Source organism: Chiloscyllium plagiosum, unplaced genomic scaffold, assembly GCF_037043375.1.
Source record: "Chiloscyllium plagiosum isolate Xiang-an unplaced genomic scaffold, Cpla_swu_hap1 HiC_scaffold_50, whole genome shotgun sequence".
In the NCBI taxonomy this organism is placed as follows: Eukaryota; Metazoa; Chordata; class Chondrichthyes; order Orectolobiformes; family Hemiscylliidae; genus Chiloscyllium; species Chiloscyllium plagiosum.
The window spans coordinates 23,635,435-23,779,613 of record NW_028270188.1 but is presented as its reverse complement, the minus strand read 5'-3'; the positions used below and the strand labels follow the sequence as shown (position 1 = coordinate 23,779,613).

General features: G+C 44.3%; 1 pseudogene; it reads right to left on the bottom strand.

Annotated features, from left to right (window-relative positions):
* Positions 1-42,142: 42,142 nt before the first annotated feature.
* LOC148135256 (uncharacterized) lies at positions 42,143-132,468 on the bottom strand (annotated as a pseudogene).
* Positions 132,469-144,179: the final 11,711 nt, after the last annotated feature.

The window sequence follows — 144,179 nt, the reverse complement described above, 5'->3', positions numbered from 1 at the left end:
AAGGCAGCTCTGGTTATTTCACGACTTATAACGTTGCAATTGATCAATGACCAGTCAGGTCGACTTAAGAATACAAGTTTTGGATTTAAATCAAGGGACTAAAACCGGGCAATTATAGTGGATTTCAAAGTTGGGAACTGTGAGCATTTTACATTTTAAATATTAAACATTGAATAAATAAATGCATAATATATAAATATATGTTTACAAGTAAAATTACAAAATGTATAGTTAGGAACATGCGTTAAAGTTAGACAAGCATAAATTGAAAAATTGTATGTGAGATTACAAGGGGAAAGAGGCTCGTCGTATTTGAGGTTACAGGGAGCAAGAAATATTGCAATATTTCTTTTATAAAACATCAAAGGCTAAATAAAACATTGGGTGATAGGGAATGGCCATTAGGTGGTCCTAAAGCTGTTCAATTGGTCAAATAGGCTCAGCAATTGATCTAGCAACGTAACATGAGAAGCAGAAACAGAAGGCAAAAATAAATATAGCCATGGTTGATGAGGTAATAAAGGAAAGGATAAAACTAAAAGGAGAAGGAAACCGGAATGGTGGTGGGCAACATGTTGAAAATAAAGGGAGGAGAACAGATCGTGGAGGAGATGTTAAGGAGTCTGGTAGACAGAAACGTGGATCAAAGTGGAAATCCCCACAGGCGGGATATTATTACTTTGGAAGGACAGGTAACTTTAAGAGAGAGTGCCCAGATCTGAAAAAGGAAGGAAAGGCAGTGCCGTTTATTAACCTTGGTTAGAATAGGTGTATCAGAGGTTCCTGCCCCCGGGGGACTCACCAGGAACGCTTGATAAGTTTAAAGGTGGGACCTTACAAAGGGCACGTAATTTTCCTAATCGATACGGGGGCAGCAATGTAATCCTTAAATTTTTAGCCCAAGGGAGCGGGAACGAAAAAGTTAATTGGATTATGGTGACAGTATTGTGATGAGCAGCACGAAGAATGAGTTTTGCGCTTATGGCAAGATACTGCCACCAAATTGGGAATTGGATTAACTGTAAATGGTGCTATGAAATCTGTTGAGTTACTTAAAAATGAGTGTACTCGAGCAAAACGATTACAGAAACAGAATGAGAAGTCACAAGTGACTGGTAAACAAACAGAACTGCGCAATTACAGATTTTAAAATGTTTTGCTCACTTGTTGCGTTTCCACCATGAATTATTTAATATATATACTTGCTAATTAATATGCATAATAAATCAATTGTATTACCCTGAATCAATATTAATTGGCAGGATTCTTTCACACATTCTCAGTGACCTGTCATATTGATTCATGGTTAATTTAAAACATTAACTGCTTTAATTCACTGTTAATTAAAGAATGGAAAGCTACATTCCAGGTCGGAATCTGTGCAGGCCGTGGCAGCAACAGCCTTATTGGTAGTGGTGAGTCAGAAACTTACTTTTGGGGGAGCCTTAGTATTCAGCACCGCACATCAGGTACGGATCATATGAAATCAGAAAGCAGGAAGATGGCTCACAGTCTCTAGGATCTTGAAATATGATGCAATATTAATAGAACAGGATGACCTTGTGCTAGTCACAGCCAGTTGCTTGAATCCAACAGCATTTCTGTTTCGGGGAGAGGGGGTGGCCTTTGACAATCCAGAACACGACTGCCTTGGTATTATTGAATATCAGACTAAAGTGTGAATGGACTTAAGAGACGTACCGTTGCATGCGGGAGCTTGGTTGTTTATCGATGGGTACTCCTGGGTGATTGAGGGGAAAAGGCACAATGGATAGTCTGGAGTAGATGGGATAGAGGGAAGCGTTATTGAGGCTGAATACTACCTGACGGCTGGTCAGCCCAAAATTGTGAACGCTCTGGCCTAGAAAGTGCTCTCAGAACCTTAGGAAACAAAAATAGGAACGATATATAAAGACTCCAATTATGCGTCTGGAGTGGGACATATCTACGGAAAAATTTGGCAAGATAGAGGACTGATAAATAGCAGAGGAAAATAATTAGCACATGAGGAAGTGATAAAACAAATGCTGGAACCTCTGTTACTCCCGACAGAAATAGCGGTAGTTCCTACAAACAGACACCAGAAATGGAATGAACAGGAAGTAAGGGGAAATAGACTGGCCAGTGAGGTAGCTAAAGAAGCGGTCCTGAATTCACAGGGGACAGTGATATACTCTCTCATTCCTGCAATTCCAAATCTTCAGGGTACCCTGATGTTTACTGCAAAGGACGAAAAGGAACTAAAAGATTTAGGAGCTGCAAAGATAGCGGATAGACGCTGGATGTAACCCGACGGGAGGGAAATGTTGAATAAAATGATGATGCAAGAGATTATGGCTGTCCCACAACATAGGAGTCACTGGAGAGTGAAAGCAATGTGTGATTTCGTGTTCAGGAAATATGGATGCAAAGAGATATATCCGATAGCCAAACGGATATGTGAGGGATGTATAACGTAAAAAAACAACAACGAGGTGTTAAGGATACAAGTGCCAGGATGGAGAGAACCTGAGCTCAGACCATTTCAGAGCATTCGAGCAGATTATACCGAAATATCCCGAGTGGGAAGACTGAGGTATATGCTGGTGATGGTTGATCTCCTGTCTGGATGGGTGGAAGAATACCGGTTAGCCATTGCCACCGCAATTTGGGAGTCCAAGATAATACTCGAACAATTAATCCCTAGATACGGTATAATGGAATGTATGGATTCATATCAGGGAACTCATATTACTTCCAGGATACTCCAGGGGAAAATGGAGGGATAAGGAATCTCCTGGAAGTTCCACACTCCTTGGCACTTCATCAGGAAAGGTTGACAGAATGAACCAGACACTCAAGAAACAGTTATAGAAATTACTAATGGAAACCAGACTCCCTTGGACTAAGTGTTTGCTTATAGCAATTTTGCAAGTATGAACGGCCCCAAAGAAAGATATGAGGCTGTTCCCTTATGAAAGATTATGTAGTCTGCCCTATCTGGGAAAAAAAAGGGGAACTGTCGTCTCTAGAGACTAAAGATCTGTTCTTGAAGAAGTATATACTGGGCTTGTCCTTCTCCTTATCTTTCCTCAGAAAACAATGTTCGCCGGCACAGACTCCACCCCCTGAACTTGCCATCCATTTGATCCAAACTGGAGATTGAGTCCTAGTCAAATCATGGACTGAGACCAAATTGCAACCGGAATGGGAGAGGCCGTACCAAGAACTCTTGACCACTGAAACATCGATAAGAACGACAGAGAAAGGCTGGACTCACTACACTCGGATCAAAGGGCCAGTGGAATCTTCAGTGGAGACAGAAGTCTGGACAACTGAATCGACAGAAGAGCCACTTAAACTTAATTTGAAAAGACTTTAAATAATTGATTATACAGTAGCGGTGCGAGCGCGGGATACTTTCAGTACTATTGTATGCTAAGTCTCTCGGTGCTTCAATACCACTGTAAAATGGGAAGAATGTTTACGGACACTAAATTAGTTTTTCTAGTCGTTGGATTCGGTCATGCCATGGTGTGGTCGTATTACTTAGTGATAACGTTTCCACAAAGTACACATGCACGTCATAGAAACAGATTCCTGCAGCCTGGTGGATTGTGGAGATGTAGAAAAAAATCAAAGGGAACACAGTAACTCAGAGGTACATCTCAGGATCTATGGAAAAGGTCCCAAAAGGTGGGGGTTGGTGTGCATGGAATAAAATTAACGGGATGAAAGTGTCCCGGAGAGAGAAGTGTAAGGGATATCTTTGGAATTAAGAATGTAAAGAATGGCGGAGGCAGGAAGATCTCAGAGGTGATCTCTTAAATAATCCATTCATTACAGTATACCGAGGACTCTTCCGACCAGCTCTTGACTGTCCCGATTAAAAGTATAATCCAATATATTTAACAATAAAGAAAACCTCATGGAATGAAACAGTTTTATGGGAGAATCCCATTAGGTCCAATTAGACCAAATATTTGGGATAGAGATAAAAGCAGACGGGAAGAATTCCCTGGGATGTTGTTTTAAAATACAGGTGAAAGACAGAAACCGAGTAGAAGAAAGGAATAGTAAAGTCCCTCACTCTGACCGAAAGGTGAATTAAGATTGTAGAGGTATAGGACTTAAAGCAGACCATTGAAGTAGAAACATGATATGGGGATACAAATGTCTGGATTCAATGGGTAAAGTACACTGTGAAAAGTTGGAATAAAATCAGTTGTTTTGCATGTGCCTCTGGGAGACCAATGGCCCAAGTGGTCCCCTTTCCGCTCGGGTGGAAGCGAGACAGGAGGGACATGACATGCATGATCGCCCTTATCAGGATGAAACTACATGGAGTAATAAAGATTGCATACCCCTTTTATTAATGTTCCTTCCTCTAAAGAAGCAAGTCTTGAAGAGGCCTCACCCCATGCTTTCCGCCATGGTCGGAAATCACACATCGTGTGTAAACCGGCGGGGAACCGACCGATCCAGATATTTGGCGGAGTTAAAATCATGTACGGAGAATGAGTACGTGACGGAAAAGGCAGGGAACCAATCAGCATTAAGGATTCCCTGAGCGGATCTGTGCTGGGACTGCGGAGGGATAATATTGAGACCTAATGAAGGGCTTTTGCCCGAAACGTTGATTTTACTGCTCCTTGGATGCTGCCTGAACTGATGTGCTCTTCCAGTACCACTAATCCAGAAACTGGTTTCCGGCATCCGCAGTCATTGTTTTTACCTAATATTGAGACCCACCCTACTTCCAGATTGGAGGGGCATGTGTGCAATTGCACAATTGCCAATTCCATTCACCCTGTAATTTGAAAAGGAAGAGATAGCAAAGGGAGGGGGACGAAGTAAGAGCTCACTATTGGGTACTTTGTTTGATGATCAGGTATATCCAGACCCTATAGGATTCCAAGAGGGTTACCTGATGAGTTTAAGGCTCATAACCAGATCACAGCAGGCTTTGAATCAGTTTTCTTTTGGTGGGTAACGGTTAACAAAAATGTGGATTGGATAAATTATATTTTCTATAATCAGCAAAGGTTTATCAATCACACTAGAGATGCTATTGAATGAATAGCTGAACAACTTGATGCAACCAGACGAATAGCATGGGAGAATAGAATGGTCCTTGATATCTTCCTAGCAGAAAAAGTGTAATGTTAGGAGGAAGCTGTTGTACTTATATTACAAATAACGCAGCCCCAGATGGATCGATTACTCGAGCCCTGCAACGTCTGACAACACTAGCCGAAGAACTAGCTGAAAATTCAGGAGTGAGCACATCATTCACTGGGTGGCTGGAATCGTTGTTTGGAAAATGGAAGGGTGTGGTGGTTTCAGTCCTTACCTCTTTGCCTCTTTGATCCTAGTGGTGGGAGTACTAATCGCACTAGTGTGCTGTATCGTACCCTGCGCACGGGGGTTAATTCTAAGGTTGTTTGAAACAATTTTAGCCACACGAATGCCTTAAAGAACAATCGGATGGAAGGGCTCTACCTGTTGAACAATGAAGGAATAAGTGACCCCGGGAAGAATTCCAGAATAAATGAAATTTCGGGAAAATTTGTGGGTCAGTTTGGAAACAACGTATTAAAACAACGATGCAGAGATAACAAAAGATAATAAAAAAGCAAGGGGGAAATCGTGGGATATAGGTAAAACAATGTTACCTCTGCCAGTATAGTTGAGTAATAACTTTAGTGTATAATTGTGGGATATAGGTAAATATTTACTAACTTTCGTGTAAAACTGTGGATAATTGGGTACTAACTTTAGTGCATAATTATTCGAGCAAATAATTTCTTTCATCATAATAGTTTAAATAATTTACAGCCTCAGCAAATTAGCTGAGAAAACTGAAACGCATAAACGAGGCAAGAAAAGACACATTGTTAAAATGTATATTTACGAATGCAATGTACCTATGAACAATGGAAGATGTTATAAGCAAACAGACAAAGTGAAAAGAACATCAAGATCCAAGTTAAGCAAACTCTCCCTTATGTAAGCACTTACAGAGGGAAGAGTCGCTAACTTGGAGAAGGGGAAGTAATAAGTGCGGTGCGCAGCTGTGTAGTGGCAAAACACAATAATGGAGATTGATAGCTGTGAAGACCTATGAGGTAAAGGGGGAGTACCAAAAATTAAAACTGAGTAAATTATAAAACAATCCCTGAATGTGTGTGCCCACTGGTCACCCCTTCTTGCAAGAAGGTTTTTAATAAAATTCGCTGCTTCAGATTTTGACTCGGACTGAAGTTTATTATACTATGAGCTCTGCCTCTCACATCATCATTAAGAACTGTTCCACTTCCTTTGTGTATGAGTTGAAGCCGACAACTTTCTGTAATGTTCGATATTTTGCAAGCACATCGTATCAAATTATTCGCCCACACTATGATTCTGAGATATCACGTGTTGCCATTGCAATATAACATACACCCTTCATCCTGCATATGAGCACACGAAAATGAGATTAGTCACAATATGAACCTAGTCCGACTTTCCGGAGGAAAAAAATTGTTCTCCATGTCACTCACACTCCATCTCCGAGGCACCCTACAGATTACAGCAGATAAAAAGTACAAGGTTGTAACTTGCTCGCTGAAAGGGTGGCTTTGTCCACAGACGTTTCGTCACAATGTTAGGTAACATCATCAGTGACCCTCAGGTGAAACGCTCGTGTTAACTTGCACTATTTATTTCTGTGTCTTGGACTGCTAATGTGAGTGATACAAATTCCGCTTCGTTTTCTTTTATTCAGAGGTTGGTAAATGGGATCAAAATCGATGTGTTTATTGATGGAGTTGCTGTTTGAATGCCATGTCCATTAGTCACTCCCGTACATGTCTCTGTTTAGCCTGTCCCCGAATGGGATGTGATGTCAAATCGTAGTGATGTCCTCCTTCATCTCTGTTTCAGGAAAGTAGTGATAGCTGATCTTGCGTTTTGATTGCTACTTAGTGTTCATGTATCCTGGTGGCTAGTTTCCCGCCTGTCCGATAGCGTGCTGGTAGCGACAAATCTACTAATTTAATGAAACTGCTACTGATGAACCTAAAGCACCCTTGAGCAACAACGAGCAAAACGAATACCATTTACAAAAAGCACGGTAGGGACTGCATGAAGCATTACATTGGAGAAACAGTCAGACATCAAAACTCAAGGATACATTAACACCAACTAGACACGAGAAGATATGACTAGCTATCACTAGTATCCTTATACGCAGACGAAGAAAGACACTCCTTCAACTGCGACATCACATCCAGCCTCGGACAGGCTAAACATTGACACGCATGGGAATTCTCTGAGCTCTGGCATTCAAACCGGAACTCCGTCATTTAATGCATCTGAATGGATCCCATTTAACAAGTTCTGAGAAAAAGAACCGGAAAAGATATCGCCCACCTTAACAGACGAAGATAAATAAATAGAAGACAGGATAGAACACCAGCGCTTCAACTGAGCTCAGTGATGATGTTCCCTCAAATGGTGACGAAACTTCTGAGAACAAACATACCAGCTCAGCGAGCAAACTTAACTGAGTGGGTAATGGTGGGAAGTCACGTCTGAGAGAAATGCGATGTAGTGTCCCAATGGAGTGGAACTTAATGACTGAGGTGGTCGGGATGCAGTGAAAAAGGTGAATTGAATGTAATGACTCAAGCGAGAGAACACAGAGTTTTAGATTCCAGTCGTAATGCAGAGGCCATGCGACTAACGGTATACTACCACTTTCGTAAATCTCACTTTCTCCAAATAAACCCATAGTCTTTGATATTATGATACTTCAAGTGTTGCTTCACTACATTTTACTGTTTGAAATGTTTCCCACCTGAACTGTCCTCCCAGCCAATGCAACACAAACACCAATACCGCTTCTGCAAATATGCTTTACTCGAAAAGCCTCATGAGACTCCTATCTTTCCCTTCAAAATTGCGTTTTTTGTTATATTACTTTCGATCAACAGAAACAGGTTTTTTTTAAATCTTTCAGCATGTCCATGCTCTTTCTAATTTCTACTCCACTGCCAGGCCTACAAGCAATATCTTCTTCTCCAGAGAAGACGACTCGAACAATTCCCACCCTCCTTCAAAGCTCCATTTCAGGCAAATTCGTGGTAAATATTCTCCCGCCAGTGTTGTCAAATCTTTCTGTTGTGCATTGACCAGGCTGTTCTGAGAACTCCAGTAATGTCCTAAGCAAAGTTATTTGCAGAAGAAACTTGATCTCCCTGCGTTGTTGAGCGAAAAGGACACATGGGAAATGGAACCATTCGAAGTGCTTCATCAATTGCCTTCTGAACCTGCCTTGACACATTCACGACTCTGTGTCTACACACAGCAAGACATTTCAGTTCCTCTCTGATTTCGAATTTCCAGGCATTCATTCTTCCTTCTTCGAAATTGTATCATTACACACATATCTGTGTAACATTTCGTCTGGTACACAACCGTCCCTCTGAGAAATCATTTGTATCCACTTGTCACCAAATAGCTTGCCCGTCACTGTAGTTATTTGGCCAAACGTTGGACCGCCGCAATCTTATCATAAATCTGATCAATAACTGGGAAGTCCATTTAACAACACTCTCTGCTTGCATCGTACTTATCCAGAATAAAGGAGGAGACAGTGAGGTCTGCCGATGCTGGAGATTACAGTTAAGAGTCCGTTGCTGGAAACGCATAACCGGTCAGGCAGCCCCCAAGTATCAAAAAAATCGACTTTTCGGGCTGATATTCCTGATGAAGGGCTCCGGCCCGTAAGGTCGATGTTCCTGGTGCTCGAATGCTGCCTGACCTGCTGTGCTTCTCCAGCAACACACTCCGAACCCTGATCTCTTGCATCTGCAGACCCCATCGTCTCCGAGTCGATTTCTCCAAAAGCCTATCATGTGGAACCATATAAAAAGACTTTACTGAAGTCCATGTTCAGCACATGAACTACCCTACCCTCATCCATATACTCGGTCACCTTCTGAGAAATCTCAATGAGGTTTGTGAGACACGACCCGCCCGTGACGAAACCATGTTGACTATCTCCAATCAAATTGATGCTTGTTCGATGATTACGAATCCTATCTCTTATAATTCTTCCCAACACTTTTACGACAACAGAAGTAATGCTCACTGGTCTATAATAGCCTGGGCCATCTCTCCATCCTTCTTGTGCAAGGTCACAACATTTGCAGTTCTTCAGTCCTCTAAACCTGCAGAAGATGACGACACAAATATCAAGGTTAAAGGCTCCGTCATCTCCTCCCCAACTTCTCAGAGAATCCTCGGAAAAATCCCTTATAGCCCAGTGAACTTACGCACTTTTACACCTTCTAGCATCGATACAACGTCCTCCTTACTAACCTCAATTATTTGTAGTCCAATAGCACGTATCACAGTCTTGTCTTCTCCCATATGCTCCTTTTCCTGGATGAAATCTGATGAGAAATATATGCTTAGCAGCTCTGTGAGCTCCACAGTGACCACACACAACTCCCCACTTCTGTCTTTGGCTGGCCATATTCCTACATGAGTCATTCTTTAATTCCTCGCATACCAATAGATATATTTAGGTTTCGGTCAACCTTCTGCCTCACACTTTGAAATTTATTTAGCTTCATGTTGATATTTCGACGAAGAGAAACAGCGTCCTTGACTTCACCCTGTTCATGCCTGTGCTACGCTCATCCACCTCCCCGTAGTCCCCATTTAACCACTGACGCTCAAAGAAAAACATGTCATTATCCATATGTAGTTTCATCAAAGGCAACATATTCCTGAAACATATTCTTTTCACCCCCTCTCGTATAACCACAGCTTCCAAATCTGCACACACACTTCAGCAATGACCTAAGCAAAAGTTTTTGCAGCTCCAAATTGACCAACGTGTTGTTCTAACAGTGGCACGCCTCAAAATGGCAAGAATATCATACTCCATCTCAATTACCCTCTTCAACTCTCCTGTCATATTCTTCGATCTGTGTTCAAGAGCACCAAGATGAATTTTCGCCTCTCTGAAACCAGTTGTCTTGCCATTCAATACTTTACACCTTGTCTGTTCATTCGTCATTGTGTATCAGGTTTGAATTCAAACAGGCAAAATTGATTCATCTAATAATTTTTTAAGTATATTAATTGTCACCTACTTGGCTAATCTTGGTATACTCTGCAAGCTTAATTTGCATGGCATTGTAATCCAACTCCGAAGTTCTCATCTCCACATGTCAGTTATTTATGAATATCACGAAGATTAAGTGACACAAAAATGACCACTGTGGTATCCATTAATGCCAGTTTCATAAACTGTCCTTTACCATAACCATCGCGTCTGATTCAGAATTTTTTAAAATCGATATTCCCAAAGACCTCTGGATCCTCTGCGACTTTTGCTTCTTGCCTTTCTTACATTTTGGATTGTATCAGATTTATTGCTGAAATGCTGATTAATCGATTACCTGCCAAACACTTGGTTTCCTACTTAAAATAATTAACCAGGTTTCTTAGCCATGACTTCCAGCTCGCAAGGTTATGTGGACTTGCATATTCAAAAATTGTGTCTCATTTAACACCCTTCCGGTATGTGCCGCATTGTCGCAAATGTTGCCAATTTGTTCCATATTCGGGACTGATCTTTCCCTGGTTATTCGCTTCATCTTGATATACTTGTGGAATATCTTTGAATTAACCTGTAAGTGGATCACCAGTGTTTTTTCATGCCGATGATTTGCTCCTTTAATTGGTTTCTTGAACATTCACCAATGTACCAGGGTGGAGTGACTGAGGTTGCATTCTTACAATCATTGATTCTCTAGTATCATCTGTATCCTTGCAATGACTGCTGGAACATCAATGCAATGCATCCAGTTCCTTTACGAACGTATAGAATCAAAGATATTGACTGGGGCACATACTGCAGTGTGGAACGGTTATGGTAGAACGTTAAAAGCGGTGCAAGAAGCTTTGCCTTTAATGTCAAAAGCCACGTTCTGTGCTTTCTTTGGAAATCCTCCGTATTTTGTCTTCCCATCTTTATATTTGTCTCTCCAACTGTGTCTCCATTGCCCCATGTGTCTTTTATTGATCACTCCAAACACGAGACGAGGGGAAAAAACTGAAGTCACGAATTGTACAGATGGAAATAAAATGCTTGTGAAATTTAAGCAATGAAAAGTAGCCTATTAGAAGCATAGAGTGAAGAATAGTAATTGAGAGATTAGAGAGGAGGAGATAGGAATATTGAACGGAAGCCAAAGTAACAATATACAGATATACAGAGAGAAGAAACAATTCCCGAGCAGGATAAAAGTGAATCCAATCAGATGAGGAACTTTCGTTTAAATCAGCGCTATTCCCTGACCTGAGCTGTGTGTGTGTGTGTGTGTGTGTGTGTGTGTGTGTGTGTGTGTGTGTGTGTGTGTGTGTGTGTGTGTGTGTGTGTGTGTGTGTGTGTGTGTGTGTGTGTGTGTGTGTGTGTGTGATTTGTTTGACGTTGTAAATCTTGCATTTAGGCACTCCACATCAGTGGTTTAATGTGGTGATCACCTCGGAGGCAGAGATTGACATTAAAGTGCTGAAGAAATTCGCGATGATGAATGCAAGAGATTCCACAAACAAAGAGGGCAGCACAGATTCAACACATCCAGTGCCACCCCACAAGGTGGAACTCCCACACTCCCACCAACCACAGTACACAATCACTGTTTGGTGGAAGGGGCTCAGCAATTATAAACATCTCATACGTTTGCGTCCCACGGACCCAAACACTGATTGAGCAAACGAGGTACTGTCCTTCGAGGGTTCGAAGGTCCTCCTTAAGACTGAAGACGTTGATATGGCTGCATGCACCATCACTTTTCGTATGCAGCAGATTCGAGAGGAGAGATGAATGTCATTCATTTTTTCTTTGTTTTGATATTTTAAATCCCCCGTCAACTTTTGTGTTCTATTTCTCTTGTATTTATGGTCACGCTCACCACTTCTATATGTTTCTCAAGCAGGTTTCTTGGCTAATCACTGATTTTACGAAATCCTGCCGTTGCCTCTCTTTCTTCTACATTCCTTGTCTCAGTCTCTTATACCAGATTACACTTTCAGCTTCACAACCTACGTTATTCCCCTCCCGACCCCGTCTCCTTTTGACCGTATCTCTGACTCTGCTTCATCGACTACCCTGGATATAAACACCTTGTTTTTCACTGTGCACTGCAGCTTAAGTAGTTCATCAATGAGCGATCCGCTCGCGATGTGGAATTGGTCCATGATGAAACATATTGCTTGGCTGTGTTCGCTTCAGAACCTGAAGTAAACTGAGCGTATTCATGAGTCCCTGAAATCCGGGAATCACCTTGCCACGATAATCACAGAGTTGTCATCATTGGATTTGCCTTGACACTTCCGACCTAATCAGAGCAAACAATTTGTAATGTGTTCTGCTTTTGAATAGAAAAGTTCTTAATTATTCTACTGTTGTGTATGTTTTCCACATCATGTGCCGCATTTGAACATGGATGGCCATTTTAACAAACTCGCGAACAAACCAGGATGTCAACTGAGCCTGTTGAACAATTCAATGTTTTCCCCGGATCTGATTTTAACCTCAGGTCAAAATTCCTCTGGTAGTCTTTCATCCATTCAGTATTCAATAAGCATTCAACAAAATATTGAAATTACCTACATCCAACCACCTTTGAGAAAGAAAAAAAAATGAAGACTCACAGGCCTATGATATAACAACCAGAACATGCCTTTTTTTCTATCTTAAATGGTCGCACCATTTATAACAAGTGCTCATGGAACCTTTTCTCCTTAGAATAGGAAACATTTTGTCCAGTTCCACCAATTCAATCAGATCTTATTTGTTTTGAATATCTCACGTATTGGTTAAACAGCCATAATCGTATTGAGTCGCTGAACAGGCTCCTGGGAACAGAGCGTTCTTTACTTGCATCTTAAATATTCAATTAAGACAGATGTCTGAGAGCAAGAAATTAACAACACAAAGAATGACACTTTCAACTTTGGTAAACTGGCCAGACAGAAGGGAAATAAGACAATGAACATCTAATTTTAGGGTGGTTGATCAGGCAGATTTTGCAGGGGAAGGGCGAGATGTGGCGGCGTCTTTGCGCGTTATAAATACAAAACCAAGTTAATTCGGGCTTCTGTTGAAGATTTTGGTCCATCCACGTCAAATTCGTGAGGTTATGGATGTGCTTTCAATTTCAGGCACATGGGGACTAAAGTTTCAGGATAGCTGGTGAGAAATATCGGCCTTCAGATCGGCTTTGTGATCCCGTATGGAAATATTTCAGTTTATCCCCCGTTAATATCAGGAGTGTCGTCATATGCTAAGGTGTTTACGGCTCCTCAATAGCCAGGTTTAATTTTTCAAGTCGCAGTTGCAAAATGCGTTCACCAGGGAGAGTCATAAGCAGATTGAATGGAAATTCCACTTTACTCCCACAGTCCAAAGAGTTTAAAGATAGTTGAATTAGCCATGCAAAGTTGGTAATAGTGTTCGTGGCTGTGTAGATTAGGTAGTACAGCCAGTGGAAATGCAGCTTTACTGTGATGAAGTGTGTGGATGATAATGGGTGTGATGCTGTCCGGATGGTGGGTGTGGATTTTGGGGCTGAATGGCCTATTTGCATGCTCTGGGGATTCTGTAATTTCGTCTATGTTTCTGAATGGGCGGTACAACTGTATTTTGTGCAAAGAATTTGCGACTGCTTGCATTTGTTGTATATGTGCCTTGAGAAACTCCCCACATGCATTTAAATAATCCACTTCCCTTTCAAACACGAGCTGCTAGATGTCAACTCTTTTGTTTCGCACTGTCCAATTCCACTTAGGCTAGATTCCCTCCAGTGTGGAAGCAGACCCTTCTGCACAATCTGTCCACACCAAACGTCCGAACGGTATCCAATCCAGACCCATTTCCCTATGAGTGATGCACGTAGCACTACGGGCAACTTAGCATGGCTAATTCACCTGACCTGCACATCTTTGGTTTGTGGGAGGAAACCAGAGGAAACCCCTGCAGTTACGGGGAGCATGTGCAAACTTCACACAGAGAGTCACCCGAGTCTGGAATCGAACCTGATGCTATGAGGCAGCAGTGCTCACCAGTGAACTGCCATTAGGTTAAAAGCCGTGAGAATATGTCGTAAAGTATCTGATGAGGTGACGTCAACTTGATCAGACAATTTATGTCAGCAAAGCAAAGGGATGAATCTTTGAAACTGAAATCATATACATACATGTTTGAAAAAAAAAGGAAACAGCAATCACATTGCATGGAATGTATTACAAACATCCACAACAGCCCGGGGGAAATGGAAGAACAGATCTGTTGTGAAATTTGAGGCAAATGTTAAAGCTAAATGGTTTGTGAAAGTAAGGGATTTGTACTTTCCAACATTTAATTGTATCGTCATGGTGAGAACGGTATACAGGGACATTTTTAAAAAAAAATAATGTATTTTCCCATCTGTTCATCCCCTTTCGAAAAGAAAAGTCCGTTTTGACAGGCTTTCACTCGATATTTCCATTTTTTCTCATCCCTTCTCACATAAGTGCATAAGTTCATAAGATAGAGTAGAAGAATTAGGCCAGTCGAGCCCAACCAGTCTGCTCCGCCATTGGATCATTGCTGATATCTTCACCACTCTTATTTTTCTGCATTCTCTCCATATTCATTCAATCCATTACCATGTCACAACACGTCTAACTCGTCCTTGAATTGACTCACTGTTCCAGCATCCATCGCACTTTGATGCAGCGAATTCCACAGATCTCTGATACTTTGGGAGAAGGAGTTCCTCTGTGATAAATCTACAATTGCTCAGATGCTATATATTGCTTTAGAAACTTCCAGTCTGATTCACTATCCAACATTCGTCCCGCATGTACTTTGCTAATGCGTGTCCCTCCTCTAGCCTGACTGTTTTAGAGCTATTACATTTTACCAGGAAAGTGTCTCTGAACCATTGCTGTCCACTACCATAGACTGTAAGGCATGGTTAGACAGCACACTACACCCATTTGCTTCATCCAGAGACGGATACTGCCTTTCCAAGTTAGACAAAGGTTCACCTGCATCTCTTCTCGTCTAATTTACTGCATCAGGCGCTCCCGATGGAGTCTTCTCTCTGTTGGTGGACAAAATGTAAACTATCGGAAAGTTTCACCAAAGATCTCAGCCAGGGCTGCACGGGCCGACATGATCTCCAAGTCAGGCCCAGTATAGTTTATCTTCCCACATGACCATCCTTGACCTGGTCCATTGCGACAACGAATCAAACCACAACGTGGGAGAACAACACCTCATCTTCCACCGAGGCATCATGCAGTCAGTTTTACACACAGCTGAGTTTTCCAATTTCAAATATTGTCCTTCGCCATAAACCAATACCCATCGGAGCTTATTCCTCCTCACTTTCATTCGTCTCATCGGTTCTCCCTTCCATGTACCAACCTGATTCTTTATCTAAGCGGCCAAAGATGTCATGCCCTCTACCCGTGTTCACCCATCCCCAATTCATCATCCTGCCCACCCCAAACCCGTTATGTGCAGCGCCCGTTTCACCCACAGCCATTCCAGAAGAAAGTTTACTCTCGGAAAGTTGAAGTATCCACCTGCTGATGCTGTCTCGCTTGTGTTCTTCCATCATCCCCATCATCTCTCATGGCACAGACACTGGCCGATATGGAGACACAGATTCATTCACAAACTTACACACTCCCACACTCAGACAGACCAGATGCATACACAGAGACAGCACGATGAAGATCCATGTAATTGCACACACATTAACACACACTCGAAATCAGCGTCAAAGATTCACAGACAGAAAACGGGCAATGCTCAGCAACAGGAACACACATTCACAAAAATATACATCCACTCACAGGAAAAGAGAGCCATGTTGAAACAGAAATGGAAACAAACATACTTTTGGAGAACTCATTGGCCTTTTTAAGATTACACTTGCAGGAAGTGCACCCATCTCCAGCTCCTCCAAGACCGTGTTAGGGAACTGCAGCTGGAGTTGGATGAACTTCGGATCATTCGGGAGGCAGAGGCGGTCATAGATCAGAGTTATAGGGAAGTAGTAACTCCAAAGATGGCAGATAGATGGGTGACAGTGAGGGGGACTGGGAGGAAGCAGCCAGTGCAGGGACCCCCTGCGGCCATTCCCCTCAAGAACAAGTATACCGTTTTGGATACTTGTGGGGGGGATGACTTACCAGGGGTAAGTAACGGGGCTCAGGTCTCTGGCACGGAGCCTGTCCCCGTTACTCAGAAGGGAAGGGTGAAGAAGAGCAGAGCAGTAGTAATTGGGGACTCGATAGTTAGGGGCACAGATAGGCGGTTTTGTGGGAACGAGAGAGACTCACGTTTGGTATGTTGCCTCCCAGGTGCAAGGGTACGTGATGTCTCTGATCGTGTTTTCCGGGTCCTGGAGGGGGAGGGGGGAGCAGCCCGAAGTCGTGGTCCATATTGGCACCAACGACATAGGTAGGAGGAGTGCCGAGGATGTTAGACAGGCTTTCAGGGAGCTAGGTTGGAAGCTCAGAGTTAGAACGAACAGAGTTGTTGTCTCTGGTTTGTTACCCGTGCCACGTGATAGAGATTCGAGGAATAGGGAAAGAGAACACTTAAATGCGTGGCTACAGGGATGGTGCAGGAGGAAGGGATTCCGGTTTTTGGATAACTGGGGTTCTTTCTGGGGACGGTGGGACCTCTATAAACAGGATGGTCTACACCTGAACCTGAGGGGCACCAGTATCCTTGGGGGGAGGTTTGCTAGTGCTCTTGGGGGGGGGGGGTTTAAACTAACTCTGCAGGGGCATGGGAACCCAGATTGTAGCTTCAGGGTGCAAGGCCTGGAGTGTAGGGAGGTTAGGAACATGGCATCAATTTCCAAGGAGGGTGTCTGTAAACAGGAAGGTGGCTTGAAGTGTGTATACTTCAATGCAAGAAGTATACGAAATAAGGTAGGTGAACTTGCAGCGTGGGTTGGTACCTGGGACTTCGATGTTGTGGCTATTACGGAGACATGGCTAGAACAGGGGCAGGATTGGCTGTTGCAGGTTCCAGGATTTAAATGTTTTAGTAGGGTCAGAGGTGGGGGTAAAAGAGGGGGAGGTGTGGCATTGCTTGTCAAAGATAGTATTACAGTGGTGGAAAGGACGATGGATGAGGACCTGCCATCTGAGGTAGTTTGGGCTGAGGTTAGGAATAGGAAAGGTGAGGTCACCCTGTTAGGAGTCTTTTACAGGCCTCCTAATAGTCCTAGAATCATTGAAGAAAGGATAGGGAAGGTGATTCAGGAGATGAGTGACAGTAATAGGGTGGTTGTTATGGGGGACTTTAACTTTCCTGATATTGATTGGGAAAGCTATAGCTCAAGTTCGTTAGATGGGTCAGTGTTTGTTCAATGTGTGCAGGAGAGTTTCCTGACACAATATGTAGACAGGCCAACAAGAGGTGAGGCCATACTGGATTTGGTTCTGGGTAACGAACCAGGCCAGGTGTTAGAATTAGAGGTAGGTGAGCACTTTGGGGATAGTGACCATAATTCGGTGATTTTTACTCTCGTGATGGAGAGGGATAAGTGTGTACTACAGGGCAAGAGTTATAGCTGGGGTCAGGGAAATTATGATGCGGTGAGGCATGACTTAGGATGTGTGGCTTGGAAAAGTAGACTCCAAGGCAAGAGTGTAAATGATATGTGGAGCTTGTTCAAGGAGCAACTATTGAGTGTCCTTGATAATTATGTACCTGTCAGGCAGGGAGGAAAGGGTCGTGCGAGGGAGCCGTGGTTTAATAAGGAATTGGAATCCCTTGTTAAATGGAAGAGGGCGGCCTATCTCAAGATGAGACGTGAAAGTTCAATTGGGGCGATTGAGAGTTATAGGGTAGCCAGGAAGGACCTGAAGAGAGAGCTAAGAGCAGCAAGGAGGGGACATAAAAGGTCCTTAGTCGGTAGGATTAGGGAAAACCCTAAGGCTTTCTATAGGTATGTTAGGAATAAAAGAATGACTAGGGTAGGAATAGGTCCAGTCAAGGATAGTAGTGGGAAGTTGCGTGTGGAGGCGGAAGAGATTGGGGAGACACTGAATGAATACTTTTCTTCAGTATTTACTCAGGAACAGGGCATTGTCGTCTATGTGAATACTGAGTCACAAATAAGTAGAATGGATGGCTTTGAGGTATGTAGAGAAGAGGTGTTGGAAATCCTGGAAAAGGTGAAAATAGATAAGTCCCCTGGGCCTGATAGCAGTTATCCTAGGATTCTCTGGGAAGCAAGGGAGGAGATTGCAGAGCCATTGGCCTTGATTTTTATGTCCTCTTTGTCTACTGGAGTAGTGCCAGAAGACTGGAGGATAGCAAATGTGGTTCCCTTGTTCAAAAAGGGGAGTAGGGATAACCCTAGTAACTATAGGCCGGTGAGTCTCACTTCTGTTGTGGGCAAAGTCTTAGAGAGAATTGTAAGGGATAGGATTTATGCACATCTGGATAGGAATAATGTGATCAAGGATAGTCAGCATGGTTTTGTGAAGGGCAGGTCGTGCCTCACAAACCTTATTGAATTCTTTGAAAAGGTGACGAAGGAGGTTGATGAGGGCAAAGCGGTAGATGTGGTATATATGGATTTTAGTAAGGCGTTTGATAAGGTTCCCCATGGTAGGCTACTGCAGAAAATACGGAGATATGGCATTGAGGGTGAGTTGGAGGTTTGGATTAGGAATTGGCTGGATGGAAGAAGACAGAGGGTAGTAGTTGATGGCAAAGTTTCTTCATGGAGTGCCGTCACTAGCGGTGTTCCGCAAGGATCTGTTTTGGGACCATTGCTGTTTGTCATTTTTATAAATGACCTGGAAGAGGGGTTAGAAGGTTGGGTGAGCAAGTTTGCGGATGATACGAAAGTCGGTGGAGTTGTTGACAGTGAGGAAGGATGTGGCAGGTTACAGCAGGATATAGAGAAGCTGCAGAGCTGGGCAGAAAGGTGGCAAATGGAATTCAATGTAGCTAAGTGTGAGGTGATTCACTTTGGGAAGAATAACAAAAAGATAGGGTACTGGGCTAATGGTCGGATACTTGGTAGTGTGGATGAGCAGAGGGATCTTGGTGTCCATGTACACAGATCTCTGAAAGTTGCCACCCAGGTAAATAGTGCAGTGAGGAAGGAATATGGCGTACTGGCTTTTATTGGTAGAGGAATTGAGTTCCGGAGTCCTGAGGTCATGATGCAGTTGTATAAGACTCTGGTGCGGCCGCATCTGGAATATTGTGTGCAGTTTTGGTCGCCATACTATAGGAAGGATGTGGAGGCACTGGAACGGGTGCAGAGGAGGTTTACCAGGATGTTGCCTGGTATGGAAGGAAGATCGTATGAGGAAAGACTGAGACACTTGGGGCTGTTTTCATTAGAGAAAAGAAGGTTTAGGGGTGACTTGATTGAGGTGTACAAGATGATTAGGGGGTTAGATAGGGTTGACAGTGTGAACCTTTTCCCGCGTATGGAGTCGGGTATTACAAGGGGGCATAGCTTTAAATTAAGGGGGGGGGGTAGATATAGGACTGAAGTTAGGGGTAGGTTCTTCACTCAGCGAGTCGTAAGTTCATGGAATGCCCTGCCAGTAGCAGTGGTGGACTCTCCCTCTTTATGGGCATTTAAGCGGGCATTGGATAGGTATATGGAGGACAGTGGGTTACTATAGGTTAGGTGGGCTTGGATCGGCGCAACATCGAGGGCCAAAGGGCCTGTACTGCGCTGTATTCTTCTATGTTCTATGTTCTATGTTTTATGAAATGACAGATGATGAAAGATGGAAGAAAACTCGTGCAGAAGATGGTCAGTCTCTCAGTAAGTCGGCAATCTTCTAAACGATTTTTGGACTTGTTCCTCTAATAAGAACAATTCCTTGCTATCGATGCAGCATAAAACCTTGAAAGATTCTTGTTTAACATTCCCCGAACGTCTCTTGGAGTTTCAGAGAAAAGAAAATTACGATATTTGTTTTATGCCCTTTGTATTGTTTGAACTGTAAAGATTTCCTTCAGAAAATCAACGAGGAATCTGTTATTTATGCCTGCGGAATGTTGTACCGTGCAAACCGGCCAAGTACTGAGTTCGAATTTGTGTATACTTTATTTTCATTCATCTATTGACATGATTGTGTATTTTCCTGTCTTGAACGAATATTGCTGATAATAAAGCCTTTTTGGTTCATTGCATTGACCAATTAGGTGACGTTGTTGTTTAATTTTACCCAGATGAATGTGGTGTGGTTGGGAGAAATTGCTAAGTATTTTGCTTAAGTTACAAACAAGAGTCTAGAATTGAGTGCTAACAAAGACTGAGATTTGCGATTTTAAAGTCTAGTTTGGAAACTTATTCATACATTTGAGGACAGCGAAATTTTGTATTTTGATGGTGTTGTGAATGCAAAAAGAGAAAGGCTGACTGATTTCGGCTCTCTCTTCCTTTGTGTATAAACTCATAAACACAAGGAAAAATGCGTTAAAATGCAGACACTTTCGTATGTGTGCAGACGAGCAAATTAACATTCAAATGGCCATGAAAAGACAACACTCACTCTCACTACTACCCTTACATACAGATGAGGATGGACACCACATCGACCGGAATAACACATCCATCGTTGGACAAATCAAATAGAGACACGTTCGAAATGCCAACGGGAGCTTCATCAACGATCAAATTGACATGGATTCCATTTACTACCCCTTGAGAAAAAGAACAGCAAATGATATCACCATATGAAATGATGTCATCACTGCAAATGATATCGCCAACCCTGGGAAACTGAAACATGTAAATAGAAAACGAGGTACACCACCAGTGCTTCATTCGGAGGCTCACTGAATATGTTACCGAGTATGGTGACAGAACGTATGAAAACGAAGCGTCGAGTACAGCAAGCAAACGGACATCCAGACCTTCAACCTGAGCGACAAATCTTCTGAAAACACACGGATCCGCAAGTATATGCACGGATATGTGTGAACAAATATATATGGATGTAAATAGATAGAAACAAAGATACACACAGACATATACAAAAACATTCTTAAACATTCAAAAAAATGACACAGTTATAGACAAACATAAAACACCAGAGACAATATCACGCAGTCTCACATCGAACACTGATATATGCAAATAATTAATCATCAATAAATGTGAAATATGTATGTATATTCACAGGCAAAGCTACATTATCACAGACATGTAAATATTGAACCAGCGATATAAACTCATACATAAATATAAAGTAAAACACATAGTAAGACAAAGATATGCAGGAGCGAAGTGCACTTACAAATGCAGACTCACAATAATTCGTCATGATTACAAACGTGCACACAGAGACAGCAACAACACAAACGGATGCTAACCAGATGCAGAGACAACGAACAAGACGCTGTGGACAGATTTAGCATCAGAACAGTGCGATTTATCAAAGATAAGAAAGAATGATTGTCGATGGATTGAATGGAATATCTGTAACAAATTGGGCAGGCATGGGCTTTGGTGATCCAGTGAAACGCTCAGCCACAATTCGGAATTTTTATTTTGATTTTATTTTTACTTAATACCAGGATTTTTAGTAAAGTTTCAAACCATTCATTTGATCAGGCATTCATTCGGTCAGTTCGAACGCACACATTGAGGATTAAAAAAAAAACAATCGGGAAGATGTGTTCTCAAACTTGGCACTTTCTATTTGTTCGATCACAACTTGATCGAATGGATTCCGAAGTAAGCCCAGTAACAAAACGTGAATTGACTTATGTACCTATTTTCTGAGGCAACTGTCAGTCAACAGGAGGAGATTTATGTTTCGGCGATTTTGCAAACAAATCATTTGAGCGAGCTCGCTAACGGTGGAATATGCCACGAAGTGTTGTTCAGGTTTGATGTTTATTCTGTGTTTCAAAAAGAGATGTGACTGGGCATTTAGGTACACACTGGAGCAATTCCCGAAACTTAACTGTGTCACTGTATAAATAAACATACTTGTACAGCTGTCCAAATTCAGCACCATCCCTTTGACCAGTTGAAATTTAATTTCAGATTGTGAGTAATCCCTGGGGTCTCTTCCACTTATGTACTATTATATGACTTCTGTTGCATACATACACCACAAGAAGGTACCAATGTGAATTTTGCTGAAAAGTAAATTTACAGATTTCTTTCTTCTGTCCATCTCTGTTTCGCGACGATTCACTCCATTGCTCAGACCCTTCCATCCCTTACGGGCACTACTGTGGGCGGCACGGTGGCACAGTGGTTAGCACTGCTGCCTCGCAGCGCCAGAGACCCGGGTTCAATTCCCGCCTCAGGCGACTGACTGTGTGGAGTTTGCACATTCTCCCCGTGTCTGCGTGGGTTTCCTCCGGGTGCTCCGGTTTCCTCCCACACTCCAAAGATGTGCAAGTCAGGTGAATTGGCCATGCTAAATTGCCCGTAGTGTTAGGTAAAGGGGTAAATGTAGGGGTATGGGTGGGTTACGCTTCGGCGGGTCGGTGTGGACTTGTTGGGCCGAAGGGCCTGTTTCCACACTGTAAGTAATCTAATCTAATCTACTGCTTACTCAAACATGTCTGACTGTCAGAGCATTAATCGAAAGCACCAAATTGAATATTGGAGAGTGAGTTAAATTCTTAAAAAGAAGCAACGGAAAAAAAAAAAAAACATCCGTCCACGTTTAGTATATTAGCTTGGCTTGCAGAACAGAACCCGTGTACATTTTTGATTATCACCCGAAGATCAAATATAAAGTAGAAAGCAATGTTTTTCAAACAGTGTAGAACACTCGTTGGTGCGAGAACACCAGTTACTATTGTCGCCTTGGAATATCTTGTTTTTAGTTGCTGGCAACAAATGACAACAAATCATTCTAACGAAAACATAACAGTAAACAACCTGTGGCTGCAGGAAGAAGGTCAGCAATAAAACCTCACACAAGAGTAATATCCAGGAAAGACAATGGGACGCAATCATTACTAACATAACTCACGATGTCCTCGGTGACATTAACAAAGAGATCAGCTGCTGCCATGGCTACAAGGTAGTGAGAGGTTGTCATGGACATAGACTACAAAACGTTTACGTTTAAAGGATTTTAGGGCCATTTTGATCACAGCTAACAGAGACCACCGAACGCAAAAATGCTTTGATTTTAAAAGAAGCACCCGCACAACGAAAGTGGAGGAAACGGTTGTTCTTCTTTATCCAGCTGGGCATTTCTCTGGTTTCATTTAGTGTTTGGTCGTGTCGTTGTTCACTGAAAGCAGGGAGACAGATTAAAAGCTGCTGGTCCATTCTTGTCAACTCTCTGTGCCCTCTCTCCTGTGAGATCTTTTGTTGATTTTATCTTTTATGTCAAGGGATATGTAAGGTATTGCTGCAAGCAATTGAAACAACAAGAGAATGTTGTGATAAACATTTGGATTTTCTGTGTTCTGTTCTCTTTTGTTTTTTGTTTCCTTCAGTAATTATATAAATAAATTATGTTTTGTTTAAAACTAAGTGGGTTAACCAGCTACATTCCTCCTGGGATATCCACCGTAAACCTCCTGAAAACAAGTCGAAAATTTAGGGCTTCGGCCACGTTCTTCAAATGCTTTGAAGGTGTCTGATCTGATCCAAAACAGTGTTTATTTATGAGAAATGGATGTTATTTGCGTGACTAAGTTATAGGAAAATGTTTATTCCTCAAATTTGATTTTGAGATTTTTATCACGACCCGAAAACAGATGTAACACGTCTGGTTCCCTTCTATGAGACAAGCATTCGCTAAGCAACACTAAGACAATTTAAATGAAATACAGCAGAAAACAGAGAGATGAAACGTGGGGAAAGTTGGTGAAACAGCAGATGTGGCAGGATCAGTGCAAAGAGAAATGAGGTAACGTTTCCAATTCGATATTCCTCGTCAGCAGAATGACAAAGAATGGTCAATACTGTTCAGTAATACACTTTTCGTAGAGGAGGAAAGAGAAGCGTTTGGATGCTCTCCAGCTTCAGTCATGTTCTCCATACAGATCTTCCAACTTTCTATACTCCATCCCCAGCTCCGAAATCTTGCTTGAACTTCCCCTCATTGAAAAGGTAGCTATTTTATATTAATTTGCACTTTGTTTTTCGGATGAACTGGGAAAACACATCATTCAATCAAAATAAAAGAAGCCTTCTTCAGGTTACGATTGATGCACATTTTTGAGACACGTTGTCAGCCCTGTGTTTTGCAAATCCTGGTTCATGACAGCGTTACGATGGGGAGGAACTTGAGTCTGCGCACATGTGGAGTTTCTCCTTACAAGTAATAACTGATTGCACTGCGGATTTCGGATATATTGTAAACAAAATTCTTCTGGCTGAGAGTAACTATGTTATGGCTCTGAAAAGCTAAACGGCTTGGGTTGTGAAAAAAGCGTTCAGAGGTAATCAGATCTTCACAAAAGCAAAAGTTGCTTCTACTCTCTCAAATGCAATACCTTGATGAAGAAAGAAAACTAGTCATGTGTTTTCAGCTAGTGCCGTGAATTTAACGTTTAATGGTAAAGTGAATAGTTCAGAGACGTTTGTAGCATCACTCAGCCTGCACGTCCAGCAACCAAGTGAAATATGGCAAACTAATTTGCACAGAAGCATAGTTCTGTGCAACTTCGAAACAATACACAAAATATTTTATTGGAAGATATAGATAAGTTGAGGATGAGGATAATAAATGAGTTTGCAAATGGCAGGACGTTGTGGGTGGCAAATGTGCAGTAGCAGATGTTAGGTTCAAGGAAGTTTTTCACGGGTTGGTCAAATGGGTAGATCTGTAGGCGATTGACATTTGCCATGAAAACTGTGAGATAATATACTTTGCAAGATGTAACACGAGAAGCAGTTGCTCAATAAATGGCAGGACGTTAGAAAGCTTTGAGTAACAAAGGTAACTCGGGGTCCTTGTCCATTGATAATTGAAATTGGCACCAAACGTTGAAACATGTGGTGCTGGAAAAACACAGCAGTCCAGGCAGCATCCGAGGAGCAGGAGAATCGACGTTTCGGACATAAGCTCTTCTTCAGGAATGAGGCTGGTGTGCCAAGTGGGCTGAGATAAAAGATAGGTGGGGAGGGAATTTGGGGGATGGGCGCTGAGAATACGATAGGTGGAAGGAGGTGAGGGTGAAGGTGATAGGCCGGAGAGGGGGTGGGGGCGGAGAGGTCGGGAAGAAGACTGAAGGTCAAGAGGGCGGTGCTGAATCCGAGGGTTGGGACTGAGATAAGGTGGGGGGGGGGGGGGAATGTGGAAGCTGGAGAAATCTATTTTTATCCCTTATATTTGGAGGGTTCCTAGGCGGAAGATGAGGTATTCTTCCTCCAGGCGTCGTGTGGCCAGAGTCTGGCGATGGAGGAGGCCAAGGACCTGCATGTCATTGGAGGAGTGGAAGGGGGAGTTAAAGTTTTCAGCTACGGGCGGTTGAGTTGGTTGGTGCGGGTCCCAGAGGTGTTCCCTGAAGTGTTCCTCAAGTAGGCGGCCTGTCTCCATAATGTAGAGGAGAACACATTGGGTGCAGCGGTTACAGTAATTGATGTGCGTGGAAGTGCAGGTGAATTTGCGATGGATATAGGAGGATCCATTGGGGCCTTGGAGGGAGGTGAGGGGGAGGAGTGGGCGCAGGTTTTGCACGACTTGCGGTTGCAGGGGAAGGAGCCCCGGAGTGGAGGTTGGGTTGGTGGGGGGGTGTGGACCTGACGAGCGACCCACTCCGCCAATGACATTCAGGTCCTTGGCCTCCTCCATCGCCAGAACAATAAGAGTTAATGGGCATGACAATGAATATTTAATACGAAGTGGAAAATTCACAAAAGTAGAACAGCTGGAAGAAATAAAACATTCTGTTTTCAATAAGGTGTGGTTGGGGAAGCAAGTGCAACTGTGTAATTTTGATAATCCATCGATGTTTTTCTTTTCTGTACTTTTCACAGAACCAACTGGAGTTAGTCGCACCTTGATTTCTGCAACATAGAATAGTCAAAATGGTCTGTAAGTGCAAAGAAACAGTAATACTGCACATATCTTGGTCTCAATAGAGTGGCTGTCAAAGGAGTGCAATGAATGTTTGCCAGTTTGTTTCCAGGGAGGCTGGCACTGATGTATGAGGAGAGATTGTTTGGTTAGGATTGTTTCACAAAGGTTCAAACGAATGAGTGGGCGGGGGGGGGGGGGGGGAATCTCTTACCGAGTTGTAAAATTCTACTAGAACTAGACAGGATCTATACAGGGAGGATGCTACCGGCGTTGTGTGTGTGTGTGTCGAAAACACAGAGATCGCAATCTGAGGGTCCAGGGTAAACTGTACCCCATCAGAGTAGAACGGGTGATATTCTGTCTGTGTGAAGTTATTGTTTGTCTGTATCCAAATCTTGAGTCAGACTGGTTCTGCTTCTAAAGTGGAACTTACAGAATCTTTCAAGGATTGACGAGGACATAGAACCTCACAAGTTTGCACGTTTCTCCTTGCATGCATTTTGTGAACACCTTAAGGAAACCATTAAATACTTTCAGTCTGCCTGCCAGTACATAACGTAAACATGGAGTAGTCATTTCCTCATGTGAAAAAAATGGAGGAGGATGGCAGCCTGAAAACTAAGGTGAGGATGAATTGCCGTTCCAAAATGGTTGTCAAATTGCGGAATTCACCGGAGCATATTGAGGTGGCTTGTGCAATATTGAGAAATTAGAAGGAGGAGTTTGACAGAATTGCAATTAGCAGTTGGTTGGGGTGTTGCTAAGGGTAGTAAGGAAGGTGGACTTAGATCTTGGGAGGACGTGAGGACGGCAGATGCTGGAGATCACAATCGAGAAGGTAGTTCAGGCAAAGCATGGCAGCTCGGCCAACATCGGCCAACAGGAGAATGGATGTTTCGGCAATAAGCACTTCATCAGGAAGGAGGCTTTTGGTTCAGGACTGAGAGATAACTGGTAGGGTGTGGTGTTACGGGAAGGTAGATGCAAAAGCGATTGGTTGGTGAAGGTGAGGTCAGATGGGGAGTGATGGACTGGTCGGGAGAGTGGTGCCGATTTCGATACTTGAGACTGGGATAATGTCGGGAGTCGGGAAGTGAGGAAGCTGTTGAAATCCACATTTATTCGTGTGGTTGTAGGGTCCCAAGGCCAAATTTGAGGCGTTCTTCTTCCAGGCCTCGGATGGTAATGGTTTGGCGGTGGAGGAAGCCGTCACCTGCATGTCATTGACGGAGTGGAAGGGGGAGTTCAAGTGCTCCATCTCGGGGCAGTCGGGTTGCTAGTTGCGGGAGTGCCATTGAGGTTCTCTGAATCCGCATGAAGGCATCCTGGCTCCCCGATTTAGAGGATACCACACAAGGTTACGTTTTGGTATCACGCCCTTTTGCAGAACTTGGCTGCCTCAGATACTCAAGAACTGATTTGTGCATTCAGCAGACACAGGAATAGTCGAGCAAAGAGCAACTACATGTCATGCATGGCAGCTCTTGAGGTTTTGAACCCGGTACTGAGACTTACCGTGGACGCCAAAAACAGCGAGAGTGTAATGATGAAAAAAAAGGATGATCAGACGAGCAAACTCAATGCCATCTTCTCGCGCCAACCAACCTCCACAAACATAAGCGGACAAACAGGATACATTCCAGTATATTTCCTTGGAACTCGAATTAAAGTGTCGAACTCTGACCCCTCGTGTAAACGTCTCAGTTTATGGCTCTCAGGTCTCAATACCACCAAATCCCAGGAGCTGATAACTGACACGACACAATGTGAGATATTATTGCAAGAATTGTCCACAAATGTAAGAGTAATACATTACGTGACTTAAGTGGAATGCTACAAGGTTAATTGCAACATGTTTTCTTGAGACCAGTAAATTAGTTTATAACTCGTGCATCCACTAAATTTCACTTCTGTTGTAAAATGCAACATGTGCCACCTACGTGTGAAATCTAATTAGATGATTTTGTCAATGAATACTGCCAATTATGGAAGTAATAGTCAACAATTTCCAATTCTGATTAATAGGTGGAGAACTTGCGAGTGCATACAAAATGCAGAAGGGAGTAACCCTGTACATGGTGGTCGCAAAGTTCAAATTGAAAATGCACCCAAAGTAAGTTAAAAGGGAATATCTAATGAGAAATGCTCATTTAAAATGTATTACAATATACTATTAAAACGAATATTGCACTCATTTTATAAGGGATGTCATAAAAGATCAGGATGAGAAATCAGAAAGTGTAAAGAGGCTGTCATGAAATAGTGTTCCCAATGGAATCGCTGGAAATGAGTTGGATGTTATTATCAAGTAAACCGCAGCAAAACTCTATGTTCTGAAACAAGTGATACAAAGTCCGTCTAATTATGTGAACATAGTTTAACAGGCTTATAAGAGCATCTGTTGTTTTTATGGGGATATAGCTTACCATACTTGCAAAGGTGTCCTGTGATCTTAGTTTGTATCATAATTATAAATCGCATTCAAAAAGTCACATCGACTAGTTGCTGGGTCATTCACACATGTCGGTTTTGATTTTGCTGCAAATGTCAATGATGGCTATGACGTACTTGCAGAATGTGAATTAAATGAACATTCCACAACCCTTACAAATTGTACGCTTATAGTAATATATGTTTACAATCAACGATGGACTATAACATGAGCAGAAAGGACAGAGTACTTCACTTTTCAGATGCAAGGAAATAAAATTAGTCTTTCCAATTTGATTCATGCACTATGAGATATTGGTGCAGAATACATGTGTCACGGTTGAGCCAGCGAGGCGTTAGAAGACCGTGGCACAGTGGTTAGCACTGTTACCTCCGAGCGCCAGAGACCTGGCTTCAATTCTTGCCTCAGGCGACTGACTGTGTGGAGTTTGCACATTCTCCCCGTGTCTGTGTGGGTTTCCTCCCACAGTCCAAAGATGTGCAGGTCAGGTGAATTGGCCATGCTAAATTGCAGTAATGTTAGGCGCAGGGGTAAATGTTTGGAATGGGTCTGGGTGGGTTGCGCTTCGACGTCCGACTGCTATGATAGGGGGATGTATATTTTGTGCATGGCTTTCTTGCTTCTGAATTCTGTATCCTGCTTTGTGTGCGGTCTTACTCATTTTCCAAACTCTTAAAAACACGAGGCTTGTTAAATTTTGTTCCTTTTCTAGTGCTAACTTTAAATCTGGAAAATGTATCGCTTCTCCACAATCTTTGTCCCAAATGTAACCTCCATGAAATTTCCTATGCCATTTCCACGTTTTTTTTTGATCGCACGCAAACAGGTTTCTGTGTCCAAATACAATATTATTATTAAGTTGCTTTGATGAAATTTCACACTTTGATTCATCAGCTGTTCTACTGTCTAATTCAGATGCTAATCTAATTCACAAATGTCATTGTTAATTCTCTGTCGTTTTTCCTTTTTCAGTTGGCATGCATAGTTTTCATTTCTATAATCAATGCAAAAATAAATATCAGACATGGGACACCGGAAACAATGTTTTAAATTACATCTCTGTACTGCCTGGTTCGGTTTATCAGCAGCTATGTTCAATGCTTTATTCTATACTCCCAGCAGCATGACCACCAAAACAGACAACAGAGAACTGATGCAGTCATAGCTGGAGATAACAGATCCTGACGATGGAGGAGCTCAAAAACTGCATGAATTTATGTAAAACTCTGTTATCTCACTTTTTAGATTAGAATTAATCTAAACATCAGGTCATCGACAGAGAACACAGGGGGCTAACACCTTCAACATATTGTCTAGCAATCACCATTGTTAACAGCTAACCCGAGAATGCAACTTTTAAAAAAAGGGTTTTGTGATTTACACATGAAAGAAGTGAAAATATCACTGTATTCTAACAGATGAAAGGCTTAACAGACAATCATGTTTTCAATGTATAATTTCAGTTACATCGCACTGCAAATTTTTGCTATAAATTCTGTGTTACGATCGAGCCCTCCACAATCACCTGATGAAGGAGCGTCGCTCCGAAAGCTAGTGTGCGTCCAATAAACCTGTTGGACTTTTACCTGGTGTTGTGTGAGTTTTAACTTTGTACACCCCAGTCCAACACCGGCATGTCCAAATTATGTCAATCATATTCGTCAGGTACACCTTGTGACTGCTGTCATTAATATATTTCCATGCTGTATATCTCTGTCACTGTATGACTCTAATAGACAATGCAGTACTTTGACAGCCACTATGCGTGTATTGAATTAGAAAATGTACAACAGTTGTGCTCATGAGTGCCATCTTACTTGGTCGCATGTCTAGCTTGCTGTCAGCTATAACTTGCATGTACATTCAGAATAGTACAGTCCCAGATTCATACAACTTGGAAACAGATTTTTCAGACAAGATTTTCCAGGCTATCTCAACTGAAATATTTGTACTTTGATTAGGTTAGATTAGATTACATACAGAGTAGGATCAGGCCCTTCGCCCCAAGAACTCCACACCGAGCCTTGTCTGCATTTGGCCAATATTCTTCTAAGCTTTTCCTATCCAAGTAAGTGTATAGCTGTTTTCCATAGATGGTGTTATTCTACTCGCATTTATCACTTCCTTTGTCAGTTCGTTCCGCATACAGACCACCGTCTTGGTCCCTTAGGTATCTTAATTTTCTCCTCTCTCCCCTTAACTCTGTGACATCTAGGATAAGAATGCCATAATTAATTTAAAAATCTTGGCCATTTAAAAATCTAATCATTTCTCCGAATCTGTAAAACCCTCCCTTAGTCTCTACTCCCCAAGGGAAAGCTACCCCACCTATCCTGCATTTTCTTATAACTCAATTCCTCCAATCTTATACAGTTGATACCTTTTCTGCATACTCAGATGTGACATAGACTTTCAGCAGAGAGATTATATTTGAGTTGCATCTGACTTTGAATAGACAACAACTGGAGTATATCATGCATTTCTGATAACAACATGACGGGAAGGATGTAATTGCACTGGAGTTAGTGTACACCAAATTCAGCCATGTGTTGCACAGGTCATTCATCGTCAGAGATGGCACGAGATAACCTTCTATGGAACAGCGAAGTTGAGAGTGTGAAGACCTGATACAACAATATAATATTATGAGGTGCAACGGCAGAGTGCATGAGACGCAGCTGTTCATCTTATTTGAAGAGAGCTTAGCAAGGGGACATCATTTAATATGGCAGGAGATTTGAAGGGGCTTTGAAGAAAAGTACCTTTCACACAGAGTATCATGGGAGTTTGGAATGCATTGCCAACCGGATCGCAGAGGTGCAAACCTGACATTGATTGAAAATATTAGTGTGATTTCTTTACATGCGATAACATTGGAGCTGATGGGACGAGTGAAGAATTCATGTCACTTCAATAGTACCCATCTGGTGTGCTGCCGAGCCTCTTACATGAATTCTCACTCCATGGTTTACTTTTTCTTGTTACTTATTGCTCTGACATGTGTGTCGCTGCCTATTCCAGAAGTGATTGCCAGAGTCTTTTTGCCAATAGATGTGTTTAGAATTAAATAAAGTGTTAATGATCTTGTATAACCTGCAGGCAAGAGCAGCTAATGCCTTCCTAAAGGACAACAGTCACTGGGATTTAATTGGTTTCTTTTTATCCTGAAAATCGGCAATGGTCTCAAGGTCATCATCTGGATGAAGTATTTCCTTGTGTTGGATGCCTGATAAGTATTCCCCCTCTTGATAGATATGCCTATCTTGGGAAACAGTCCCAAGATCTATCTATTGCATCTATGATTTTCAACGTCTTATACACCTCTATCCAATCATCTCTCATCCCCCCTCGCTCCGATGAGAATAGTCCTCTTTCGCTCAACCTTTCTTCATAAGACATGTCATCCAGTCCAGGCAGCATAACATTATATCTCCTCTGCACCTGCCGAAAGCTTCGACATCTTTCCTGTAATGAGATGACCACAACTGAACACAGTATTCTAAGTGTGGTCAAAATAAACTCTACAGATCTGCATCATAATCCCCCTTGCGAATCAATGCCAGCACCCTATATGTTGTCCTATCAATCCAATTAACATGAGTAACAACTTTTAGGGATGTATGAATATGGACCCAAGATCCCTCTGTTAACTCCACACTGTCAAGAATGTTGCATTCAACCATGTATTCTGAATTCAAATTCGACCTTCCAGTGTGAAAAACTTCAGACTTTTCTACGTTGCACTCCACCTGCCACTGATCAGTCTGTTCATGTTCTCGTACGACCTCCTGCAGCTCTTCACACTACCCACAATTCCACGAATCTTCGTCTTATGGGCAAACGAACTAATCATTCCTTCCAGTTCCTCATCCAAGTCATGAATAAAATCAGAAACAATAGAGGATCCTGAACCGAAGCCTGTGGAACACCACTGGTTAACGAGCTCCAGCCAGTATACTTTACATATATATCTGCCTTTTGTCTTTTATTGGCCATCCAATTCGGCATCCAGGCAGACAGCTTTCCCTGTATCCAATGCCTCGTAATTTCTGAATGAGCCTGCCATGGTAAACATGAGTAAACGCCTTGCTAAGTTTCATGCACATCATCTCTAAGTAATATGGCTTCAAACCAAAGTTAGTTGCTGAACTGAACATGAGACTTCATTAATCTATTCATCAAAATAAACAAACCACGCAAACAACCAAATATCCATAAAACTATATGAAATTTGCATTTTTAGTTCATTATCTTTCGATTAGTGTTCATGTCACTTTGAGAGAAATGTTAAAGATGTTCATCAAAATTACCAATTCCACATTACATTTTCCAAAGTATGGAAGGATTTTGTCAATTTGTTGAATTTTATTTAGTAAAGATAATGTTAAGGATACAGTTAAAAGTATTGACACAGCGTATGAACAATTAGGATTGCCTTTCAGAATGAATTGTCAAATTCCTTTGCCCTTGTGGTATTTCAGCAACTATAAAAATGCATTTTTTTTCTGATTAGCGATGTTTTCATTTCCAGAGTCTAGCTTGTAACAAATGAAATGTTGAATTGAATTTTCGAGCAATTTGCACGTGGCTGCTCTGTGCAACGTTTTTTATGATAACATTTAATATCTGTGTGCCGAATACTTTATGTCATTTTCTGTGGTACAGAAGATATTTTGTTTATTTGCTTATTCAAACTCTTGGTTTTGTATTGTATTACCTCTTCAAAATCTTTTAATTTACAACAACAATTTCCTCAAATATGTTCCAACCTGTGTTGATATCATGTGAGTCCTTGCTCATGCACAATCCCATGTCTCCCAAACTCTTCTATGGAATTTTGGAATAACATAGTGCAGAAGAGTCACTTTGGACCATCGATTCTACTGTACCTTAACTGTGACAGACCTACAGATATCCAACTTACGGACCTGGTCAACAGGCATGGACGTCATGGCACTGTAAGTATTCACGTAAGTATTCCTAAAAGTTTAAATGATACCATTCTGAAATAAACTCCAAGGCAATCATTTCCAGAATACCAGAACTTCTGGGTTTAAATGATTAGCCATCCATTTTCCGGTAAACATTCTGTTTTCCAAGATAACTGTGCCCCCTTTGTGTTGTCCTTCGATCGAAAGGAGTCAGCGACTTCCATATCACCATGACAATGCCTCTCATAGACAGTTATTTCTCCACCAAGTTGCTCCATGGCAAGAAACACGAGCTTATTCAGACTTCATCCTGAGCCCCCTTTTCCAGTTATGCACTAATATGCTATAATCTTCATGATGCAGGCCCTTGTTCCAATTGTATTCCCTCCAACATACTGGCAACATTCTAATACAGATATATCAAATTTATTCCCTCTGCAGTCTACCAACCTCACAGTCTCAGTGAGCTCCGATAGGATAAAATCCTCTCTGAATTCTCTGTTGAGTTTTATGCCTTCAAAACAGTTATAAAAATACATTTTATTCCTGTTTTAGTTGAAAGACGAGGCAAGAGTATCTTCCTCTGGAGAACGACATTAAATATATTCCCTATCATTTCTTCAAAATAACCTGCCACTCGACCCATATTATAATATGTTTCCAAAATAATTTGACAGAGACGAATTCGTCCATTCCTCGGCCTTATCCATTGACATAATGAATCAAGAATTCGGCGTTTTTTTTTTATTTATGAAGGCAGCACCTTGTGATTTCCTTGTTCTCTGTCGAAAATTTGCTTTGATCTTCTTTGAGATCCCGAGTTTTGCCCTATTCACATCTCCCTCCTTCTGCTGCAAAAGTGTGTTATGCAAAGTAGTCAAACGAACAGGACAGACCCTTGTCCCTACGCCATGACACATGCTCCTTCACCAATATAATAACCCATAACTTATACAATATTAAAAGCGATATTTCACCCTCCACATAACATGAAAACCCTTTCGCCAACACAGAAAATAACTTCAACCAAACAATTTCCACGACCCTACACCACCAGTAACGTACCTCAACAACACACTTTTCATTGATCCAATTCTGATAGCCTACCAAACACTCAATATTATTCAGTTTATTGGCCAATACCGTTCTGCTTCCTGTTTTTTTGTGGAGTTTTCGCAACAGTTTCTTGCAAGGGTGATGATCCTTCTGCATCTCCTCTCACTGCGGAGAGAGGTGATTGATCGATGAGGAGTCAGGTATGAAAGTAAGGAATTGCAGTTTCATCACAAATGACAGAAAGAAATCAGGAAACATTACTCAGTCTCTTTCAACATTGATAGCGTTTTCGTCAAAAGAAGGAGTATTCATGTCCAATCAATACTTGGGATACCCCTTTCTTTAGAAGTTAGGATATGGGGAACCAATTCCCAATCCATCATCGAAAGTTCCATCAATGAATGAGGAACTGAACTGTCATCTCCCCGAAATCATCATGCGATTGGTTAACAATGTAGCACTGGATGTGTTAAAATTTACAACTGGAGATGATCCGTTAATGCTGACTAGAATTACAGCAGATTAGACCCCTTACCTTATTTTCAGGAGGGTCTAGGTTGGTCCTGCCAACGTACATCGCGTGAAATTGGGCACCGATTCGTTCACAATCTTCGTTTGACAACTCTACCACGCCTATTATGTTGAGAGGATGAGTACTCAGTTTCAGCCAGTCAAAGCCCCCGCGTATGATTAGTAGCTCAGCTGCAGAGTGGGCAGAAGGGATTAACTGGGATGTTACTGGAAATGAAGGGTTTAACTGTTCGGTATTCACGGGATATGCAGGGATATTTTCAATCAAGTTTGTGCCGTTGAGAGATGACATTAGAGAGGTTTATAAAAACATGAGGTGCATAGATGAGGAGAATTTCAGGTGTGTTTTCCATCATATGGGGAAGTTTAGGACAACGTCGCATATTTTTAAGGTGAGAGGAGTAAAATGTAAAATTACATGCCGGTGTTTCTTTACACAAAGAGTGGTTCGTTTATGGAATGAACTTCGACATGTAGAGTTGGACGTCTAGTGACGACTTTTGAACGACATTTATGTCAGTATGATAATAACAATTGTTTGAAGGTAGATGGGCCAAGCATAGTCAAGTGGTACTAGTTTAGTTTTGATTACGGTTGGCATGAATTGGCTGGATGAACGATTGTGCGTTTATGCGATATGACTGATACTATGCATTATTTATGTGATCATGTTGTCATGGTCTGAGAGCAACCGTTCATTGATATTTTTATCTGCATTTAAAGATAAAGGGAAATAATGCTAAATGCCTTTCCTCCACCTGAAGACCCTGCATTAGCATATTTGATATTCCCATAACAATTTCAGAAGTAAAAGAAGAAAGTACAATATACTTTGAGGCTGGCTAAAAACGTGAGAAATTACATTTGTCTTAGACAGTGATTGGAAATTCACATAATTGACTAAAATGTCAAGTGTTAGGGTTTGCATCAGATACCCTTTCTTTATGTTTGAGAACAAAAAAAGGAGGGTCCATCAGATTCCACAATGCTACTGCGAGCTGGAGCCTTGTGACACAGTCTCAGAAGATGACATAGAATATTCACGACTGGGATTAGGTTACTTGCAGTGTGGAAACAGGCCATTCGGCCCAACAAGTCCACACCGAAGCACTACCCACCCAGACCCATACATTTACCCCTTCACCTGACACTATGGGCAATTTAGCATGTCCAATTATTCTAACCTGCACATTTTTTGGATTGTGGGAGGAAGCTGGAGCAAACCCGCGCAGACACGGGGAAATTTGCAAACTGCACACAGAGTCACCTTAGGCGGGGCATGAACCCGGGTCTCTGGCACTGTGAGGCAGCAGTACTAACCACTCTGCCACCGTGCCACCCTGGATCTAGAGCGAAGTTTCAAACTGAGACTGTGGAGTTCTCTGTCCCAGAGACCGGCTGTAGTCATTTCATTAAATATATTAAAGAAATAGCAATGCGTATTTCTGAGGGCTCCAGGGATGCTTATGCATGCACAGACTAAAGTGGACTTGAGAGGGATGATCTCCCTTAATTTCGATATATCCATGATTCGACGTTAGTGTACTCATCACTGAGTGTTATCGGCACCATTCCTGTGTACAAATTGGACTGATTGACAAAGGTTATCTGCTCCGTCTGTTGCATGAGTTCATACTCCGTTCTGTATCACACAAGAGCCACGACCACATGAACGAACATTTCCTTTATGTCTTTTTATCTGTTTGATGTGGTCGCCGATGGCCTTACAATGTGTGATTTTTTCAGAATATCAATTCTCTTTCTTGCAAAATTTAAACAAAAATAGCCAGTTTCAAATTTGAAGCAACAATATCTTTGATTATTTCGACTGACAGCAGTAAACATGAGTACGATTTTAAAATGACGTATTTGATTACTGTGCCCATTTTATTTTCATGTAATTATGTGTAAAATATTACTGCTCAAGAGATGTTTTAGAACATTGACTCCTGAGTCCACTTTTCAATGGATATGCAATCTGTATATTTCAAACAAAAATCCTACAAAACAGAAATTAGCACACATCAAATGTCTGATTGAAAATCTAAGAAATAACAATGAAAAACATTTTGAACTGCCCGGGGAAGTAAGGGTGTCCCATTGCGGAATACAGAGTGAAATCCATCCTCAGCTACAAAGGGATTCCATTAAAATATGTTTCTCCTGTCGGACGTTTTTATAAATAATCTGAGAGCTGGTTCCAAAGTATTCTTCAGTTCAGCTCTCATTTTTTTCTGGGTTGTGGCATAAATACAGGGATTCAGGAAACAACTCAACAACTTGAGGATATTTCCTGTTTCTGTTGCGATATATTCAGAGTCGTTAAAGTCACCTCTGTAATAATTTGGGTTTGACAGTCTGGTAATGACCAAAGTAGCAGAATATATCAACCAAAGCAACATGAAACTGACAGATACTGAGAATAATAAAACGCTGGACTTCCTCCGGTTCTCCGTCTCTGCATTGCTTTCATTGTACTTTCTGTGACCACGGAGTCTAACGCGAGTTCTATTCGCCATCACAATACGACGGATGGTGAGAGAATTAAACGAGAAAATTAAAAGAAATGGAAGCCAACCAATCCAGACGCTATAAAACCAGATAAACGTGATCCATGCAGTTGTACTTACATTTGATCGGCAGCCCCAATGGATTTTATTAATGATTTGTTGTGGCTCATATGCAAACAAGAGTGGAATATTCTTTGACAAGAACAAGACCGAAATGATTATTAATACAGTAGTTGCACTTTTTTCGTTACAATATCATGTTTTAAACCTCTGGCAGCAGATCATCACAAACCTGTCAAATGTGAAGGACACAGTGAACCAAACAGTTAAATCGAGACTGATGGCAGTCATGTATAGAATGAGAGTGCAAACAGGCGTCTGGGAAAAGAAGGAAAATGGAAAGTGATAACTGAAAACGCGATATAATACGACATTATTGATAACGACCAATAGATCCGATGTCGCCATGGCCACTATATAAGCAGAGATGCATTTGGACAGACCATAGTTTCCTCGTAAAAGAATTAAAACAGTCATCATGTTAGCTGCAATAGAGAAATATATAAGAGACAGTGTCGGCAATATTGTAATGCATGATTGAAATAGAGGTGAAGATATTTAAGAAGTAGAAGTGAAAACATTCTGAGTGATTTACAAAACATGAAATTGACGCAAATGTCTAATATGTTGCTGTAGTCATCATTTTGTTTGGTATTATCAGACTGTCTGAAGAACAACAGGACTCTTTGCAGTAGGCACTTCGGGGACAATTGTTGTTACACTAGTTATGCTTCCATATAAAATGGTGAAGCCGAAGGTGTTCAGACACTAGTTTGATAATCTTCTGTGAACACTGACCGTGGAAAATTAGAGTATTCGACACTTACAAAATCAACCAGAAAGAAACAAGATCAAGGGCTTACCTGGAAAACTAACAGCTGCAAGAAGTGGATAGCAAATCTCTTTCAACAGCAAAACCGGTGGTTTCCTCATTTCTGAAAATTAATGACCGCTGTACGTGTTGAAGTTCGATGACTGTTGTATGACCAACATATGAAAAGGGTAACCTGTATTTATGCACTCATCAGACGTCCAGTGAGTAAATTACGTCAATCATCACTTACATTAGTTCCGCTCATTGAGAATGTTTTTGTTTTGCATAACAAAACGAAACAAAGTAATATCTGGCCCTGACATTCCTGACTTCACTTTCGTTGTATTCTCTATGCATTGGACGCCATATGTCATGTATATCAAATTATTGCAGAATATAGACAGATGTATTTTGTGAAAAATAACACTGCCTCCTGAGTCTTTTGTTATTAGCACTTTTATCAATTGTACTCTGCTCTTCCTAGCTGCCAATCGCTGAATCTTTACGTGCTGAGCTACAGTTACAGAATATGTGTGGGGGTTCAGGGTGAGGGTTCAGCCCGAAACTGTAAATTGTAGCTCATCAAATTCGAACATTTCTCCAGTTTTTGAAATTGCATACTTAGTGACGAATAGAGGAAAAATGAACACGAAGAGATTGACTTACCATATTGGAGATTTGTTTCATGCATCAAATGTGATGAATGCCATGCTCGTCGCCAGTAGCACATTCCATACCAGCTGAAAATTTACTATGGCACATCTGAAGGCCTGGGAGTGGACACAGAGCACTGAAAGAATATCAACATTCCTTTCTGAAAACATACATGGGTTCTACAATCTTCAAGCAACCTATTTATGATAAAGTATATGGGGTTGGAATTAAATATCAATACCATTGCAAGAGAAGTAGAATCAGAAAAAAAACGTATTGTGCTGGTGACAATGCAGTCACTTTATAAATGATATTCTGTCTTTTTTTCTAAAGTGGTCAGAAAGGCAGAGATGCCGCAGTGTCAGGTTTGAGAATGATTTGGAGGGGTTGCTGTTGGACTACAACACCAGGTTATAGTCCAACAGATTTATTTGGATGCATTAGCATTCAGTTTAACACTGGAAAAGGAGTGGCCGGTTCTCTCAGTTCATGCCTTTTTTTTCCAACTTTGTTTCAGCTGCAGCAGACACAGGATGGTGGTTTGCAGGGAAGTTGCAAACTTCATGAAAGGATTTTTCAGATTTTGTATTGAAGATTTTGGGCATGTGTATGGGCTGCTAAAGTATTAGAACAGTTAATTACTCATACCTGTTAGAGCGGATTGGTGAAGTTTTTCAACAGTTAAGTTATTCGAAATTAAGTTTCCCTTTGTTTGGGCTTCAACTGTTATGTTTAAATGACTTTTTTTTTCTTAATATCGAGTGCTTTGAAGACTTGTATCAGATTGAAACATCCACTTCACATCAACCTATAAAAAAACATTGAGTCAGGACCATCTTCTAAAAGATCTTCGAAGGGGTCAAGCATGGTGCATTGCACTTGGGTGGTTTTGTTGCGATGTTTTGTGAATTACAATTTGGTTTTCGAGTAGTTGGCCTCAAAGGCGAGTGGTAGATGACGGTTTGTTTTGATCTGCGTTTTCAATGCGCGGAGTTTAAATAGTGCTTTGCACTGGAATGGCTCTTTCTGTCAGTGAGAATTTTCTGCGGGGAGAATGAAGTGATTTGGTGATTTTACAGAAGGTGAAGATAAAATTAAAGGTATTGAAACTGGCTGACTGCAATGGACAGACAAGGTGGAATGTTTTTACATTCGTCTGTGAGAAAAGGAGAGGTAATTACAGCAATAGCCAAAAATATAAATTTGCTGCAAACTTTGGAATTGACGAGAATTCACTTCCATATGAAGAAGGTTGAACATGTACCTGAACTGAAATAGTTTGTATTAAGTTCAAGGCAGGAGAAAAAGTAAAAGGACCGAATCACTCACACAGAAAAAGAAGAAGAAGAGTGCCCTCACAGAAGAAAGAGAACAGAGAGAGAAAGAATGGGGAGAAAGGGATTGAGTTTGGTCTTCACAATTTGACACTTTGGAGGGAAAGTTCACGTAACTAGGTGAAGTTGAAGTTGAAAACTAGACTTAGTTAAGAAGTTAGTGATGTTGAGCAAATTCATCGTAGCTAAAGTCCTGGTGGAAGTCGGTTCAAATGTATCCAGACAGTATATACATTTGATGAGAGGAGTGCCAGAGCCTTTTTCATTTTATTCCAGAAACAGGTTAAACAAATGAAGTGGCCACTCACGATACGGGTTTTACTAAAGCAAAGACATTTGGTAAGCAGAGCTACGAGTGGGGAGGTGACGAGGTGAAGGAAGCAATGCTTCAGTGCATATGATATTCTACCCGAAGATCACCGAGAATCTCAGAATGGACGCCATACGAACCTGTATTGAATTTAAAAGGATAAAACTTAGCTACCGACATTAATTTCAATTCATGCGAGATTGAAATAATGTTCAAGAGAAATCCTCAGCTGGTAAGGGAAAACTAGATGTTACTGAAGTTAATAAAGATAGTTTACCACAGGGTAAAACGGAATCCCATGAAGGGGGAAGATAACTTAAAAGGCTGACGTCCTTTCACTGCAAGAAAATAGGTCGCATGATTTCACAGTGTTTGTGGTTCAGGAAAAGCACGAGGAAGAAGATATCGGAAAACAGCATAAACCAGGGAATTTTGTTAAAATTGCAAAATTAATCATGATGGATGCGAAGATGTTGCACCAGAATGTACTTCCCAGATGGATTTTAATTGAGAAGCAAGTGGTACTTCTTCATCAACTATTTACTCGCGAAAATTTGATTCCTTCGCATAGACTGGGATAAATACCTAAAGATTTAGTATTCAGAGATACGGGATCAGATCAATCTGAAATGTTGACGGGATAAAGAGACATGCAACGCGGAAAACGTGCTAGCACGTGGAATTCGAGTGATCCGAGAAATGCTCCATATATGTCGTGAGCTTGGAGGATGAAAGGAAAAGTGGAGAAGTATTGATAGGAATACTGGAGAAACTCTAGGCACCTGAAGTACAATTGATGCTTCATAACAATATACCTGGGCCACAGGCAGGTTTGCTGCCTACTGTGGTCAAGCAGTGGAGAAGCAGAATTCTGTAATAATGCGTTATTACAGAAGGTCAACCATATGATTTTTCCGAACAATGTGATAACAAGGTCAAAATATCATTGAAAAAAAAGATGAGAAATCAAACAATGAAGATAAAAATGTCAAAGTAGATTTGTGTGTAATCGTGTTTGGTGGGATGTTTGAGCCATCTCATGAACAGGTGGAGGACAATGATAATGTTTTTCATTCAGAAAAATTAACGAAGTCACAACATAAGATGGAGAACTGAAATAATTGTATCTAAATGCGTACACAGAAGAAGAAACTGTATGTATTTCGGCATGCGACCATCTTAAAAAAATCTTGATGAGAAAATAGAAGCCATCTTAAATAGATGAGAGATGGGCAGAAGTTCAAAAAGGTGCATTGCAAATGGTTCACTGAAAGAAGGTTTTGTGGGTAACATATCAATTACCAGTAGGAGAAAAACTCATGCTAATGTAAAAAGAAAGACTGTTTTGAGTGCATGAAGATGTGTTTAAATTTTGCCAGAAATGTCATACGTGTCAGGCAATTAGAAAAATTGAGGCAACAATAAAACCACTATTTATAATTCACTTTTCTGCATTTAAGAAAGCGTTTGCAAGGATTTTAATTGATTCAGTTGGACTAATACCTGAAAGAGAATTTGAGAATATATAAGCACATGCATAAAATTTCGTGCTGAATTTAGAACACATCTGATCTAAATGCTTGGCACGTTTCAAGAAGCATCCAAGGTAACACATTGATTTATTTTTTAGAAACTGAAATGACATAGCAGGCACGTCCATTAGTGCACTTCAGCACATCGCACTCAAATGGAAGGAGTTTCCAAAAGCTATTGCATATGTTAAAAAGGAGAACATTAGTCTGCTCGAACAGTTTGTCCAGAAAAGGTATTTCTGTGTCCGTTATGCCTGTTACATGGGATTATTCGGTCTCAGTTCAGTCGACCTGCACTGGCTGCATTGTTGAAATAGGCAATGACACGATACAAAATTAACCGTTGGTCGGCTCAGAGAAGCTTTAGTCAGTATGTGTCACATATTTTACAAAATCGAATCAGTAATGTGTAGTTTTATTGCTCATTCAGCGTTTTCTTTAGTTATCCATAATTGTCCTGGTGAAAATAAAAATGAACTGCTGCTGTCCTTGTGTTGTTGGTAAACTCACCCTGTATTCCAGAATTCTTCCCAGCGAAGGAACTTTGACAAATGATCAATCAGGTGCTGAGTGGTGCACAGAGGAGATTTCAGAGGGAGGTGTTCTTCTTTCTGCCCTGTTCCATGTGTGGTAATAGTCGTGAAAACAGAAGGTGGTACTTCTTCAGAAAAGTAGGTGATTTCTCATAAATACTGTGATTTTTCTAAAGTGTATCTCGTAGATCGTGTCAAGTGCTTTAATTAGCCCTCAATGTTGCAGGGAGCAAATGCACTGCCAATCAAGCGAGGTGCTTTATTTCGCATGAGGTCCAGTCCAAGACAGATTTAACGCAATTTTAATAACTATAGAGATATGGCCATCATTAAACATTTGGTGGGAATATAGCGCAGTACCATAGGAGATTACCCGACTCTTTGCATTACTCATTTTGTCATCGACATCACAATTGCGAAGTGAAATTGCAGAGCAATTTGGCTTTAATCTTTATGGCTCATTTTCGACAGGAACAGCGACAGAAGACAGGAGGAGAGAAAATGTTTTTCATATTGTTCAAGATGGAGAGTAGAGGCACCACTGGAACATATAGACCAGTGAACCATGCTTCAGTTGTTGGTAGAGTGTTGGAAAAGGTTATAAGTGATTGATTTATAATCATCGAGAAAGGCAGAAGTTGATTGGAGACGTGGAACACGGTTTTGTGTTGCGTGTATCGTATCTCAAAAACCTTATTGAGTTCTTTCAGAAGGCGAACAACCAGTGTATAAGCGTGAAGTTTTTGATTCCAAGCAGTTGTTCTAAACAATTCTTCAACGGAGGCTATTTAACAAAAATTAAGAGGCATGGGATTGAGGGTGATTTGGGGTGTGCATCAGAAATCGGCTAGCTGAAAGAAGACAGAGGTTTGTGGTTAATGGAAGGTGAACATCCTGGAGTTCAGTTACTAGCAGTGTAATGAATGGATCTGTTTTCGGCCACTCCATTGTGTCATCTTTATACAGGACCTGGATGACAGCGTAGAAGAATTGGATAGGAAAATTGCCAATGACACTAAAGTTGGTGGAGTGGTGGATAGCCAAAAAACGATGTTGCAGGTTACAATGTGACATAGACACGCTGCAGAGGAGGTGAGAAATCGAGTTTACAGTGGAAACGTGTGAGGCGATTCACTTTGGAAAGAGCAACAAGAATACTGAGTGGTGGGCTAGATGAAAGATTCTTGATAGTTCAAATAAAAAGAGAAATGTTGGTGTCCATGGGCATAGATCTCTGAAAATTGCCACTCAGGTTGATAGGGCTGTTAAGAAAGCATATGCAGTACTGGCTTTTCTTGGTAGAGGATTTTATGTTCACAGCCATGACGTTATGTTTCAGCGAAATAAAATTCTTGTGCGGTCATACTTGGCGTATTGTGTGCAGTTCTGGTAACTGCATTACAGTAAGGACGCGGGAACTGTGCAACATTAGTAGACCCGCTAAATTTAAGGGCATTAAAATAATCATTTAGTAAACAGATGGATGAAAATTGAATAGTGTCGGCTGAATAGGCTTCAGCTCAGTTTCACAGGTCGTGGAAACATCGAGGGCTGAAAGGCCTGTCATGTGCTGTAATGTTCTATGTTCTTTGTTCTATGATTGCATTTCTACCCAAATTAAAGGAAGGAAAATCAACAATCTAATGAAACTGAAGTACAAAGAGTTAAGTGTATATGTTTAAGACTTCTTATCATTTATGGGAGGTTTCGTTAGAGTACAGATGGCTAAGATGCTTGAATGAAACATACAATATAGGCATTTCCTGAAGCTAAGTGTTTGAAAAATGGAATGATTTGCCTCAGAGTGCAGGGAGAATTTGATGCACACCTGGAGAGGAGATAAACAAGCACTGCAGAAGGACGATCACAGAAATTCAAATAGTTGTCTGAAACTTGTTTCAAGGCTTTATGGAAGCCATGTCCTTTCATTATAGAACAATCGCTTTACTCTTTGACACCAGACAGCTTATTACGACATCCATATTTATTTAGGTCATTAATTGATCATTGTCGATTTCGCACAAAAAAAGGAAAACACACATCTTCCCATAAAACAACATGGGTAAAGCAGCGCTCTGAAGAAAAGGAGTAGAAGTAATGATTGAATTGACTTCAATTGAGTTAGATCAATTGTCACAGGTACTCACATGCATGTTGTTAAAACGTGACTCTTCCCTCGATGTCGGGTCATCTTAGATACAAAAGTTCATAACTTCGGGATCTTGGAACATCGAACTTGGACCTGGACAGAACAGAAACGTCCATTTCGACTGAAAATGTTGCCCTGAACATGATTCCAAATTGAACTAATTCATTCTGCCTGCCTTTTCTCCATATTCCTACATGACTTACATTCACATGTGCATACCTAAATGTTTCCTAAGCGCCACTTCTGACATCCCGACAGTACGTTCCAGACTCCAGACACTCACTGCATTAAATTAACGTGTCCTTCACATCTCCGTTAAACTTAGCCACGCTCAGCTGAAATGCATGCACTTTAATGTTAGACACTTCACTGTGGGGAAACGACTCAGACCAATAACACGATCCATTAATTCCATACTTTTATAGCCTTTTGTAAAGTCTCACCTCATCCTCCACCTCTCCTGTGAAAACAACCCGAGTTTTTTTTTATTGCATTTCCTTATCGCTCAAATCCTCTAATGCTGGTAGCATCCTGGGAAACTCTGCTGCACCTTCTCCAAAGCCCCTTCATCCTTACCGTCGCATGTCAAACAGAACTGATCTCTAATTCTGGCCGAACTAATGTATTATCAAGCTGCAGCATGATATTCTGACTGTTACTCACAATTCGCCGAACAATAAAGATAAGCATGTCAGACACCTGTTCTACTGCCCTATCGATTTGCGTGGCCACATCCAGGGAGCATTGGGCTGGAAACCAAGATCCCTTTTCAAATAAACGTTATTCAGGTTCCTACATATGTATACATCTTCTTAACACTTGATCTGCACAATGCTGCACTGGATTAAACACCATCTGCAAAGTCTCCATGCATTCCTGGAACTGATTTACATCCTTCTCTATACTTTGACAACTTTTTTTACTATCCCAGACTCCACTGAAACTTATCTTATTTGTGAACTTACAAACTCACCCATCTGAATTTTCATCCATGTCCATAATGCAAACCAGAAAAAGCAGAGTTGGCAGTAGGGATTACTATGGACCACTACTTGCCATGGACTTCCATTCAGAAAAAAAGAAGCCGCCATTCCACCACGTTCCTCTGCCTAGTATCGGCAAAACCAATTCAGAATTCATACGACACAATCACCTTGAAACCCAATGCATTTAAATCTCTGAATGACTCTATCATGAGGGCCCTTGTTGAAAGCCTCAGTAAAATGCATGTCGATATTATCCACATCTCTACCGTTCACGAACAGTATCATCACCTCCTCGAAACATTCAATCATGTTAGTAAGACATAACCTTGCCTGAACAAAGGCATGCTAACTGTGTCGAATGAGACCAGGCGGTTTGAAACGTCAAAAGTATGGTCCATTAGAATTCTCTCCAACAGCTTTCCAAATGCCAATACAAAGCTGACTGTTGTTTAGTTTTCTTAAATATCGTTATTTACTCTCTTGAACAGAAGATCAACAATAAACGAATAAAGGCGTTATGTCCCACGTCAAGGCGGTTATGATCAAGGGAGTCCCTAGAGGTTTACAGTGGAAAAAGGAGTTTATTGATGAAGGAAATCAGGAGAGGGAAAAGAGGTACTAGGTACCTTTGGCTCAGAGAAATAGGATGAGATCTCCGAAATTCCTTCCGTACATAAAAGGAAAAGAATAATTACAGAAAGAATGTGGCCTCGCGAGAGTAAGAGTGTTAGTATATATTTTTGTGGAACTGAAGGAAATGGAAGTAGTTCTCAATGAATATTTCTTCCCTGTGTTTGAAGTATTTGTTATGACACAGGTTAATTCTAAAACTGACACAAAGAGAACCTCACCACTTGCTGCAAAGTGTACAATTTCGAGAGGCAAACAATCATGCAAAAAGTCTACATTTCAAGTAAAAATTTTAGAAAACCTTATTTACGTCTGAAGGAGAATACTAAAACCAAAAACTATTTATTACTTTCGCTTAAATCTATTTTTAAACTATCACTCAGCAATAATGGTCCGATAAATTCACTCAGCAATTTACGGGAAAATCAATTTGAAAATGCATTATCATCTCCAGATGTCGACCTTTCTTTGTAGATTTCTCTAGTTCGAATTTCGTGTTCTTCTGCACAAATTTGTTTTTATACACGTAACGTTCAGAGAGGTATAAAGCTATCAGTTTTTTTGTTGGTGTCGTGGCTATTCTCTACTGATCTCTTCAAAATCTTTGATTCTATTCCCCAACACATGGTCTCATTTCATTGGTTTGATGTTATCCCCAACAGTAAAATTCAAAATCGATTGTTTTTTTGTTAGCAGGAGTATGACTGAAACTGATTGGGCGAGTTTGAATTTATTAGTTATATTGCAACACCGTGCAAAGTATTTGTGGCCACCAAATGTTACATATTAGGTCTTTCTGTTCACTGTGTGCTTCTATTTATGTCCGCGCTAACTTCTTCTCTCCTTTGAAAATACAGTACACACATAAACCTTCATGACACCTTCCCCGAAGAAAAAGAGGACCATCGTAATGAAAAAAGTGGCTCCATTTCTTCTTTGCCTAAACAGCATTACCACGACATGTGTATGACGTTAATCTATGTTCACATTAACTTCTTGCCAGATAAATATATTTAATAATTGAACAAATACCAAACTTATCTCTACTTTATCCAGTAGAATTTCCTCGATGGCCTTCATCTTTGCGTTCCGTGGGGTCAGCTTTCCAGGTGCAGTGCTATGAGCCAAGAAGGTCACCTCTGCTTTCGTGTCTTCTGTATTATTTAATGTTATTGCCAATTTTGCATCTCGTAGTCGTTCAAACAGCTTTACCAACTGCACAAGAAGATCGTACTAGGGCTTAAGAAACATCATTACATTGCCCAAACAGACTGCACTGTTTGTTACCTGATCCACAATCTTGTGTGAGGTTTTGAAATGTGGCCGGTGTGTTATTCATTCCAAAGGGCATCACTTTGATTTGATATTGATCATTTAGGTTTGGAAGCGCAGAAATTTCTTTCACTGTCTCTGATAAAGGTACTTGCCATAACCACACAGTAAGTTCAAGTTAATGATATGGCTTCTAGTCAAAGTTTCTCCATACAGACCTCCAATCTCGGAATTGGATGCGGGACCGATGTTGCAACGGTGTGGACCTTCCGATAATCCACGCAGAATCGTTGAGTCCTGTCTGGTCTTGAGTCCGCTCTGTTTGCCTTAATTCTCGTGAGTGGAACTGACTCTTGAAATCTGGTAGACACAACCATTATGGCTGCTTCCCACATTCATTTCCTGGCAAGGGTCTGTCACAATGATTCAAAAACCGTGTGAAACATTCTTCACATGCGGGAATTGGTAATTGAGAACATCATTGAACGTCATGCGCTTAAGTTCAAGGCCATCCTTGTTGAATTTGGCTTCCACCCCCTTCTTGACCTTGCTGGCTTTGGAAGTGTGAAGCTAATGGGGGTGTTTCTTTATCGGAACAGCGGTCCCTACTTCTACTTCATGTACAATCGCATTCTTCCCATTGTTCTGATTGATACTTCCGTCCATATTATACAGTAAAATACTTTCAACTGTGATATTTGCTCCTGACGAAGATAGTGTATTAACCTGTTCCCACTACTCAAGTCCTTCTTAGTGTTAAACATCTGGATTTGATTCCTCCTCTGCTGTGCAGTAACTAACATCTGGTTCTTGAGTTCTTTCTTTCCAGTATAATACGATTTCAACATGTAAACAAGTTTATGAGGTAGTTCACCGAACTCAACTTTTTCCAAATTTATCTGTTGCTATTAAACGTGGCTTTAAATTATATCCTCATAACCTCAAGGCAACGGCCGAGTCTGTGTTTTCATCTGCATCTGCTTCATTGTATGCTGTGGGCCCTTTTGGTACGTTTTAGCTAAATTACCTAATCGACTTAATTTCTTCCTTTCACCAGATGCATAATCTAACTGTGAGGTCGTGGGCTTTGGTGTCGTCAATTTTTCTTTCAATAAATTCGTGAGGCGTCATCTTCATGTCCGAATATTAACTCGAAGGAAGTAAGCTGATTAGATTCATTTGGCGCATCTGTGATGGGACACAATACGATTGGATACTTTTATCTTCATCATTCGGGTAATACTGACAGTATGCTCTCAAAATGGTCTTCATGGTCTGAGATTCAGGGTGATACGTATTTGATTTAAAATCCGAATCCATAAAAAGACTCGCAGTAAAATTAGTACCTTGATTCAAATAAATCTCTCTGGGTAGCCCATACCACGTGAATAAAGCGACGAACACCTCTACCACTCATTTTGCCTGAATTCGCATGATGGAATTGACTCTTGAAATCTGGTAGACACAACTATTATAGTAAACGAAAACAGTTTCCCACTTTTATTTCGCGGCATGTGTCCAAAACAATCATTTGTAACCTGTGTGAAACGTTCATGTGGGAATTGGTAACAAAGATCCTGGTTTTATTTTCGCCCGTAATTTACCTGCCATTTGGCATGTATGACACATTTGGCGAAGTTTAACAACATCCTCGTGCAGTCCAGGCAAATAAAATGATCTTATACCTAATCCTCAGTCTTTCATACACTATGGTGGACACCTACATTTTATTTCATATTCTACCTCTAATAATTCCGCTCTGTAATACACAGACTACACAATCTACTGCATTTGGGCTCATTTCTGTTTTGCCCTCCCCTAACATGGTCTCCATTTCTGTCTCAAGCTTCTACCTTTCTAATAGTTACCCTCAGGAGTATATTCCTTCTTCTTGGAAACTGTGTTCGACGTTATGCTGTAGGAAAATTCTGAAATTTCTGTTACTCCTCAGGAATACTCCATATGAATTTTCAACTACTCCAGCAGAATAATCTCTCTTTGAACCTCATAAATCTTATCTATCTTTAATGCATCCATTAGTTAAAATGACTGTGTTTAATTCCTTCAAACTCAACATACCTCTGTCCTAATTCCATCTTAATGCTTCTACAAAGCTGTTTATGCGCTTCTGGTATCAATTCACAAGCACTTAAAATATCCTGTTTGACCTATTTAGAATCTCTTGATCTCTTATCTGACAGAGCAGCAAATACGTCACTAGTCCATCCGAACAGTTTAGTCAAAACGAATAAGATCCAGAAATATTTGGACCACGGCATCTGCCTCGCCAATTTTTCAAATGAGTTAAAGAAGGCTTTCGAAACGTCTCTCATCAAAATATGGCTGATGTTTGAAATATTTGTTTACATCACAAACTTCTCTTCTAATCTCCATCATGTTTACTTCACTCTGATGATGAAGTTGCAATTTGGCAAGTCCAATTCTCTGTCTTTTTGCTCAGTGAAAATTTCCTGTCTCTTTCTCTCACGCTTTGCTCTCTCTCTTTCTCTCCCCCGTCTTCTCTCTTTCTCTCATCCTGTTTTCTTTATCGTCTAACAAAATTTCCCTCAATTGTAATTTCAGGTTTTTCTAAGCAGTCTGCCCATGTCTGCTTCACTGATATCTAAGTTTTTGAGTAAATTCCTTGATAATTTCAACTTTACTTTTGTCTTTGGTTAACCAAATTCTAACCTCTGTTTGTAGTTCTAAGACTATTTCCTTTTATTTTTCTTTTCTTTCCAAACGTTCTTGGCAATCTTGGAATCGTGTTCAAACCTCATATAACCTTTACCAATTTAACAAACATTTCTCTCACTTTTTTTTAACCAATCATATGAAAACAAAATGATACAAATTGTCCCAACTAAGCTTTTTTTTTTAAATATCCAGGTCACTAACATGCAAATGCCTTATCTACTGGTGTTTTTATCGAACCCCACATCTATTGAAATCGTTCCAAATCTCAGTTAAAAATCACACAACACCGGGTTATAGTCCAACAGGTTTAATTGGAAGCACACTAGCTTTCGGAGCGACGCTCCTTCATCAGGTGATTGTGGAGGGCTCGATCGTAACACAGAATTAATAGCAAAAATGTGCAGTGCGATGTAACTGACAATATACATTGAAAAATTGATTGTCTGTTAAGCCTTTCATCTGTTAGAATACAGTGATAGTTTTACTTCTTTCATGTGTAAATCACAAAACCCGTTTTTGTAAAGTTGCATTCTCGGGTTAGCTGTTAACAATGGTGATAGCTAGACAATATGTTGAACATGAAAGAAGTGAAACTCTCACTGTATTCTAACAGATGAAAGGCTTAACAGACAATCAATTTTTCAATGTATAATTTCAGTTAAATCAAACTGTAAATTTTTGCTGTAAATTCAGTGTTACGATCCAGCCCTCCACAATCACCTGATGAAGGAGCTTCGCTCCGAAAGCTCGTGTGATTCCAATTACACGTGTTGGACTATAACCTGGTGTTGTGTGATTTTTAACTTTGTACACCCCAGTCCAACACCGGCATCTCCAAATCATTTCCAAATCTCAGACTGGATCTGCATAAACCCTTCGAAATCACAGGTGAGAACGTCTACAAACCCTCTGTTATCTTTTCAAAAAGGCACACAAAGAACCTCACCTTTCACCGGAATCTGTTAAATTTGAAGAGAAAAAGAATCATCCAAGAAGGCACAACTTAAAGTAAAAAGTAACTTTTTTTTATTCTGCACGCCCAACAGAGAATATTAAAACCAACAACTATTTACAACTCCTTTCTCCTTAAACTATCTTTTATTCACACGATTCAATTCTGGACTGAAAAATTTCCATTAAATTTAAGGCAAAATCAATTTGAAACCCAGCTACAGATACACACACTCACGCAGACCTTCTCTCATCCACATACACTCCTACACTCAAACACGCACCCTCTCACAGAGTTATACCCATTTACACTTACAATCAAACACAAACACATAATCCCTCTCACTGATACATAAAAATCACACTCCACCACACATACACATACACAAATAAATTTGTGGGGTTTATTTGGACTGCAGAATTACATTTTACTTTGCTCAAAAACTGTATGATTCCATGTAAGATTCCGTAAATCCCCTTTTTAGTTTAGAATCAGTCTGACCAATGTGGCACAGATGGCCTTACACAAGGAAACTCAAACCTTTAATACATTACATGGGCCATCGTTTTTTTAGATATTAGATTAGATTCCCTCCAGATTGGAAACAGGACTTTCGGTCCACCTACTCCGCACCGACCCTCCGAAGAGTAGCCCAGCCAGACCAATTTCACACTGACTAATGTACCTAACTCTATGGACAATTTAGGAAGACCAATTAAACTGGCCTGCACATCTTTGGACTATGGGAGGAAACCCGAGTACACGGAGGGAACCCACGCAGAGTGGGGAGAGTGTGCAAACTCCATATAGACAGTCGCCCGAGGTCAGAATCGAGCCTGGGTCCCTGGTGCTGTGTGGCAGCAGTGTTCACCATGTCATGACACCAATTGTTACAGTTCACTTGAGCATGTAACTTTTAAAAAACGTATTGCGATTTACATGTGGAAGAACTTAAAGCAACATGGTCATTCTAGCAGAAAAGAGACTTAAAAAATAATCCAGCTTTTTTGTCAATATATTATTCCAGTTTTATCACACTGCAAAATATTGCTAAAATTTTGTGTATTGCAAACGTTTACTCCACAACCACCTGATGAAGGAGCAGCGGTCTGAAATCAAGTGCTTCCACTTAAACCTGTTGGACAATAACCTGGTGTTGTGTGACGGCATCGCCAAATCATTGCTTACAATGGAAAGTGACTATTAACCAAGTTCAGTACTGATGGGGATGGCCTCAACCAGGACCTTGGGTTCATGATACACAATAGGTGACCCCATTTCACTGCACACATACACTCACACACACTCTCTTTGTCCCTCTGTCTCTCTCACACAGACACACACACACTGAGACACACACACTCACGCAGACCCTCACTCATACCCTCACACATATCCTCCCATACTTACACCCACACTGAAATCTCTCACGCACGTATACCCCTTGACACTCACACTCACTCATATACACATACACACACTCTTTCACAGACAGTCATGCTACCCCACAACGTACGTAGCCACATTTTCACACGCACACATTAATTTGTGAGGCGAGTTTGTACTTGCAGAATCATATTTTATTTTGCTCAAAAATAGCATGAATCCATATAAGATCCTGTGAACCCCTTTTGATGATTAGATTCAGTATTAACATTGGGACTCAGCTAGCTTCACATAGGGCACCTCAAACCTTTGATGCATTTTATTCGCTGACATGGCACCTATTATTAAAGTTCATTTGAGAATGTAACTTTAAAACATTTTCTGCGATTTTACATATGAAAGAACTGTAAGACACATCGGCATTCGAAAAGCTAAGAGTTAACAAATAATCCAGATCTTTATCAATATATCATTTCAATTGTATCAGTCTTAAACCTTGTCATAAATTATATGTCTTAAGAACTTATAGTCCCCAACAACCTGATGAAGGATCAGCGCTCCGAAATCTAGTGCTTTCCATTCAATTTGTTGGATAAAAACCTGGTGTCATGTGATTTTTAAATATTTGCACTGATATCGTATGCTCAGCTCAACCTGACAAAGAATTCGGACGGGCGTCCACAGAATTTCACATCTTACATGTTTCAGCAGAGAGTTAAAGCTCCCCTTCTTTTATGAAGTTTTGATCGTTAATCTGCTCATGTCTGAGTGCTGGCTTTGCAGTGGAGGTACATGGAGCTGATCATTTCTGACCAATGATCAGTGAGATTGATTTGTGTATGAAGTTGTTTTAATAATCGGGTAGCTATTTCCGAATAAGTTTACAATGCGTGGTAGTTTGCAGTCTTGCGAACTGTCAACAATACTTGACACATCGATAACGAGAAATCGTCATGGCTTCTGAGTTTCTGAAGGGCGATCGATTGAAAAAATACATTATCTTTTCCTTTCTGATGTTCACACAAAATTCACTCCAGTAAATGCCAACTGACTCTGCAGGTATGATACCTTTTTCGATGACATTAAAATAATCTCTCTTTTTTCACAAAGTGCATTCATAGCACCTGGCTAATATGTTAAGGCAGCAGCCCACGCATAAAACGATGAGCAAAAATAAATATTTTGAACCACAAAGTGGATTTCACTCTGATGTCCGACTTTGTCCGGCAAGTTATAACTTCAAATTAAATAAATCCACTGAGGTGACCAGAAGGACGGAGTATGAGAGTCAATCCATCATTGAGTCATAGCCTTAAAAAAGCATGGAAAAAAAAGCTTAACTGAATGAGGCCATGACAACCAGATATCCTAAACTGATCTCCTATTTGCCAGAACTCGGTTATATCTCTGTAAGCGCTTCCAATTCATGAAAGCCATCCAGATGCCTTTCAGATGTTGGAATTGTACCCGCCTCCAATAATTCTCCTGTACGTGCATCATTACTTGGGAGAAAACATTCCTTCTTTTCCGTTTTATTTCTTTCTACTCTCACATTAATTTTATGCTCTCAGGGTTTGTACTCTCCTGCAGTGAGAAGAAGACCTGAGTTACACCCCCTTCCCATGATCATCATGACTTATAAATTTCGAAAGGTAAACCCGTCATCCTGTTGCGCTTCAGAGACCCTGACGCCTCCAAATTCAGCATTCCAGGCAACCTTTTCTGAAATGTCATGCTATCCTTTCGATAGCAAAGAGATCATTTTCGAACACGTTATTTTTAAATGGCCTCACCAAAGTCTTGCGCACCTGCAACCTCACAATCTTCTCATCAATGCGCTGCCAAACAAAATCAGAGTTACAAATCACCTTCTGTACTATCCTATCTACCTACGACTGCACTTTCAAGGAACTATGAAACTGCACTCCAAGGTCTTTTTACAGAATAACGCATCCCAGGCCCTACCATTAAGTCTACAGAGAAAACTGAGCACTTCAGATGCTGAAGATCAGAGTCAAGAGTGTGGCGATGGAAAAGCATATCAGGTCAGGCAGCATCCGAGGAGCAGGGAAATCGACATTTCGGGCAAAGCCCTTCATCACGAAGTGTATATGTCTGGGTGTTTTGACTTTCCAAATACATTACCTTACATGTAATTAAGATAAGCTATATTTAAACACTCCACCACCCAGTGGCCGATCTGCCTCAAAGTACCGTTGCATTCAGAGGTAATCTTCTTCACTGGAAACAACAGCACGTATTTTGGTGTCATCTGCGAAAATACGAACCATAGCATAGAAGTGTTGATCAGATTGGTAGGCCAATCGCAGATGCTTTGAAGCCTTGTTAAGGAAATAACGATGCCGTAGAATTTAATGCAAGGCAGGACGCTGGGAAGCTTGAAGGGATACAGGGATCTTCGGTTAATTATTCACATTTTCCTGAAGTCAGCAGAGGACGTGGATATGATAGTTAATGAGGGAGAAGCCATACTTGACTTAATAAATTGTGTCATTGCGTAAGGAAAAGGAGGAGTTTTTGGTGTTTTGCATGGCGTTAATCAGTCTGTGGCTGTGTGCAGTTTCGCTCTCTACTCTGCAGGAACGATGTGATAACATTAGAGGACGTCATAGAGCGATAGAGATGTACAGAATGGAAACAGACCCTTCAGTCTAACCCATTCATGACGGCAAGATATCCCAACTCAATCTGGTCCCACCTGCCAGCACCTAGCCAATATCCCTTAAAACCCTTTCTATTCATAGACCCATCCAAATGCCTCTTAAATGTTGCAATTGCACCAACCTCCACCACTTCCTCTGGCAGCTCATTCCATACAGGTACCACCACCTGCGTGAAAATGTTGCCCCGTCAGTGTCTTTTATATATTTCCTTTCTCACCCTAAACCCATGCCCTCTAGTTCTGGACTCCACCATCCCAGGGAAAATACTTCGTTTATTTATCCTATCCATGCAACTCATAATTTTGTAATCCTCTATAAGGTCACCCCTCAGCCTCCGACGCTCCAGGGAGAATAGCCCCAGCCTGTTCAGCATCTCCCTATATCTCAATTCCTCCAACCCTGACATCATCTATGTAAGTCATTTCTGAACTCTTTCAAGTTTCCCAACATCTTTCCGATATGAACGAGATGAGAATTGCATGCAATATTCCAGCAGACGCCTTACCCATTGTCCTGTGCAGCCGCAACATGATCTCCCATTTCCTGTACTCAATATTCTGACCAATACAGGAAATTAAATCAAACGCCTTCTTAACTATCCTCTCTATTTGCGACTCCACTTTCAAGGAGTTTTGAACCTGCATTTCAAGGTCTCTTTGTTCAGCAACACTCCCTGGGCACTTACCATTAAGTGTGGAAGTCCTGCTTTCCCAAAATACAGCACCTCCCATTTATCTGAATTATTCTCCACCTGTCATTCCTTAGCCCGTTGGCCCATCTGATCAAGATCCTGTTGCAATCTGAAGTAACTTTCTTCGCTGTCCACTACACCTCCAATTTTGGTCTCATCTGCAAACTTACTAACTATACCCGTTACGCACGCATTCAAATCATTTATATAAATGAGAAAAAGTAGAGGACCAAGCAACTTTTCTTGTGACACTCCACTGGTCACAGATCTCCAGTCTGAAAAGCAACCCTCACCACCTCCCTCTGCCTTCTACCTCTGACCCAGTTCTGTACCCAAATGGCTGGTTCTCCCTGTATTCCTTGAAATCAAACCATGCTAACCAATCTCCAATGGGGAACCTTGTCTAACGCCTTACTGAAGTCCATATCGATCACATCTATCGCTCTGCCCTCATCAATCTTCTTTGTTACTTCTTCTAAAAACTCAATCAAGTTTGTGAGACATAATTTCCCACACATAAAGCCATGTTGACTTTCCCTCATCAGTCCTTGCCTTTCCATATGTATTAAATCCTGTCCCGCAGGATTCCCTACAACAACTTGCCCAACATCAACGTCAGGCTCCCTGAATGTTACAGTTTGCATGGGGATTTGGATGAACTGCAGAATTGGACTGAGGTGGCAAATGGAGTTCAATGCAGCTACATGTGAGAAGATGCACTTTTGGAAGAATAAGAGGACTGCAGAGAACTTGGTGGTATGGATGTGCAAAGGGATCTTGGAGTCCATGTGAATAGATCCCTGAAAGTTACCACCCAGGTGGATACTGCTTTTAAGAAAACATATGGTATGTTAGGATTCATTGGTAAAGGGATTGACTTCCGGAACCGCAATATTATGCTGCAAATATACAAAACGATGGTACGGCCACACTTGCAATATTGTGTACAGTTCTGGTCTCCCCATTACAAAAAGGATATGGAAACGGTGGAAACATTGCAGAGGAGATTTACCAGGATGTTGCCTGGTCTGGAGGGAAGGTCTTATGAGGAAAGGCTGAGAGACTTGGATCTTTTCTCATTGGAAAGAAGAACGCTAAGGGGGAACTTGATAGACATACAAGATGATCGGAGGGTTAGATAGGGTAGACAGAGAAAAACTTTTCTTTTCCCTGGGAAGATGACGTCAGCTTGTACGAGAGGGCATAACTACATCTTGAGGGGTGATAGATTTAAGACTGCTGTCACAGGCAAGTTCTTTCCACAGAGAGTGGTAAGAACATGGAATGCCCGACCTGCTAAGGTAGTCAACTCAGCCACATTCGGGTGATTTAAGCAATCCTTAGATAAACTCATGGATGATTTTGGGAGAGTGCAGGGGGACGAGCTGCGAAAAGTGCACAGGTCGGCGCAACATCGAGGTCTGAGGGACTGTTCTGCGCTGTAATATTCTATGTTCTATGTTCCATAGTTCCCTGGCTTGTCCTCACCACCCTTCTTAAACAGTGGCAACACGTTACCCAACCTCAAGTCTTCCGGTACCTCACCTGTGACTACTGATGGCACAATTATCTCAGCAAGACTCCCAGCCAACACTTCTCTCGCTTCCCACAGGGTTCTAAGTTATACCAGATCAGGTCCTGGGAACGTATCCACCTTTATGTGTTTCTAGACATGCAGCACTTCCTCCTCTGTGATATGGACATTTTGCAAGGTGTCGCCAACTATTTTCCTTCATTCTATATCTTCCATATTCTTTACCACAGTAAATACTGATGCAAAATACTCCTTAGCATAACCCCCATTTTCAGGAGCTGCACACAAAGTCCGCCTTGCTGATCTTTGAGGGACACTATTCTCTCCCTAATTGCACATTTGCTCGTAATGTATTTGCAAAAATGCTTTGGATTCTCCTCAATTATATTTGCCAAAGCAATCTCATGTCCCCTTTTTGCCAGCCTGATTTTCCTCTTAGGTACACTTCTACTGCATTTATACACTTCGAAGGATTCACTTGACCTGTCCTGTCTATATCTTACATATGCTTCTGCCTTTTTCTTGACTCAATCTTCACTTTCTTTAGTCATGTAGCATTATCTAAAGCTATCAGTCTTTCTTTTCACTCGAACAGGAATATATAGTCGCTGGATTCTCGTTATCTCATTTCTAAAGGCTTCCCATTTTCCAACCGTCCATTTACCTGTGAGCATCCGCCCTCAAGCAACTTTTGAAAATTCTTGCCTTATACCGTCAAAATTGGCCTTTCTCCAATTTAGAACTTCCACTTTTAGGTCTGGTCTATCATTTGCCTTCACTGTTTTAAATTTGATTAAATTATGGTCGATGGCCCCAATGTACCCTCCCACTGACACCTACCCTGCCTTACTTCCCAAACGTAGTTCAATTATTGCGCCTTCTCATGTCGGTACATCCACTTTCTGATACATAAAACTTTCTTCTAAACCTCTCATCTAACCCTTAACACTATTCAGTACCAGTCTATGTTTGGAAAGTTAAAATCCCCCAACATAACCACCCTATTATTCTTACAGTCACATGGGATCTACTTACAAGTTTGTTTCTCATTACCCTCCGACTATTAGAGTGTATGTAATACAGTCTCAATAAGGTGATCATCCCTTTCTTATTTCTCAGTTCCACCCTATTAACTTCACTGGATGTATTTTCCACGAATATCCTGCCTCAATGCAAGTAGAATGCTAAAGACGCCATTTCCTCTCCTCTCTTGCCTCTTACTCGTCTTCCTGCAGCATTTGTATCCAGTAACATTAAGCTGCCAGTCCTTCCTAGCCCTGACCAATGGTTCTGTAACTGCTGTGATATTCCAGTCCTGTGTTGCTAACAATGCCCTCAGTTCATCTGCATTCCCTGTTAGGACACTTGCATTGAAATAAATGCAGTTCAATTCATTAGTCCTATCTTGTCCCTGCCTGCCCTGACAGTTTGACTCGCTTCTGTTCTCAACTGTACCAGTCTCAGGTTGCTCTCTTTCCTCACTATCTCCCTGGCTCCCACCCTCCCACCATACTAATATCAATCCTCCCGAGCAGCTCGAGCAAATCTCCCTGTCAGCATATTATTCCCCAGCCAATTTAGGTCCAATTCGTCCTCCTTGAACAGGTCACTTCCACAATAAAACCGATTCCAATGATCCAAAACCGTGTATCCTTCTCCCATACACCATCTCCTCAGTCAGCAATTCACCTGCCCTATCTTTCTATTCCTGCCCTCATTCGCTCGTAACACTGGGAGTAATCCAGATATTTCTACTCTCAAGGTCCTCCTTCTAAAACTCCTGCCTAACTCTCTGTAATCTCCCTTCAGCACCTCAACCTTTTCCCTTCCTATGTTGTTGATTCCAATGTGAAAAATGACTTTATGCTGGCCCCTCTCCCCATTGAGAACGTTCTGCATCCACTCTGAGATATCCTTGACCCTGGCCCCATGGAAGCTAAACACCATTCTGATCTTTTCTTTTTGCTGCTGGCCACAGGAACGTCTGTCTGTACCTCCAACTAGAGAACCGATAACACAATTGATCTCTTGGAAGCCGATGTGCCCCTCGTTGCATTAGATACAGTCTCAATGCCCAAAACTTGAGTGTTTGTGCTCTGTTCCCTGTGAATCGATCACCCCCTACTCTTCCCAAATCAGCATACTTGTTTGAAATGGGGATAGCCACAGAAAACTGATGCACCAGTTGCCTACCTCGCTTAACTTTCCTCGAGCTAACCCATCTATGAGACTTTATCTTAGACTTTCCCTCCCTTCCTAGAACTGTCATCCATCACATACTGTTGCTGTTGCAAATTCCTCATTGTCTTTCCAACCGGTCCATTAGATCTGATATGATTCGCAACCAACAACATTTATTGCCGGTATATTACGCAGTAATACTTAAAGTCTCTTTCAACTCCCAATTCATCTATTGCTGGATATGAAAGTGCGATTGATAATGAGAGAGAGATTTTGGGGTTAGGGTGTTCACATGAACCATTGAAGAGTTTGGGACATGCTCAACCAGTAGCTCATGATTCTCCAGCAGCATCCCTGAAATCATAACAGAAAATATACAACACAAAACTAAAGACGTTATGTCAAATCTTAAAAAGCACGAGCTGGACTTTTGGTGGATTAGTCAGTCAATTCTCAGCATTATCGTACAGCAAGAATGATCATAGCTTGCAGTGGTTGCGCACAATATTTCCTCCAATGATGGGAGGAACTTGGAGAGAATGGTGACGTTTGGCTTGTTCTCTTCAAAACAGAGAAGGAGAAGCAGAATTTTAAATCAAGATGTTCAACGTCAGGATGGGTTTGGATAGTATGAATAGGGAGGAAGCATTTTCGTTGCTGTAAGGTTAAGACAATTGTCTAAAGTATCAGAGATAAGATGAAGAAACATTTTTCTTCTGCGCAGTGATGTGCAACATGACGTACAAAAATCTGGAATCCAATACGTCAGGTCCCAAGGCAATGGAAATAGTTTCAAATAGAAATTTGAAGACAACCGGATAAACGCACAGTGCGTTGGGGAACGTTTAGTGGCAGTGAAATTAACTAGTTAACTCTCATGTATCGGTTGGTCTTCAGGTGGCATCTCTGTGAAATTCTATCAGAGATCTAAAGCCCTGCGTCTATACAGCAGAGAAAGTTATCCACTCAAACTGATTGCGGAGAACCTGAGTGACCGGTTCTGGTCGTTTAATCGTTGCAAGGAAGATGCTGAGCATTTATTTCCGACCCACCACTCTCAGAAAATTCCTGAAATCACACTGGAAACATTCATAGTAAGTAGCAGCAAGTCCCAGTCAATCAATAACATTATACTGACAGAATTCCCCCTCACCAACTCATAGTTGTTCTCCTCCAAAGAAACCCTTCACCGCCTGCGCTAAACATCCACGCCCCCCTTTAAACTCCACCTCCAAAACACCACGTGCCCGTCTACTTCAAGTGCAACCTCTCCCTCCCCCAGCCCAAATACTTTTAACATGAAGTTAGAAGAATTCGGGGACGTACATGGAGTGAAGTTGTCGATGCCTAGCTTAATAAGGGGAGCAGGGGATGCAGAGGTTACGTTCTTTAACCATGCGAAATGCAATGGTACAGCAATAGGATAAGTATGTGGTACTGAATAAAATACTCTTAGATATGTCGGTGTGGACTGGATGGCTGAATTGTTTGCTTTCACACTGCCGGTATTCCATGATTTTTTGAACAGCAGTCAATTGTGAGGAGACTTGTCAAAGGATGTAATGGGATACCGATCAGTTTGTAAGATGGGGGGAAAATTGTAGTTACAGTTTGAACAAGCGAAATGGTTATCATTTTGGCCTCAGTGCCAGAGACCAGGATTCGATTACCCCCTCGAGCGACTGTCTGTTTGGAGTTTGCATAATAGTCCACAAGTCTGAGTGGGGAGTCTTTGGTTGTTCAGGCTGTCTCTCACAGTCCAAATATGTAAACGCATGGTGGATTAGCCATGAGAAAGATAGGAATACAAGGATACCTTAATGACAGAGGTTTGTTTAAGATGCTTATTGGATTGTCCTTGTGGACTTCGATGGTTGAATGGTCTTCTTCCACACTACATTTCTGTGATTCCATGTAGGCGGTGATGCATTTTGGGAGACCTAGTGCAAAAATAAAATATGTACTGGAAATGGCAGAACCCTGAGGTGCAGTAATATGCAGAGGATATTGAGGTGCATGTCAGTTGCTCTCTAAAAGTGTCAACATGTGTTCAAAAAGGTATATGTCATGACTGCATTCACCAAATAACACACTCAGCATAAAACTTAGGAATTCGACTTACAGCTCTTAGAAATCTTAATTTAGTCCACGATTGAACAGTTGCGTCCAGTTCTGGATGCAGCATGAAAGGTAAATTGTGAGGCTTCAGACACACGCATAAGAGTACACAGGATGTTGCTAGGCGTTGGCCTGTATTTGTTATATATTTGCCTTGCTCGCACGTAGATTCTAGGAACTCCTACAAAAAAAAACAAATGCATTTTCTCAGATTATGAATTGCAGCCACTTCCGATTCCAGATTATATTCATGATTCACAGAAAAATATTCGCCAATGTAGCTCACATTTACCAGAGGCAAACGCGGCCGGGGACTGGTAATCAAGTGACAGCCCTGAATCTTCGTTGCTTTTTTGTCTTGTCTTTCCTGTCGACCTCACAAGCTTCCACAAATTCCCATACTATTCTTTCTGTAAAAGTATTATGTGACAGTATTTCCCATCCCCGAACCCTAACCCTCGAACCGCACCATGCTGAACAATGTACCGCAGTGTCCCAAAGTCAAAACCGCAGTGACAGAGATTGATGACGTCTTCGACTCCAAAATTGAGCCCTGAAGACAATGTCTAATGTTCCGACGGGAAGCGAAAAATCAGATAAATGCAGCAAAGAGCATTTATGGGAAAAAGTTTGAAAACTAATGGAAAGGGATATCTCAAAAACGTCTACCACCATTCAATGGCAAACGGCTGTTAGTAGAGTAGTCACACAGATAAGAAAGCAAATAGTGAATTTAGTCCTGCAGAAAAGGAACGTGTGTGTGGTGTTCAATTAATATTTTGCGCTGTCACTTGGTGACATCGGTTGTTCTCGCAAGACCATGGATCTGTGCCTTGGGACTCTTGCTCCAATCATTGTTGAGCATTGTTGTGACTATGGGAGCCCACGCGGGAATGGCATTCTCACGTGCAGCGTCTGGATTTCAAAGCCCTGTTCTCCGGTGTTGTCATGGTGATGTTCCATTTTGGCTGGTCCAGTTTTCTTCCGCAGCAGTCCTCAGCTCCACTTTTCTTCTTTTTAGATTGCTGCATAATTCCAGCCTCCAGCGAGGGAGATCGCTTTTAATGTCGTCATACCTCTTTAAGTTTATGTTCAATGACTTCATGTCTCTCTTGCTGACATCTTTAAAATGAAGATATGGCCGCCCTTGTACTCTTTTGCTGGAGGCCAGTTCCCCTTACAGCAGGTCTTTCAGCATCCTCCTCTCTGACATGCAGATTAAGTGTCCCTGCCATCGGAGACGATGTTATTGGAGCGGGGTAAAATTACTGTATCTGTGCTCGGGCCAGGAACTCAGTGTTGGTGACTCAGTAAATCGAGGATGCGTCTCAGGCTGCAACGGTGGAAGGCTATGAGACGCCACTCTTGTCTGGAGTACAGGCTCCAGTTATCGCTGCCATAAAACAGTGTGCTGATGACGCAGGACCAGTTGTATGCAATCTTGGTATGCGTCATCACCTTTCTGTTCTCCCAGGCTCTCTTTGTTAGTTTGCCAAATGTTGAGGCTGCAGTTACGAGCCGTCTGTTCAGTCCAGGGAGAGGCTGTCTGTGATGGTGAAGCCAAGGTATGAAATCTCAAAGGCCAACTCTAACATTTGTTGTGGATAATGTCCCCGTGACACTCCCATCTCTGCTGAGAATCTCCTTCGCATGGTTCTGCAAGGAATGGAGGAGAAAGTGAGGTCTGCAGATGCTGGAGATCAAAGTTGAAACTTTATTGCTGGAACAGCACAGCAGGTCAGGCAGCATACTCCTGTTCCCTGGATGCTGCCTGACCTGCTGTGCTGTTCCAGCAATAAAGTTTCAACTCTGCAAGGAATGGATCTTCCATTGACGTGATGTACCCCTTCGTATTTTCTGGGTGTTGGATCTTACTGGTATCGATGCACTTCTTTTATTTCTTGGATTCTTGGCCAACTTCTGACCTTGTGACAGACTAGAGATTGATCTGTGTCGCAGTTGGCACTCCGAAAAGAATGCATCGTGATGACGTTCCTTAGGTGGGAGCCTCCAGTCATTATAACGTCCATCTGGTGCCAGTGGTAAGAGCATGCGTGTCCTTTACCAACTTTCTTTAACAAACGAGAGAAATTCTACAGAGTCGAAAGAGTCCATCATAACATAAATATTAAGAATTGCGGTAAAGACAAACCAGGGAACTATATACCGATGAGCCTGACCTCGGTGGTGGGAAAGTTATTGGGGGGAATCCTGAGGAACAGGACGTGCATGTATTTGGAAAGGCAAGGATTCATTAGGGATAGTCAACGTGGCTTTGTGCTTGGGAAATCATGTCTCACAAACTTGAGTGAGATTTTTGAAGAAGTAACAAAGAGAATTGATGAGGGCCGAGCAGTGGATGTGATCTATATGGACTTCAGTAATCTGTTCGACAAGGTTCCCCACGGGAGACTCATTAGCATGGTTAGATCTTATGGAATACGGGGAGAACCAGGCATTTAGATACAGAACTGGCTTAAACGTAAAAGACAGAGAGTGGTGGTGGAGGGTTGTTTTTCAGACTGCAGGCCTGTGACCGGTGGAGTGCAACAAAGATCGCTGCAGGGTCCTCTACCTTTGGTCATTTACGTAAATGATTTGAATGGGAGCAGAAGAGGTACGGTTTGGACCGTTGCAGATGACACGAAAATTGAGGTGTAGTGGAAAGCGAAGAGGGACCTTAGATTACAACAGGATCTGGACCAGATGGGCCAATGGGCTGAGAAGTGGCAGATGAAGTTTAATTCAGAGAAATGTGAGGTACTACATTTTAGGAAAGCAAATCTTAGCAGGACTTATACACTTAATGATAAGGTGCTCGGGAATGTTACTGAACAAAGAAAACTTGGAGTAAAGGTTCATAGCTCCTTGAAAGTGGAGTTGAAGGTAGATAGGACAAATCAGAAGCCGTTTGGTATGCTTTTCTTTATTGGTCAGTGTATAGAGTACTCTTTCGAGTCCTTCACTCTGATTTCCAGTTTTTTTTTAAAGTAGACTAAAAGTTCAGATCTTGAGCATCTGTTAAGAGAATAAATCCACTGGATTCCATAGAAGTGAAGAAAAACAAACAGGCTTCATTATCGAATTTAGAATAGTAACGCACGGTCATTGTTTCTGAATTTCCTGAATTAACATGTCATCAATTTCGGAATACAGAGCTCATATCAAACAGAAAACTGCCATCAAGACAGATTCCACACCTTTCTTCGTGACGCCATCCACATATTATTATTACAGTGGATCATCGAAGAATTTGATCCTCAAAACGGCTTACCATCTTACCGGCCTGGCTTGGAAACCCCTTTCAAATTCAATACTGAAGTGGAGAAAGTAAAAGAATGGTCATTGGTTTGGCTATGTAAGTGCTATCACACATTTCAAACAGCCAAATGGTTACTCTCCAGTCAGACATTATTGATGCATGATTCAATAAATATTATCTCATACACGGAGCAGGTGAATGCTCTCTGGCCAATGTGAATTCGCTCATGTTTCAGATGGTGGGAGGCCTCAGAATAGATGACAGGACACTTTCCAGCGTGAAGTCGTTGCAGATCGGTTGGGAAATTGTACGAATCTTTTTCCACATTCAGAGCAGGTGAACCGTCTCTACCCCAAGAAACCTGGCCAATGGTTTGGAAGACGGATCGCTTTTTATATTTGGAGCAGTTGAATAATGTGTTGTCAGTGTGTACGCGGTAACGTTTCAGCAGGATCATTGTTTGAATGAGTATCTTAACTTGCAAAGAAGACATGACTGTCTTCTCCCTTGTCTGAACTCGCTGGTGAACTGCACGTTGGATTGATCGCGTGTACTGAGTCCAACACAAAGAAAACCTGAACATCCTCTTGTCAGTCTGACCACATTGACAAGACATCAGTTCCCTTGAATGTTTATAGAATACCCTACAGTTTCTACATTTAAAGGTTTTATGATCATGTGAAAACTTTGATGGCATATCAGGTCCCTAGACCTTTTGAATGACTTTCCTTTATTATGACGTTTAAAAGGTTTCTTCGCAATGAGAATGCACTGATACTCCAGTTCATGGGCGACCGAGCAAATCTCTTCCCACACTGAGAGTAGCTGAATGTCCTGTACCCTGTGTAACAACACTGATGCCAATCCAGGACAAGTGGATATTTGAATTTCAGTTACAAGATTGCCAGCAAGAGAATTATGAGTAAGATGTGGAAGAACGTCTTTATTTAGAAAGATGTTAAGAGTAATATGCATTGCCTGGGGGATAGCTGTGTCATTGGCTTTCATCAGACATTTCAAAAGAGTACTGCATATCAATTTGGAAGTGGTAAATTTACAGGTGCGCATCTCAGATACAAAAGAGGAATAAAATTTTAAAAAGTAGCATTACTTACAGAGTTTAAAATAGGTTAGAAGTAAGGTACAATCGTCATATCAATGTTGAATAATCGACATTGCAGACCAGTAAATAGTTCCAGATTGATATTATTACAACTGCATTGTCCAAGCACAGAGACTAGGTGGTCTGACCGCCCACACCAAGTCCAAGGCCAACAACAGATTCGCTTCACTCCATGCCTCCAGTCAGTTCAGCCAGGTATTCAGCTGCACCAAGGTAAGTTGCACTACTACTGAACTCACTTCTCCTCGCGCTGATAGTTAATAATACGCAATGTTTCTGGAATGGCAATTGCTCACTTCACCTCGTTTCAGATTGTGCTGGTACGGGCAAAGCCTACACTCGCGCTGCTCTGGGAATTATTTCCCTTACCACGGTCGCTATGTTGCAGGAAAAAAAAAGTTTTTTAAGCGTGTTTTCAATCCATTGTGAAGGTGATTCCGGGATTTTGACGCAGCGGTAGTGAAGGAATGGCAGCATATGTATAAGTAAAGATGGTGAGTGGCTTGGAAAGGAAATTGAATTGATGGTGTACCCCTGTATCTGCTTCCTTCGTCCTTCTCGATGGTCGTGGTTGTGCGTTTGCAAGGCGCTCTCTCGAGACTTTTGATGAATTTCGTCAGAACATCTTGTAGATGGTACACACTGCTGCTTCTGAACGTCCATGATGGAGGGAGTGAATGCGTGTGGATGCATGCAAACTAAGCGGGCTGATTTGACCTGGATTTTGTCAAGATTCTTGAGTGTTACTGTAGCTGTCCTCATCCAGAAAATTGTGGTATTAATCATCACACTGCTGACTTGTGTCTTGGAGGTGCAGTGAGCAATTTCCATTCAAGAAACATTGCATTATATTAATGAATCGTCCAATCTACTGTAAGCTGGGCACTCAGTTGTGATCCTGGCAGGAAAGGGCACCACTCCCTCTGGGGAGAAAACATATACATGCTGTGTGTGTGCAAGACGCTCCAATCAGTCAGTTGTTCTATCAGAACATCATTGCATTGACAGCCACACTAAAGCTTGGAATTGTGCGGATTGTAGGAATTCATATACATTCCTAACTGAGAAACCAGTGTTGTTCCCCTGCCTGGAGTGTGGGAGAATTTATTATGCCACTCATCCTATTGAAACATCAGCGTGGTTACGTGGATGAGAGAATTTTCAAAATCCCAGAGTGTGGGAAATATTTAAAACGTTCCTGGGAAATAATGTGTGAAAGAAAGAGTAGCCACAACTACAGTTGGTTCCACACTCCATTCAAATTCACTTAACGCTTGCAATTTCAGATCGGAGAAAGCCCATATCCCTGCTCTACAACCTGCTGAAAGACCAGTGAGTTCACACCGCAGAGAGGCAGATCAATTGTCCAGTGACCTGCAGAAAAACTAGCGGGTTCACCCAGGGAAAATGTAACTCACTTGGTCTGTATTTAGGTGGGGTCTCCACCCCTCTTCTCCACGCCACTCTCCCCTTTCTCTTCCCCTCTTAACAGCACTCACTGTACTGGATGACGACTGAAATTGAGGTCAAGAAAATGAAGGAAGGAGGCCTGTTTTTGCTGTGGCCAGCGGGATTGATTGAATCGCTCAAGGATAATAGGGTTAGTAAGCGAGAAAAAATGGGACATGAGATATCTTTGGAAAATAACATTCAAAATAATTTAACGGGATTATAGAATTGCATTATGTGCAAAAATGTAACTTGACAGAATAGGGCCCCTAAAAATCAAAAACGGCTCTCAAAGCATCGAAACACATGAGATTGATGAGATTGTAAACTCACATTTTGTGTCAGTACTTATTGTGCCGAATGCTATGGAAGCAAGGGAACTTGGAGAACTAAATAGTGCAAACTTGATAGGTGTTCACATTAGAGAGGAGGAGGCGCGGGATGCCTTCAAAATCGAATAAATACTCAGACCCTGACCAGGTGTTTCCGAGAACATTGTGCAAAACAAGGGAAGTGAATGCTAGGCCCCTTGGTGAGACAGTTGTGTCATTGATAGTCACGAGTGAGGTATTGGAAGATGGAAGTGTGCCTTTTTTTCATAAGAAGACGTGGTAAGGAAAATTCAGATACCTCTTGACCAGTGAATGTGACACAGATGGTGGATATATTTTGGGGATTCTGAGGAACTGCATATTCATATTTTTTGGAAAGGAAAGACCTCATTACTGATAGTCAACATCATAAATCTTATCTCACTAATTAGATTTTTTGTGAAGATCTGATGAAAAGTGGGCGGCACGGTGGCACAGTGGTCAGCACTGCTGCCTGCCAGCGCCAGATACCCGGGTTCAATTCTGTGCCTCAGGCTACTGATTGTGTGGAATTTGCACATTCTCCCCGTGTCTGCGTGGGTTTCCTCCAGGCGCTCCGATTTCCTCCCACAGTCCAAAAATGTGCAGGTTAGATTAATTGGCCATGCTAAATTGCCCGTAATGTTTGGCGAAGGGGTAAATGTCGGGGAATGGGTCTGGGTAGGTTGCACTTCGACAGGTCGGTGTGGACTTGTTGGGTCGAAGGGCCTGTTTCCACTTTGTAAGTTATCTAATCTAATCTTGGTGCTTGAACAGAGCTGTTGACGTGAAATACATAGATGTCAGCGAGGCGTTCAATAGGTTTCCGCATAGTAAACTGAAGAAAGGTTAGATCACATGGAATCCAGGGAGCGTTCGCCACCATTTACAGAATTGGCTTGACATGGAAAACAGCGTGTGAAAGGGGAGTGTTGCTTTTCAGACTGTAGTCCAGGGAACAGCAATACAATGCAGTGATCATCATTGGGTTCACTGCTTCTGTCATTTATATTAATAATTCAAATAATTGATTGTCTAGTCAGTTCAATTCTAGATTATAGTAAAATTGGCAGTGTGGTGGACAGTGTTATCTCAAAAGAAAACATTGCACCTTGATCAGGTAGGCCGATTAGTGTCAGATGGATTTTCATTTAGTTTGAGGTGTTGCATTTTGACAAAGTAAATCACGGCAGAATTTATACACGTAATGAAATAAGCCTGGGGAAAGATACGAAGCAAAAAAGTATTCGTTTACATGTTTATTTTTCCTGAACTGTAGCATCGTATGTGGAAAGAGTCGTTTCGTAGACATTTGGGACACTTGCTTTTATTGGTCAGTGCACTGCATCTCGGAGTTGGGGCATCATGCAGCTATGAAATAGAAGATTAGTGAGACCACCTTTGGAATATTGCATTCAATTCTCATTCCTGAGCTATAGGAAATATGTTGTGAAACGTCCAGGGGTGCAGAAAATGTTTACAGCAATATTGTGAGGATTAGAGGGTGTGAGCTACAGTTAAACACTGAATAGGTTCGGACTCTTTTCTCTGTTGTTTCAAAGGCTGTTTGGTGACATTATAAAGGTTCATAAGATTAACAAGGGCTTGGAAAGAGAGAATAGCCAAGATGTTTTCCCCACATAAGGGAGTCCAACATTATATGTCATAGGTTTAAAGTTAGAGTGGAAAAATTTAAGCGGAACCAAAGAGACAACATTTTCAGGCAGACTGATGCATTTATCGAATGAGCAGCAAGATGTAGTCGTGGAGACTGGTACAAGAACAACGTTCACAAGGCTTCCGGACGGATGCATGAACAGGAAAGGTTTAAATTGATATGATTCAAATTGTGGCAAATGGAATTAGGTTAATTTAGAATATCTGATTGGCAGGCTTGAGTTGGAATGGAGAGTCGGCTTTCTTCGAGGACATCTGTCTGACTCTATTTACAATCCATACGAATATCATTAATTACCAGTGTATGTAATGTTGCTGAGTTTGGCGATGGGAAATACTGATGGGGAGCCTAACCATGAGGATGCTAACATGAGCCTACTGTTAAAAAGGTATCTTAAACAAGTGGACAAAGACTCTGCAGCCGGAAAATAACGTGAGAAAGATGGAGGTTTATGCATTTTCGCGGAATGATCGAAGAGATGAATATCTTGTAACTGTGGAGAAAAATACAGAAATCCAAATCACAGAGCGAATTGTGGATAGTCGTGTCTGAAAGACAAAATGAAAGAGTCCACGTTCAGCAGTTCACAAGAAAGTCAAATGTTCTAATATTCATCACTACAAGGGATAGAGCGTAAACATAAGGAAATCTTGCTAAAAGTGTGCAAATACCAGTCAGATCGCACCTCGAAAACTCAGGACAGCTTTAGTCCCCAATTTTGGGCAAGATGGTTCAAAGAAAGTTCATGGTAATGGTGCAGAATATGGAAACATATCCTGATTGGATGAAAGGAAAACACATTAAATGATAACATGTTCTTGGGGGCTTGACTGGATAGATTCATGCTAATTGTTTTTCACTGTTTCAGAGGCGAGGACCAAACTCAGTGTTCACCTCTCTACGATTGAAATTCGGAACAACTTCTTCTTTGGGGCTATTGATTCCGTGAGATTATTAACCGCAGAGACCGGTAGAGACTGGCTCTTCAGTATATACAACGCTGAGGTCAACATATTTTGAATCAGTAGGATAATGAAAGGTTAGGGGATAGGAGAGGAAATGGAAGTCGTGTCTTACCATCTAAGCCCTGATTTCATTGAATGGCGAGACCACGCTTAATGAATGAAATTGCAAACATATTGCCCTGTTTATGTTGGTTTCTCTCTCACTCTCCTTTGTCTATTTTCAACCAATTTCACAGGACATTAAAGCAATAAGGTTTTCAGTCTGAAGACGAGAAAGCAGATATAACTTCAACATCTGACAGCGTCGCACAGTTTATTTGCAACCTGAATATCTTTGGATTTCGAAAATGAAAGGATATCATCATTCAGAGCGATGGGGACTGTAGATATCGAACATAGAATAATACAGGTGAGGAACGGACTCTTCAACCCAAAAGGTTTTGCCAAACCTGACGCTAACTTATCTAGTGACTTTTGCCTGTCCTTGTTTCATTTTTTTCCCATTTCAGGCATAATCATGTGCTTATTTAATGTTTCTTAAGAGTCATTTCTGTATCTGTCTCCGCCACCAACCTTGCCAGTGCATTCCACACTCCTACCACCCTCTGTGTAAAAAAGAAATTGGCCGTCACATCTCCATTTAACTCACACTTTAAATGTATTGAGATATTTCAACTCTGAGAAAATGATTACGACTGTCAATCCTATTTTGGCATCTCATAACTTTATATACTTCTGTCATGTCTCCCCATAGCCTCCGCTGCTCAGGTGACAACAACAAGTTCATACACTTCAGTCCAGGTAGACTCCAAGCCCTCCATATCCTACCTGTACTGTGGTGACCAGAACTGATGCCATATTCTAAGCGTGGCCTAACCAAAGTCTTTTAAGGCTGCAAGATGACATCCTGTTGAGGGTCAGGAACTCGCAGATTTCAATCAAAACAGGGTGAATGATTCTCATGGCCTTGAGGAGATGTCTGGTCACTGAAGTTGTTAGTCGTTCATGATTTCCAAGTGATGGGCCCTCTGACTTGAAATCCTTCTTTTGCACACCAATCTTGAAATCATCTATGAACTCGTTTTCCTCTCCAAACGGCTGGAACATGGTGTCTTCCAAAAATCTGTCCCTGGCCCTTTCTATTCTCATCTGGATCCTAGCGCGAGGTGATATCATATAAAACCACAATGTGCGCTTTCATACATTCATTAACTTGATCCAGCTCAAAACCACCGCAAACCTCATCCCATCTTTTCCATTCCTGTAATGTCGTAAACGTTTCTGATTCAGTTTTACACATTTTTACATAGCTTCAGTTACCCTTACCATACATCGACGCATCATCCTCAACATCAGATCGTGCAATCTCCAATGGAGAGGTTTCCTTTGATTGCTACAGACTGAATTTTTAGCAAGAGCTCCTCGGTCTGAATTAAGCAGACAAATGCTGCCTTGCTCACAAAACGGTTATCTCATGATGTCACCCGACTTCAGCGCTGTGCCCTTGTTAATTGAATGGAGTAATGAGGTTAATCGCTGTGTGGCCCTGGTGGAACACACAGCATCCGTGAGCTGGTTACTGCCGAGTGAGTACGGTTTGATGGTACGGTTGTTTTCACTGCCATCAGTGATTATGGAGAGTAGAAAGAAAGGATGATAACTGGAAGTAATATAAGTGTCATGCTTTTTTTGGATACCACAGAGCTGGACAACTTTTTTGTTTAATTTGCTGTATCAATGGAAATTTTGCAGCTGGACGGGAACCGATTGGGTGGGGCGAAAGTGGGAAAAGGGAAAGAAGTAGAATGATTATTCCTCATCATATCAGTGACAGAGCAGGCTCAACGAGCCAAGTACTCTGTTCCTGCTGCGATGTGGGCGATCGAACGAGGAGACCAATTTTGACTCATCGACAGCTACGACACACAGAAAGTGGTATCAATTCATAGCTTCAGTACCTGGATAATCATCTCACAATCTCCCTGAAGGTTATTGGAAATGTATCGCGCTGTTTATGTTGGACTCGCTCCACCTCACACCTCACAGATGCAGTCTTTGGGACGAATTGTTTTCCAGTCTGTTTTGTTCTGAATGAGGACAGAGTGAAACGTTTCTCTAACCAGTTCAAACCATCAACAGGCCTCAGCCTCGCCATCCAATAATTCTTAGTAATTGAAGCACCAGCCTTTACTTTATGGACTTTCAATTTGACTGTCTTTTCCTATTGGTCAGAATTGCGTCAATTAAGAGAGAGCTTATCTTGCATTATGTAACTGAAGTGAGACACGGTGCTCACGGTGGCAGAGACACACATTACTGGAGTGAAGAGTGAGATGAGCTGAAAATTTGTTGCTGGAAAAGCGCAGCAGGTCAGGCAGCATCCAGGGAACAGGAGAATCGATGTTTCGGGCATAAGCCCTTCTTCAGTAATGGCTTATGCCCGAAACGTCGATTCACCTGTTCCCTGGATGCTGCCTGACCTGCTGCGCTTTTCCAGCAACACATTTTCAGCTCTGATCTCCAGCATCCGCAGACCTCACTTTCTCCTCCCTGAAGAGTGAGATGGAGCAGTCGGTGAATGCATCGGTGCGGCATCCTGTACTGAGGCTGAATTGGAGCAGTTCTTTGATTCCACTGACAACTTTCACCCCACATTCAAATTCACTTGGTCCATCTCAGAGACATCCGTCCGCTTTGTTGATCTTATCGTTTCTATCTCCGGCCACAGTCTCCAGGTGGACGTTTACGACATACATGCATACTCACATAACTACCTGGGTTACACCTCGTCGCACCCTATTTTCCTCAAGAGCTCCATCCGATTCTACCAATTCGTCCGCCTCTGCCGCGCCTGCTAGACGTTCACCTCTTTTGAGCGACGTGTTTTTCCTTCGCCCCGTCATCCAGATAGCCATTTGCTACACCACCTCCATTCCCCGTTCCACTGCTCTGAGGCTCTCCTTTCTCAACACAACAAAGATAGAGACCCCGGTCCTCAACTAGCACTCCAAAAGTCCCTGCAACCAATGCATCATCATTCCACACATTCACCAACTCCAACTTAAACCCACCAACAAGATCATCCTGCACTCCCCCACCAATAATTTCATTCCACAACGACCATTTGATTTGACACTCCTTGTTTTGCGCAGGTCTCCCCATTGACTTTCCCGAACACCCATGTACCTACCCCTGCAAATGGAAAAGATGTGAAACCCGCTATGTATACACTCTCACCTCAATTCAGCGCCGTAAACAGTCCTTGCAAGTGAGGCAATCATTCATCTGGCTCTATTTCAAACTAGGTACTGCATCAGGTGCTCTAGTGAGTCCCTCTCTATATGGAGGGACCGTATGTAAGCAGTGTGAACAGTTCAACGAGCATTGCAGCCAGCTCCACAGGAGCCAATCGACGTCCCAGACATCGTCCAATTCTGTTCCCCACCATTCCCTTCTGATATGACAACAGTTTTTCTCTGCCATTCCCAAAAACGAACGACAGAGCAAATTAGTGGAACAACAACTCATCTTCGCCCTTGTAGCCTGCAGCTCGGAGGACTCCAAATTCACATAATCGCCTTCCTCACTCTCCGACTCCGTCTTCTTTCATTCCACTGCTCCTTATCACCAATGGATTCATTCCTCTAAATGACAGATCAGATCGTAACCTCAATCTGTCTTCAACTATCTGCAATTCACCACCCTGCCCAAGCCACACCCCTTTATATGCCACTTGCTCTACACCAACGTAGGTTTTCACCTGACACGTCGAGTTCTCCACCTCCTAATGCTGGCGGGCTTGCTGTGTTGTTCCAGCCTCCTGCCTGTCTCTTTCAGCTCCAGCATTTGCAGTGTTTTGTTTTTGTCTGCTACCAGCTTTGTGGTGAGGGCACATTCCTGTAGCGTGCCAGCACAACTTTCGTCTTCAAGGTGTTAACAAACCCGGCTGAAGAACAGACTAGAAAAATAAGCAATAAATAGTGTGTGGGAAAATGAAGCAGGAGGCCACGGTTGAATTTAGCAACAACTCTAATTGTATTGCACCTGTGATCTGAATCAAAATTCTCACACATTTCAGAGGGAGAAGGTAAAACGAGTTCTTTCATGGACCCTACATGAGCTCACAGCAGGGTAGTTGAACAAACACATTGGAAAAGAACTGTGTGTGAAAGACGAAAGTGAGAATGAGAGGGAGAATTCCAGATCTTGGGGCTGAGGCAACTTAAGGTGCAGTCACCAATTATGCAACAAAGAAAGTACGGGATGTGAAAAAGGCCAGCATGGGAAAAGACCACGTTTATCGGAAATAAATATTACAGAGATAAAGTGTGGAGGATCCATGGAGTAATGTGACAACAAGGCTGAGCGTTCTAAAATCTCGATGTTGCTTGAATTGGATTTAGTGTAATCAGTCTGCAGGGTAGTTATCGAGGATTGAGAACTGTTGGAATGTAATAACTGCAAAGTTTTAGATTATATCAAGTTTGGAGAGAACAATATGGACTATCTTTGGGCACGGAATTTCAGCTGTCGAGCCTAGAGGTAAGAAACAAATGCATGTGTGTTGCAGCATCAGATGCACTGAGAGAGAGAGACAGGCTGAAATGAGATTAGATTGGATTAGATCACCTACACTGTGGAAACAGGCTCTTCGGCCGAGTAAGTCCACACCAACGTTCCGAAGAATAACCCGCCCAGTTGCATTTCCCAATTACTAATCCACCTAACCCTGTGGGCAATTTAGAATGACCAATTCACCTGATCTGCATATCTTTAGACTACGGGCGGAAACTGGAACACGTGGATGAAGCCCCAAGGAAGACACGGGAAGTTTGTGCAAACTCCACACAGGCAGGCGCCCAAGGCGGGAATCGAACCTGGATCCCTGATTCTGTGAGGCAGCAGTATTAACTACTGAGCCACCGTGCCGCCCAATAACAGACGTGGATCCAGGGGGTCTTCGTGTTAACAAAGAAAGGAGATCAGAAGCTGTCATCGGTATCAAATTCAGCACCAAATTCTGGGCAGCATAGCTGAATCTCAAAAAGTCACAAGAGAGTAGGATGGAGGAAATGATTAGGAATTCAGATTGGAGCATGGACTGGAAAATTTGGCTCAATTCTTTCCACTGTTTAATTGAAATTAACTGTTCAGCACAAAGACAGTCAGGAACCAGAAAATATATTATTCCGGGTTGAAGTTAATTTCAGTGGGAGAGGAGCCAAAAAAGTGAACACGAGGAAGGTTGTAGAAACCATCTTTATATAAGTGACTCAAGCAGTGGGGAAATTTCAGCAGTAAAGTTAAAATAGAGAAGGCGAAAAGGAATTTTAAAAGAAGCTTTCAAAATCAGAAATGTTCTGTACAAGGTGGACAGTGTGAAATTGTTCACCGTATTAAAAGCATAAAAGGTAAGTTTCAACTAAATTACAGAGACGGAAATGTGAGGAGAGAAAAAGGCTTCAAAAATTAAGCAGATACATCGAGAATAAAAATCAGGGAACTGTGAATTTGGTAGGTTTTACCAAGGTCATGAGTCATTTATTTGAGATTTAAAAATTGCAAGGTTGCAAGGAAAAGTCAGGTGAATGGAGAAACGTCGGAAAGTCCATTTAAAAAATTGCATGGCCCGTTTCTGTACTTCAGTAATTCTGTGTTTTGCAATTGCTCACTGGATCTCTGCACAGTACGTTAGGAACATCAGGTTAAATTTTGCTATTCTGCACAGGGACCTCAATCAGGTCAATGTTTTGTGTTGATAAATTACTGCGCTAACACAGGAATTCGTAAAACGATCTCAGTTTCCCAGAATAATGTAGAACTTCCGGGCCAAGGCACAGTTTCAAGAGAAAGTGTTGGATGGGGGGTAAAGTGACAATGTTTTGTAGAAATGTCGATAAATCCATGGATAGGAAAGGACTGGAGAGGCAGGTCGGACTCATTCAGTATGGGAACATTGTCAAAATAGACTGGTTGCGTCAAAGCCTCCACTTCTATGCTGCTTTATAATATTTTACTGCTTAAGCTGTGACGACACTGACAAGTTGGATAAGTAGTCGGATAGATAACAGATAAAGTGCAGAAAGAACATGAAAAGAATAAAATAAAGCACGACTACTGTAGAGATAGCTTGAGCAGAGCGACATGGATGTAGATGTGCACAAGCTATGAAAGGCAGCAGGATAGGTACAGAGAGTCATTGGTGAAGCCCACAGAATTCTAGACTTTGCTATTAGTAGCATAGAAGAGTTATGCTGAGCTTCTGTAAGTCATAAATGAAACTTTAGCTGGATATCTTTTTCTGTTCTTGGTACCACATATCAGGACGAATGATAACTCCTTAGAGAGAGTGAATTTTTTTTTACAGGAATGTTTCGAAGGGGGAGGAATTCCTAATACGGATAATGTGAAGAAACTGCGACCGTTTTCATTACAGAAGAGATGGCTGAAAGGCGGTGTTTTTGAAGTTTTCAAAACTATGAACGTCTACACTCAGGAGGTAGGGGGACGTTTTCTGTTGCTCGAGAACCAAAGAGAATGACTTCAGACTAAAATACAAAGAAAGGAAAACATGTGAGTTGGTTAAACTTTGCGACAGCAAATATATGGAATGTGCTGCCTGGACGTGTGGTGGTAGAATTTATAACTAAGATGTTCAAGACTGGATCAGATAGTCATGATAACAGGAGCAATATGCAGGGTGAGGTGTGAAGGCATGAGAATGAGATTAAGTTATATTGCTCATTTGGAAAGCGAGACAGATGCAACGGTCCAAAAGGCCTCTTTCAGCAGCGAAATAATTCTGTGATTTTGTATTGAGCTTTCCACACAATCTGCTGTCTGCCTGTTCAGTTGACATAGTCTGACTACGTTTCGCCTGCGGATTAGCCAGACAGTGATGGATGGCAAGTGTGATACAATACATAAATCAGTGTGTAGCAATTGAGCTCAGCTAGACAAGACAGCCAAATATTAGGAAGTGATGTTCTCCGAGGTGTAAGCCTTAAACTACTGTTCTTAATAATTTACAAGAACTTGGGTATTAGATATCTGAACTGCAATTTGAAATCTTGAAACAGACTGACACTAAACTGCAAATACAAACTTAACTTTAACAAATTATGTTACAATAGCTCATTTAGTCTTGGAAAAATTTGCTGACTGAAGAAGACATGAGGAAGTCGTCAGTTGCTTTAGTTCTTTATGGACTGATGATCAAATTGAAAGGTAACGAAGGACTACTGCGACTATATGATAACTGACATGCACACATCAATAAAACGGGTGATTCCTCATAACACGCTGCAGATCCTGTTTTATTTGCACATCAAACATTTGTTGTACTTGTACCAACAGCTACCAGATCTTCTGAACTCTTCGGGTTGCGATTTAAGTGCATTAGTTCGTCACGTTTTCTCATTCATTCACCAGATGTCGACATCCTAGCTCAGCCATTTTTATCGTCCATTCATAATTGGTCTGCAAACTGTGACAATATGTTGCTTTTCAGAAGTCCATGAAGTATATTGACACTCACAATGCTGACGGGAAGTGAGTTCCAGGGATTTCGACATAGCAACAACAAAGAAATGGCAACATATCTTCTAACTCACGATGGTGAATTCTTGCAGTGCAACATATAGGTGCTGCGTTTGCATGCATCTTCTGCGATTGTCCTTCCGAAAGGTCGATTATACAGGGTTGGAGATGAGTCGCTCATTGAGGAATTGCCAGCCTCTGACGAGTTATTACTGGATGATAAAAGTGCAATGTTAGTAGTTTTTGATGGTTGTCAAAAATGGTTGCTCTGGAGGGTCACAAAAACATGTTAGAGTCTTCACAAAAGTCATCACTGCCATGTTAAAGCTGCAAATCTAATTTTTGCAATTCAGAACATTCATCTTTCCAATAATTTTGACCGTCTTCAAAATGGAGGTGAATTGGGGAAATTACGTTTTTATCAGTTCTCAGGAAAGCGAATTTGTGGAATTTGCACAAGATGTTATTTTCAAAGCATCTTACGATCGAGCTCATAAGGGAACTGGCAATTCTGGATTTGGTGAGCACGAACTGGTTTGAATTGGGCACTGACGTTGCAGGGGGCCCGGCGGGGCAGTTGCCACAAGATGACAGAATCCACCTTGCAGTTTGGGAGAAACAACTGAATCAGATGTAATGGTTATACATGAAAGAGGAGTTGACTCGCGTTGATTGTAATGGGCGCCTAACACGGAAAAGAATATAGCGCCAATGGCAGGAGTTGCTGCAATAATTGAAGACACACAACAGACATCCATTCTACAGAAGGAAAATATATAACGGGAGGATGATGCAACCATGACAATGAAAGTCAGGGGCAAAACAAAAGCTGAAGCATAAAACGTGGTGAAAGTCAGTGGAGGCGAGAGGATTGGTAAGCTTTACAAAGCAGCAGATGATACTTAACAAGGAAGTCAGAGTGTGATTGATCAGTGGAACTGACTGCGACAGAAACGTTTCGACATCAATTCATTCAGCGTGATCAGTGCACCAACAGATAGTTGTGGATTGGAATGGAAATTAAGAGTCATGATAAGAAAGAAGAAGAATGGGTTTGGGAAACATATCAACGACCATTAAATGGTGGATCAGACATGGTGGCCAAATGGCGTCACCCTGCTCATCTAACTTATGGACTTCTCGTGAAGAACAAAGCACAGATTTGTACCAATCTCTGATTTCACAGATTGTATCCATTCTCCTTGCCTAGAAATACAGCTGTGACGTGGAGATTGGAATGGTATGATGGTTACTGAACAGAAACCAGACACTGATTCACAAAGGATCTGGAATAACTGTTGTAGCCATTCTGCCCTTTCACATCATACAAATTGACCTTCAACAACGCCAGAACGTATTGGACATATCGGCTATCCAACATTTTAACCACATAAAATGCTGCTTGTCGCTCTCAGTGTTCCGCTGAAAGAACATGACATGGTTGAATTTCTGTTCTTAGTGTATGATCGTTCCGCCAGTTTGTCTTTTCTGATCTCACTCCTGATGGTATCAAACACTCGGGTGGAAGAGTTACAAAATTGCATCAATGTGTTTGAAATAATGGTGGCATTCTGTTTGGCAGTAAACCACAATATTAGATATGAACCTAACCTGTGAGACTGAAGGGATTCAATACTTACCGTGATGATCAGTGACAAAAGCCACTGCAGCAAACACCTGTGATCACTTGTCCAATCGCTGGTTTATCAGGCAGCTGGGTAACTGTGTGAAAAACTTCCTACGCACAGAACAGTAGCATTGTTTCTGTCCAGTGTCAGATCTATGATATCAGCTGATTTAAAAAAATACGTATCTTCTCACAGTCAGAGCACTGAAAAGGTGCCTATACCGTATAAACGGATTGATGTGCCTGAAATTGGGATGACCGAGGTAATCCATTTCTGCATATGGAACAGAAAACAGCTTCTCCCCAGTGTGAATGCAGTGATGTGTCAGGAGATTGGATTGCTCATTATCGCCTCTCCTTCACCAAAATCCCCAACTGTCGGAAGGACAACAGCAACTGGTCCATGGGAAAAACCATAATTTCCATGATATTTACCAACGATTCACATTGCAGAGAGGCTCTTCGCTTGCTCAGAGCATTTGCGAAATAGTTTCGTCAAACATCCGCCTCACGGAGAAATCAGTGGTGATCTGCTGTGACTGCATGATGGGATTTTCCTATCAATCATTTCTAGGACTGAATCAAGTTTTCACTGAGAGATTCACGTTAAATTCTGCTAATACTAAAACAAAACTAACTGGCATAGAACTCACCAATTCGACATTTTTTTCTTTACCTCGTATGATATTAATCCTATAGCCTAACAAATCATAACATGAATATATAACCCACACAGCCAATAAAGGACTTTTTCGAGGGCATTTTACCATAATTTTGGAGTTGAAAGAAATGCGTGATTTGTCTGTAACTCTTGTAAGTTATTGACCTGTATTAATGCTTATGATCTGAAAATGTGTTGCTGGAAAAGCGCAGCAGGTCAGGCAGCATCCAAGGAACAGGAGAAACGACGTTTCGGGCATAAGCCCTTCTTCAGGATTCCTGAAGAAGCGCTTATGCCCGGAACGTCGATTCTCCTGTTCCCTGGATGCTGCCTAACCTGCTGCGCTTTTCCAGCAACACATTTTCAGCTCTGATCTCCAGCATCTGCAGACCTCACTTTCTCCTCCCTAATGCTTATGATCTGCCTTCGGAAGATCAAATAGGGGTTGGGTGATCACTTTGTGGAAAAGTTACATTTATTCTGCCGGCTGACCCTTAGTTTCTGGTCGAGAGAGTGGTGCTAGAAAAAACACAGCATGTCAGGGAAATTCAACGGACAAGGAGAATCGATGTTTCGAGCATTAGCCCTTCATTATGAATCTGCTTGTGGAGAGAGGAGGAGACTATCTTCACGGTCGGTATCCTTGGAAGAGGCTTCGCAGTTAGTTTGAAATCAATTAGGAGAAAGTGAGGACTGCAGATGCTGGACATCAGAGTTGAGATTGTGGGGCTGGAAAAGCGCAGCAGAACAGGCAGCTACCCAGGAGCAGCACAATCGACGTTCCAGGTATAAGCACTTCGTCAGGAATCAGCTTTAGCTTCTGTTCCCTTGTCGTTTAATTCTCTGCCACTCTCACTCTGACCTGTGTTTCCACGATCTCCAGATATTATACCAATAAACCTAAGTCGGAGCTGTCAGAACAGCAGCTCATAGTTTTATCGAGCATTTTACAACTTTGAACTCAACATTGAGCTCAGATGTTTCTGGACCAAAACAGAGAGTTGGTGAGATCTGGAAATCTCGAGCTGTCAGGTTCATCTGTGCCCCATGTCCCCGAATACCTTAAGTTAGCAAAGGTCCTTCAGCACCAGATGTTCAATTATCATTGAGTAGACTTTAAATTCTGTTGGGAATAACAGTTCAAGCTTCTAACTAATTTATCTGATAAAGTGTCTCTCAGTTCTTCAAGTTCAAGCTCACAGATGGTTGCGAGTTTTGTGAGAGATTTGTATCTTCAATAGACACGGCTGTGCGTCCAGAAGCTTGAAATTTGGCTAATATGATGCCATTCTTTAGGATAGGTAGGAAGGAAGAACCACTGAAACTTCAACCACTGAGCCGAACATGAGTGGTGGGTAAATTATCGGAGAGATTTCTGGGACATAGGAATTTCATGCATTTTGAAAGGCAAAGACTGATGAAAGATAGCCAGCACAGCTTTGCCCTTAAGAAGTTATTGCCAGGACTGACTTTTTTGAAAAGGTAAAAATTATGATTTAAAGGGCATAATTGTAGACATTATCTATTGATTTCAGCAAATGACCAGGAAGGATCTGCATGGTTGACTGGTTAGTTACCTCAGACTTGATGGGGTCCAGAGGGACCAATCAAATTGGATTCACAATTAGCTTGAAGGCAGAATGGAGATGGTGGTGGTAGAGGATTGGGATTTGGTCTCCCAGCCTGGAACCAGTCCTATGCTATAAGGATAGTGCAGGATCCATCGCTTTTCGGAATTTATATAAATGATTTGGATCAGAAGATAAGAGGAATCGATATTAAGTTTACAATTGACATCAAAATAAGTGGTGCAGTGCACAGCGAGGAAGGTGATCTGAGAGAACAACGGAATATGATCACATGGGCAAATGGACCGAGGAGTGACAGATGCAATTTAATTGTTATGAATGTGAGGTGCTATATTTTGGTAAGTGAAATCAGGACAGGAAATTTACAGATAATGGTTGGAACATGGGATATATTACCAAAAAAGGGATTTTGGAGCGCTGGGACATACTTCCGAGAAATTGGAGTTGCAGGTGGACACCGTTGTGAAGTAAGCAAGTGGCATGCTTCGCTGCATTGGTCACCACATACAGTATGCAAGTTTGGGTGTCATGGTCAGAATATTGCATTTCGTGATGTTCTCCCTGTTGCACATAAGATTTTCCTAAACTTGAGAGGTTGCAGAAAAGATTTACAAGAGTTTTGGCGGGAAAGGCAGGATTGAGCGACAGGGGAAGCCTGAATGTGCTGCGTTATTTTTTTGTTCTGGTTGTGAATGTACGATGCTAAGGGGTCACCATACAGGGGTTTATAAAATCATGTGAGGCATGAATTATATGAATAGCAAAGGTGAACAAATTCAACGTTATCTCCATGCTCTTGTATTCTGTGCCACTATGATAAAACTGAACACACTGGATGTTTCATTAATGTATCACTCTCGAACTGTCCTGTCACCTTTAGTGAGGCATGTATACACCCACGTCCTTGCGCTCCGACACCATCTTTGGAATTGTACCTCATATTTTAGATTACCTTTCAGTGTTCATATTATGCTGCATTGGACATCTTCTGCGTCCTATCTGCCCACTACACCAACTCGGGAAGTTTCAACAGAAAATTAATTCCAATCTAAGACCCTTGATACGATACTTCCCTGACCAGTTTATGTTTGGCATGCTGATACAATATTTGAAACCTATTTAAACCTCAAAAACATGTGGAAACCGCATCGGCTCCCTACCCCTCAGTCCTTGATTTGATGCACAATTTTCTTCAAATTTCGTGCGTGCTGTCATTGAAATTCGTCCATGGCTCATGTTACAGAAAGACCATTTATCCCTCATTCCCCACATCACGGGGATAGGGAGAGATGGGACCATGGGATGATGCTGCATGGTATGTATTCACTCCTCTATTCCTCACATCATCGGGATAGGAACGGGTGACTGTATGGGGGAACTTGCTTGTACTGCACTAACCCCACTATTCTCCACATCAAGAGGATATAAGATAATGGAGCCAGAGTTTCTTTGAGAGAGAAGGTACTCTGAGCTGTGTCTACTATCGGTCAGATTATCGAGAGTGTGGCGTTGGAAAATCACAACACGGCAGGCAGCATCCAAGGAGCAGGAGAGTCGATGTTTCGGGAATCAGCCCTTTACCAGAAATGCAGGCTTATGCCCAAAACTTTATAATCCTAGCAGAAAGTGAGGACTGCAGATGCTGGGGATCAGAGCTTATAAATGTGTTGCTGGAAAAGCGCAGCAGGTCAGGCAGCATCAAAGGAGAAGGAGTATCGACGTTTCGGGCATAAGCCCTTCTTGCTCCTCAGATGCTGCCTGTACCGTTGTGATTTTCCAACACCACATTCTCAACTGTGATCTCCAGCATCTGCAGTCCTCATTTTCTTCCTTTGGAAAACATTATCACAGACTGATCCTGGTGGCAAATACAACAGCGAGATTGTGAACAAATTCATTCGTCTTTAGACAGTTTCCAGGATGGGAGAAGGCTTGGACATTAGCGAAAGGAACATTCAGCGGCAAACAAAGAAGACAGCTTTGCTTCGCTGAGTTTTAAGTGGAAGATATTCATAAAGTGCCAGAATGGAGATGGGACATGGTGAGGTATATCTACGTCATTTCAGTGGTAATGTGAAAACGAGCAGCGCATTGTGTGATTCAAACAGTGGAAGCGTGTTAATGAGGAATAGGACAAACAAAGGCTTAATCCTTGGCGACACCATGTACAAGTAGTGGAAAGGGAGGTCGCAGATGTGTCAGTACTCTGTGTGGACGAAAGAGAACGCGGTTATTTCTGAGGATGGATGCTGACTGTGAATCTCGAAGAGGGAAGGACTGTACCAGAAGACAGAGAGAGGACAATTACAATATCAGTGAACATGGGGGAATTGGATCACAGAGACATAGAGTCATAGAGATGTACAGCATGGAAACACACCCTTCCGTGCAACCCGTCCATGCCGCCTAGATATCCCAACATAATCTAGTCCCACCTGCCAGCACACGGCCTTTATCCCTCCAAACCCTTTCTATTCATATATGCATCCAAATGCGTCTTAAATGGTGCAATTGTATCAGCCTCCTCCACTTCCTGGCAGTGTCGTGGGAAGAAGGCAAATCAGTAAATTTGTTCAAGATGAGCTCTGACATTGCTGGATAAAGTTACATGTGCAGGTCTTTTATGAAAATCCAGAGACTCAAATGAAAGCAAAATGCTGCCGATAATGGAAATCTAAACTAGAAACACTGATACTGGAGAAATTCGGTGTGGCAGAATCTCTGATGAGAGAAATAGAGTGATTATTTTGTGCTGAGCATGACTTTTCTTTGGAATTATGTTACATTACAGATACTGTGGGACCTGGTGTCTTTCTCAGGACTTCGTATATTTAAAAGGTAATTTAGGGACTTGTCCAATGATGGGTGGTTGGAGGGAAGCAGCTGATCAGATCGCTTCCATTTCACTGTCAGAAAAGCTCCATGAGCTCCTCACTCTTGTTGCTGGAAGTGACGATGGAGGAGACAAGGCGAGCAATTCAAAAAGACAACCTGCCATCTGAGATACCAAAAAAAAACTCGGCATCATCTACAGTTAACACGCAAGCTGGAGGAACAGTCTTCAGGATTCAACACTGAGTTCAAAAACTAAATGCTAGGAACTCTGTCCTCCACTCTGAATTACCCTGTTTGAGTTACCACTAACATCTCTTTCAACGCTCCCTCTCGGCAACTTCCCTCTACTGATACCCCCTCTCTACACTCAACCTGCGAGCTACCCAGTGTCATGGATATTACGTTTGCTCTCAGCAGAACTAACCTATTTTCTCTCTGTAAACTGACCTCTCGCAGTGTCGATCAATCTGTACATCCCAATACAACCACTAGCTTTCTCGGCACATTTACAATATTTCACACCCTCTACCTCCTCCTTTGCTACACCATAATAATTTCCACTCCACTTCAGTGCAAAAGCAGAGTCGGATCAGACAAAAAACATTTAATACGTTTATCTCTCCACTGATGATATCAGACCTGTTGAGCCTTTCCGGCAAGCTGTTTATTTTTCATTCAGGCCTCGATCATCTGCATTATTTTAAAACAAAGCAGACTGATTTCTCATTATCCATAATGTTAACAGAAATAGCTCACCTAGGGGCAGTAATAATCAGCAGAGATAGATCCCGGTTAACAAGGTTCAATCCAGACTGCCAGTGACAACAAAATTCAATCATGGTAATTATTTGGGTACTTGCTCATGCCTGAACATTTGATGACTGAGAGAAACAATCCCCACACTTGCAGTAGGCGAAGTGTCTCTCCTCAATGAGAATATGCTAGTGCTTTAGCAGATTAGAAAAGAAGTAATGTTTTCTGCATTTGGGGCGGCTGATTGGCATCTACATGGTGTGAACTTGCTGGTGAACCAGTACCAGTGGAAGCATCCAAACGGCTTACAAGTTCCGCCGAATATTTAAATCAATTCCCTAAATACAGCAGTTAAAGTTGTTTTGCATTACTGTGAACCTGTTCGTGTTTCAGTTGGTAGGATGGCTGAGTCAATCCCTTTCCACATTCGGAAAACATGAATGATCTCTCCACAATGTGAACTCGCTGTTGTTTTAGTGAGTGTGTTGCTTGAGTACTTTTTTTTCCCACACTCTGATTGAGTGAATGATCTGTTCTCAGTGTGAACTGTCTGATTTGCCGTCAGGTGGGATAACTTAGTGAATCCCTTCTCATGTTTTGCGCAGGTGAACCGCCTCTCGACAGTGTGACTGCGCCGATATGTGTCCAGTTCAGATGGGTATTGATTCGCTTTCCACAACCAACATATTTACACAGTTTCACCCGACTATGACAGTAGATCAAGTGAGCACTGCAGATTTGGAGATCAGCGTCGAGTGAAGCATGTTGGAAAAACGCAGCTGGTCAGACAGCATCTAAGGAACAGGGAAATCGAAGTGTCGGGCACAAGCCCTGCTTGATGAAGGGCAAATGCCACAAGTTTCAATTCTTCTGTTTCTCGGATGCTGCCTGACCTGTTTGCTTTTTCAGCACCACACTTTCTGATATGACTGCACTTGTGTCGACAGAATCTTGCCACCTAGGGGACAAAATAATGCTTTTGGCCCACTGTAAATGGTGATTTTAACTTGTCTTTTCAAAATCCCAAACATTCAGGATTCCAGAAATGTGTAACACTATGAGATTCTGATGTGATATTTGATTTGCATTTCCTAATGTTAAATTCTCCACTTCCAAGATCCTGTGAACGTGACTGAAATGAGAAAGAAGTGCATGAGAGATGTCCGCCAAAACAGAAAATTCCATTTGAGCTCTGCCTGAAAGCTGTTTGATTTGTCCACAAACATCTTTCAAGGAAGGAAGGATAATATTTGCTGTGGTGTTGATTAGAGGAGCGAAAGAGAGAGAGTTTGGGAGAGATTATGGTTATGTTGGGTTCCAAAGAGGGATTTTAGAAACACATCCTGAATCTGCTTTAATTATCCTGGCGAGCAGGTGTATGTTAATAACGTTGTTACCAAATTCACTTTCAAGTCACACACTTAACTGAATTGTGTGACTTCCACTGCTAAATTTCCATAATTTAACCAGTAAGAATCGGGAATACTGAAGTCAGTATCTTTAGTCCTAGCTATAAACTCCACGCCAAAACAATTTCATGTCTCTCCGTGTTCTGCATCTGATGCAGAAACCTATTGCACAATCGTGAAAAAGTGTAAGAGTTGCACACGCATCTGGTAGTTTTGGGGAAGGCAGATTTTAAACCTTCTTCGTATTTGTAGACTCTAAAAGGGATATATTACATTAGTTACAGCTTACGGCGTGCTTTCTTGGGAGACCTTCACTGTCAATGCAGAGTTCACAACATTTTCTCCTCCTGTGAGAAATTTCACCATGGCCACACCAATGGAACTGCTGAACATTGTCCGTCTTGGCTATTGGCGGATTCGTTATTTGTCGATAATGTTTATTCTAGGTCGTAAGTTTCGGCTGAGAGCCTACATGTGACTTAACAGAGCCGCAGATAATTGAACACGTATGGCTGTATGGCAGAGGGAATTGGAGTGCAAGAGTTAAGAAGGGTCACTGGACTTAAATCTGTACCTGCTTTCTCTCCATAGTCTGTATCGGTCTCTAATTTTATTCCAGGAGTTATTGTTTCTCTGTCAATATTTGGTATTTTATCCTTCAATCTTTGCTTTACTACTGGCTAATCAAGAAGATGTGAGACCTCATCAGTTTGGTTTAGAAATTGTGATAATTCTGAGCAATTCAGTTGTTTGTGATTCTTCTAAGCTGGTGAGTCTCTTCTTCACTACCAAAATAGTTGCGTTAGCGTTCATCACACCTCCTTGTGCCTCAGTAGGATGGCCGGCTTTAGCAAAGACCCAACATGGAAGATGAGATCCCGCTGTCCTTACTTCGTGTAAGGGAGAGATAAGTTCTTGTTTGGGGTTGGAAACAGACTTACACAACATGTTCAGACAGTCTGATGAACATTCTCCAGATCCATCGGTCTCTCCTCATGCCATAATTTTTAACATTTGTAAACGAAAATTTTGATCATCTCTCTGCTGTCATTCATCTTTCTGCGTATGTTCTCTCCACATTTCAACATTACACCTGCACATTGTTTTACTATTTTGTAGATAGCAGACGTTCAGCAGCACGTTGGGTTTAGATGCAGCCCTTGAACGATCGAATCGTATTGTATTAATTTGCTTTTCTATAACTATGGACGGAGTGTGACGTTATTAAATTGGTAAATACATTTCTTACCAAAGTTACCCATTGCCTCCGTTCTCTTGTTCGTCATATTATATCGTTATGAATACCAAATGGTAGATCTTCCGTTCATCATCAAATATAATGTGGCAGATTGCTCGGATTATAAGATGAAAGATAATTGTTCCTGTATGTGTTTTATCACAGTACATATCTGTTTAATTTCAATATCTTGAAGTTGATCATGTGCAGTGCTAATCTATTTGAACATTTTAAATAAATCAGTGTACGTTGTCTTGGATTTTGCCTCAGACTCCCGTGTCCATTTTTGCTAATTATTTTAATTTAAGTTCATTGTGTTACTTTATAACCACTACAGAGTTCCATTTCCTTTTTGATTCCAAACAAAAATCCAGCTGTTGTTCCCAAAATAGCTAACAGTACACGTTATGCCACGCAAAATGTCAAATGATACTACTTCTGGCGGTGGGTGTTGATTTTTCAATGTATTACTGCGACATTAATCAAACCAAACAAGAGAAAGTCTCACTTTAAATGCGATGATGATACTGCTGGAATGAGTAACCAAGGTTAAGCTCAAAAAGCAAGGATTCAAAGGTACATTTGTGAAAAATTGGACGTGGGATTGAAAATCTCTTGTCTACCAGCTGAGATGTCCGAATACGCAACTCCCTCCAAGGCGATTTGAATGGTTGTAAGATGCATCATCTGCAAACATAGCCAGACTGCCCTTCACTACTTCATATGGCTTGTTAATGTATCAAGTGAAATGTTGTCGTCCTGACACAGAACCTTTCAGGACACCACCTGTTAGCTGCAGACATTCTGAGGAAGACACTTTTCATCACCACTCTCTGCTCTCTGCCAGACAGCCAATCGCCTATCCATGCTCGTAATTTGGCTCTATGACCATGGGCCTTTCCGCTTACTCAGTAGGCTCTATGCAGGTCTTTGTCAAAAGACTTCTTGAAGTATAGCGTTGACTGCCCTTGGTCTTAGCTGCTCGTTGGTTCTTCTAAGAATTATACCAGCTTTGAGACATCACCTCCCCTTAATGAAACCATGCACCTCGAAGTATTGAAAAATTTCATTCTTCACTTCTGTGACCTAGGTTAGGCTAATCCGTTTGTAATTTTCCATCTTTTGCCTTACTTACTTTTAAATCAGAGGAGTCTCGTTAGCGACTTTCCAGTCCTCTGAGATCCTGCCTGATTTGATCGATTTCTCAAAAAAACCACGAAGGTCTCCACTGTCTCAGCAATTCAGCAATTTCCATTAGGACTCAGGTCTGTAGTGAATCTAACCAATGTACGCGATCCACCTTCCAGCCATTCAGCTTTTCTAGCTACTTCTCATTGTTTATGGCCACGATACTCAGCTCTGTCCTCTCACACTGTTGAAGTTTTGGGATATTTCCCGTGTCTTCCACAATGAAGACTGACACGAAGTTATTTTTCAGTTCCTCAGACATTTACTTGTTTCCCACAACGATCTCTCGAGCGTTGATTTTCAGCGGCCCGATGTCCACATCTGCCTCTCTTGCCCTTTATATCTATCATGAAACTCTTGAAGTCTCCTGTTATATTAATGGCTAGCTTACTCTCATATTTAATCTTCTCCCTCTTTATTTATTTGTTGCCGTCTATTGTTCTTTGCAGGCTTCCCAAACCTCTCATTTTCTATCGGCTTTCCCAACATTAAACACTTGCTTTTTGGATTTAGTCATTGTCCTGGCTTAACTGGTCAGCCATACCTGCCTCACACTCCCTGAGTCATGCTTATTTTTCCTCTGGGTGAATCTCTGCCATGTCTGCTGAATCACTCCCACAAACTCCCTTCATTGCTATTCCACTGTTTTATTTTCCTGCAAGGCTCGTCTACGACTTATATTAACGCAGTTACTCCATTATGTTTCGAATCATTTCCTTTATTCAGCTGTAATACCATGACCACTGATTCTACTTGCAGCCTTTCAAATTGCACAGCAAGTTCAATCATGTTATGATCAATGGCCGTGAAGCATTCTTTCACCTTGACTCCCCTTATCACATCTGCCTGAATTAACAACACTAAATTTAATATCGCCTGTTCCGCAGCGGGGTCCAATACAAGCTGCTCCCAAAAGAGCATCGTGTCCAGAATCCACAGGTTCCTTTTCCTGCAATCCACTACCGAACTCTTTCTCTCAGTCTATCTGCATACTGAAAACACCCAAGATCGCTATAACTGATGAAAGATCTGCTGTGTTTCTAATAACATTCCACACTGTCTATGATATCGCCTAAGAACCAAGAAAAACAAAGAAAATTTACAAACCAGGAAGAGGTCCTTCACCGTTCCAAGCCTGTGCCGATCCAGATCCACTGTCTAAACCTACCACCTAAACTCTATGGATCTGTATCCCTCTTTTCCCCATCTACCCATCGCCCTTTCAAGTAATTTAGCATTCCTGCCACGACTACCTATGATGGCAACACGTTCCCGGCACTTCCACCCTCTTTGGAAAGTACGTTCTGCGTGTATCTCCCTTAATCCTTTCACCTGTCACATTGAACGCGTGACCTCTCGTTATTGAACATCTCCCCTGGGAAAAAAAAAGTCTTATGTCTATTCACCCTGTCTATGCCTTTCATGATTTTTTAAGCTTCATTCAAGTTCAACCTCAATCTCATTTTTCTCTGATGAAAATAATCCTAACATACTCAAAATCTCTTCTCTAGCGAGCACCTTCTATGCCAGGCAGCACTCTCATAAATCGAGTCCAAACCCACTCCAAAGGGTCCACATCATTTTGGTAACGTGGCGACCAGAACTGTATACAGTATTCGAAGTGCAAACGGACTAAAGTCTCTTGCAATTTTAGCGTGACTTGGCAGCTCTTATATTCAATACCTCGCCAACGAAGGCAAGCACACCATACGCCATCATGACCGCTCTATCCATTTGTGCAGCCATCTTCAGTGAAGAATAAACCTGAACTCTCAGATCTATCCGCTCATCAACGTTTTTTTTTCCCAAGGCTCATCCGCTGACAGTATAGTTGGCTGTAGAATAACACTTCTTAAAATACATATCCTCACATTTCCCTCGATTAAACTCCATCAAATTCTCCAGTCTATCTATATACACTTGAAATCTTTGACAGTCCCCTATACTTTGTATTCATCCAACAATCTTCGTCCATCTGCGAACTTACTGGTCAGACAAACAATGCCCTCTTCCAGATAATTGACATACATCACAAGCAATAGTGACCCCAATACTGAACCCTGTGGAACACCACTGCTCACTTTTCCACACTTCGAAAAACTTCCTTCAGTTGCAATTTGCTGTTTCCTGTTGCTCAACTAGTTCTTTATCCACCTCGCTAGAACGTCCTGCTAACCATGTGACTTCACTTCATCCATTAGTTTGCCGTCGAGAACATTACCATACGCCTTATGAAAGTCCATGTTTATGACATCTGCAGCACTTCCTCCATCTGTCAACTTGGTCACGTACTCAAAGAACACTATGAAGTTGGGAAGGCACAGACTCCCCCGTACAAAACACGATTGCCTTTTACTGATAAGCCCATTCTTTTCTAAACATTAATAAATTTTATCCCCCAGTACCTTCCCCAGCAACTTTCCCACCACTGACGTCAGGTTCACTGGTCTGTCATTACCTGGAATATCCCTACTACCCTTCTTGTACAGGGGACCACATGAGCAACCCTCCAGTCCTCAGACAGTTGACATGTGTTTAAGGATGCTGCAAAATGTTTTCAGGGCCCCAGCTATTTCCCCTTTCGCATCCCATACCAATCTGGGATAGCTCCCATCCGTTCCTGGGCATTTGTCTTACTTAATATCCTTTAGCCGACCCAAAACGTCTTCTCTCCTTACATCAGCGTGATCCAGAATAAACAAACTGCAATCTCTATTTTAGTGTCATATGAAACTTACTGATGATAACTTGTACATTCTTGTCCAAATCATTGGTTATAGATAACAAACAGTAATGGGCACAACAGCAGCCCCTGAGACTCTCCACTACTCAAAGGCCTCCAGTCCGAGAAGAATTTTCCACTGTTGCTCTTGGCTCCTTCCCATAAAGAAAATTGCGTAAGCAATTTGCCAGCAGCACCGGATTCTATGCTATTTTACCATCCAGAGCAGCCCGCATTGTGGTTCCTCATCAAAGGCCTTCCATTTTTTCTGAGTGCACAGAATCCGGTAAGATGGAGATTAGGAACCACAATGAGAAGCAAGCATCGATTTGAGTTAATGTATAAACGTGAAAACTGCAATGTAAACGTTTGACATGCTATGAAACATGATATCCAATATTCAGGCTTGTGAGTACTGCAGTAAAAGTAGACGATTTCATGTTGCATCGAAACTGTGCTAATCCAAATGAATATTAATTCTGGGGAAATCGTTTCTCTCATTTAATAGGACGGTGCACACTAGTATAGAGATCAGGTTGGTTTAGAATTGGTGTTCTGTAATCAGAGTGCTAATTGAAATCTTGCTGTAAAGGAAATGTTGGGAGTCGTGTTCATAAAATGTTGAATTTTAAAAGATTTTTCGAAACAAAACGGTTTTGTTTGAAAGAATTATCTCTGTACGCCTGAGTCATTCAAGACATGAAGGCATGAGGGGCAAGTTGGCTTCAGTGAATCTGTAAAATACTTGAAACAAATTTAACGGAATTTGGGCAATGTTTGTTAGTCAAAGAAAAGCTGTTCGTTGACCTGTGTCCATATGTGCCTCCAAGATGGAAACAGCAAAAGGGAAAGTTGACTCAACGATTGTGAACAAAATAAGATAATTTTTTCATGAGTTCAAAGGCAGCAGTTAAGAAAAAATGCTAGGTAATGTGGGGAGACATAGATTACTTGACACTTCGGACCGTGCAAAGGATAACCAATAAACTGATGAAAATACCAAAAAAAAAAACAAATGACAAATTATCAAGAAATATAACGCCTGCCGAAAAGATTCTGCTAATATTTACAAATAAATACTAAACACAAGTTCAAATGTGTTACGGTGAATGGGCAGACAGGATAATTTATTTTTCAGAACTGAGGAATTGCAGCGACACGAATCAGCTGTTTTGTTTGTATCTTCGTAACACAATAGCAAAAGAACTAAGAGCAGGAGAAGGCTCTTAGAAACGGTGACACACATCTGATGAATGAAGTGAAATAGTGGCAAACTCAATACAATTCAAGGGAAATACTGAGACGCCCTATATCTGCATTCATGTCAGTGCTTTAGCTTTCCTTTTTATCTGTACGCCTATTGTTATGTCTGTCTTTGTGGTTATGCGCATTTGTAAGCGAGAGAGTGCATGAATCTCTGTGTGTTTGTGTATACTTATGTTCACAACAGGACTCGTGTGTTGTGCGCTGTTTAATATTAAGCAATATCACTCTGTTCTGGTCTTCCCACAGAGTGCATGGACTGATACGGAGGACAGTGAAAACCATCAGTGAGCTCGTTTCTTTTAATGTAATCAGGGGTGTGACCATGGCTGGCTGGCCTTGTTGCTTGTTTCTAGTTGCGCTTGAGCTGCTCAGTGATGTGTAGGTTAGGTGTATTGCATGGGAAATGCAGGGTTATGGGAATAGGGTAGGGTGGAACTCTCTCGAGTTATTTTTTATAGATTAATTACAGTGTGGGAAGAGGCCCTTCGGCCTAACAAGTCCACACTGACCCGACGAAGCGCAACACATCCAGACCCATTCCTCTACAGCTAATACTACAGGCAATTTAGCATGACAAATTCATCTAACCTGCACATTTTTGGACTGTGGGAGACACGGGGAGAATGTGCAAACTCCAGACAGACAGTCGCCTGAGGCGGGAATTGAACCCGAGTCTCTGGCGCTGTGCAGCACCAATGCTAACTGCTGTGCCACCGTTGCTTGGGATGTTTGGGCCGAGTACCCTGTTCCTACTCTGCAGGGTTTCATTGATAACCCGGTAGTCAATGTTCTGTAGTATGACCCGTATACCAAAAGATGGCTTCATTTTAGAACTCAATAATCGGAACTCTTCAGTATACTACAACACCCATATAGATGACATTGACGATAAACATACAAACATGCACAATGCATTCTATTGCAGCCTGGTTTACTCCCTTCAACGAATCCTTCCGTTTCTCATCCAAGTCTCGAAAATACGTCAGCAATCACGTTTTCTCGTTGTGCTACATTCATAATTTTCAGATTGAATTGCTGTAACAACGGAAACAATCTGGTAATGTTGTCCTTAAATCTCTCCACAAAATTCAGTGTTTTACAATCAGGGGATATAATTGTCTAAGATATATTATTGATTACATAAGCATTGAACTGTTGTAATGCCAAAAACGAGCGCAACGTCTTCTTCTCTACAGTTGAATATTTTTGTTGATGAATATTCAGTTTCTTGAGAAATACCCGAAGGGTCTTTTATCTTCTCATGAGCTTCCTGCACGAGCTCAAGCCCGACACACATATCACTCGCATCATTAGCCAACTTCATTGGCTTTGACTAATTACGTGTGGCTAATACAGGCACAGTGGTTTTCATGGATTTTTGGTTGTCAAATATCTTCTGACAGTGCACTGTTCACCGGAGCGCCTTGCCTTTCTTCAGCAGTTCAGTGCGTGGAGCATCCACAGAATTAAAATTTGGTCCAAAATTTTCATTAAATTCACTCAATCCCAGGCACGATGACACCAGTCCTTTTGTAGATGGGTTGTAAAACTATCCAATTGCCTTCATTTTGCAATCTGTGAGGCCATTTACTCATGTGAGAAACAAAAGCTCACTCACTTTAATAATTTCAGTGCGAGACAAATATCTGAATAACAGCTTCTTTTTTATTTATACACCTACAGGTGGGTGCCTTGTCTAATTACCAGGTAAGGTAATTACAGAATACACACTATATCCAAAAAACCCTCGAAATTTATACCATATTTTTTTCCTTATTCCATTGTCTGTTCCCTGCTTCGCTTACGTCACTCATTTCCTTAAGACTTATCCCACAACTTCTGTTTATCCTGTTTTGTCCGTGACAAACTCTTATCTCTGACTCCCATAAGGGTGTTTGACGTCAGTCTATTATAGATTATTGATTAGGCATATCTTTTCTTCTATCAGCATCTATTTCCATCCAGAGGCCACTTTGACCTCTTTGATTAGGGTTAGTTCCTGTGTCTTCAGGAAGGGAAACAGATGCTTTCCTGTTTGCCCATATATCCACCATTGTTCTGTATTCATGTCTCATGCTCACATATCCTTTGTTTTTGCTGAATATGTATTTTCTCATTCCTATTCTGTATCAGAATTTATACTTGCAGAAATAACATTAATTCATTTATATCCCACACTCATATCCAATAACATGGCGTATAAAGGAGACAAGGGCTTTGGAAAATGGAAATGTCATTTTTTTTAGCCAGGTTTATTTTCAAGATTGCCTCACGAGGTCAATTGAACAATTCTGACAAATGTTGCAAATGTTCCTTCCATGCGTGACTAAACCCCACCAGGTCATCGATATAACCAGCACTGTTATGAAGCGGAAGGCGTGTACTGTACCTTGAAGAGAGAATGAAAGCTGAAAGCTGGAAAGCAACTGTCATCCTCACAGCCTCAATCTTACACTCACTACGTCACTGTAACACGGACCCCCTCACACTCACTACTTCTCCATCGCCCTGACCCCCTCACACCTCTCTATCACTGTCACCCTGATCTCCTCACAAATCAGTCTGTCATTGTCCCCCTAACTCTCCTACACTCACTCCATCAATATCATCTCGATCCCCTCATGCTCACACCATTACTGTCACTATGAGGCCCATGCACTCACTCCAACATCATTACAATGAAGCACACACACTCACTCCGTCACCGTCACCCCGAACACCTTACATTCACTTCATCAAAATCTCCCTGACCAGCTCACTCTCACTCCATCACCATCACACTGACGCACTGGCATTCACTGCATCACCATCACACATTTCTAAAACCTTTTACACTGACTCCCTCACACTCACTGGTCGCTGTCACACTGACTACTACTCATTCATTCCAATACGGTCTCCCTGACACCCTCACGCTCATTGCATCACCGTCACAATTTCGATCACTCTCACCCTGACTCCCTCGCACTCACTCATCACTGTCAGACTGACGCCCTCAATGTCTCTCCATAACCATCACCATTACACTCTCACACTCACTCCATCAACATCACTCTGAATACCTCGCACATCAGTCTGTCAACGTAAACCTCACCATCTCATTCAAAATCCATCAATGTCATTTGACCCCCTCATACTCACTTCTTTCCTGTCACTGTGACACCCTCAATCTCACACTCAATCTGACACTGAACCCATAGCACACTCCATCACCATCACCCTGACCCCCTCACAATCACTCCTTCATCGTCCACCGGACCCCCTCACACCTCTCCATCACCATCACGCTGACCCCAGCACATCTCAGTTTGTCACTGTCACCCTTTCCCTTTCAAACTCACTCCATAAATGTCATCTTGAACCCCTCATGCTCACTCCGTTACTGTCAAAACGAAGACTCACTCTCACACTCACTCCGACACTGTCACCATGACCGCTTCACACTCACTCCATCACCGTCAGTATGAACACTTCACACTCACTCCAACGCCGTTACTGTGAAACACTCATGCTCACTCCATCACCTTCACCCCGAACACCTCACACCCATTCCGTCAACTTCACCCAGACACCACACATTCACTTCATCTCCATCTCCTTGAACCGCTCACCACACTTGACGAACTCATATTCACTCCCTCACTGTCACACTGTCCTTCTCAGACTCACTCCATTGCCATCACCCCGACACCCCTTGCACTCACACTGTCATGGTCACCCTGATTCGCTCACAAAAATGCTTCACTATCAACACACTCACACTCACTCCGCCACAGTCACTCCGACCCCCTCACACTCACACAAACACCATTAGTCTAACCCACTCACACTCACTCCCCCACCATTATCCTGACGACGTTACACTAACTCTATCAATTTCACCCTGACACAATTACATTAATTCCATCACTGTCACCTTTATCGCTGCACACTCACTCCATCACCGTCACTCTGACCCTCTCATACTTACACTACACCGTCACCCATCAGTCCATCGGCATCACCATTCCCCCTCACACTCACTCGTCACTGTCACACTGACCCCCTTGTACACAGTCCGTCACTGTCATCTTGAAAACTCAATCTCACACTCACTTTTTCAACGTGACACTCTCACGCTCACTCCATCACCGTCACCATTCCACTCTCACACTCACTCCATCACAATCACTCTGAATACCTCACATTCACTCCATCACTGTCACCCTGACCCCCACACACTCACTCTATCACCGTCACCCTGGCCCCTCACACACACTCCTTCATCGTCACCATTATTGCTAAACACATCAGTCTGTCACTGTCACCCAAAGCGTCTCACATTCACTCCATCGATGTCATCTTGACCCCCGCATACTCACTCCGTTACTGTAACTTTCACATCCTCAATCTCACACTCACTCCGTCACTGTCACCCTAACCAGCTCACACACACTCCATCCCCATCAACACGACTCCCTCCCACTATCTTCGTCACTGTCACTGTGACCCCCGCACACTCACACTGTCACCGTCTCTCTGATCACCTCACACTCACTGCGTAACAATTACACTGACACCTTACCCACAATGCATCAATGTCACCCTTACCCCATCACACACCCAGTCACCATCACCATGAACCCATCACACTCACTCCGTCACCCACAACTTGATCCCCTCAAACTCTCTCGCTGCCACCCCGCCCTTGTCCCACTCACACCCTCACGATGACCCTGATCTCCTCACACTCACGTCATCACTACCACACTGACATTCCTCACACTCACTCTTTTAGCATCACCCCGAGCCGCTCACAAAAATCCGTCAATGTCACCCTGGCACCCTCACACTACTCCATGACCGTCACTCAGACCCCCTCACACTCACGCCAAAACAGATACCCTGACCCACTCGCACTCATTCACGCACCACAGCCCTCACATCACACTCACTCCATCACGGTCAGACTGCCTTCACCACACTCACTCTTTCACCATCAGAATGACCCCCTCACACATTTTCGTCAGTTTCGGGCTGGCCACTCAGATTCATTCCATCACTGTCAACCTGATCCCCTTACAGTTACTTCATCACGGTCAACCTTACACTCTTACACTCCCTCAGTCCTCATCACTCTGAATACCTCTCACTCTCTCCATCACCATCACTCTGACCTGTTCACGCTCCACCACCTCACACTCACTCGCTCATGGGCACCCTAACCCCCTCTCACTCACTCCATCACCATCACCCTGACGTTCTCACACTCCCTCCGTTACTGTCACAACGACCTCCTCACATTCACTCCATCAGTATCACACTGACGTCCATGCAGTCACTCTGTCACCGGGAAAATGAATGTGAGGAGGTCAGTGTGATGGAAACAAGAGTGAGTGTGAGGACGTAAGGGTGATGGTGAGATGAGTGTGAGCAGGTCAGTGTGACAGTGATGGAGGAGTGTGATTGGTCAGCACGACAGTCGCGAAGTGAGAGTGAGGGGGTCAGGGTGACGTTGAGATTTTTAGTATGTGTGGGTGAGGTTTACGGTGAGGGACTGAATGTGAGGAAGTGATGAAGAAATTGCTGGAGTGACTATGAGGAGGTCAGTGTATTGGAGACGCAGTAAGTGTGAGCGGGTCATGGTGACGTTGACTGAATCCTTCTGAGTGTGAGAGAGTGACGGTGATGAAGTAAGTGCAAGTAGGTCGGGATAAAAGTGATGGAGTGAATGTGATAAATCAGGTTAATGGTGAAGGAGTGTATGTGAGGGTGTCAGGGTGGCAGTGACGAATACAGTATGAGACCCTCAGTTTGTAGGTGATGGAGAGACTTTGAGAGTCATGGTTTCAGTGGTGTAGTGACTGTGAAGGCGTCAGGCTGATGCCGACAGAGTGAGTTTGAGGACGTGAGGCTGATGGTGACAGAGTGAGTGAGAGGAGGTCGGTGTGCTGGTAGTGTGTGATAATGGAGTCACAGTGAGCGGGTCAGTGTGATGGTAATGGAGTGAGTGTGATTCGTTCAGAGTTGATGGTGACTGAGTGAGTGTGAGAGTGTAAGTGTCACCGTGATGAAGTAAGTGTGAGGGGAACAGGGGTAACAGTGATGGAATGAGTGTGAGGGGGTCAGGGTGAGAGTGACAAAATTGTGTGAGTGGGTAAGTTTGATGGTGAATCAGTGAGCGCGATGGAGTCAGCATGACCGTAATGAAAGTGATGGAGTGAATGCGAGGGGTCAGCTTAATGGTGAGGGAGTGAGTGCGAGGATATCAGGGTGACAGTGACGAAGGGAGTGTGAAACGGTCAGTGTGATGATGATGAAAACAGTTTGAGATGATCATGGTTACAGTGGTTTACTGTCTGTGAAGGCGTCTGCCTGATGGTGGCAGAGTAGTTTGAGGGTGTCAGGGTGACAGTGATGGAGTGTGTGGGAGGCATTCAGGGTGAATATTACGGAGTGAGTGTGGGGAAGTCAGAGTCACGGTTATGGAGTGAGTGTGAGAGCGTCAGAGTAAGGGTGATGGAGTGAGGGTGAGGGGGTTCAGCGAGATGGTGACAGATAAATGTGAGGGTGTCAGTGATGGAGTGGGTGAGAGGAGTTCAAGATGAATGTGATGGAGTAACTGTGGGGAATTCTGCATCAATGTGATGGAGTGAGTGTAAGAGGATCAAGTGATGGTAATGGTGTGAGTGAGAGGGAGTTACGGTGATCATGACCGAGTGAGTGTGAGGTGGTCAGAGTGATGGTGACAGAGTGAATCTGAGGGTGTCAGGATGGCAGTTATTGAGTGGGGCAGAGGCGTTCAGGATGAATGTGACTGAGTGAGCGTGGGGAAGTATGCGTCACGGTGATGGAGTGAGTGTGAGAGCGTCAGGGTGATGGTGATGGTGTGAGTGAGAGGGAGTTAGGGTGACGATGACCGAGTGACGATTACAATATGAGATCAACAGGATAACAGTGATGGAGAGAGTTTGACAGGTCATGAATTCAGTGGAATAGTGACTGTGAAGGGGTCAGGCTGATGGCGACAAAGTGAATTTGAGGACGTGAATCTAATTGTGACAGAGTGAGTGTGAGAAGGACAGTGTGGTGGTGATAGGGGAGTGTGAGGGGGTCACTGTAATGATGACAGGGTGACTGTGTGGACGTCAGTGTGGCAGTGATGGACTGAATGTGAGGAGGTCATTGTGACAGTGATGGAGGGAGTGTGAGAGTGTCAGAGTGATGGTGATGGAGCGACTGAGAGGGAGATAGGTTGACCCTCTCCGACGGAGTGTGAGGTGGGCGGAGTGATGGTGACTGCGGGGATGTGAGGGAGTAAGAGTGACATTTATGCAGTGGGTGAGAGGCGTGAAGGATAAATGTGATGGAGTGAGAGTGGGGAGGTCTGCGTCACGGTGATGGTGTGTGTCTGAGAGCGTTAGGGTGATGGTGATGGTGTGAGTGAAAGAGTGTTAATGTAATCATGACCGAGTGAATGTGAGGGGGTGAGGTTGACAGTGACGGAGTGAGTGTACTGGGTTAGAGGAACAGTCACGGAGTGAGTGTGAGGGTGTCAGCGTGATTGAGATGGAGTGAATGTAAGTGAGCCAGGGCGACGATGATGGAGTGAGAGTAAGCGGGTCAGAGTGATGGTGACTGAGTGAGTGCGAGAGTGTAACGTTGACCGTGAGGAAGTAAGTGTGAGAAGTTCAGGATGACAGTGACGAAATGAGTGTGAGGACGCCTGGGTGAAAGTGACGGATTTTTGTGAGTGGGTCGAGGTGGTGCTGAGAGAGTGAATGAGAGGAGTACCAGGGTGGTGCTGATGGCGTGAGTGTTAAGAAGTCACGGTCATGGTGAGAGTGTGAGTCGGAGACGGGCAGGGTGACAGCGAGCAAGTTTGAGGGAATCAAATTATGGGCGACGCAGTGAGTGACATGGGTTCATGGTGATGGTGACTGCATGTGATCGGGAAATGGTGACATTGATGCATTGAGTGCAAGGGATCAGTGAGCGAGTGTCAGTTGTTCAGGGTGACTGTGATGACGTGAGTGTGCGGGCGTCATAGAACATAGAACAATACATCACAGAACAGTCCATTCGGCCCACGATGTTGTGCCGAACATTTGTCCTAGCTTCAGCACCCATCCATGTACCTATCCAATTGCCGCTTAAAGGTCACTAAAGATTCTGACTCTACCACTCCCACAGGCAGCGCATTCCATGCCCCCACCACTGTCTGAGTAAAGAACCCACCCCTGACATCTCCCCTATACCTTCCACCCTTCACCTTAAATTTATGTCCCCTTGTAACACTCTGTTGTACCCGGGGGAAAACTTTCTGACTGTCTACTCTACCTATTCCTCTGATCATCTTATACACCTCTATCAAGGCACCCCTCATCCTTCGCCGTTCCAATGAGAAAAGGCCTAGCACTCTCAACCTATCCTCGTCCGACCTATTCTCCATTCCAGGCAACATCCTGGTAAATCTTCTCTGCACCCTCTCCAAAGCTTCCACATCTTTCCTGAAGCGAGGCGACTAGAAATGCACACAGTACTCCAAATGTGGCCTTACCAATGTCCTGTACAGTTGCAACATCACTTCACTACTCTTGAATTCAATCCCTCTTCTAATGAACGCTAATACACCATAGGCCTTCTTACAAGCTCTACCCACCTGAGTGGCAACTTTCAAAGACCTATGAACATAGACCCAAGATCCCTCTGTTCCTCCACCACACTAAGAACCCTACCGTTAACCCTGTATACCGCATAGTGACAGTGACGGAATTAGTGTGAGTAGTTCAGATGATGGAGCGAGTGTGAGGGTGTCAGGCTGGGAGTGACGAATAGAGTGCGAGACGGTCAGTTTGACAATGATGGAGAGAGTTTGAGAGAGTCATCATTACAGTCGTGAATGACTGTGAAGGGGTCAGGTTGATGGTGACAGACTGAGTGTGAGGACATGAGGCTGATTGTGACAGAGGAGTGTGAGGAGATCAGTGTGGTGGTGATAAGGGAGTGCGAGGGGATCACTGTAACGGTGATGGACTGACTGTGTGGACGTCAACTCTCCATCACTGTCATCCTGACACCCTCACATTCCCTCTCTCAACATCACTCTGACCCCCTCAATCTCACTCCATCACCGTCACACTGGCGCACTTACATTCACTCATTCGCAAACCCCACAGTTAGTCCATCAAATAACCCTGGACGCCTCTCACACACTCCATCACTGTAACCCTGAAACCCTCACACTCCCCTGTCACCGTTAGCCTGACCCCTTCACAGTCACAAAACCATTTGCAATCATGACCATCTCAAGCTCTTTCCATCACCATTACATAGATCGTTTCACACTCTCTTCATCATTGTCACCCTGACATTCTCATGCTCACTCTCTCACCATTAACCTGACCACTCACGCTCACTCGATCAATTTCACCCTGACCTACTCGCACTTATTCCGTCACCGTCACTCTGTACCCCTCAGACTGACTCTGTCGACGTCAGCCTGACCCCCTCACACTTACTGTATTAACATGACACTGAGCTCGTCATGCTCACTTCAGCAATTTCTTCATCACCTCCTCACACTAACACCTTCACCGTCAACCGCACCCCCTCATACTCTTACTATCACCGTCACCCTGACACCCTTACACTCAGTCAGTGACTATCATGCTGACCCTCTCACACGCTCTCATTACCATCACACTGACCTCCTCATACTCTCTCCATCACCGTCACAAAAACTTCCTCATACTTCCTCCATCACCGTCATACTGACCTCCTCAAATTCACTCCATCAGTGTCACACTGACGTCTTCACAGTCATTCCATCACCGTCACCCTGTCCCCTTCACACTCCCTCCATCACCACCACACTGAGCTCCTCCCACTCAGTCTGTCACCATCAGCCTCACGTCCTCACACTCACTCTGTCACCATCAGCCTGACCCCTTCACAGTCACTAAAGCACTGTAAACATGACTCTCTCAACCTCTCTCCATCACCGTCAAACTGACCACCCCACAGTCATTAAACTGACCTCTTACACTCAATCCATCAATATTACCCTAACCCTATCACACGCAGTCACCATCACCATGAACCCATCACAGTCACTCCGTCACCCACAACTTGAACCCCTCATCCCGTCACCCTGCCGAACTCCCACTCTCACCCTCACCATGACACTAACCTTCTCACACGCACGCAATCAACATCACCCTGACAGTCCTAACAATCCCTCTCTGAGCATCACCCCCGACACGCTCACAAAAATCCGCCACTGTCACCCATGCACCCTTACACTACTCCATGACCATCACTCAGACACCCTCACTCTCACGCCAAAACAGTTACCCTGACCCACTCACCATCACTCCATCACCATCACCCCGACCCCCTCACACTCATTCACGCACAATCCTGACAACATCACACCCACTCCGTCTCGGTCAAGTTAACTCTGTAACGCTCACTCGTTCACCATCAGACTGACCCCCGCACACTGTTTCGTTAGTCTCACCCTGACCACCCGCACACCCATTCCATCAATGTCACCCTGATCCTCTCACACTTGCTTCCTTCGGGTCACTCTTAACTCTCACATTCTCAGTCACCATCACTCTGTCCTGCTCATTCTCCCTCCATCATCGTCACCCTGGCACACTTACATTATCTCCATAACAATCACGCTGACACCCTCACACTCACTCCGTGAGCGTTACTCTAACCCATTACACTCACTCCGTTACTGTCAACCTGACCCCCACACACTCACTCTGTCATGGTCTCCCTAACTCCCTCACACTCACTCCATCACCATAAACCTGACTCCCACACACTCACACACTCATCATCACCCTGACCCGTTCACAATAAATCATCACTGTTACCCTGTCAGCCTCAAACTCACTCGGTCACCGGCACCCTGACAGCTTCACTAAACTTATTCCTGTTCATCCTAACGCTCACTCACTCACTCCATCACCATCACTCTGATGCTCTCACACTCATTCCATCACCATTACACGGACCTCCCCACACTCACTCCATCGCGTAAATTCTCAACGCCTCTCACCCACTCCATCACTGTCACCCTGACAACCTCACATTCCCTCTGTCACCATCACTCTGCCGCCCTCACACTCAATTCATCACCGCATCCTGACCCCCTCTTGCTCACTCCATGACCATCGCCCTGTCTTTCTCATACTCGCTCCGTCAAGGTGACGCAGACCTCACCACACTCACTTCATCACATTCATCCTGAACATCTCTAACTCACTCCATCACTGTCGCCCTCACTTTCCCTCTGTCACCATCATTCTGACCCCTCACTCTCAGTCCATCATCGTCACACTTACATTCACTCCTTCACAATCATGCTGTCGCCCTCACACTCACTGCATCACAGTGATGCTGATCTCCCCGCACTCCGTCACATTACCCTGAACGCCTATCACACAATCCATCACAGTCACCCTGACACCCTCATGCTCCTCTGTCACCATCAGCCCGACCACTCCACATTCACTACACCACTGCAACCATGACCACCCCAAACTCTTTTAATCACCATCACACTGAGCGTTTCACACTCCCTTCGTCACTGTCACCTTGACATCCTCACACTCACTCCGCCACCATTAACTTAACACCTCACACTCATTCCATCAGTTTAATCCTGACCTACTCGCCCTTATTCCACCACCGTCATTCTCTTCCCCTCAGACGGGCTCTGTCAACGTCAACCTGACCCCCTCACACTCACTGACCTCCTCATATTCACTCCAGTAATTTCTTCACCACCTCCTCACAATCACTCCTTCACTGTCAGCCGCACCTCGTCATACTCATACTTTCACCGTCACACTAACACACTCACACACATGCTGGGACTGTCATGCTGACCCCCTCACAATCCCCCATCACTTTCACACTAACCTCCTCACACTCCCTCCATCACCGTCTCACTGACCTCCTCACACTCACTCTGTTACCATCACCATGACCTCCTGACACTCACTCAGTCTAAGTCACACTGATGTCCTCACAGTCAAGCCGTCACCATCACCCTGATCCCCTCACTCCGTCCGTTACCATCACAGTAACCTCCTCACACTCACTCCATCACTATTACCCTCACGTCCTCACAATCAGTCTGTCACCGTCGCACTGATATACTTACACTCACGCCATCAATGTCATCCTGACACCATCACCCTCACTGCATCCCCGTCACCCTGACCTCCGAACATTCACTCCTTCACCACCACCCTGACCCCCCCATTCACGTCATCACTGCCAACTTGACGCTGTCACACTCACACTTTCACTCTTAACCCGTCACACTCACTCAGTCAACGTCTCCTTGTCTCTATCGCACTCACCGCCTCACTGTCACCCTCCCCCGCCATCATGCTCACACCCTGCTCTGTCCGCAGCACTGTGACGCTCACTCCCACTCTCACGCACGCACACTGTCATGCTTAATCTCCTGGACACTCACCCACACACGCCCAAACTGTAATAAGCTCTTCCCAACACATTCCCTCACGTTTATGCTCACTCTCCCCGCATAGTTCCATACTATCACTCTCACTCCCCTATACATTCCCACTCTGTCACACACTCTCCTCAGAACTTTCCCCATCGTCGTGCACACTCTTCGCAATCTACCCACCCTCACTGTCACTCTGCTGAATACTGCCCCACTGTAATGGTCACAACTGTGCACTCTCCCCCACCATCACGCTCACTCTCCCACACTCGCTCCCACCATCCCGTTCACTCTCCTGCACGTTCACCCACCCACATGCTCACTCCCCAAGCACTCTCCCCTGATCATGTTCACTGCACGCATTGTCCCCAACCCACTCTACTGCGCACACTACAGCACCATCATACTCACTCCCCCGCACACTCCTGAACCAACTTGCTCAGAACACCACACGGTGCCCCACCATCATGATCACTGTTCCTAACACTCCCCCACCATCATACACACTCCCATGCACAATTTGCCAACGTGATACTTGCTCTCTGAACAATGCCACATCGTCACATTCACTCCCGCCGCACACACCCACATGGCGAGACACTTCTCTTCCATCACACGCACTCCAGAACACATCCAAAACATTATAGTCTCTCCCAACATACACACCACCATGGTCACATTCGCTCTGGCACACAGTTAGCTACGACCACGCAAATTCCCGGACATTCTCACACCATCATGCTCACTTCAACACACGCATACTTACCATTACACTTACTCCCCCGTACACTCTCCCAACGTCAAGCTCTTTGCCCTGCTCACTATCCCACTGTCATACACAATACCCCACATTCTCTCTTACCATCACGCTCAATTCCCCGCACTGTGATCCATCATCACTCAAACTCCCAGGCACTCCCTCGCCATTACACTCACGCACAGCACACTGACACACCATTACACTTACTCCTCCGCACACTTCCCTACCGTCAACGTCACTCCCTCACCGTTATGCATACTCCCCCACCATCTCACAGATTCCTCAAGGCACTGCTTCACCATCGTAGTCTCCCCTGCACACTCCCCTTTTCTCATGCTCACTCAAACATACACTCCGCCACCATTATGTTCAGTCCCTCGCACACTCCTCCACAGTCCACGCTCGCACACAGCCTCACCACCACGCTCAATTTCCTACACACTCCCCAATCGTCACACTTACCCCAGCACAGTTCACCCCCGCATGCCCTCCCCCCCACACACTCCTCCACTGTCACGTTCACTGTCTCACAGAATCCATCACCATCAAACTTACTCTGTCCCACACCCTCCACCACCGTCAGGCCCACGCTCCAGCACACACCCTCACCATCATGCTCACCCCTGTACACCAGCGCACTGCCATGCTCATTGCCCCACATGCACCCCTGTTGTTTTGCTCATGCATCTACACACAAGCGCACTATCACACTCACTCCACACACAATACGTCATGTAGGGGGTAGTGTAATCTTTAAACGGTTAGCTGCATTTTAGTCTTTTCTACCTTATAGTAAACACAAGCAGACAGTCGAAACTGTTGCCGGACCTCCCCCAAGTTTTTATGAATGAAACAATTGTAACAGCTTTCCTCGATAGTTGAGAGACCGCCCTTAACCACAGTTGTACAACATCATCCATATAAGGAAAGAACGGGGAGCTCGAGCACTGATTGGCCAAGTGAATAACAAAATAATCGCAGGCACCAGAACCCAAATAAGGAAAACAGTGGGGAACCCTAGCACTCATTGGTCAAGACAGCAGTAGGAGCCCCAGCCCATATATACGTGTATATAATGCGTGGAGATTATTATGCTTGTGTGTGTACCTGCAGGAACAGCACCCGACTTTGCAAAGTTGAATGAAAAGTTTTGGACAGACTCCTCCGTGTCTTTGTTCCTGGGAAGGGAAATAAAAGTGCCGGAGATGGGGCCGGACAGCCGCTTATCTCGCACAGTCATCATAATGCTCACGACCCACACACTCCCCCAGGATCATGCTCTCAGACCTGCATGCATCACTGCACTCACATCCTACAAACTCCCCCAGTGCATGCTCACACGCTTGCACAGTCCACTACCGTCACTGTCACTACTCGCACACTCCCCTTCTGTCGCACTCACTGCCTGCACACACGTCCAGCGCATGCTCACTCCGCTGCAACCTCACCCGTCACGCTCACTGCCCGCAGAATCTCCCACCATCCTGCTATCTCCACGCACACTCCTCTGCAGTCACACCCAGTCTCCCACACACTCCTCCACTGTCAGTCATTGCCCCACACACTACCTCACAATCACTCGCAGTCCCTCACCGTCATGCTCACTTCCCGCATTAGCTGCCACTGTCAGTACCTCTCCCACACACACCACTTCCATCCGCACACTCATCCGCACACATCTGCACTGTCACATTCGATTTCCCGGGCACGTCACTCCGTCAGTCACTCATCCCTCACAAACACACCGTCACCCTCACCCAACACTTTCCCCCATCATTCGGCACGCTGGCTCAGTGAGTAGCATTGCTGCGTCACAGCGCCGGGGACCCAGGTTCGATTCCAGCCTTCAGTGATTGTCGATGTGGGTTTCCTCACAAACATGTGCAGGCCAGGTGAATTGGCCAGTCGAAATTGCCCATAATGTTAGGTGCATTAGTCAGAGGAAAATGGGTCTGGGTGGGTTACTCTTCGGAGGGACTGTGTGGACTTGTTGGGCAAAAGGGCCTGATTACACACTGCATGGGATCGAATGTAATCATAGTCACTCACCCAGACAGGACCCCGTCATCACGCACCCTCTCCCTTCAAATCGCTTACTTCACTGCACTCTCCATGAAGGTCATGTTGACTCTAACTCACATTGCCACACCATCGCACCCACTCTCCAGCACAGTCCAACACCACTGCACACACTCCACTACAACACACTCATTCCCTGCACACATTTCAGCACATCCTTTCACATTTAACTCACTGTCACCCACACTCCACCGCCATCACGCTTGCTGCACCACAAAGGCCCACACCGTCATGCTCACTCGCCTACACACAACACCAATGTCACATCAACTACTCGCAGCTTCCTTCACATTTACACTCACACTCCCGCACTCTCCAGCCCATACTCAATCCCTCGCAAAATAACACATTGTCACGCTCTGTCGCTCGCAAACTCCGCCACTGTCAAGCTCACTCACCAGCACACTCCACGACCATCAAACTCATTGCACAGTATAATGTCCAAACGTCGCACTTACTCTTCTGCACATATTTCCACCATCACGCTCACTCCCCCACACACCAGTCCACTAACACACCCACCTTCCACACTCCCCCGCCATAATGTTCACTCAGCCAAATACTCCTCCATCAGCACTCTTGCTCCTCTGCACGTTCCTCAACTATCACACTTACAGTCCCCGCACGCTCTCCCACTCTCACGCTCTGCCGGAACACACCACCACACGCTTTGCACAGACACTTGAGTGCCCCACATAATCATCTGCACACAGTCCCACCGTCACCCTCATATCCTCACACACTTCCTCAACGTCACTCACACTTCTGGACACTTCCACAGCATGGTGGTCCAAGCCCTGCACACACACCTACCATCATACTTACTCCCCAGCATGCACCCCTACTGTCCTATTTGTTCTCACATACATATCCCAATATCATGATCACTCCACTGTGCACTCGTCCACTATCACGCTCACTCCCCAACACACTCCAATTAGGTTGCACGCATTTTGCTGCATGAACCATTACCATTTTACTGACTTTCCGAATCTGCCTCACCTTCATTCTCACTCCACTCACATACTTTCCTCATGTCATAGTCACTGCCCCACACACACCCCCACGATCATGCACACGACCAGACGCTCACTTACGATCACCCTCAATAACCCACAAACTGCTCAGCACGATCCCACACTTCGCAGTGACTCCCTGCACATCTCCGACCATCACACTGACTTCCTACACGTGACAGGACCACCACGGTCACTCCCCTGCATAATCCCACTGTCACACTCACTCACCCGCACACTCCCGATCTTCACTCTCACTTTCCCCACACACTCCAGCAGCGTCATGCTCACTCAACAGCAATCACAATCACTCTCCTGCAAACTCTCCCAACTTCACCATCAGTCCCCTACCAGCAAGCTCACGCCCACCACTCAACCATCATCAAAACTTACTTCGCTGTATTAACCACTTGCATCACGATCATTCCCCCGCACATCCCCATACCATAACGCAAACTACCCCAGGCAGCCTGCACCATCGCGGTCAATTCTCTGCACACTTCCTCACCATTGCACTCCCTTTCTTGCACACGATCCTATCATTATCTTCATGACCCCACCTTTAGTCTCCTAACATCATGCTCACTCCCCTCCCACTCCCCCACCGTAACATTAACTCACTTGAATTTTCTTTCACCATCACAATCATTTCCCGCACACCTCAACATCATCGCGCACACTCCGCCGCACAACACACCATCACGTTCATTCCCCTACACACTCCCACACCGTCATGCTCACTCCCTGCCAACTCCCTCACTCTTACACTAACTGCCTTGCATTATCCCGCACCGCCACACTCACCCCACACACATTCCCCAACCATCATGCTCTCTCCTCGACACAGGAGCCCACCATCAACTTCAGTCCTTCACATCATGCTCACTCCTCCGCTCTCTCCCCCATTGTTACGCTAACCCCCTGCATTATAACCCACCATCACGCTCACTCCCCCTCACACTGCCCCACCGTCATTCTGACGAACGCGCACAATTCACTACAATTGCTGTCAGTCCTCCACTGTCAGCTTCACTCCCCCGTCCAGTCCCCAATGATACACTCATCCCCTGATTTATCCCCCATCGTCACGTTAATTCCCCTGCTTTGTCAGACCATATCATGCACACTGGTCCACACCCCGCCACCGCCACGCTGACTCAACTACGCAGATCCCACCATCACAGTTACCCTCGCCAGCACACTTGCCCGCTGTCAACTGCAATCTAGGACCAATAACACAAGCTCCCCCACAATCTAACACTTTCCGCTGTACATTCCCACAGGGTCATGCTCTCTCATCCGCACATTCCCCGATTGTTACGCTCACTTCTGCGCACAAGCCCCAACCATCACGCTCACTCTCTCGCACATTCCTCCACAGTCAAGCTCACTGTGCCACAAACACCCCGCTACCATGCCTATTGGCCCGCACTCTCCCACACCATCGTGCTGCCTCTCCTGCGCACTCCCCCACCATCATACTCAAAAATCCACACTCCCCCAACATCACGCTCGGTCTGCCACACCCTATCCCACTTTGACGTTCACTCCCCAACACCCTCCCATAACATCGCACTTACTTGGTCACATGAACCATTACCATTTTGCTTACTCCTGGACACTGCCTCAATGTCAAACTCGCCCCCACGCACACTCCACCACCATCACACTAACTCTTCCACTTACATCCCCACTGTCACACACACTCCACAGCGCAAAATCCCATTGTCATACACACTCTCCCACACACTCAACCAATCATGCTCATCCCCTGCGCTCTCGACTATCATCATGCTCACAACCCTATACACTCCACCACCCTCACGCTGACACCCCTGCACACTGGACCACCATCGTAATCACACTCCCACCCAAACACACACTCTCCAACCGTCATGCTCACTCACGCGCGAACAAGACCAAATCTCGCTCTCTACCACGTGTACACTGTCACTGTTATGCTCACTCCACCCATATGCCCCCACATCATGTAACCCTCACCACACATTCCCCCACCGCATTTCTCACTACCCCATAGACACTCTCACCATCTCGCTCATACACCCGCACCCTGGACAACCATCACACACATTCCCCAGCGCACACCCTGCTCTGTCACACACACTCCCCGACACACTCCTGCAGCTTCCTGCATAATCCACTCCACACTGTCCCAACGTCACGCTCACTCCCCTGCACACTCCCCCAATATCATGCTCACTCCCTTGCACATTGTTCCACCATCAGACTCAACTCCCTGCCGTCACTTTCACTCCCGTGCACAGTCCCTCACCATCACACACACTTCCACACAAACTCCAAAATGGTCACGCTTATTCCACTGCACACTCCACCTTCATCATTCTCACACCCCAACCCACTCCCTCATCCTCACACTGATTCCCCCATAAATTCCTCCACAATCATGCTGACACCACCGCACGTTCCACCACCATTATGTTCACTACGCTACAGACTCCTCCAACAACACACTAACACCCATGGACCCGCTCCCAGCGACACACTGACTCTTCTAAATACTCTCCCATCAGCACAGTCACTCACCCACAGCCTCCCTTAATGTCACACTCGCTCCCACACGCACTCCACCACCATCACACTAATTCTTTACACACTTTCCCCCTGTCACACTCTCACCCCCACTAATTCCCCAACGATGGCACTCACACTTCCACACACTTCCCCTAATGTCAAGGTCCAGAGCACAATCCGACAATATCACGCAACTTTCACAAACTCTCCCTGAATGTCATGCTCACCCCCTGCACAATCCACCACTATAACGCTCACTCTCCTGTACACTGCTCCGCTATCACGCTCACTTCACCGCACAAGGGACAACCATCAGATTCACACCCCAAATCTCATGTATTCTCTCCAAACGCCATGCTCACTCCCCCACGCTCATCACAGAATCACGCTCACTCCCCCGGTTACACTGCCACTGATAAGCTCACTCCCCCATACATTCTCCCACATCATATTCACTGCACCACACACTTCCTCACTTTCTCGCTCACTTCCTAACACACCCTCACCATTACGCACGTATACTTGCATACTGCACAACCTTCACACACACTCCACAGCACACACCAGGACTGCCACGCATACTCCCCCAGCATCTCACAACATCATGCTCACTCCCCGGAAAATCTCCCACTGTTGTGCTCTCTCCCTTGCACAATGGTCCACTGTTATACTCACTCGCCTGCCCTCACACTCACTGCAAGCTACAGACCCTCACCATCATACACACTACCCCTCACACTCTGACACTGTCATGCTCATTCCGCTGTGCAACTCCCCTTTCATCATAGTCACGCTGCACAAAATCCTCCAAAGTCAAGGGCACTGTTACCCTGACTCCCTCACTGCCATCCTTAATGTTAAGAATATTCCCCTACCAGCACGCTCACTCTCCTGCACAAAACCCCACTGTCACGATCACTGTACACTCGCCACCGTCATTAACACTCCCCCATATGCCCACCCACGTCATGACGATACTCCCACATGTACCACCAACATCTAGATCACTGTCCCGTGAAGTCATCTTCACGCCGACTTCCTCCGCACACACACCCACTGAAATGTCCACTATCCCGAACAACCCCATCATCATACTCACTCATCCAATCATTCCCCTACCGTCGTCGTGCTCAATTTCCTGCACACACCGCGAACATCACATTCACATATCTCTCACATACACACCATTACCAGAATTACTCCAGCACACACACACACCCATGCACACCATCCAAATCGCCCACACTCCTGCGTACATACCACCATCATCACTCTCACTCCTCGGCACATTTTCTCACCGTCGCTGTCACTCCTTGGCACACTCCAATACTGTCACGTTTCCTCGGTAGCTCACACTCAGTCCCCCACCGTCATGCACATCATTACACTTATTCCTCTGCACACTTCCCTGCCATCACGCTCACTCCCCGTCATACACCACAACAATCACGCTCGTTCCCCTGTCCACTCTTTACTGTTACAGTCACTCTATCGCTCACTGGGCTACAGTCACGCTCACACCACTCCACTGAGACACACAGTCCGCCACCATCATTCTCACTCAACTGCACAAACCTCCACCATCGTGCTCACTTCCCACAAACTCCCACACCGTCATAATCACTCTCCCAGACACTCTCCCATCGCTACCTTTACACTCCCGCAGACTCCCCCATCATCACCCTCACAACCCTGACACAATCCCCTTTTATCACGCTGTCTTCCGTGCACTCTCCTAAAATGCCATGATCACTCACCTGCACATTCCCCACCATCACGGTCAGTCCCCCACACTTTTCCCCACAGTTACCCTCGCACATTCCGCCACCAACACGCACACTCCCCCATCCGAACACTCCTTCCCGCCCAAAATGGACATTTATCACAGTCACTCTCCCAGTGACACGCTCACTTCGCTGTACACACGCCAACTAACATGCTGACTCCCCTACATTATTGGGTCAAAAACAATGACTGCAGATGCTGGAAACCAGATTCTGGATTAGTGGTGCATAAAAAGCACAGCAGTTCAGGCAGCATTCGAGGAGCAGTAAAACCGACGTTTCGGGCAAAAGCCCTTCATCTGGAATACAGAGAAGTGGATAGAGGAGTGAGTTGAGCGTGACAGAGCGGGATTGCACAAGTGTTTGAGTCAGATGGTGAAGGAGAGTGCGGGCAAGGGGACATTACGGTGCGGTATAGTGTTGGGGAGAGTGCGAGGTGGTGTGGGAGAGTATACGGAAGTTTGCCTGACAATGTGGGAGTGGGCAAGAGATTGAATGTGATGGTCATGGATTTGGGGCTGTGTAAACGTGACGGTGGATCTGTATTCCTGATGAAGGGCTTTTGCCCAAAACGTCGATTTTACTGCTCATCGGATGCTGCCTGAACTGCTGTGCTTTTCCAGCATCACTAATCCAGAATCCCCTTCACTATTCCCCACCGTCACTCTGACTCCCCAGCACACTTATCCCGACACACTTACTCCACACCTCACTCCCCCGCCGTTACTCACACTGGCCGTGAAATCAACCCATGTTGTGCTCACTCTTCCACATATTCCACTACTGACACATTCAACTTCTGCACACTCCCCCACCGTCACTCGTACTCCCCTGCTCTCACCCCACCATCATGCTCATTCCCCCACACATACCTACACCGGCATACTCACTCCAAAGCATACTCAACCACCGTCATTCCTCCTCCTTCGCACACTACCCCTCCATCGTGCTCTCTCCACACTAGAGTCCAACATTGTCACGTTCTCTCGCTCACACACCCCCCCAACTACTACATTCACTCCAATGCACAATTGTCCAATGGTACAGGCACTCCCCCACTACCTCACGCACTCCCCCGCACACAACAACCATCGCACTCACTCCCCCACACGCTACTCCACCATCATGCGCAAATCCCCGCAGGCTACTACACAGCCATGCTCATACCCCTGCAAACACACCTCCGGTCACTCCCACTCCTCTGCCGAGTCCCCCAACATCACACAGTCTCCGTCACACATTCCCCACCGTCAGCTTCACTACCCCACGCACTGCACCATTGTCATTCTCACTCCTCCATAATAGCCCACCGTCGCGCTCATTCCCAACACATAGCACCACTGTCACACTCACTCCTCCACAAAATCTCCACTGCCATGTTCTCTTCCCAGACAGTACCTCGCTGTCATGCTCATTCCCCCCACATTCGCATAACGTCATGCTCAGTCCCTGCACTCAAGACCACAAACACCCTCACTCCCGTGCACACTAGACCACCACCAGGCTCACTGCCTCACCCATTCCTCCAACTTCAACCTCCTCCACCGTTCAATACACGAATGTTATGGTTGCTCTCAAGCACACAGTCCCACAATCACAATCATCACTCCGTACCATCACGCTCACTCCACTGCATTCTCTGCACCGTCAGGCTAACTGCCCCATAGATTCCTCTGCTGTTTTGCTCACTCCCCCGTACACTCTTCCCTGTCAATTCCCTTCTTCACACAATCTTCCAATGTCACACTCGCTCCCCGCTCATTGTCCACTATCAGGCTCACGTCCCTGCAAACTCACCTGCCATCACTCTCACTCCTCCACAGAGACCCCCAACATCACGCATACTCTGTCACACATTCCCCACCATCAGGCACCCTCTCACACAGATTACAGTACTGTCACGCTCACTGTCCTCAAACAGTGCACACTGTCGGACCATCACGCTCACTCCCCTGTACACTATTCCAGTGTCAGCCTCACTTCTCCAGACACTCCCGCCGTCACACTCACTGTTCCAGAAATTAGAATCTCTCACCTGCACCCTGCTCCTCAGTCAGGCTCGCTGCCCGTACACACCAGCAACCTCACACTCATTCCTCCACACACTTCCCCACCGGCGCAGGTATTCCCTGCAAAGTTATCCACTGTCACACTCACTCCCACGCTGGCATGCTCACTCCCCTGGAACCAAAATACTCACCATCACAGTCACCACCTTACAAGCTACCCTAATTTCACGCTCACTCGACGGGACACTTCCTCACTGTAAAAACTACTCACCCGCACGCTCTGCCACCATCGCAATCTCTGACTCTCTCACTCTCTCAATCAAACACTCCTCAAGGTCACGAGCTCTCCCTTCAAACTCCAACATCGTCATCCACACACCTCTGGACGCTGCCCCACCGTCACCCTCGCTTCACTGCTGACTCCCCAACCGTTACGGTCACTACCCACTCACTCCTGCACCATCAAGCTCAAGCACGGCATACTGCCCCACCGTCACAATCACTCCCCCGCTCACTCTCCTACTGACATGCTCACTCCCCAAAACACTCCCACAGGGTCAGAACCTCTCATCCACACATCTCCTTTCTGTTAATTGTTCACCTCTGCATACCTCAGACTGTCACCCTTACTCCCGTATTCTCACCACCTCTGTCACATTCACTGCGCAACACACTGACCAATGTGACACTCACTCTCCTGCGAAAACACACACGATTATGCACACTCCCCCGCACATCCCCGTCTACAACGCTGACTTCTCTGCACGTGGCCCGCTCTCGCTCACTCACCTGCAAACTTCCCAAATGTCAGGATCAATCTCCGGCATACACTCACACCATCATTCTCACTCTCCCACATAAAACCACTGTCACACTAAGTGCCCTGCAGACACCCCCAATGTCACACTCACTCCCCCACATTCACCCCCCCGTCATGCCCACTGCACCGCACATGTTGCCACCATCAAGCTCACTTCCCTACATTCTCACCCACCCTCGTAATTACTGCGCTGCACACAGCCCCAACGCCACTCTCACTTCCTTGCACACTCGCCCACTGTCACGTACACCGACCTCCACTGTCCCCCACCGTGAATCTCATTGCCTCACGCACTGACTCTGACGTGCTCATTCACCCACAGACTCTCTCAGCATGACATTCACTTTCTCCACGCACTTATCCACCGCCACGCTCACTCCACAGCACTCTTGTCCTCTGTCATGCTTACTTCCCTGCATATGCCACACTAACTCTCCCGCACACGCCCCCACTGTCGCGCACACACCTCCTCTGTCACGGTGTCGCCCAGCCATCATCCACGAGCATCACCTTCAGTCTTCTGCACTCTCAAACATTAGCCCGCTCCCTTCACCATACACTGCCACATTGTCACATTGACTCACCCGCACACTCCCCCAGAGACAGGCATTCTCCTCCACACAATCCTTTTGTGTCATGTTGGCTCTTCTGCCCACTCCCCTCAATATCACTCCACGGCACACTATTCCACCATCTCGCTCACCACCACAGACAATCCCCCACTGTCACACTCTCTCCACACCATTATGGTCATTGCCCCGACACCACCTACAAGCGAGCTCACTCCCCTGGACACTTGCCCACTTCCCCACTGTCATGTCTACTCTCTGCAAACTCCAACAGCCATCACTCACACCCCTGTGTACTCTGCCCTACCGTCACTCTCACACCCCGACACACTTCCCCCCTATTGCATTCACTCCACAGACAGTCCACCACCTGCACCCTCACTGACGAACACACTCCCCCACGGTCCCACTTTTTCCTCCACCTCGCTCCCACCGACACATTCACTCCCCCGCACTCTGCACCTCTGAAACGCTCACCTTCCTGCACACTGGCCACCGTCACACTCACTCTGCTGCAGACACTCACACCATCATTCTCACTCTCCACGTACCAAACTACTGCCACACTCACTGACTTTCACACTCCCGCAGTGTTACACTTACACCCCCACACATTTCTCCCGATCCTGCTCACTCCGCCACATACTCATGCACCATCATGCACACTCTCCTGCACACACTCACACCATTATCCTCACACCCAACAGACCAAACCTCTGTCACATTCACTGCCCTACACACAACCCCAATATCACTCCCCCTCCACTGCCGACATCGCCACTGTCACTGTCGCTCCACCACACACAGCATCACTGTCAACCTCATGCCTCCACATTGTCCCCCCCCGTCGCACTCGCTTTTCCCGCATGCTCCACAACTGTCACACTCACTCTCCCGCACCCACTCACACCATCATGCTTACTCTCCCACGCACACACCCACCGTAATGTGCACTCCTCTGCACACTCCTCCTCTGTTCCGCTCACTCCCCTTCACAATCTCCCACTATCACTCTCACTCCCCACACACTCCACAGCTGCTACATTCACTCTCCCACACGAAATCTCATAATCATGTGCACTCCCCACACACTCCCCCATCATGACACTCTCCCCCCCGCACATTCCCCCACCTTCGCACCCTCTTATCCCACAAATACCCGACCACCACTCTCACATCCACGCACACTCACCCACTGTCGCGTTCACTCCCCAGCCCAATCCCCAACTGTCACGCTTAAACCCCAATTCACTCATCTACCATCTCTCTCACTCCTTAACACAATCCCCTTTGGCTCTCTCACTCACCCGCTCACTCCCCCACCGTCACCTTTTCTGCTCCGCATTCTTCCCCACCGTCACGCTCACCCCCACACGCACTCGCCGACTATCACACGTGCTTTCCGTACGCTCTCCTACAACATCACTCTTACTACCCCACACACTCCCTGACCGTCACTCTCACTATCCAGCCGACTTCACCACCATCATCCTCACTCTCCCACACACACATCTGCACTGAAACCTGCTCACTACACTATCCCTCATAGTCACACTCACTTCCCCGTACTCTCCACACTGTCAATCTCACAACCCCGTGCTCTCTGCCACCATCATACTCAGTCCCCCACACACTCTCCAACATGACACTCCTTCCTCCATACACTCTCCCACTTTCGTACTCACTTGCCCCGCGCCCTCCCGCACTATCACTCTCAGTCGCCCACTCATACCCCCATCGTCACTCTCAGTACTCCGCACACACCCCTCTGTCATGTTCTCTTACCCGCACATCCCTCACCATTTTTCTTACTCCTGTGTAGTATTCCCTTCTGTCATGCTCACTCGCCCACACACTGCGACACTGTCACATTCACTCTCCCACACGCAGCCCGTCATCACACACGCACACGCACACACCTCTGCACAGTCCTCTCTGTCACATTTACTCCCCTTCATATTCCCCTACCATTACCTTCACTCCCCATACATTCCCCAACTGTCACACTCACTTTCCCCCTTCTCTTTTACACCATCATGCTCACTCTCTAACATACCAAACCATTGGCACACTCACTGCCCTGCAAACCCCGCCACAGGCATACTCAATGTGCCATAGACTCTGCCACCATGGCGCTGACTCCCCTGCACAAATACTTACCATTTTGCTCACGTGCCCGCACACCACGTCTCTGTCACTCTCACTGCCCTGCACGCTCTCCCCCAACGTCACTCTCACCTCTCCTGCACACTTCCCCACTGTCACTCTCACTCCCATGCACACTCCCCAACTCTCACGGTTACTCCACCAGATACTTCGCCACCGTCATGCTCAGTTCCACCACACGGTCCACTACCGCCACTGTCACTCCCCCACGCACACCCCCACTATCACTTTCACTTGCCCATACACTCTGCCACTGTCACGCTCTCTCGCCAGCACAATCCCCCCAAATTACTCTCACTCCCTTGCTCACTCCCCCACTGTCAGCTTCATTTCCACAGGCTCTCGTCTAACGTCACCAACTGTCCACTGCACACTCTGTTACCGTCACGGCTCACAATCCCGCATACTACTCCACCCTCATCCTCTAAATCCCGCACGCGACCAAACATCACACCGACGCCCCATCTGCATTGTCCATCGTCTCGCTCACTCCAACGAACGTTCCCGTACAATCATTCCCTCTTCACCACACACACTCCAGCGTCACGGACACTCCCCAACACATTCCCCCAGTGCACCCAATCACGCTTACTAACCCACAAACTCGTCACCATCACTCTCAATCCCCCACTGACTCCATTACCATCATGCTCACAACCCCACACACTCCCCCACTGTCACACTCACTTCCACACGCACTCCCCCACTGTCACGTTCACACTGCTACTCACTTCCTCAAACACATGCTCAATCTCCTGCTCACTACCCACCATCACGCCCAGTCCCCCGCATAGCCCCCGCTGTGGCAGTCACTCCCCACCGTTATGTTCACACCGCCTCTCAATTCACCAACTTCATGTTCACTCCCCCACTGTTATTCTCACTCCCACATACACACACCCACGATCACACTCACTACCGCCGCACAGTTTGCCACAGTGAACCTCACTCCCCCGCACACTGCCCACCATCATACCCGCTCATCCCCACACTCACCCACCATCACCTCCACTGCCCTGCATTATACTGTCACTCTCGCAAACCGGTACACTACCCCAATGTAACACTCACTCCTCAACATGCTCCCCCATTGGGACACTCAACAACCCAGACACATCTCTTCCATTCCACCCACTCTCACGCACACTCCCCGACCATCGCACTCACTCCCCTGCACACTACCCATCACTACACTCACTCCCGACACAAACACTCACCATCACACATTACCGGTACACAGTTTCCCACAGTGAAAGTCACTCCCCCACACACTGCCCCACCATCATACTCACACAACATCCCACTAACCCACTGTCACCCCTACTGCCCTGCATCAAACTGTCACTCTCACAAACCTGTATATTACCCCAATGTGGCAGTCACTCCTCAACACGCTCCTCACCGCAGCACCCAATCCCCGAGGCACACCACTACTGTCAAACGCACTCTCGCGCACAGTCCCACACAATCACACTCATTCCCCTGCTCACTCTGCACCACCACACTCACGTTGACACAGTACGCATCGTCAACTTACATCCCCCGTACTCAACCCCACTGTTACTTCCACTCTCCTGCATTCCCCACCCTCACTCTCGCTTGCCAACTCATTCTGCCACCATCACTGTCACTACCTGCGGATTGCACTACCGTCAATCTCACTTCCTCACACACTCTGCCACCATCATGGTATGTCCCCTGCACAACCTCCCACCACTATGCTCACTCCCGTGCTTATCCCCCACCATCAGACCGTCATCCGCAGTCTCTCATGCACAACATCCCTCACACTCATCACCGTCATACTCAGTCCGATACACGATACCCCATAGTCACTGTCACTACCATGCACAATGCCCAGTCATCACTCTCAGCCCCCATACACTCGCCCACTATTATACTGTCTCCCTTGCACAGTCCCAGTATATCAGCCCCACTCCCCGCATACTCGCCCACTTTGACACTCACTCTTCTGCGGACACCCTTAGCCTCACACTCAGTCCCCATCACAGTACCCCACGATCGCTCATACTCCCAAATATGCTCACCACCATTACTCTTGATCCCCTTTACACTCCCCCATTATTACACTTCCTCTTCACACTGCCCACTACTGGCAGTCTCAATTCTCCTGTCATTTCATCACAGTCGTGCTCACCCCTTCGCACTCTCGCCCACTACCTCACACACTCAACTCGCATTCCCCCACCGTCATGTTCAATCACCCAAACCCTTTCCCACCGTCATACTACCTCCTCGGCACAACTGTCACCCTCATTCCCCTGCACAATCCCCAACAATCACCCTCATTCCCCTGCATGCTCGCCCACCATCTCACTCACTACCCTGCTCAATTCCCCACCGTCATACTTCCTCTCATGCACACCCACCATCACGCCACTCCACCGGGCACTTACTCTAACTGTTGCACTCGTTCGCCCACATTAGACATCAACGTCGTATTCACTCCCGAGTCCACTGACCCACCGTAACGTTCACTTGCTTAGATACTCGCCCAATGACACACCCATTCCACGACACTCTCCCCAACTCTAACTAACATTTGCACGCATACTCCCACATAGTCTCAGTAACTCCCCCTCACGCTTCCCCACTCTCAGACTCACTCGCAGCGCACTCGCCCACTGTCACAATAAACCCCTGGACACTCCACAACCATCACACTGACTCCCTAACATACTCACTGAATGTCACGCTCACACTCCCCCACTCTCGTGCTCAGTCGCGTGCATACTCCCACACCAGCACGCTCACTCCCGCACACCTTTCCCCACTGTCACACTCATTACCACGCGCAATCCCCCACCATCATTCTCACTACTTTGCCATGCTCACAGGACTGCATACTCTCCCACTGTCATGAAACCTTCCCTGCCCCATTTCGTTTGGTCCCCTGCACCAACCCCACTCACCCACTCACACTAGAAACCCACACACTCACCCATCACACTCCCCCACCTTCATGCTCACTCACCCGTATCCACACCTCCATCACACCCACTCCCTAACACGCTCCGACAGTGTTGCACTCAAGCCCACACACACTTCACCACAGACAATCTCATACCACCAATCACTTCCTCAAACTCATGCTCACTCACCTTCACACTCCACCACTGTCACTCTCACACTCTGCACACTTCCCCACCATCATATACATACCCACCGTTACTCTCGTTCCGCCGCACACTCCCCCAATGTCGGACTGACTTCCCTGCACACTCTCCCACTGTCACACACACCTCCTCGAACGCTCTCACACCATCATGATCAGTACCTGGCACATGCCCCCACCGTAATGCCCCCACCCCTGAACGCTCCACACTGACAAATGTACTCCCCTCACACGTCCCCACCGTCAATCTCACTCGCTGCTCAGTCCCTCAGTGTCACACACACCACTGAACTCACTCCGCTGCGCACGACCAGACTGTCACATTAAATCCCCACCCTCCCCATCATCGTGCTCACTGCCCGCACATCAACTCACTGTCACAATGTCTCCCACCCACAGAAGCCCACCATCACGCCCACTCTCCTAGGCACTCCCAGAATGTAATACTTACTCCCATGCACATTTCCCCACGGTCACGCTCACTGTCTCACCCACTCGCTCAATATTGCACTCACTTGCATCCACAAATACCCACGGTAAGTGTCACCTGCTCACAAACTCGGGCACCAAAACACTCACTCCCCGACATACGAACCCACCGTCACAATCACTCCACTGCACTCACCCCCACCGTCACACACATCTCCTGCACACTCCTCCACCGTCACACACATCTCCTGCACACTCCCCAATTCGCACCAGTACTCTCTCGCACACCAACCAACATCCGGTTCACTCTGCTGCTCTCCACCCCACTGTCACACTCATTCTCCTGCACACTCCTCCAGACTCCTGCTCACGTCTGCTTCACACGATTGAAACGACATGCTCACTGGCCGCACTCTCCCCACCACCACACTCACTTTCCCACAACCAACTCACTATCATGCTCACACCACACACTCTCCCACTGTCACGCTCACACGTCCACACACTCCTTCACCATCACGTTCACTCCCTCACACACTCTCCCACTGTCACATTCAGACACTCACACACTCCCGCTTGTCACACTCACCCCCCTGCACGCACTCCCACTATCATAATAGCACGCCTGCCCGCACGAACATCATTCTCAGTCCCCACGTATCACCCCACTGTCACATTCACTCTCGCACACACATCTCCAAATTCGTCCTCATCCCCCACACATGCCCCCAGCGACACGCTCACTCCCTTGCAAACTCTCACTGTCATACTCATGCTTCCACACATTCCCACGCTGCCGTTCTCACTCTCCCACATCACACTAATGTTACAATCACTACCCCACACGCTCCTCGCCGTCAGACTGACTGCTTTTCACACTGCCACCGTTTTGCTGACACCCCTGCACAGTCCCCTACCATGAATTCACTCTCGCACAGTTCCCATCATCATGCTCACACCACTGTTACACTCACTCCACCGCACAGTGCCTACAATCGAGGGACAACTCCACACACTTCCCATCATCATGTTGACTCACCCACACACACCTCACCATTATGTTCACTTTCGCGTTCACTCCCTCCATTTTCACGCTTAATCCTCTGCATACTCCCCTACTATCTCATTAACTCCGCTGCACACTTCCCATTGTCAGGCTAACTACACTGCACACCACCCCATCATCAGGCTCACTCCACTGCACTACTCCACCACTTAATGCTAACTCCCCTGCAATCTCCCTCACTGTCACACTCACTGTCCTGCTCACTTAACCCTCCTGACGCTCTCTGCAGCGCACAGTCCTTCTTTTTCATGCTCACTGTCCTGCAGACTCCCCCGCAATCTTGCTCACTCCATGCAAACTGAACTACCGTCATGCTCACTCCACCGCACACTTCCCCACAGTCACACATACTCCTCCACCGTCAATCTCAGAGCCCCACACAAACCCTCACCATCATGGACACTCCGCTGAATAAACCCTACTGTTACTGTCACCCGCCCATTCCCTCAATCACTGTCGCTCTCACTACCCTCCACACTCTCCAAATGTCACGCTCATGCCCCCGCATTCTCCCCCACACTCATGCTCACTGCCATGACATTCCTCCACTGTGCCACACTGTCACACACAGTCACCCACACACTGCCCCATCGTCACGTTCACTCCCCCGCACAATTTGGAGTAGTGAAATCCTGTGGTGAAAGCAAGGACAGAGGGAATTAAACCCAACTCCTGACCTCTGGGCCCGGTGCCCAGCCCTTCTTTGAAATCCCGGACTTGGGGCTGAGTTGGTCTCTCCAGCTCATCTCCTTCAACACAAAGACAAACAATATTTGTTCACTCTGCTGTGTGGCATTTTTTAATGAACATTTTTATTTTTAACAATTGGAAGATATTGATACAGTGAATGGGATGGTGCCTTTTGTCACTGGCCCCTGAGTTGCGAGGTACATTGAAATGTGTCCCTATAACACTCCGATGGGATAAGGTTGGACAAACCAGCGCTATCCTCAGTCCGTTACCAAAGGGACTGACTGCTTCATCGCTGAAACATTGAATTGAAATGAGAAAATCCTGGGTGGATTGATTGATGTGTGTACTTTATTAATTGATGAATTTGGGTAAAGGGATATTTCAGTATATTCACCAGCTGCTGTCTGAACTTAGTCTGGGTCACCACATAAATAATACTGTTTGTGCAGCAACTGAGGAGCTGCAGCATGAATCCCAGTTCGCGCACAAAGTAATCTAGATACACAGACCCATGCCCAATATCCCATATGCGTTTCGATATAGAAAACACAATTAACGTTGATCATAACAGGATTAAATTGGCCGAGATCGCAAACATTAAAATGATGGATTTTTTTCGGTTTCTCATTTCTGTGTCAGATTGAGCGTCTCCATTGATGTGAGCGCGGAGACTTCTGCGGACCCTGCTGGTCACTAAAATGTGTCTGACAGTGAAAACGTTGAGTAGAAGAATCAGGACAAATGGGAGAGTCGGAGTCGGAATGTGATGGAGGAATTCGATTGCGGCCCAGACACGGGAGCATCGAACAGCGTATGTGATACCACAGAAAAAGGGGGTGTTTCCCAGCATATATCGACTTGTGACCATAAAATACCAGAAAATGTTATTTAAACATCTTAGCACAGTCACTGTTCCCAGAACGACAGCTGCTGTTTTCTCATTGCAATATTTACTTTTCAGCTTCTGGCAACAAATGGCTTCACACCGATCAAAGGTGAAAGTGACGGTGAACCAGACAGAGCAGTCAGTGGCTGAATAAAGCAGAACAGCGTGGATATTACACACGGGGACGGAGCGCCTCAGGAAATAAAACTCTTCCCTATAAACAATGGGACTGTGTCTCAGTATCAGGTCGAGGATTATGACCAGTAGATCCGCCACTGCAATAGCCTCCAGGTAACGTCTAACACATGGCGACAATCCACAATCTTTATAAAGCAGGACGCAGATCGTCATTACGTTAACTGTAAGGAAGGAAAAGGAACATCATACACGTCAGCCTTGAGGTAAAGTGACCAGTTTGATTGAGGACCCAGTGAGATTTTCAAGTATGTCATTGTATTCAGAGATTTAATAAAATAATTGGAGCTCAAGTAATCAATGAGAAGGTCTGACTTACTGAACAAAATGTCATAAAACACAATAATCCATTCCTCTCCAACACAGAGGGACATATCTATAAGAACAGATGGTTTTTCAGAACATTCACACACACTCGATCATTCGAGAGCAGACACAGGCCACTTCTTCCCATTTCCTAATACGGATCGTGAAAAGTTGCTCTCCTGAAGGATTATCTCCCAGTTCCTTGTAGAAAAACAGTGTTTGGAAATTTCTATATTTTTTCCCCAATTGTGGTCTATCCTGTGTCGTGAAAAAAATGTAAATTCAGGGAAAATGCATTCGTCTCTTTAACTACCTGAGTGGACTTCGGAACAGTGGCACCACCTCCCGCGAACGGAATCTATTTCTTCGGGATCAAATCGCTTATACAATTCACTGACGTCGGCCGTTCACAGGTATTGTCTGGGATATAACATTCTGGGGAATGTCGGACAATGAATGTTGGGTACAGAATGTTCCGCGGAATGTCAGTTATAGAATGTTGGGTACAAAATGTTTTGGGGAATCTTCCGCGGCTGCACCGGCATCATTCCTCACCTTTTCCTTCACTACATCGATGACTGTATAAGCCCCACGTAACGTGAGGTGGTTGAACAGTTAATCAACTTCACAAACGCATTCCACTCGACCTCAGGTTCGCATGGATCATCTCAGACACCTCCCTCCCCTTCCTGTACTATCTCGGACGCCTCCTTCCCTTTCATAGACGATTTTAGACACCAAACTAACCTTCACGGATCATCTCCAACACCTCTCTGCCCTTCCTGGACAATCTTTAACACCTCCTTTCCCTTCCAAGACCATCTCGGACATCTCATTCCACTGCGTGGGCAATTTTGGACACATCCGCCCCCTTCCTGGACCAACGCAGACAGCTCACCGCCTTCTTGGACAATTCTGGACACATTCCCCCCCCTTCCTCGACCTTTCCAACTCCATCTCAATCTCTAGCCACTGACTAATGACGGACACCCAATATAAGCCTACTGACTCCACAGCTGGAGTCAGTAGGCTTATGGGCGGCACGGTGGCACAGTGGTTAGCACTGCTGCCTCACAGCGCCAGAGACCCGGGTTCAATTCCCGACTCAGGCGACTGACTGTTTGGAGTTTGCACATTCTCCCCGTGTCTGTGTGGGTTTCCTCCGGGTGCTCCGGTTTCCTGCCACAGTCCAAAGATGTGCAGGTCAGGTGAATTGGCCATGCTAAATTGCCCGTAGTGTTAGGTAAAAAGGGGTACATGTAGGGGTATGGGTGGGTTGCGCTTCGGCGGGTCGGTGTGGACTTGTTGGGCTGAAGGGCCTGTTTCCACACTGTAAGTAATCTAAAGCTGTCTGGACGACATCACCTCCCATCCTAACTCCTCTGAAAACACCATGTCTTTTTACCCAATTCCTCCACGTCCACAGCATTTGTTCCCAGGATTATCATTTCTGGCATAGAATATCCTAGATGGCCTCCTTTAACAGGGATTGCAATTTTCCACTGCACATGGTTGATGATTCCCTCCAGTGCATCCTCTCCACTTACCGCACCTCCACCCTTGAATGCCACCCTTCCAAACGCAGCAAGGATAGACTCCCCTCATCCTCAACTTCAAACCCACTATCACTGTATACTTCACATTATCCTCCGCCAATTCAGCCAACGACAAACAGACCCCTACACGAGGTATTCTTTTCCGTCCCACTTCCGAACAGTGTTCCAGAGATACCATTCCACCTACAACTCCCATGTCAGTTGCACGCGCCCCACCAGAACTCACCCCAATCCTGGCAGCTTCCACTGACACACAGAAGGTACAAAATCTGCGCCAACACCTCTCACTCAGCTCCGTGAAATGCCCCAAACGAACCTTCCACTTCCAACAGAAGTTTATCTCTCCCTCCACAAATGTAATCTACTGTATCCATTGCTCCCAATGTGGTCTCCTGTACATCGTAAAGACAGGACGCCAACTTGCGGATCATTTCAGAGAACATCTCTGGGGCACATGCACCAACCAACGCCACCGACGCTAGGTTGAACAGTTGCACTCCCCCTTCCAATCCACCAAGGCCATTCAGGTCTTGATCCTCCTACATCACCATACTCTTACGACTCAAAGCCTGGAGAAAGAATATCTCAACTTCCACCTTGGGACCCTGCCACCACACTGGATTAATTTGAGTGTCACCAGTTTCCTCCTTTCCCCTGCACATCCTTCTCCCATGACCAAGCCTCGAACTTACTTATGCAGTCCACCCTCCACTCCAACCAATCACTTCTCCCCTTCCTCATCTACCTTCGCATTATCAGCTACCTTCCCCAGTTCCATACCCACCCATTTTTCTCTCAGCACCCCGCCCACAAGTCTCATTCCTGACAGAGGGTGCATGCTTGAAAGTTCGATTCTCCTGCTCCTCGGATGCTGCCGGAACTGCTTTGCTTCTCCTGCACCACACTCCCAGTTCGGAAACAGTATGGGAGTTTCATACACACATAATTAGATCTGATTGATGAGATTTCATGAAGACTAAATACTATCCCTGATTACATCTTGTTGCAACAACAGGATAGACACCACGGTGGGGACACCAGGGGATACGGTCAAGGAAGGAGATACCCTGCATCCCCAAAATTGCTTCCAGAACCTGAGACATATCACGGTTACAGTTCAAAGACAGTCAAGTAAATCACCTGATAATGGACATCTCTTGCCTCCCATATCAATCCTTCGCAATAACTCAGATCCCCTCGATTTTGTAAATGAATCGAAGTCCGCTTTGAGGGTGACAAGGACACAAAACGCTCTCTGGGTGTGGGACTTCAAGGTCGATCACCAACTGTGTCTCCACTGACTCAGCATCGAAAGGCCTCAAATACACAGCAGCTGGACTGTGAGAAGTAAAGGAGGAATCAACAGGAGAGAAATTTTCTCACCAAACTACTTGTCACATCCAGATCTGTCCCTAATATTATCTGCAGGAGCAGACAGCACACAGTCCTGGCAGAGGGAAGTCTCATCCTCATATTTAAGATACTGCCCACTATATTATGTGTTTCTAGCACCTGTGAATCAAGGCATACCTCTGAAGGACCGATCAAATTCAAAGTGGGCATCCATGAGGAACTTTGGGCCGTGTGCAGCTGCAGCATCAATGGCCTTCATTCCATCATAAAGTCAGTATTCGGCTGTTAACTGATTCCACCTATCAATAGTTTTAAACAGGTAAACAATGTGGCCTTTCAACCATTGGGGACTGTTACTCAGCAATTGGTGCAGATCTTTCAATCTCTCATGTCTGTTCCATAGGAAAGTGTTGGGCTCTCTCAGCCTTTCTAATCTGCAACATAGGAATACGTGGAGGATTGGTGCCTGAGGCGGGAGCAGGGATAAATTAAGGAGAAATTTATAAGTTTAACACAAAACGTCGTCTGCAGTGAGACAGTGAGCAATGCTGGGAGCACAGTTACTTGCAACTAAACCAACGTTTTAGACAAATGGAACAAATATATGCTCACTATGTTAGACAGTAAACTAAGAAATCAAGAGACAGTCGAGAATCGCGAATTGGACAAGCAATGAACAAAAACCTGGCAGCAGCAATATAACGTGGGTAACCGTGAAATTTTGATTTTTTTCGGGAACACTAAAAAGGCTGTATATTACATCAATGGAGAGAGATTTTGATGTGGTTGTTTGGCGCTGGGGACTGGTAATGTGTTTTTAGTCGCGATTCAAGCAGATAGCATTTATCCGAAACAGCATCATTTCCTTCCATGGCGCGACCCGAAGACGATCTGAATGAAGAGGCTTCGCCTGCTCCCAGGACAGTTAATATTCACCAACATGTACTGTGTATGGCTACACTGTAATATTAATGCAGTGAGAAACAGAGGGTCCACTCACAAGAATGAGAAAAAACACATTGTCAGATCAGCTGTTATGGTTAATTATATCACATTGTCAATCCAGCAAAGAGAACCATTAGCCCAGAGGAGATATCTTTCAGCTCAGAAACTGTGTGAATCAAGCTCTTCGGGATGAAAACCAGAAATCTGCCGAGTGCAGAAAACGATGCAGACCACAGCAGTGCGTTAATCTACAAACCTGGACAAGACAACACGGCTACCTGTGCAGATTACAGCAGTGCATTCATCAAGAACACGGACTAGGTATCTGTCTAGCAGCGGGAGCTATGCAGACCACAGCAATGCATTGATCTAAACACCCGAACCAGATGACTGTCCAGCACCAGGAGCAATGCAGACCACAGCATGCATTGAGCTAAAAACGCGGACTAGATATCTGTCTAGCGCGAGGAGATATGGAGTCCACAGCAGTTCATTGATCCATAAATCCGGATTACGTGTCGGTCCAGCACCACAACAGTGCATTGTTCTGTAAACACGGACGAGATATCTATCCAACACCAGAAGCTGTACAGACCACAGTAGGACTTTCATCTTTAAACCCGAAATCGATATCTGACTCGCACGGGGATCAATGCAGACAACAGCAGGGTATTTATCTTTAACTCGGACTTAGGTATCTGTCCAGCACTGGGAGCTATTCAGACCACAGCAGTGCATTGATCTATAAAGGCAGACTAGATATCTATCCAGCAGTGGGAACAGTGCAGACCACAGCAGTGCATTGAACTATAAACTCGGATTACATATCTGTCCAACACTGGGACCTTTGCAGACTCCAGCAGTGCAACTATATCCAGGCCACTCTGAATGACGCACCCTGTAAGAGGTTCATGTGAAGTTTATTTCATTTTTCTTAACTTTCAATGATTTGGATGCATGCTCCAAATTACAGTGAGAATGGATTGTACAATGCTGAATGAAACGCAATGGCAGCAAAGGGGTCAGCAACGGCCGTGTTCATCTCCTTCTATTCGTAACTGAGGGACAGCATTGCAAGAAATTGGACAAAACAACGCTAAGTCTCTAAGGCATTTTTTTTTTTGAAGAAAGAAACAGCCGTGAGCTGTCCTAAAGATTTTTGCAGAGTCATAATGTTCGAGCTGAAACTTCTCTTTTCTGCCCACACTTCGTTTATCTGATTTGCATTCGGTTTTCTGTTTGCAAACTTTTAACATTTAATGCAGAAGATAAGTCTCAGACCGGAGGTGAGGCCTCGAGACTTAAAGCACAGTGCAGTCTGGAGATGAAGCCGGGCGTGGTCTGTTGCCTGAGCCCAGTGTGGTCTGGAGACAGGAACCAGAGATGTCTGGAAACTGGGCTTGGTCTGATCTGGACACTGGGTTCGGCATGACCTTGATACTGGATCCAGCTTGGCTAGGAGACTGGGCCTGGTGTGATATGAAGTCTGGGCTGGCAACAACTGGAGACTAGGCCCAGCACGGTCTGGAGACAGTGCCTGGCATGCAGTGGAGTTTGGGCCTATCACAGTCTGGAGACTGGGACTGGTGCAATCTGGAGACTAGGTCCAGCACGGTGTGAAGACAGGGCCTAGCATGGTCTGCAGATTGGGCCTAGCACGGAGATTCGGCTCGACATGGACTGGAGGCTGAGTCTGTTGTGGTCTGACATCTGGGCCCAGCGCAGCCTGGAGACTGGGCCCGACATTGTCGGGAGACTGGGCCCAGTACGGACTGAGGCCGGGGTCGGTACAATCTGGAGGCTGGGTCTTGAGCAATCTGGGGACTAGGCTCACCACGGTCACGAGACCGGGTCCGGAGCGACCTGGAGACTGGACCCAGCACAGCCTGGAGATTGGACCTGTCCCGGCCTGCAACTGAGCACAGCGCAGCCTGGAGACAGGGCCCAGTGCAGTCTGGAGACTGGGCCATCTACAGTCTGGAGACTAGCCCTGTCGTGATCTGGAGACTTGGCCTGGTGTTTTCCAGAGATTCAGTGCTGGCCTAGAATGAGGACGAAAGGCCTGTATTTCGAGTTCGTTCATTTGTTATCCTTCTGCTGGACATTCATTTGTGGTTCATTCAATTTTGCATACAATACTATACTATCTGTACCAAGATTTCTTGCACTTGACCTGGCGCCATAAACAAAAAATATTGCAATCTTTTCACTGCACACATTAGAATGCACGTGACAATGAAGACAATTCAATTGAAACATGTGAGAGTGACTGTCTTTGATGCCTTTTCCAAACAATGCTGCAGTGCCATGGGTCGTCCAGGAGAGGGTGGAATTACGTCACTTCAAAAGCCAGACGGAACAGACAGACAAAGAGAGATTGAGGGAGCGAGAAGGGACATTTTGGTTGCCCACTTCAATGGATTCACTCCCAAAACAACAGAATCGCAAATGTTCAGAGAAGCAAAGTTACACGCATTGCAGTAATACACTAACAGACACACACACACAAACACACACACACACACACCAAGAAATATACAGGTATTTGGCGACATTTGGCCCCTCAAGCCTGCATTTACAATCAATAAGACCATGGCTGACGTGATCGAGGCTGCAACGTTATTTCCTCTTGGGAAATAGGGCAGGGCAAGGGACTGGGCTGTTAGAGTGAGGGCACATTAGGACCAGTGACCGTAAATCTATTCGTTCTGGAAACGGATAATCCTGGTCCACAAATTAAACGTTATGAATTGGGGTTAGATTCATTGTGATGCTACGAGGCAGGAACTTTAAAAACATGATTGGGAGAAGCTGGTCGCAAGTAAAAGGACATCAGGCAAATGGGAGGCTTTCAAAAGCGAGATAGAGTTCGGGAAGAGCATTTTCCTGTCAGTGTGAAAAGTAATGCTAGCACGAGGAGAGGCAGCTTCAATCAAGTGAAACCCTCGAACATACAGTGCATAGGAGTACACATACCGGGGAAATGATGAGGGCAAAAAGGGGGCATGAGATAGGTTTGGCTGATAAAGTTAAGGAAAATGTAATGATATTCTAGAAGTAGATTAAGGGCAAAAAATAAATTAGTTCGAAAATATGACGCCTTCCAAATCAAACAGCCATTTATGTGTGGTTCCACAATGGACGGATTCCATTTATTAGCTTTATTGTCACATGTATTCGCAAGAAGACAAGTCGCCACATGTGCTGCAATCTTATGTACCAAGTTCCACTCTCACTTCACACCCCCCGCAACGTACAGAATCTTGATACAAAGCTGGAAAATACAGGAACACTGTTGCCAGTTCAAGAACAGTTCATAAGCGCCTGGACAAACCGGGCCCACAGTCCTCAGAAGGACTCGGCCTCCCCCACTCCACTGCCTTACAGACTGTTCCTGCTCGATGGGTGAGATCCCACTCTGGGGAAATAAACGCTTCTAGCTATCCACGTTGTTTCGACCTCTCATGATTGTGAAGATCTTAATCAGGTCCTCCCAACTTCAATCATTCTAATGGGAATTATCTTAATCTACTCAATCTCTCTTCATAGCTAGCGACCTCCACGACAAGCAACATCCCGGTGGACCTCCTCTGCACCGTATTGGAAGCATGCACTTCCTTCTGGTGACCGGAACTGTACATTGTATTCCAAGTCCGGCCGAACCAAAATCCAATTAAACTGTAACAAGATCTGCCAACTCTTGTACTCATTGCCCTGTTCAGTGTAGGAAGGCTTGACCACTTTACTGACCTGCATTGCCACCTTCAGAGAACAATAGACTTGAACACCCATGTCTCTCTGAACGTTAATTTTCACCAGGACCTTTCCATTTACTGTATAGTTCGCTCCTGAACTGGATCTTCCAAAATGCATTAACTCGCATTTGCCATGATTGGACTCCATCTGCTTTTTCACTGCCCATCTTCTGTATTCTGCTGTATTCTCTGATAATCCCCTTCACTACCTGCTACTCTACCAGTCTAAGTGCTATCTGAAAATTTGCGCTGTAGTGGTCCCAGTACGGATCCCTGTGCAACACAACTGGTGATAGGTCCCCATTTTGAGAAACACATTTCCACTTCTACTCTGTTTCCTGTTGCCCAAAATGTTATTTATCCCAATTGCTTGAACATCCTCGATCCCATGCAATTTCACTTTCTCCATCAGCCTACCATGGGGAAATTCATCAAACGCCTTCTAAAGTCCATCTGAAGCCCTGTAGCCATCATTCAACTCTGTCACCTCCTCAAATAATTCCATTTAGTCTTAAATAAGCTTACCACAGTGTAAGAAAGAAATCCTTGAAGGGGACAAAAAGCAAAAGCTCCGGTGATTTTGTTGTTGTAACGCGGACCGCACAATATCAGAGTGTTGGTGGTGCAGGAGAAAGCCAGATGGAGCACAGTTAAGATACTTGCACCTTAACCGATTTGCTCCTGCTCTGTCCCTCTTTCCTGATCAAAGCATTCTCAAACAAAGGAATTTCTGCTTTCTGGTTTGTATCCTTTGATCTCTTCTGCTTCAACTTGTGCCTCTGTGAAATCGTGAAGGCACAATCTGGGAAGATTTCCCAATAAGGCTCCTGCAATGCTTCCGTTGCCTGACTCTGTTCTGGCATGTTAAATACAGTAGGCAGCATGCCTACCGATTAATCAGGTACATCATTTGCAAGGACAAATTGCATCAATGGAACAGAGAGTTTGCCCAGGACTCGAACCACAAATTCTCCCCTCTTCCCTGGACATTCTAGCCTCACGTTATACAGCTGAGCAATTTCCCTACCATGAATTTTTGTTACCAGTACCATTTCAGGCAATATTCCCTCAGGAGTAAAGATCTCCTCATCCTTCTGCATCACAGATTGAGAGGATCCGTTTTCCCTTAATATTGTAATCTCTTTATCTGCTACTCCGGGCTTATTTGAATAAACTTGACTGACCTTGCACTTCGTCCTCAATCAACCTCTGATTCAGCTTTCTAGCTTCCATTGGGCTTTCTGTTATTTTGAACTGGAAAATGTGCTCCTGGAAAAACTCAGCAGGTCAGGCAGGATCCAAGGAGTAGGAGAATCGACGTTTAGGGCATAAGACCTTCTTCAGGAAGGAGGAGAGTGCGCCAAGCAGGTTAAGATGAAAGGAACGGAGGAAGGACTTGGGGGAGGGGCGTTGGGAATGCGATAGGTGGAAGGAGGTTAAAGTGAGGATGATAGGCCGGAGAGGTGGTGGGGCGGAGAGATCGGGAAGAAGATTGCAGGTCAAGAAGGCTGTGCTGAGTCCAAGGGTTGGGACTTAGATAAGGTGGGCGGAGGGAAAATGAGAAAGCTGGAGAAATCTGCATTCATGCCTTGTGGTTGGAGGGTTCCTAGGCGGAAGATGAGGCGCTCTTCCTCCAGGCGTCGTGTTGTCATGGTCTGGCGATGGAGGAGGCCAAGGACCTGCATGTCCTTGGCGGAGAGAGAGGGGGAGATACAATGTTCAGCCACGGGATGGTTGGGTTGGTTGGTCCGGGTGTCCCAGACGTGTTCTCTGAAAAGTTCCGCAAGTTGGCGGCCTGTTTCCCCAATGTATAGGAGGCCACATCGGGTGCAGCGGAAGCAGTAAATGATGTGTGTGGAGGTGCAGGTGAATTTGCGACGGATATGGAAGGTTCCCTTGGGGCCTTGGAGGGAAGTGAGGGGGATGATGTGGGCACAAGTTTTGCATTTCTTGCAGTTGCAGGGGAAGGTGCCGAGGGTGGAGGTTGGGTTGGTGGGGGGTGTGGACCTGACGAGGGAGTCGCGGAGGTAGTGGTCTTTCCGGAACGCTAATAGGGGAAGTGAGGTAAATATATCCTTGGTGGTTGGGTCTGTTTGGATGTGGCCGAAATGACGAAAGATGATAATATGTACCTGGAAGTTGGTGGGGTGGAAGGTGAGGACCAGTGGGGTTCTGTCCTGGCCGCGATTGGAGGAGCGGGGTTCAAGGGCAGAGGAGCGGCAAGTGGAGGAGATGCGGTGGAGAGCATCGTCAAAAACATCTGGGGGGATATTGCACTTTTGAAGAAGGAGGCCATCTGGGTTGTTCGGTATTGGAAATGGTCCTCCTGGGAGGAGATGCGGCGGAGACGAAGGAATTGGGAACATGGGATGGCGATTTTACAGGGGGCAGGGTGGGAGGAGGTGCAATATCCGTCACAAATTCACCTGCACCTCTACACATATCATTTACTGCATCCGCTGCACCCGATGTGGCCTCCTTTACATTGGGGAGACAGGCCGCCCTTCATGTGGAACGTTCAAGAGAACACCTCTGGGACACCTGCACCAACCAACCCAACTGCCCTGTGGCTGAACACTTCAACTCCCCCTTCCATTCCACCAAGTACATGCAGGTTCTTAAACCCCTCCATCGCCAGACCATGGCAACAGGACGTCTGGGGAAAGAGCACCTCATCTTCCGCTTAGGAACCCTCCAACCACAAGGGATGAATGCAGATTTCTCCAGCTTTCTCATTTCCTCTCCGCCCACCTTATCTCAGTCCCACCCCTCGGAGTCAGCACCGTCTTCTTGACCTGCAATCTTCTTCACGACCTCTCCGCCCCACCCCCTCTCCGGCCTATCATCCTCACCTTAACCTCCTTCCACCTATCGCATTCCCAACGCCCCTCCCCCAAGTCCGTCCTCCCTTCCTTTTATCTTAGCCTGTTGGCACATCTTCCTTATTCGTGAGGAAGGTCTTATGCCCGAAACGTCGATTTTCCTGCTCCTTGGATGCTGCCTGTCCTGCTGCGCTTTTCTTGCAACACATTTTTCAGCTCTGATTTCCAGCATCTGCAGTCCTCACTCTCTCCTTCCTGTTATTTTCCCAACAAAACCTCCAAGCTTGTCTGATTTTCCTCCATCTGACTTTCTCCTACCCACCAAAACTCTGGCAATATGAGGGATTAATCTAGAGAATGTCCATTGAGTATATGTGGTCAATATATTCTTCATTAGATCAGGTCACTAAAACTGTCCACAATACTCCAAGTACCATCTTACTATCATTTGGTGATTGTGGTGCAGGACAGATTGACTTTTAGAAGAAGTAAATTATTGCAGTACAACGCATGCTGGAAATCACAGCGAGTCTGACAACACCCATGGAGAGAGAGCAAGCTAACGCTTCTAATCTGGATGATTTTCGCCATCTACATTCCGATTCCCTTTCAAAGAAGACACACCTGCCTTTTATCTTCCTATTTGCACATGTACCTCCCAATACACGTTGCATTTTTTCCAAATACCTTACTGTCTGAATTCTTAAGAAAAAGAGCTCCTGCTTATCCAACTGTATCACATTCATTGGTTCTCCATTGTTTATGTCGACCAGAGATATCTTCAAGCAATAAGTTTGTAACGAGTTTTGAGAACATTTGTAGGTCAGGTTGAGGTTTTGGATGTGGATTTGCTCGCTGAGCTGAAAGGCACAAGCCAAACAAAGACATGCACGAGAATTCCTAGAAGCATGGCATTCCAAACAGAACTCTATCAACAAACACATCGAGTTAGACCTCATATACCACCCCCTGAGAAAAGGAACAGGAAGTAACTTCACCACCGGAAATAACATCACCAAAGGAAATGACGTCACCAACACCAAGACACCCGAACACGTAAATAGAAAGCGGGAAGTTTCAACATTGCTTCGAGTGAGGTCTACCGAAGATGTATCCTAGTATGGTAATTAAACTTTTGGAAATGAACCTTTCAGTTCAGCGAGCAAACCTACATCCGATAGGTTTGTAAATTATAACATCTGTTTCATTAATGCAGAATCATTCTATTGAAGTTTTTTTATTACGTTCTAGATGACAAATACCATATTCGTTATAATACATTTCAACATTTTCCCTTATTTGGATGACGAGTTAACTGGTCCGTTGTTCTCCATTCTCCCTCTTCTTCCCAGTTTGAATCGTTGGAATACATTTTTAAAGTTCCGAATTGATTACTGACAAATACAATGCTCCTCAGTTCAATTAATATTTGCATTTCTGCTTTCTCTGAAATCTCAGCGTGAAGTATATCTGGTCTGTCAGAATTATCAATCCTCAATTTGGTTATGTTTTCAAACACTACCTCATCACTAATATGAATAGCTTTAATATTCAATAACACAAGTCCCTTGGTCGCTTTACATTTCTGGGAGATGTTCTGTACCTTCCTCCATGAAGACAGTCAGAATGTAACTGATTAGTTTCACGTCATTTCTCTGCTCTCAACAATAACTTACCCTTTCCACACATTCACTGATCCACATTTGACCTTGCTTTCATTTTTCTTTCAAATATTAATAAAAGGTCTTCGTAAGTCGTTATGTTTCTTGTTAGTTAGCATTCTTGATCTCACTTTAATTTCCTTACCAGTTTCTTAGCCCTCCTTTGGTCCAATGAATGACAATATTTTGTATTTTCTCTGAGCCATATTCCTTGATCTAATCCACTTTCTATCTTCTTTTAACCATGGTGGAGTCACCTTAACCTTTTGCTGTGTGCACAATGGAGGATGTACGTATAATCTACATCTTCTAGTGTTTGTATGAATAGCAAATATTGCCTGTCTTCCTTTAAATCATGTTCATGTACTTTCCAAATTCACTGAAATCACCTTGCTCTTTATACTTTCAGGGCTTCCACGACTCCAATATATACGAAAAATGAAGAAAAATATACTGATTTATTAATGACATCATGTAAACATCAATAAATTAAGATCAGTATTCACAAACGCTAATTTATCACAAGGTTTTCAATGCCCTCTTCTGATCAGACAACACCAATTCAAAAAGTGCCTGATCGGTGAGCTCCTTTAACCATAAAGTTTCCTTTAACCAGAAAGCTCGGTGCTCACGTATGGTTAAAGGAAGCCAGCTCATACACACTCGTGAAATCAATTTTCCCAGCATTAACATTCATTCGTATTATCACAGTTTTCATGCAATTTCACTTTATCCACCATTACTGCCGTATTCACAATCTTTCCTTTCTAATTCCCTGTTTTGTGACATCCCCAACATTTGTAGAAGCTTTGTGTTTGGAATTTCACTCCCATCGATGTTTGCTTCTCCTTGTTGTTTCTCAACTCCACCTTAACAGGTTCTCTGGAATCTGAGCAACGTGGGCTCGGAGGAGATTAAGGGTAGAATCGGCTGAGATGCTTGGCGAGGCATATCTCAACATTAATTTTATCTCGCCACAACTTATCCGTTTTTCTCAAGCATGATTATAACATTTTCACCAGATATCCTATTGTGCTGACAGATAGAGAAGGACAATGATATTTCAACAATGCAGTGCATTCCCCCGACAGCTGAGACTGTTGTAAGCAGGGTTGGAATCTTCCAGCAGCTGGTAATGTGTTGCTGTTGCTATACAGGACCTTTGTGAGATCACATCTGGAGTAATGTGTTTAAATATAATCTCTGCCCGTGAAGACAGGATTTTGGAACTAACTTGGTGTTTGTTCCATCAACTGATTTGTGCAACGAAGGTGTTCCTCATGGAAACCCTACAGCGTGGAAATAGGCCATTTGATCCATGAACACCACACTGATCAGTCAAAGATCATCAAAAGCTTACCCAAACTCTACCCAATCGCTGTAATCCTGAATATTCATGACTACTGCATATCCCCGTACATTATGGTTAATTTAGCATAGCCAATCGAACTATCCTGCACATCTTGAGACTTTTGGAAGAAACTGGATTCCCGATGGAAATCCATGCCCACACTAGGAGATTGTGCAAACTCCACGCAGACAGTCACTTGAGGCTAGAATTGAACCCTGATCGCTGGTGCTGTGAGGCAGCAGTGTGAACCATTGAGCTAACCAGTGTAAGTATGACAACTCGCCTTCCGCATGAAGCAGCAGCACCACCTTGTTTCTGCCCAGGGACCTTTGACATATGAGGTGAAATGTGATCACCACGATACTGCAGAAACACAGTGTGAACGCTGACTCTCTGAACGTTCTGTACTGTCACTCATCATAGATCACTTTGCAAGAAACAGATCACATTTTGACGTGTTCAATTGAGACCGAAGTCACTCAGACCAAAATTCAGGATAACACCTATCAGCGCATCTGGCAGTCGTGGAATTCAAATCCACACGTCAATTCATACTGAAGCTTAAATCCAGCACCGTTGCGGGCTCAGCCACGCTACCACACTGAATGAAACACATGAACAGAATTTGAATCCAGCTCCCGAGGACTTCACTGCATCACTAGCTGCATAGCGAAGTGATAATACCAGAGCGGCATTATCTTAACTGCATTCACCATTCTCTGAAAGGAGGCAAACTCAGGCAACAGGAGTGGAAGGCAATGTTTCCTTTGAACACGAGAATCCCGTTCAACCAATCACGTTTTGCCTCCTTCCACAGCACCAGATTGGATCAAAACCCAATGGAAGAGTTACACGCCATTTCAGAGAAATTTAAACAAGGAATGGGAAACGTGACGAACAGGAACTTCTCGGGTTTGAGCCGCCGATCGACATGTTTGCAAAGCAGGCATTTTAACCAACTAAACAAGAGTGTCACGTTAACTTATGGGGGAAGGATGAGCAGATTGATTCAATACCTATTAAAGTTTACAGGAATGACAGAGGAACTTGTTATAAGGCTCAGCAACAGAAAGCAATTGCACTGCAAATTCAGGAATCCGTTCCAATTCTCGAACCTGGAGCAGCAGAATTTGTTTCCTTTGCCCTTTTGCAGCAGACGAGGAAGAGGCTGTTTATTTTCTGGATCCTGATACACCGATTCAGGAAGAGGCCAATCAGCCCCTACACACTACAACACAGGACCCACAATAGACCATGGTGTATCCTGTTGCTCAATATCAACATGAGGCAATTCAGCCTTCACAATGGTGCAACGCAAAAACTGGACAAGGCCAAAAATGACTGGAAATTGTCACACTAGGATAATACCATTCAGCCCATTGAGTCTGTTGCACAAGAACAGAAGGGTACAGAAGCGTTTTAATACCTTCTGTGATCATAAGGAGGTAATTCAGTCTTGTCTCTGTTCTATGGGAACAGGAGAACATGGAATACAGAACATTACAGCGCAGAATACGCCGTTCAGCCCTTGATGTTCGCCGACCTGTTGAACCAATCTGAAGCCTACCTCTCCTACGCTGTTACATTTTCGTTCATATATTTGATCATTTTGGTGCCCTGCCATTGTTGCATGCCATGCATTCCACGCCCCTACTAATCTCTGAGTAAAGAAACTACCTCTGACATCTGTCCTATATCTGTCACACTTCAAAGTAAGGCTATGTGTCCTCGTGCTAACCATCACCATCCGAGAAAAATGGCATTCAATATCCAACATATGCAAAACGCTGGTCACCTTATATGTGTCAATTAAGTCACCTCTCAATCTTTTTCTCTCCATCGAAAACAGCCTCAAGTTCCTCGGACTTTTCCCATAAGTTCTTCCCTGCACACCAGGCAAAATCCTAGAAAAACTCCGCTGAACACTTTCCAAGTGTTCATCCGTCATCTCATGCGTTGACCAGAACTGTACACAATACTGCAAGTGCGGCCACACTGGAGTTTTGTACAGCTGCAGCATGACTTTGTCGCTCCGAATTTCAATCCCTCAACGACCAAAGCTAACACTACATTTGCCTGCGAAACAACCTTACCAACTTGCGTGGCAACTCTCAGGGGTCTCTATACATGGACAGAGAGATCCCTCTGCATATTCAAGAAAAGAGTTCATGGCGGTAGGAAAAAAAACTTATTTACTTGGAGACAGCGTTAGCAAACCAATAATAGCCAGGATGTGGAGGTACCAGTGATGAACAGCGATCGTCAAGATGAAAAATCACACAAACCAGATTACATTCCGACTCACTTATTTGAAAATACTAGCTTTCAGAGAACGGCTACGTTGCCAAGTGTTAAAGAAAGGGAGGAAGAACATTGACACAGAATTTAAAAGGAAACCTACGGAGGATCGTACAACTCATGCACATGAATTGTATGCAACTAAGCTGGCTTTTAAATCTTTAATCAGTTAGAATGGAGGTGCAGGTTTTGAGTAATTAGTACAGAAACGCCCAAACATTCCATTCTTATATTCTTAGATTCCAATCCATTGTTGTAACATTCCAACATAATGTTCTCAGATTCTGATCCATTGCTGAGACATTCCAGTCTATTGTACTCACATTATGATCTATTGTCCGAACATTCCAGTGTGGTGTTCACAGATTCTGATCAGTTGTTAGAACACTCTTGTCCAATGTTCTCTGGTTCTGATCTATTCTTGGAACATTCTCATCTAATGTTCCCTGATTGCACAGATCTCATATGAATATGTACCCTTAAGAGAGCGATTCTGTGGGCCATCTGTGTTTGTTCCTGCTCTTTGCTGCTCTTACTGACTAATCCACATGTCCTGTTTTGTATGTCAAAACGTCGGATCGACTCATTGATTTGATGTAATCAAAGCATTACCATTCAAATTCGATTCGATTTTGGTATCTTGTGGCATAGTTTAAACTGATAAACGAAATGCGAATTTGTTTTGTAACATAGTAACTAAGCTTCAGCTATTTGCTTCACAGCCAACTATTACAGTTTTAAACTGGTTGGCACATTATGTGCTTGTTCAATTGTTGCCGCCTTTCACTTTCTCTGAAAGGTACAGGGCACACCTACAACACTTTTAATACCTTGCCTGGGTGGAATGTTGTCATCGCCTCCTATTGATCTTATTCCTCATGTCCAATTACTCGAACAATGTTAGCTGTGAAGGGGAAGGCACAGGACCTGCATACCCTAGATGGAGTGTGAGGTGCATTTGAAGTCTTCAGTCACGCGGCAGTGGGGTGGGTGGGTGAGAGTGTCCCATGCATGTTCCCTGAAACGATCCTCAAGAACGTGTCCTGTCTCCCCGATGGAGAGGAGACCACACCGGGTGCAAAGAATGTAATGAATGACCTTGGTAGAGGTAGCGGTGAATTTCTGATGAATGTGGAAGGATCCCGTGGGGCCTTGGATGGAGGTGAGGGAAGTGGTGTGAGCACAGGTTTTGCACTTCCTTCAGTGGCAGAGTAATGTGACCGGTTTGAGTTGTGGGCTAGTGGGGGTGGTGGACTTGCCGTGTGAGTCGCCGAAGGTCTTTTCGCAACGCTGATGGGGTAGGGAGGAAAATATATCTTTGGTGGTGGGATCCGTTTGGAGGTTGCGGAAGTGGCAGAGGATGTTGCATTGTTAGTGAGGTTTGGTAGAGTGGAAGGTGTGAACTCGTGAGTTCTGTTCTTTGCTGCGTTGTGAGGGGGAGGTTTCAAGGGCAGTGATGCATGAAGTGGAAGCAATGCAACGGAGGGCATGGTAAAGCAAGTGGGAAGGGAAGATGCGAACGTGGAATACGGAGGCTAACTGGATATTCTGAGGTGGAATTGGCCATCCTGGGAAAGGATGCAGTGGAGCTGGAGGAAATATGAATAAGGAATGGCGTTTTTACCAGGAGATAAGCAGGGATGAGATGGTGTCTTGTTAGCTTTGGGAGTCGGTGGGCTTGTAGTATATGCCAATGGATATTCGTTGCCAGAGACGGTGATGGAGAGGTTCAGGAAGGGGGTGGGGGGAGGTGTCCAAGACGGTCCAGGTAAATTTGAGGTCGGGTTTGAATGT